Source organism: Pelobates fuscus, chromosome 1 (genome assembly GCF_036172605.1).
Source record: "Pelobates fuscus isolate aPelFus1 chromosome 1, aPelFus1.pri, whole genome shotgun sequence".
NCBI classification, from domain to species: domain Eukaryota; kingdom Metazoa; phylum Chordata; class Amphibia; order Anura; family Pelobatidae; genus Pelobates; species Pelobates fuscus.
Genome location: NC_086317.1, coordinates 37,880,767 through 38,024,945, shown reverse-complemented (window position 1 = coordinate 38,024,945; position 144,179 = coordinate 37,880,767). Strand labels below are relative to the sequence as shown.

At 42.6% G+C, this 144,179-nt stretch overlaps 2 protein-coding genes and 1 long non-coding RNA gene across 4 annotated transcripts; 1 reads left to right on the top strand and 2 right to left on the bottom strand.

Annotated features, from left to right (window-relative positions):
- The first annotated feature begins 6,181 nt into the window (after positions 1–6,181).
- On the top strand, positions 6,182–17,188 carry SOD1 (superoxide dismutase 1). Its single transcript, XM_063442908.1, has 5 exons — positions 6,182–6,301; positions 10,984–11,077; positions 14,203–14,272; positions 14,458–14,572; positions 16,848–17,188. The coding sequence occupies exons 1-5, from the start codon at positions 6,233–6,235 to the stop codon at positions 16,953–16,955; spliced, it is 456 nt and encodes a 151-aa protein (XP_063298978.1). The 5' UTR covers positions 6,182–6,232; the 3' UTR covers positions 16,956–17,188.
- An 8,539-nt stretch (positions 17,189–25,727) lies between these two features.
- Positions 25,728–109,745, bottom strand: SCAF4 (SR-related CTD associated factor 4). 2 transcript variants are annotated; one of them, XM_063448035.1, is made up of 21 exons: positions 109,482–109,745; positions 92,055–92,138; positions 88,298–88,342; positions 87,284–87,445; positions 83,826–83,964; positions 82,845–82,990; positions 82,565–82,711; positions 82,135–82,232; positions 80,957–81,074; positions 80,427–80,591; positions 79,571–79,647; positions 78,773–78,951; positions 78,491–78,591; positions 77,336–77,449; positions 70,250–70,406; positions 69,336–69,481; positions 67,692–68,058; positions 52,849–52,932; positions 52,500–52,670; positions 27,032–27,469; positions 25,728–26,974 (listed from the first exon to the last, which is right to left on the bottom strand). In XM_063448035.1, the coding sequence occupies exons 1-21, from the start codon at positions 109,509–109,511 to the stop codon at positions 26,127–26,129; spliced, it is 3,816 nt and encodes a 1,271-aa protein (XP_063304105.1). In that variant the 5' UTR covers positions 109,512–109,745; the 3' UTR covers positions 25,728–26,126. The 2 variants fall into 2 exon arrangements, with proteins under 2 accessions (XP_063304105.1, XP_063304094.1); XM_063448024.1 differs by having other exon boundaries at positions 25,728–27,469.
- Positions 47,792–52,206, bottom strand: LOC134602750 (uncharacterized). The gene is made up of 2 exons (XR_010090440.1): positions 49,635–52,206; positions 47,792–49,600 (listed from the first exon to the last, which is right to left on the bottom strand). It is a non-coding gene; the product is annotated as an uncharacterized LOC134602750 (long non-coding RNA).
- Positions 109,746–144,179: the final 34,434 nt, after the last annotated feature.

Genomic DNA, 144,179 nt, shown 5'->3' with positions numbered 1-144,179 from the left:
CCTCGCGCGCCGCGTACTGATACCGGAGCCGGAAGATGACGTCATCTTCTGACTCCGGTATCAGTACGCGGTGCGCGAGGGAGCTGAAGAGGGAGCACTCAGGGGAAAGTGCTCCCTTACGTGCCCGCCAGCCCGGTGATACCACGGCCAGCCTCTGGGGGCCCTGAGGTGGCCGGCTCCTGGGCCCCCCAGGGGAAGAGGCTGGCCACAGTGGGTACATACCGGGTCGCAGGGCGGCCGGGCCCCCTGGTGGGCCGGGCCCCCTGGTGGGCCGGGCCCGGTCGCAGCCGCGACCCCTGCGACCCTGGTATGTACGCCACTGCCCCCAATGTACAGGTTTTATGGGTTTTTGAAAACCTACAGGAGTCAAATGTAGGGCTTTCCCTTTTCCATGCTTGCACATTGAGATTTGCCAGATTGGTTTGCTGGGCCTATGTTGTCTTTGAGATCGTATGGCAGCCCAGGAATGAAAATGAATCCCATCATTCCATACCATTTGTAAAATTAGACAACCCATGGTATTCAATATAATACATTTTACTGCTCTAAAACACTCATATTTCTGTAGACTAATGTCTCACGAGTACAACAGTACCCCTCAAGTACAGGTCTTATGGTGATTTGGAAAGTTACAGGGTCAAACATAAGATTTGCCAATTTCTGTTGCTGCCTTTGAGACGGTATGGTAGCCCAGAAATGAAAATTAACTCCACCATGACATACCATTTGCAAATGTAGACAACCCAGGGTATTCAAAATGGGTTATTTTCATTCTTTTGTATTAGCCACTAAGTCACAAATGCTGGTCAAAGTTAGCATTTTTATTAGATTTTTTAAAGACAAAAACTGCACTTTTACTGGCTATATCATCGTCGTGATAAGTTTTACTTTTTAAAACACTCATATTTGTGTTCAGCAACGTCTCCCGAGTATAACAATACCCTGCCACGTAAAGGTTTTATGGTGTTTTGAAGAAGTTACAGGGTTAAATATAGGGATTGCCAATTAAATTCTCTGGACTGTCTGCCTGGGTCGCCAGGCAGGTCCCTCATTATAATATATATATATATATATATATATATAATACGTGTGTGTGTATACACACACACACACATAATACGTGTGTATATAATACGTGTGCTTGTGCTTATACATATATATATATGTGTGTATATGTAATCACTTCAGTGGCTGCTCTCCGGAGACTTAAAACTTCAATATTTTATTTCAAACGGCTTAAAAATATGACCAACGTTTCAGTCATCATTCAGGACTTTCTTCAGGATCAAACAAACAATAATTTTTTGTTTGACCCTGAAGAAAGTCCTGAATGAGGACTGAAACATTGGTCATATTTTTAAACCGTTTGAAATAAAATATTGAAGTTTTAAGTCTGGAGAGCAGCCACTCACATGATTACTTATGGGCTTGGAGCTCAGGCTATTTTTGCACCCGGCATTGGAAAAATTTAAGCAAGAGTGCACTAACCTTTTATATATATATATACACACACACACACACTTTTATTTCCTATATATGTATAGTATATTATAAATTAATTAAACCATTTTACAATATATTATACATATATAATGTTTATATATGATTTCATAATAAGTGTATTTTGAGATATTATTATTGCCATTTAAATAGCGCCATCAGATTCCGTAGCGCTTTACAATATTATAAGAGGGGGGATTTAAATATAAATAAGACAATTACAAGGATATATACACTGAACAAAATGATAAACGCAACACTTTTGTTTTTGTCCCCATTTTCATGAGCTGAACTCAAAGATCTAAGACTTTTTCTATGTACACAAGGCCTGTTTCTCTCAAATTTTGTTCATAAATCTGACTAAATCTGTGTTAGTGAGCACTTCTGTAACGGCTATCCAGTTAGTAAGAGGGTATCAGCCGTCGGAGACGTCCTTTTTCCCGGCAAGTCGCTGTGTAGTAGTGGAGTTGCTTATTCCCATTTACTGGATCCAAGTAAAGAGTCAGGCAGAGCTCTTAAAAGAGCCAGGTGATTATGCTGTAAATCCCCTTTCAAGAACGAGACAAGGCTAAGTTTTGAAGGGTCAAGAAGAACTGAATTTTAATGGCATACACTCTCCTTTTATGTGATGCTGCCCATGCAAGGGAGACACCTACATAATTAACACAGTAACCAATAAAATATAAGGTACAACCCACACATCTCCTCCCCTCAGATAAACCTTTTTTTGTAATTCTTTATTTTCTCGTGCAATTGGTTACAAACACGCCTGCAGCGCCACGATAGCAGCTGCTGGCAATTCCGGGTCAAACTTTGACATAGTTAAACAGTTGCACATTTTATAATTATAAGGTATAACAGGCTAACAGTAGTTAAATCAGCTATGAAGAAAAAAAAAAAGAAAAAAGAGGTACACATGTTGGAGCAGAGTATTGGTAATAGCAGTAGAGTGACTGGTGTGTGCTTATTTAGTGACATGTTATGTTTTACAGTAGTAACTAGTTAACATGTGAATGAATTGTGGTGTCACAAAGTTATGTCTGTATGATGTGAGTAGGGGGCAATAGGCGTAATGCCCATTATGTTGTTAGGCTAGCCCATACTGGATAGGTTGCCCTGTTTTCAGGCAAAGGTGTCGTTCTCTGGTTGGCTTAGTTGGTCTGTTCGATGGGACTGGAGGGTAGGGCTAGGAGGTGTTGGCCTGGCCCCATTGTCACGTTGCTTCTGGGGTATTATGGGCTAATTGTGTGGCTCGCTCGCGAGGTCTAGACCCCGGTGCCCTCAGATAAACCTTTAACATAATTAACAAAGATACATTTTCCCCCCAGTTTTGGATGTACCCCAAATATCTGGGGTACATTCATAAATCCTAATAGCCCTAATCTGGGGGAGCAACATATTTAAACATCATCCAGTTCGGGTAACAGGTTCGGGAGTTATGGAACTTTAAAGTTTTGACCGACCGCACAGGCACAATAGCCGAAAACAGTTCCATAAGTTTTGGCCCTGCGGTCGGTCCTTGTTCGTGGGTTAAAAAGTCCCAAAAGGCTTGCCATCCGTGAGTATCTTGACGTTCGCCAGAATCCCCATATGCTACTTAGTCTTTTTACCGAACAGCAGGGCGTTTGGTAGTTTTGGCACGGATTTCTGGTACTATGGAGGTCTCAGCGGTGTTCGCCTACTCGAGTGTCCGATTTTAGTTCCGGAGACTCAACGGCAAAACACCGCTGTTCGGGAGTTAAGATGGCCGTGGCCACGTGTAAAAGTCCAGAAATGGCGGCCACCCAGGGACTTAAACAAAGCGTTCGTGTGTTTCCCATGAAGACTGGATTCGCCGATCAGGTAAATTAGGTTAATTACAACATATTTAGGTAGCAGGGTGGTCCGGTGTTCGGTAGTTTGTATTCGTATGATGAATGCTGTGTCCATGCCGTCTGGGTCTCACAATTGAGTGAATGCTTTAAAAGTCCCGAACTACTTTATAGAAAAATCCCCACGAAAGCAGGTAAGAACCTTCAATTTGTATCCAGCTTGATGTCCTTTACTGAATAATGCCTAGGGCAGCACAAAACCAGGATACACCACTGCCCCAGGCAATGGACGACACTCAGTCCTGGGAGCTCTAGTCCTTACAAGGACTTTCCCTGTTGAATCGTTCACACTGGAACATGCTGGAGTAGTGATTAACCCTTTCCCCTGCCAGTAACCAGACGACACATAGTTCTGGGAGTACGAGCTGGAATGTTTTAATCTGGCCAGATGGTCTGCTTTTATACAATTTCAGACACAGTTGAGCACGCCTATGATACTCCCACACAAACAAGATCATCTCTCTCCTGGATCTGAGAGGGGAATAGTTACCAGTCCCAAACTCCCCCCCTCTGCCTGAGAAATAATTGAATCAGGAACTGAACAAACTCAATTATCTCCAGACACAAAAACCCCACAAGTCACAGACATCCCAAAAATACCTTTAAAATACAAAAAAACAACATAAAAGTTACATCCCCTGATAGCCCCGATCTGGGTGACCAACATATTCAAAAATCACCAAGATCGGTTCAGGGGTTCGGGAAACATAGAAACATAGAAAACATAGAATGTGACGGCAGATAAGAACCATTCAGCCCATCTAGTCTGCCCAGTTTTCTAAATACTTTCATTAGTCCCTGGCCTTATCTTATAGTTAGGATAGCCTTATGCCTATCCCACGCATGCTTAAACTCCTTTACTGTGTTAACCTCTACCACTTCAGCTGGAAGGCTATTCCATGCATCCACTACCCTCTCAGCCTTAGGGGTGTGTGAGCTGTGCAGCCGCACAGGGCGCCATGGAGCAGAGGGCGCCATGTGGCCGACACAGCTTACACATGGCCGGCAGGGATTTAAAAAAAAATAATAAAAATTTGCGGAGGGGGCGGAGCTTCCCGTGCCGCGCTGGTGGAGCTTCCTGTGCCGCAGGGGCGGAACTAAAAGTGCCGGATAACTGCTGCAGGGGAAGCAGGAAGGAGTCCCTGCTTCCCCAACAAACAGTCTCCAGGAGCTGCACTGCCTCCACAATGAACAGAGGTAACTATGTGTGTATGACTGTCTGTGTGTATGACTGTCTGCCTGTGTCTTTGTCTGTGTGTGTGTATGACTGTCTGCCTGTGTGTGTATGACTGCCTGTGTGTGTGTGACTTTCTGTCTGTGTGTCTGTGTGTGACTGTCTGCCTGTGTGTGTGTGTGTGTATGTGACTCTCTGCCTGTGTGTGTGTGACTGTCTGCCTGTGTGTGTGTGTGTGTGTGTGACTGTCTGCCTGTGTGTGTGTGTGTGTGTGTGACTGTCTGCCTGCATGTCTGTGTGTGTGGCTGTCTGCCTGTGTGTGTGTCTGTGTGTGTGTGTGTCTGCCTGTGTGTGTGAGACTGTCTGCGTGCGTGTGTGACTGCATGTAAGTATGTGTGTGTAAGACTGTATGTGTGGCTTTGTGTGTGTAAAACTGTATGTGGGGCTGTCTGCCTGTAATTGTGTGTGAGTGTGTTTATCTACCTGTAACTGTGTATGTGTGTTACTGCCTGTACCGGTGGGTTTCTGCCTGATCCTGTGTATGTGACTATCTGTCTGTGACTATGTGCATGTGGTGGATTTGACAGTGTATATGTATAACTGTGTGCATTTGACTGTGGGACTGTGTGCACATAACCCTCCACAAATATTCACCTGCATTCACACACAGGCCTAAATGCATGTTTTTATCTGAATTAAATAACCATCACACACAGCCAATAAACCCAACACATATATCACATACAACCAATACACACACATCACACACTGTTAATACACCCATAACAAATATCACACACAGCCAACACATAGCATATATATCACACACAGTCATCACACCCATCACATACACAGACACCACAAACATTACATCATACACGGATGACGGAGGGAGGGGGAGGGGGCGCTGTGAAGATTTTTCACACAGGGCACCTAAAGGCCTAAGGCCGGCCCTGTATGTATATATCTCAAAGTACACTTATAATGAAATCATATATATGCATTATATATTTATAATATATTATAAAATGCTTTAATTATTTTATAATATACTATACATATATAATATATTTATTTCATTATTTATTTATTTTTATTACTTTTAGCAGCCTGGAGGACTGCCCGACAGCTCAGGCAGTCCCTCTGCAGGCAGCTCCATAGACTCCTATCGCGCCCTGGAGGGCCGAGACTGCTGCGGGGGACTGCTGGGCTCTCGGGACAGTCCCCCCCGCCGGTCCAGTTAGGTCCAGGGGGCCAGGACGGCTGGGAGTACTACGCTGATAAAAAAGAGTAATATGGGTCCAAAATAGGGACTGTCCCTCCTACATAGGGACACTTGGCAGGTATGCTCAATGTAATGTGATAGGACTCATTGTTTGGCTGGCTGTATGATGGCAATAAACACTGGGATTATAAACTGAACTAATCCAGTCTTGCAGCCTGATGGCCACGCCCCTTTTTATGTAACATAAGCAGACTGACAGCCGCAGGCAGTTCACGTGACCGCACTCGGCCTATCCTCAGTGGCCATTCTGGCGGGGTGTTGGAGATTGGGGAATTTGAGCTCTGATTGGCCGCCCTTTGGCACGCGGGGCTCTCAATGTGAGTGACGTCACGCAGCTCCTATTTAATCGGAAGACCCTCACGTGACCCGGTGCAGTCAGTGGAAGTCGAGCTCAGCGCAGTCATGGTGAAGGCGGTCTGTGTAATGAAGGGGACCGGAGAGGTGCAAGGCGTGGTGCACTTCCACCAAGAGGCAAGTAGCACGAGCTGGAAGGGGACAGGATGCCGTTATACTGCACCCGGGACCCTAACCTTACAGCTGGCTCTAGGAATATGCTGTGTCATGGCGGCCTGGCATCATCCTGTGTGTGTGAGGGCATGGGGCTGGCTGCGTGTGTGTGAGGGCATGGGGCTGGCTGCGTGTGTGTGAGGGCATGGGGCTGGCTGCGTGTGTGTGAGGGCATGGGGCTGGCTGCGTGTGTGTGAGGGCATGGGGCTGGCTGCGTGTGTGTGAGGACATGGGGCTGGCTGCGTGTGTGTGAGGGCATGGGGCTGGCTGCGTGTGTGTGAGGGCATGGGGCTGGCTGCGTGTGTGTGAGGGCATGGGGCTGGCTGCGTGTGTGTGAGGGCATGGGGCTGGCTGCGTGTGTGTGTGAGGGCATGGGGCTGGCTGCGTGTGTGTGAGGGCATGGGGCTGGCTGCGTGTGTGTGTGAGGGCATGGGGCTGGCTGCGTGTGTGTGTGTGAGGGCATGGGGCTGGCTGCGTGTGTGTGTGAGGGCATGGGGCTGGCTGCGTGTGTGTGTGAGGGCATGGGGCTGGCTGCGTGTGTGAGGGCATGGGGCTGGCTGCGTGTGTGAGGGCATGGGGCTGGCTGCGTGTGTGAGGGCATGGGGCTGGCTGCGTGTGTGTGAGGGCATGGGGCTGGCTGCGTGTGTGTGTGAGGGCATGGGGCTGGCTGCGTGTGTGTGTGAGGGCATGGGGCTGGCTGCGTGTGTGTGTGAGGGCATGGGGCTGGCTGCGTGTGTGTGTGAGGGCATGGGGCTGGCTGCGTGTGTGTGTGAGGGCATGGGGCTGGCTGCGTGTGTGTGTGAGGGCATGGGGCTGGCTGCGTGTGTGTGTGAGGGCATGGGGCTGGCTGCGTGTGTGTGAGGGCATGGGGCTGGCTGCGTGTGTGTGAGGGCATGGGGCTGGCTGCGTGTGTGTGAGGGCATGGGGCTGGCTGCGTGTGTGTGAGGGCATGGGGCTGGCTGCGTGTGTGTGAGGGCATGGGGCTGGCTGCGTGTGTGTGAGGGCGGGGGGGCTGGCTGCGTGTGTGTGAGGGCGGGGGGGCTGGCTGGCTGCGTGTGTGTGAGGGCGGGGGGGCTGGCTGGCTGCGTGTGTGTGAGGGCGGGGGGGCTGGCTGGCTGCGTGTGTGTGAGGGCGGGGGGGCTGGCTGGCTGCGTGTGTGTGAGGGCGGGGGGGGCTGGCTGGCTGCGTGTGTGTGAGGGCGGGGGGGCTGGCTGCGTGTGTGTGAGGGCGGGGGGGCTGGCTGGCTGCGTGTGTGTGAGGGCGGGGGGGCTGGCTGGCTGCGTGTGTGTGAGGGCGGGGGGGGCTGGCTGGCTGCGTGTGTGTGAGGGCGGGGGGGCTGGCTGGCTGCGTGTGTGTGAGGGCGGGGGGGCTGGCTGGCTGCGTGTGTGTGAGGGCGGGGGGGCTGGCTGGCTGCGTGTGTGTGGGGGGGCAGGCAGCGTGTGTGTGGGGGGGGCAGGCAGCGCGCGTGTGTGGGGGGGGCAGGCAGAGCGCGTGTGTGGGGGGGCAGGCAGAGCGCGTGTGTGTGGGGGGGCAGGCAGCGCGTGTGTGTGGGGGGGGCAGGCAGCGCGCGTGTGTGTGTGGGGGGGCAGGCAGCGCGCGTGTGTGTGGGGGGGCAGGCAGCGCGCGTGTGTGTGGGGGGGCAGGCAGCGCGCGTGTGTGTGTGGGGGGGCAGGCAGCGCGCGCGTGTGTGTGTGGGGGGGGCAGGCAGCGCGCGTGTGTGTGTGGGGGGGCAGGCAGCGCGCGTGTGTGTGGGGGGGCAGGCAGCGCGCGTGTGTGTGTGGGGGGGCAGGCAGCGCGCGCGTGTGTGTGGGGGGGCAGGCAGCGCGCGTGTGTGTGTGGGGGGGCAGGCAGCGCGCGTGTGTGTGTGGGGGGGCAGGCAGCGCGCGCGCGTGTGTGTGTGTGGGGGGGCAGGCAGCGCGCGCGTGTGTGTGTGTGGGGGGGCAGGCAGCGCGCGCGCGTGTGTGTGTGGGGGGGCAGGCAGCGCGAGCGTGTGTGTGTGGGGGGCAGGCAGCGCGCGTGTGTGTGTGGGGGGCAGGCAGCGCGCGTGTGTGTGGGGGCAGGCAGCGCGTGTGTGTGTGAGGGGGGGCATGGGGCTGGCAGCGTGTGAGGGGGGGGCATGGGGCTGGCAGCTGTCAATTTCGGTTAGCATTGTGTTCTGTTGTGATAATTCAGTCCTGTGTAGCAGGTTTAGTGATGTTTTGATAGTAAGGCAACAGATATCACGTGATGGTCCTTTCACCTAATCCTGACGTAGGTCCAGAGTACAGTAAGCTAACCTTTGAGGCCCCAGCATGTAGCTCTAGTCATGCTGATTAATCAAATAGTTGCAACTCTGCAGTCGGACACAGACCTGGTAGGCAGGGATCTCAGGTAGCCTTAGTAATTTGTTACTGATTATTACGGAGTATGCCAGTATAATGAGGTTTGCCTGTTGCTGAAGTTGGCTTTGTATTTAAGCCGTTTTCTTATGTAAAGGCTGAAGTTGGCTTCCTATTTGCCAAGCTTCTTTTTCATATTTACCAAAAAAATAAGTAAAACCCAAAATACCAATATGCACCCAGTGTATGTGTACGTAATATAATTGGCCTTTCAGAAGTGTGATTATCTCCAAAGTGTATAAAATTCCTCTAAAATCCGTGCATAGACTATAAAAAACAAAAAACCCCATGGTGTATTTAGTAAAAAATAAAGGTGAAAGGATGCAAGACGAAATCACACTTGCATGACTAAGGGCCATACCTAACTCTGCATAGGTAGCTCCAAGGTGCCAGTTTTTTTATATCAAGCAAAGGGACAACGGTAGATGGGGGGGGGGAAAAAAAAGTAATTTATTTATTTTCCTTTTAAAAAAGATATTCATTCAGAATCCAAATTAATAGTGTACAGTGCCAAAGTATTCATTTTGAATACCCATATACTCTTAATTTTACTTATTCCAGATTTATTTTTATTTTAATATGTAAAAAATAAATAGCCCTATATTCGAATAGGGATGGGTCACCCCATGTCTTTCTGTAGAATGGCCTGAAACACAATCCTCTGGATATTTCCCACATGTTGTAAAACGTCTAGTGGTCATTCCTATATACACGGGAGGCCACACTAGCACCAGGGGAGGTATGACATTGGTGGAAAGGCAGGTAAGGACCTTGTTAATTTTTATATTCTTTATTTGTAGAACAAGACTTACAATTTTCTTACAAGCCATTGAAGTGCCTCTATAGGCTCAGTATGACATCCATTAGATATAAACATTGCATGTGAAAATGGTCTTGACCACTGCCCCTAGGACATTTCATTTGACATGAAGTGGCCTGAGTGACTTTAGTGGACGTTTAAACAGTCTCTTTAGTAGCACTCAAATGCCTGTTTAAAGTGTAAGCTTACTTGCCCCATCAATGCAAAACTTCAGACTCCTATGCTAACAATTCTGCTTGCTGTTTTTAGCTAAAAAGGAAAATGAGACAGAAAATTGTATTCTTATAAACCTCTACACACTTACTAACCCTTAATAGGGCACACACAGGGTGGGCTCAATCACTGCAACATGGCTGTGTAATATAGAGGCAATAGATTAATTACATGTAGACCTTTTTCATTCCATGTGTTAAGCTTGCCCTTTATGTTGGTCTGCCTTACTTTACTTTCATTTATCATTTTACAAACTTAGCATTTGTATTTTGTGGTATACTTTATTAACTATATTATTTGTAGTCTTTAAATTTTCTTGAGCTGTACATCCACTTTTTCTTTTTCAAGCTAAATAAAATTGTTAGTGACCAGACAACTTGTACACCATGTATCTATACGCACCACTGCTGTTTGCCTGGTTGTGATTACATTTTTAAAGGGACACTATAGTCACCAGAACATCTACAAGTTATTGTATTTGTTCTGGTGAGTAAAATCTTTCCCTTCAGGCTTTTTGCAGTAAACACTGTTTTTGCAGAGAAAATGCAGTGTTTACAGCAACTCATCCGATGGCTCCTAGAGATACTTCCTGGGGCAGTGCTGCACAGTGTGACTGATATTCAGTGTCTCCACCCTCTGCATGGAGACACTAAACTTCATAGAGATTCATGGATTCAATATATCTCTATGAGGAGATGCTGATTGGCCAGGGCTTTGCTTGGCTTGTGCTGGCTCTGCCTCCTTGACTGTCTCAACCAATCCAATGCTTTTCTTAGTTGAAAGCATTGTGATTGACTGACATCAGAATCGGTGATCTAGGCATACTAGCTACATCAGGGAATAAAAGTAAAATTAATTCTATATTTAGGTGGGGGGGGGGGGGGGGCAGAGGGGTAGAGGGTGTTTTTAACACAATGGGGTCAGTAATACATGTTTCTGTTCCTGATTCTATAGTGTTTAAGTTTATTTGTTTGCAGTGTGGTCTTGGCTTGGGGAAAGCACCATAGCTCAGATCATGTTGAGACCATTGTCCTGTAAATGGATCAGGTGGTCTTCAACAAAGTGACATTACTCTGCTTTAAAACTGCTGGCACAACCACCAGAATATCTGTTCTATAAAGTGTGCTTTTCTGAAGCTATCTTCCTCCTCAAACTTCTTAACAGTTCTGTACTGAAAAGGTAAATGTGTGTTCTTCATGATATTTTACTGTGCTTTTTTTTTTTTTTGCCTGTAGGGTGATGGACTAGTTACAGTTACGGGGACTATTACAGGATTGACTGATGGAAAACATGGCTTCCATATACACGCTTATGGCGATAACACGAATGGTAAGAGCCTAGTTTTTGGAGAAGGGTGTCTGCTAGACTGTTACCATAGCAGCCACAGCACCTGTGGGAGGTCTCTTCTGCTCTCCCTTAGAAATGAATTATTTTGCCATACTCTATGAGGAATTAACTGCGAGAAAAAAATATTTTTAACAGGTTTTTCTCCCAATCTGTACAATGTATAGATACAATTTAATTTTTTTTTTAAAGCGCAAAAGTAGTTGGTTCCTTTATGCAAGCATCTTCTGTGCAAAAAAATAATTTATTGCAAATGCCAAAAAGATATGTGTTCACAAACCAATGTCCATTTAGTGCAAATAAAGATATTGGCAGAATTAAAGGAAAACTCCAGTGCCAGGAAAACAATCTGTTTTCCTGGCACTGCAGGTCCCCTCACCCTCTAACCTCCCAATCCCCGGTAGCTGAAGGGGTGAAAACACCTTCAGGTCACTTACCTGAGACCCTGCTGATGTCCCTCAGCCGTGGTTTCTGCTCGCCGCTGCTCCTCCCAGTGATTACGTCAGCCGGTGGGCGAGACTGATCCCGCCCGCCGGCTGAGGAAACCTAATGCGTATGCGCAGCAATGCAGTGCATGCGCATTAGAGCTCTCCATAGGAAAGCATTTAAAATGCTTTTCAATGCTTTCCTATGGGGAATGGAGCAATGCTGGAGAGGTCCTCAGTGTGAGGACGTCCAGCGACGCTCTAGCACAGGTTTTATGGGCTATAGAGCAGGAAGTGCCCTTTAGTGGCTGTCTAGTAGACAGCCACTAGAGGTGGAGGTAACCCTGCAAGGTAATTATTGCAGTTTATAAAAAAACTGCAATAATTACACTTGCAGGGTTAAGGGTAGTGGGAGTTGGCACCCAGACCACTCCAATGGGCAGAAGTGGTCTGGGTGTCTACAGTGTCCCTTTAAACTTCCCTGTATAGGGTGAAGCTTCAAGGGTTACCCCATAGACTTCATCTTGGATTCCATAGAATATGTATATAAAAGAAATTGGGGAGTATCTGCTAAATCAATAGAAAGCAAACCATTGCATATAACTGTGGATGAAGTGCCAAAATATTGCAATCCCAAATGGCCACTCACTTTCAATGAAGTAATGAAGCCTTGTATATGGTTCCCTTTAGGGGTTGAATATTCTGGATCTATTCAAATCACCATATATGTAGGCTGGGGAACATGTGCTCAAGAAAATAAAATTCTAATGCAAATCAGTGTAGTAATGGTCTTTATCCACAGTTTTATGCTATGTTGTTTTGCTTTCTATTTCTTTTGATTTAGCAGATCCTCCCCAATTTTTTTTTTGTATACAAAAAATATCTGTAACTTGAATCTAGGTATCTGGTAATTTTGTTATTACCGGTACTCTTCTTAAATGTGTGATCACTGCATGCCGTTTGTCTTACAGCACACAAATAGATAGATGGCTCAGGTGCCCAAGGAATCTTCTATGTCAGGTTTTGGTAACCTGTGGCACGTGTGGTGCCTCAGAATGGCATAAGAGCCTTCTAGACACAAATGGGTCAGTTCGAGAGCAGATGGTGAGTGCAAGGGAGCCTGTAGTCTGCACTTCCAGCGTGTGTAGGCACACCACTAACCCTGCCTTGTGTTCCAATGCTTCTTGGAGAGTCAGTGTCGCAGCACGAACAAAGCTCTCTGGAAAAGCACCAGAACAGAGACAAAGGGATGAATGGTCTGCACCCACAAAAGGTGCAGTCCATGATCTGCAACCACTTGCCACGAGAAAAAGGTAGATTAAAGGAAGGTTTGAGATTCTTAGACAGAACAAAGCCACTGATTTCTCACTAGGTGGAAGATTCTTCACTTTATTACACATTATCATCCTGGAAAGAGGGAGGAGGTATAAAAGTGTTTACTTGGTTTAAATGCATAAATATTGTTTTAATTTAAGTGATTTAAAACAAAAAACCTGCAAATGCTTCCCCCTCCACCATATTTCTTTATCACTGGTATTTATTAAGTGCCAACAGATTCTGCAGCGCTGTACAATTAGTGGAGTACTTGCAATATACACAAATACAAAAGGTAGAGAGGGACCTGCCCATAAGCTGAGGTATAGCCATTTAAGCTCTTTTATACAAAGTGCTAAGCTAGATAGCCCGTGAGCTTACAATCTAAAGGACACAGTGGGGATTTGAGACCAGAGGTAGCAGGGGAAATTTGGAGGTGATGGCTAAAAGAGTTAACAGAGAGAAGCAGCTATTAGTAAAATATATAAAGGGAATGCAGGGGTAATTGAGTAAGAATCTCAAAAAGCTGGAGTAGCATGCAATATATTTAGGGGGAACCTGTGTGGGTGGGTAGTGCTGAGGAAAAATGCAGAGCTGGAGTTTTGTTGGTTCTGTGAGTGTGGGATGAGGCCTGAGGAACAGAGCTGGAGATGGAACAGTTCTATGAAGGCATTTACAGCCAGGAGAAGCATAGGAAAGTGGGTAGTATAGAGTAGCCATGTGTTGTATACAATTGAAAAGTTGAGCAACCTGATTCTATCTCCCACTAATATTAACATGAAATATTGGTCAGAAACATCAAATGACTAATAAATACTGCATGCACAGAAAATTAAAGTGGCAAACTACAGGTATAAATCGTAACAATTTTATAGTAACACATGATAATATGGTGACAATGCAAGAATAAATGAGATGAAGTATTTTCCAAGATTGTCACATACCCTCACAACATCAGAGAGCCATGCATACAAATACCACAGATAGCACAGAACTCACCTACAAGTACTACAAGCCAACTACATACACATTTAACATACAGCATGCACGCCACATGAACACATAGCACTACAAACAATTCACATATACCCAAAGGCAGCTTCCATCACACACTCCTTACTACTCACAACACAACAGATGGCCCCCGTCACAGATAATACACTTATCAAACAGCCTCTATTCTCACAGGACTACAGACAGCCCACACATACAATAGGTTGCCCACATTCATACATTTGTGTTTTTTTTTTTTTTAATCCTGTTTTTTCCTTTTGAATGACTGTACTAAATAAATATTCTATTGATTTTTGCTTTGAGAATTAGAAATAAAATGTTGTCTTAAACAGTACTTGTCTTATTTCCATTTTTCAGGCTGTATTAGTGCTGGCCCACACTTCAACCCAGGAAATAAAACTCATGGGGCCCCTGAAGATACAGTGAGGTATGTGGTTACTTTCTGCTCATACTTTAACACGTAGACTTTCCATCCATGCTGGATAACCTCTCGCCAGATTTCTCATTAAGAAACCTTTTAGGACAAATTGCACTCCTGCTTGTGTCTAGCCAATCATGCATAGCTCTAAATCATCTGAGCTCCTTTTTTATTCCCTTATGAAATCTCTGCAGGCACGTTGGTGATCTTGGCAATATAACTTCTGCAAATGGTGAAGCAAAATTTGAGTTTACGGATAGTGTGATTTCTCTTCATGGCGACCACGACATTATTGGGCGTACTGTTGTGGTATGATTTTTTTTAAAATTTAAACTTTGATTTCTCATAAATGTACCTGTGAATTGTCGCTCTGCAAGCGTTTTTTTTTTTTTTTTTTTTACTAAAATGTGAATTTTAAGCTTGATGAGCAAACATGGCAGTCTCACAATTTTTTACCTAAAATTAGAATTTCGAGTTTAAATTCCTGACCATAAAAACACAACTGTTACTGCTTTAGGAGATAACATGTCGGCATGTTAAAACACTGCAGGATGTCTTGGGATGTGATGGTAGTGTAGTTACAGAAATAAGTGTTCGGAATACAAACTTTTATTTCTAACACTATAGTGACCCTGTCCCTAGTTTAAATATAGATCCTAAAATATTAAAGGTACTCACCTTATTATAGTGCTAAAGCGCCCTCTGCTGCTCACCTCACTGCCTCCCACAATGTCATTGAGGCATTGCCTCCTCTGTGGTGGTCCAATCCGATGTTCCTCATAGAGTATGTGGGGTCCTGATCCATATGCTTGGCATTTGCTGTGCATTTCAAATTTACCAACAGAAGCATTGTATTCAATGTTTTCCTATTATCCGCATTATGTGACTGTTTAACTCCGTGAGGGCAGTGGAAAGACCTCTAATGTACTGATTTAAAAGGACAGGGCCACTGCAACCCAAACAATCTTATTGAGATGAATCTGTCACTTACTACTCAAAGTGCTTGCATGCCTTCCCCTCCTCCCTCTGCTCCTTCCAAGAAACTCTAAAATAAAAAAATAAAAAACCTTTTAAAATAAGATTTGACTTGCTTAAATCCAGCGCCAGACGAAGGTCCCAGTTCTGTACAACATGCAGCTGTCTGGCGTTCGGGAGCCATGCTGAATTCCAATCAAAGGTGTGCTCTGAGCTTGCAAAGGATGGGAAGGCGAGCCTCTGCCAGCACTTTTGACAACCAACATAAAATATGCACAGAACTGACATTGGGTAGCATGGAACAGCGTTGTGTGACGATGGTGTAACTGGCACCTGGATGAAAACCCTGCACATCCAGACACTTGCCACCATGACCACTTCAAAAATCAAAATTATCATGGTGGTTGGAGTAACACTTTTAATTACGACATTTTTTGAGAGCCTAGTTTTACTAGAATAGAATTGGATAGCCTGCTTAGTAGGGCACATGACTATGGATCACCAGACTGGATAGTAAAACATACAAGGACCAAGTAAGTGGAGGGCATGGTAACAATGTGCAATGTCAATCAGCAGTGGCCAAGGCCAGTAAGGTATTGTCATGCATGAAAAAGGGCATTCATTCTCGGGACGAGAATATCATTTTGCCTATCTATAAATCACTGGTAAGACCACATTGAATATGCTGTGCAATTTTGGGCACCTGTTCTAAAGGATATTATGGCACTAGAAAAAGTGCAGATGCGGCCTACAAAATTAATAAAAGGAATGGAACATATCAGCTATGAAGAAAGGTTAACAAATTTAAACCTATTTAGTTTAGAAAAATGTCGCCTGAGAAGGGATATATTCGGGGCCAATACAAACCATTGTGTGGAAATCTATTCACAAACCGGACTTTACATAGGACACGAGGCCATGCGTTTAGACTGGAAGAAAGATTTCGTCTAAGGCAAAGGAAAGTTTTTTTTTATACTGTAAGAACAATCAGGATGTGGAATTCTCTGCCTGAAGAAGTGGTTTTATCAGAGTCATACAGATGTTCAAACAGCTACTAGATGCATACTTGCAAAAACAGAATATTCAAGGATATAATCTTTCAATGTAAGGTAATAACCGCTTGATCCAAGGATAAATCTGACTGCCATTCTGGGGTCAAGAAGGAATTTTTTTCCTAGCTTGTTGCAAAATTGTGCTTCAAACTTTTTATTTTTTTTTTTTTTTTTTATTTTTTTTTCTTTTGGATCAACAGCAAAAATCAAATGTGAGGAAGGCTGAACTTGATGGACGCAGGTCTCTTTTCAGCTATGTAACTTGGGTCACAGTAGTGGCCTGTATTTTTAGACTGTAAGCTCATTGGTTAAGGAAGTACTTTATATTTGGCATTTGCAATGCTTTTATATAAATCGCAAGCAGGATCACCCTGTATTATTTGGTCTATGCTGTCTCCTCAGTTGCACAGTGCTACAGAACATGTTGGCAACTTCTAAATACAAACCGTAAACCAGAGAATGAACTTTACATGCATTCTGCAAATTGCCAGAGCTGAATTTTTAGTCCAATAAGGAAATTCTTTATTTTCTAACGGTTTTCATTCTTTTCCCATTAGGTCCATGAGAAGGAAGATGACCTGGGCAAAGGTGGGAATGATGAGAGCCTGGTGACTGGCAACGCCGGTGGCCGCTTGGCATGTGGTGTAATCGGACGTGCTCAGTAACATGGCTGTATGAGAAAGCTCTTGGTTTTGTGGCCTGACATACATAGTTCAGATTAACTGCAGTAAATGTTAAAATTCTATATATTTCCTGTTCAATTTACTATCCATCTGTAAGACTGCTGGAAAAGCAGTGTGACCATCCACTATACAGAAACGAATAACTTTATATAAAAAGTATATATAACTTTTCCGTCTTGTGATGTCATTCAATAAAAGTTCACCTTGGTCACCTATGTGCGGTGCAACATGAAACATTCCTATTTGCCCTGAAATATTGCATTCTCAAATATCTAGCTTCTGATGTTAACAGTCTGCATGTACTGTATTGGTTTCTCTCAATGACCATACAGTTTGGCCAAATAAAGTTTAGCCTGGTAGGAATTTGTTACACATGCCATCTATATCCTTATTGGGTAGAAAAATGTTCTCTGGGTCCTACACCCTTCCTACTGGTACGAAACAGAACTCTGTAAGGACAGTTATGGAAGGCTATTCACAATTTTAATTCTCTAGTCAAACCGTACCCCTGTTAAAACATTCAAATTCTCTTTAAACGAAAACACATCCATGGGAAAAAAATTAAATCCAAAACAAACTGGCTGAAACCATACTCTAACTTCTTTTCATCAGCATAAGCATGTGTCCCACCAGAGCTTTTTGGCAAGAACATTTGGATCTTAAACTTTTGAATACTGATTTAGTGGTTTTGTTTTAATATATTTGTTTCCTGGTTTTAAAATCTTGAACTTTGTTATGGGTTCTGTTTAAATAATTTTATATACTAATTTTGGTGTATTGAAAAGCCGCATTGTACCATTCTAAACTAGTCCCTACTCCTGCATTGGAATTTTGAGTGTCCAAATACAGTCTGTAGAAGAATCTATTTTAAACACAACTGACCTTGCCTCAAAGGGGAAACTGTCTTTCAGAGCGTTTGATCCCGTTATGGTTCCAGATACAATCCTTGCTTGCTACATTGGTTAATTCAGGCTGGCTTTGAAGATGAGGGGGAAATGCACACACTGGCACGATTTGATTCTAACATATTGCAACAACTTGCTTTGCTGATCTAGTGTGCACCAGATTTAAGAGCATCACAGATTTATTAAGGTTTTCTAAGAGGGCTGACTTAAACTCACTTGTTTGGGCAGGGGTTGTCAAATATGCAAATCCAACAGTCTGAGATAATCACACTATAATAGTTTGCTGTCAGCAAGTGACTTTATAGAGGTTTGAAAGGGATTATTCAGGAACAACTGGAAGTCTTTATTTCTGCTTGTCCTGAAGACACTCAAAGGTTATTTCTAAATTCCAAACAAATCAATAAAGCAAAGGTCTGGTGTCTGAATGCCATACCAGAGCAGTGAGATTTATGTATCATTCATCCAGTTCTATGAATTATCTAATATCCAAGACACACAAGCTTGCCTTGGTTGCATCAGACTTTGATGCATTCCCCCGTGCAATATGGCCTAGCAGCTGCTCCAGTTTTCCCACCGTTCCTTGTGCTGGGGGATCCTGGTCCACATAAGACTCACTATCTCCCTGCTCACTTGCCAAGATGTTTTAGAGACATCACCTCAATCCAGACATTGTAGCCATCCTTGGCCATTGTACTTCAGATGGATGTAAAAGTTAATCCCATTCTCACACATAAGTGTGTTTCATAAGACGTCTATGTAAGGACTATTTTTCCTATGTGTGTTCCAATGGATATTTTTATATTAACACCTGGGGTGCCCAAAAGGTAGATCCAGCAGTTGTAGAACTACAAATCTAACGATGCATGGTATGTTTTTAGAATGACACAGCATCATGGAAGCTGTAGTTTTAGAACATCAGGAGATCTAACTACATAAGTATCTAATTACATACATGTGGCTTTCCTTATTGCATTTGTGCTGTTTCCTGCAAACACTGCTCGGGACTCCCTACTTTTCACATTTCTTTAACACCTAAAACAAAGAAGGGATGACTTTTGTCCTATTTTACGCTTGCCTTTCTTTGCCCAAAGCAACTCCATTTCCTGTGTCAAGGAACTCATATTCAACCTTCTCTTTGACACATTAATGGACATTGGCTTAAGCGCCTGCTTTGGTCAAAGAAAGTAAAGCGTAGGAACAATACAGAGGACAAAGTCCCTATTTTATCTTGGGTTTAAAAATACACTGGAGCAGAAATAAAGAAAAGAACAGATTCTGAGAGGAAACCATGAGAAAGGTAAGTTTGGTGTGACCGTGCCGCTTTAAGATGAATTATTAAAAAAAAACACACCCAAGCCATTATTCCTCTTCCACCAATATTCACAGTATGCAGGAAGGCAGGGTACTGTTTGTCTGGTGCTTGCCAAACCTAGAGTGTCAACATAATAAGATAAAATTCCACGGCTCCATAGCTCACTGGCTGTGAGGTTGTCAGTTTGCCATTCACTGTGTTCCCATGTCTGTGCTCTGTATTCCATTTGTTTTGATTAAAGTAAATGTTTCAAAGTTTTTAACTACGATTGTGAAAGATGCTAAAAGATTTTTTTTCTTAACTTGAGTGGAAACTAAATTTTATTTAGTTCATGTTTATTCAGAATGAAAACATGCTTCAGAACACAAAGCTAACCTGATGATGTGTACAGGGAGTGCAGAATTATTAGGCAAGTTGTATTTTTGAGGATTAATTTTATTATTGAACAACAACCATGTTCTCAATGAACCCAAAAAACTCATTAATATCAAAGCTGAATATTTTTGGAAGTAGTTTTTAGTTTGTTTTTAGTTATAGCTATTTTAGGGGGATATCTGTGTGTGCAGGTGACTATTACTGTGCATAATTATTAGGCAACTTAACAAAAAACAAATATATACCCATTTCAATTATTTATTTTTACCAGTGAAACCAATATAACATCTCAACATTCACAAATATACATTTCTGACATTCAAAAACAAATCAGTGACCAATATAGCCACCTTTCTTTGCAAGGACACTCAAAAGCCTGCCATCCATGGATTCTGTCAGTGTTTTGATCTGTTCACCATCAACATTGCGTGGAGCAGCAACCACAGCCTCCCAGACACTGTTCAGAGAGGTGTACTGTTTTCCCTCCTTGTAAATCTCACATTTGATGATGGACCACAGGTTCTCAATGGGGTTCAGATCAGGTGAACAAGGAGGCCATGTCATTAGATTTTCTTCTTTTATACCCTTTCTTGCCAGCCACGCTGTGGAGTACTTGGACGCGTGTGATGGAGCACTGTCCTGCATGAAAATCATGTTTTTCTTGAAGGATGCAGACTTCTTCCTGTACCACTGCTTGAAGGTGTCTTCCAGAAACTGGCAGTAGGACTGGGAGTTGAGCTTGACTCCATCCTCAACCCGAAAAGGCCCCACAAGCTCATCTTTGATGATACCAGCCCAAACCAGTACTCCACCTCCACCTTGCTGGTGTCTGAGTCGGACTGGAGCTCTCTGCCCTTTACCAATCCATCCATCTGGCCCATCAAGACTCACTCTCATTTCATCAGTCCATAAAACCTTAGTAAAATCAGTCTTGAGATATTTCTTGGCCCAGTCTTGACGTTTCAGCTTGTGTGTCTTGTTCAGTGGTGGTCGTCTTTCAGCCTTTCTTACCTTGGCCATGTCTCTGAGTATTGCACACCTTGTGCTTTTGGGCACTCCAGTGATGTTGCAGCTCTGAAATATGGCCAAACTGGTGGCAAGTGGCATCTTGGCAGCTGCACACTTGACTTTTCTCAGTTCATGGGCAGTTATTTTGCGCCTTGGTTTCTCCACACGCTTCTTGCGACCCTGTTGACTATTTTGAATGAAACGCTTGATTGTTCGATGATCACGCTTCAGAAGCTTTGCAATTTTAAGAGTGCTGCATCCCTCTGCAAGATATCTCACTATTTTTGACTTTTCTGAGCCTGTCAAGTCCTTCTTTTGACCCATTTTGCCAAAGGAAAGGAAGTTGCCTTATAATTATGTACACCTGATATAGGGTGTTGATGTCATTAGACCACACCCCTTCTCATTACAGAGATGCACATCACCTAATATGCTTAATTGGTAGTAGGCTTTCGAGCCTATACAGCTTGGAGTAAGACAACATGCATAAAGAGGATGATGTGGTCAAAATACTCATTTGCCTAATAATTCTGCACTCCCTGTTTTGGCTATATTAACCCCTTTATGGGGAAGACCTCTGATATATTGTATGGTTTTTCTTTGTTTTTTTTTTTTTTAAACCACGTAACTTGTAAAATGTAAGACCATATTAACAAAGCTCTTGTCTAACAGTTCATATACTAACTCCTTAATGCAGTTTGGATCTTGGCAGTTAATGCTGAATCCAAGGGCAGATTATTTATTTTTTGACATGGTGGTTGCGGGACTGTAACCACAAACCTTTGACTGGACTGTTATTGTCGTGTAGAAATGTCAAGGGGTGATGACGCTTACTGGGCTGCTAGGAGGAAATATAGATTGAGGCATTTAGCTAATCCTTAAAAAAACACTGAACTATTAATAGTGTAATTGCAATTCATGTGTTATAGTGTCTGGAGGTCCCCTGCATCATCTTATAAGGCATTAAACTGTTGACAAGCTTAGCCCCAAACTTCAGAAGTTTGCCCCATTCAATGTGCCCTTTAATTTCTGTGGATTGATGTTTCCTGGTTGAAAGAAGTGAAAAATGTTTATGAATGAATGTTTTTCACTCAGTATTATGAATAGGGAGTAAGTGATAGGAGTGTGTCAGCTGAGGTTCTCAGGAAATCGGAGTGCATACGCTGGGAGTGAGGTTTTGAGTTTTTAAATAAAAAAAAATATATAACCAATGCTGCACAGAGGGAGCGCAATGTGGGAGAGCTAGCATCCCCATGCAGGTGATTTTCACATCTGTTGTCAGCGTGCAGCGTGGGCCGAGTACAAATAGTTTCGGCACAGATTTACAGGCAGCCCCAAACAGTTATATAGTGCTTTCTTATGGGGGAAGTACTAATGCGAGCGCTGCGATTGCCGCGCATGTGTATTAGGTCCCCAATCAGGTGAGTGATAGAAGGGATAGAAGGGACAGTAAGCTATAGTGCCAAGAAAACCACTTTGTTTTCCTGGCACTATAGTTTGGCTTTAAATCTATATTTCTTGCTTGTACCCCAGCAAATGTTATCACCCATTGATGTTTTCACATCACAATACCAGTGAGGCCACAAATTGTTAGTTGTCAGCCCCACAGAATGCAACCGCTAAGCCCTGGAGGTCAGAATTAAAAAAAAGATGTAAACTGCCTTGGTGAGTTGGTATGGTGTGATAAGTAATGCCATAAAGCATTGGGGATATTAGTGTGTAGTAGACAATAGCAACATTTATATGTTTTTAAAAGGAAGTTTTGTTTTACTACCAGTGAATTTCTTAGTCGTTTTGAAACAATAAAAGTAGACTTTGTTGAATCTTTAATAAAATGTGTAGGTAACGCAGATCAGTATTTGTGAACTGACAAACATCTATCCTTTGTACTATGTAATATTGACCCATCATAACATATAGTGAATGTCCACTTGAATCTTCTGTTTAGATTAACAAACAAAAGGATGGATGACAAAAAAAAAAAAAAAAAGATCTTCTTTAATAGAACTTTATTTTTTTCTTTAATATTTTGTTGATGGTAACACCAATAGTGTAATTTGTAGGATATACTAATGTTCGAAAGTGTCACCTTAGTAAACGTTAACCACTGCAATAGAAAACCTGATCACATGTTATCACTCTATACTTGTAGGAACTATTTAAACTTGATCACTTCCTGCTTTGGTTAAAACCAGAAAATTGATTAATATTTGAAGTTTACCGTTATCCAACATGAGTTTTCAGCCAAAAAGGATAAACTTTAACAATGGAAGAAAACACTGTAAATAATTGTAGTTAAGTTTAATTAGTTACGGGGGTCCAGCTACATTGATTTCCAAATCTACAGCCATAGGCAGGTCCGGCACAAGATCGGAGTGACCGGCAGGAGGTGGGCGCACAGAGCGCCCTCCTGCCAGGCACTCTGTGTAGCGTGGCCAAGTGGATCAGTGCGCACCGCGATACAGGAACTTATGTTTCCTGCACCAAGCTGGACTGAAAGGAAGTGCTCAGTCAGTGAGGCCAGGTACAGTATACTGAAGCTCCTGTACTGCGGTCTGCTTGGCCACGCTACAATAATGGTAGTAGACACACCAGGGCACTAAGTGGAGGGGGGGAAAGAATGCTATGGGACAGGGGAGGGGACACTAAGGTACAGGGGAGGGGAAGGATAATAAACACTGGGGTAGTGGGGGGGACCATTAAAAGAGAAGGGAGAAGAAACATTAAGATGGGGAGAAAACACACAGAGGGACATGAGGGGGGAGAAAGACACACAGATGGCCTTGGGAATAAAAGCGCCACACAGAAGAGCCTGTGAGTGGAAATACAAAGGAGTTGGGGTGAAAGACACAGAGAGGCCGGAGAAGAGAAAAAGGAGACACAGAGGGGCTGGCGGTGAAAGAGGAACACACAAAGGAGCTGGTAAGAGTAAAAAATACACAAAGGGTCTGGGAGAGAAGGAGACACAGAGGCTGGGGGAGGTGTAAGACACACAATGGGGAAAAAATAGGGGATAAGACACTTGCTCCAAAATCATCTTCGCCTGTGTATTCAAAAATCCTTGCACTGGCTCTCGCCATAGGCAACTCCATGTGAAGAATGAAAATATACATACATACATATATATATATATATATATATATATATATATATATATATATATATATATATATATATATATATTTATTTATATATATCCCAGGGCCCTATTTAGCCTTGTACTGCAGAAAGCCCCAGATGGATTTTTTTCCCCAAGTAAGTGGGTTAATCTCATAAGAGCAGACATTAGGTTGTTTGAGCAGGACCTGCCAAAGATGGGGTACATTGACGTTGTGGCAGGCTTATGCAATGTATGATCATATAATGTAACTAAACCCCCATTATTTTTGCCCAGACTTGGTGTTAAAAAAAAAAAAAAAACTACTAAAATCTGCCAACATTGAAGTTGCTGTTTGGTGGATAAGTGAATGCGCTGGCTCTTGTGTAATAAATATATATATATATTTTTTATATTAGCGTTTCTATTCTATGCGTTTCTTCATAGATATTTTAAATGCAACTTTCCATTTCCTTTCAGTTTCCAACGTGGCTTCCACCAAGCCAGTTAAAATTCAACAATCATCATAAAAGAGGCAATATAACCAGTGTATTTACATTTTCAAAGTGTCTATTAGAATATCAATTTCATAAAAAAAACTGCTACCCATTGTGGTTCTTAAAAGAAGAGGCACACATTTAAGTTTTGCAGTCAAAAAAAGAATTAGCCATTAGTCTTAAAATGGGTTTTAATTTACCAATTTTATCCGTATCAGTGAACAGGTTCAGTGACAAAAATGTTATTCAAGTCCAAAATTGTAATGTCTATGTAAAACTTAAACAACGAGAGGTTTCATAACCAACTGAAATCACGAATCAGTAAAACCAGGTAGACATTCTATCCTCCTCTTTCAAGTCTTAATAAATCAGAGAGAAAAAAACAAACAAACACAAAAACAAAAACCTGAATCAAACGGTTTGCCATGTATGCAAGATGTTGTTCTGAGGCTTTTATGACTCTCTAGGTTAGACAGACAGAAAGTTAGCAAAAACTACAGTTCACTTGGGGGTCATTGTACCAATGTAAAACATAGATTCAAGGTCTTCATTGCCCTCGTAGAAGCACACCTTTGAAAAATATAACAAATTAACAAAAAAATAAAATCTTTCTAAATTAATACATTCAGGTAAATATGCTTCATGTGTATTTTACGAGTATGGCAAATTAAAGTTAGTGTGATCAGAAAGTCATTGTACAATGTTTTTTTGTGGCTGTTAAGAAAAATTATTTTAGTTTTTTTTAACATGCCAAGCACCATAACTATTACAGTACATTGTAGCGGTTATGGAGATGAAATGCCCTGATATCCTCTTAATGTAAGTAGTCAAACTATTTTTGAATGCTTACTTACCTGGCGCTACTTGGCAGTGTTCCCCACATCCATTACTAAATGCCAGAGATGCTTTAGAAAATGAGCCCTAAATTCCAGGGCTTAGCTCAGGAAAGCGATCTTTAGTGTCATGGTGATTTGAGTGTTCCTTTAATCAGCTAAATGTTTTTAAGTATGGTGCAGGCTTTAATAGTGATGAGAACAAAAAAACAAAAAAAAATACAGCCCCAAAAAAGACATCAAATTTCAAGTAAAAATCTTTCATGAACAGACCCCTATGGATGAGTGCGTCTACTAAGAACAAACGAAAGAGGTGGAAGGCAGAAATTATAAATCTGTAGTTTGTGAAAAAGCAGTATTAGAAGAAGCTAGTAGAGCCAAAAATTATTCAAAACAATATCTTGCATACTAAAATAAAACGTATACTGTCATATTTTAATCAGAAACAAAAAAAACATCAACAAAAACAAAACAAAAAAACATAGTAAATAGCAAACATTTAGAACATTCTACAGAAGTGCCTTTGAAGCAGTTCTTCAAGGATGTAGAACACTGCTATAAACCTCCTAAAAAAAAATGCAAAATTGCTTTAACTACCGTATTTCAAAACAGATTAAAATGAAAATAAAAAAAATCTAATTTCTGTTTGTTAATAGTAACAAAACTGAACTAATGTTGTCAAGAGATCATCTTGAAATTTAAAAATATTTCCACAATAACTCATTCATTTGGGGGTTAAATAATACCAATTTATTGATGGCAGTACCGGAATAATATCACACAAATGTTTGTTACGAAAATAGAGTTTATTAAAAATGTATCCCTAATGTTTAGACGAGCCTTAAGGATGTTGGTATTTTCCCCCTCAAAAGAGAAAAAAAAAAAATTATAAACTTTTGCAGATTCTTAAAAAGTTACAGCAAAAATGGGCACTTATATTCTTCCTTCCCCCACGTAAATTTTTTGGGGGTGTTAAATTTGCATTTTAAATAAGGAAAACCAATTGTTTACGATTCTTCAGGAACTATCAAAGGGTTGGCAATTAAGCTGAAGCAAATATTTTACAGCATACTGTACATATTCGAAGCTCTACACATGAACAATGTTGTCTTTAAAGTAGTAAGTCTTAGTGTGGAGATTCTGTTGTAGGTACAGAATCCTTTTCCTTTTGTTCAGAAGCCTTAGCTGGTACCTCTTCAGCCGGCTTATTTTCAGAGGTTTCTTCTTTAACCTTATCAAATTTTGGAACTTTCTCTGAAGCATCAATTTTATCCTTAAATGACTCATGCTCATCATCAAACTCCATAAGCATATCATGTTTGCGGCTCTCCCGCATTTCTGGCATTCCTCTGTAAGGCTCAGGTTCTCTCTCTCGGCCCATTGACCATCTACTTCTCTCCTCTTGATCTCTATACCGTTCATGATCAGGACTTCCTCTTCCCCAGTTTCTCCTGCCACGATTGCTTGATCGCTCATGATCGTGCTCATCAAGACGGTTGTCAAAATATTCTCTCTCATCTTCATTTCGATTCCCAAATGGTCTCCTACCATATCTCTCTCGTTCTGGGTTAAATCCAGGTCGATCATTTCTAAATTGCCTTCCTTCCCTATCTTCAGGACCATGACCCCCTGGCCCTCCTTGTCTGGAAAAGTGACCTTGAGGTGGAAAAGGTCCCCTCATTCCATATCCTCCTTGTCCAGGGGGGCCTCTGTGCATCATATGAGGAGGCATCTGTCTGTGAGGCATTGACTGAAATCTGTGAGGTGGGGGAACTCCAGGTGGCCTTTGCAGAGGTATTAATCCAGGTCTAGCACCCAGAAGACCAGTCGATTGACCCGTTCCAGGACCAGAATGTGGGCCATGGTGTGGGCCAGGAGGTTCATAATGAGGTCCTGATGGAGGACCATGGTGTGGGCCCGAATGTGCCCCTTGATGTGGACCATGAGGATCATAGTGTGGGCCCGAATGTGGCCCTTGGTGTGGCCCAGTTGCCTCATAATGTGGGCCAGAATGTGGCCCTTGGTGTGGACCAGGTTGCTCATAGTGTGGGCCAGAATGCGGCCCTTGAGGATCATAGTGTGGGCCAGAACCAGGCCCTTGGTGTGCACCATGAGGCTCATAGTGTGGACCATGAGGCTCATAGTGTGGACCCTGAGGCTCATAGTGTGGACCCTGAGGCTCATAGTGTGGGCCAGAGTGAGGTCCCTGGTGGTGGCCAGAAGGAGGTCCCTGGTGGTGGCCAGAAGGAGGTCCCTGGTGGTGGCCAGAAGGAGGTCCCTGGTGGTGGCCAGAAGGAGGTCCCTGGTGGTGGCCAGAAGGTGGTCCCTGATGTGGACTAGGGAGCTCATGTTGTGGACCAGAAGAAGGTCCCTGGTGGGGGCCAGAGGGGGGTCCCTGATGTTGATCTGGAGGAGGACCTTGTTGTGGTTCAGAAGGAGGTCCCTGAGATTGCGCAGCTTGAGATGCACCTACAAATATACAATAAACAAATTTTAATACAAGTTTACAGATAAACAAAACAAGTTATAATAAAAGCAATTTAATTTCACAAACAGAAAAATGTTTTGAATAACATATAGCATTAAAAGCAATTGCCAAACCTTGCTTGTCTATGCATTTTAATGGTGAATGAAGCCCTTAATTGCAGATCAAGCGGGTAATAATAACTGCAGAGAGTGCTACAAGAGTTAAATAAGAATGTAAAACACACCCTTTGTAATCCCTTAAGAACGGCGTGAAAAATGTGCGCTTTAACGCCGCAGGGCAGTATGGGGGGAAATACTAAACAAAATCTTTAAAAACGTTTAACCCCTTAAGGACACATGACATGTGTGACATGTCATGATTCCCTTTTATTCCAGAAGTTTGGTCCTTAAGGGGTTAAAGACATTTCTCTCTAAAATTAATAGTATACTACAAACTTAATTGGTTGTTGAGGGGAAAAAAAACTGCAACTAAAAAAATAGGTGTAACTTAGCTCCTTAAGGACCAAACTTCTGGAATAAAAGGGAATCATGACATGTCACACACGTCATGTGTCCTTAAGGGGTTAAAGGGGCTTAATCGGACAAAACATTATACGATAACCAAATGATCCTTTAAATTTTAGCCAAAGTCTAAACTGTTGTATAATCAAAATGTTTAAACGTTCAAAATGCAAAAAACAATTCAATTGCTCTTGCTCTAAATTGAGAATAAATTAAACTAACCTAAGAGGCATTTCTTCTATACAACATTGTGTCGCGGTAATCTCTTGGTTTATAGTCCATAATGTTTTAGGATAAAACTATATCAAGTTGTAGAAAGTGGCAGAGAGGAGGCAAACACAGGTGACGTCACCAGTTCGCAAACTATTAAGCAAATTAGAATGTAAACAAAGCATTTACTCTATGGACAGATCCACACTCGGCACTACAAAATATCTTGTGTGTCTTTCAGCGTACATTCATTTTAAATTCTGATAAGTTACACTTTAATGAGTAATTAATAGACTGCCAAGCAAATTATACATTTTTACATTTTAGTTCACATTAGCGGAATCGTGGGGTAAAAAAAAGTGAAAAAAAAAAGTTGACCTGGGGAACTGGTGCAATACAACTATTGGGACTATCCATTTTGAATTCTCAGCAATTCCCTCATTTGTAACCAAGCCTAAAGGCATATATTAGTAATACATATGAGGTGGAACTGCCAAATACTCCGCTCATGTGGTGTATGTTTGAAAAGATAATATTCAGAGACTAACAGGCAATATTAACAACCAGTAAATCCTTTGAAATCATCTGTGATTCACAAATATACATTTTTATAAGTAATCAGCTTGGCTATCACTTTGTGAATTGTGCGAGTCGCAATCACCCAGCATTCAGCAGTGTTTCTTTAGCTATGGGTCAAACTTTAAAAAAACCATTTAAAAAAAATTATATATTTTTTCTAAAATTAAATTCAATTACTCCGGTTCACTTTAGTTTAAATTAAAATTAAATAGATGCTCCATGGAAGATTTTAACACATTTGAAAATAAAAATCCCAAATCATTCTGCTTCTTTGGCAGAATGTCCTCTTCAGACAGAGGTGGCTGTGATCTCAAGCCAATCCTGGTCCAATCTGTGGTTTTAGTGGGAGAGCGGTAAGGTTCCCCATAAAGTCATGCTTGCTAGGGATTTAAACCACATATACAGCATGAAAACAAACAACCATTCTTGTCATTTCACCATGCAGCTCAACACAGAATAGGTTTATTTGTGTTTGTGTACCGAAAACAGCTATTGGGTATGTAAAATGGGATGCAAAGCAGTTAACCTAGAGGGTTATTATTTTTTTTTTTTTTAATTTTTGAAAAATGATGCACCTGGCACAATTCAAGATTTATATATATATATATATATATATATATATATATATATATATATATATATATATAGAAGCACAGGATAATCTCATGGTGTATTGTACATTAGAACTCTTGAATGCAGTTAAATAAAAAATATTTGTCTAAAGTAGTCTAACACTACAGAGCTTTCTTTGGGTGTATCTTGTAATTTTTTTTGTATATTATGCACATCTGCGAGTGCCCTTTACCCTCCAACGTACATATAGTTATACAGTTTGGCTATCGTTGCAGAGTTTATTAATTCACTTCTTAAAAGTAAAATAAAATGTGATACCAAGATATCCTGTCTCTCATAACTTACAATTTCCGATTGGAATCAAAGGTATCCCACTCCCAATTACAGTCCGGATGGAGAACTCACCATACATACCCTTAGATAGTGTTTGGACCACTCTAGGACAGCTATCTCTGACAGATATAACACAGACATCCACGCACACCTTATCTCAAAAATTCTTGTTTCACCAAATGACTAATTTCCTGAAATCTCTACACACCACTGACAGGTACCCCAGAGACACCACCAAATTCGAACATATGTGTGGGGGCGCGACGCCAATTCCGAAGACAATATCCAAATGTATGGGTATATTACAGGCAAATTTACACCAGGGCCAGCCCTGATTCACACGCAAATGGGAAAAACACCTTAACTGTTTACTGAACAACAAGGATTGGGAGCGGATTTTTGACAGAGCCTTCTGCTCTCATCCCTACACGAGATTCACTACAAAACTATATCGATGTGGTATAGAACACCGCTTGACATACATAGATTCAAACAAAATGAATCCTCACGGTGTTGGCGTTGTGGGGAGGAAAACGGGAATATAGGACACATGTGGTGGCATTGCAAACATTTAAGGTCCATTTTGGGAAATGGTGAACGCAAAAATAAAGGAAATAGATGGGAAGGCGATCCCATGCGAAATAGACACTATGGTGCTACTCAATGTAGATATTCCTATACGGAAATTCAAATATTCACTTCTGTTGTTTATGCGGACAGCAGCAAAATCGGTAATAGCGACTAATTGGAAAAACGCAACATACATAGGACACAAAGATTGGGTCTTAAAGCTAGAGCACTTTAGAATAATGGAAGAATTGAGATGGTCCTCTTTGGGGAGGTTGGATAGGTTCACGGAGATATGGCAACCGTGGATAACATACATGTCAGATAAAGGGAGGGGATGAATGCTAAGGTAATTGCCAGTGAAAACAGAGAGCCAGGGCCTTGTCAGTCTCACGGAGAATATATTTCAAAGCCCTGTAAAATGAGATGGTCCGGAGACGGGTTCTGACCCTATTGCCTAAGAATAAGGACTGAGTTGGTCGTTGCATTCTTGCTAGGAAGCTAGGACACATACAAAACTGATTCCTGATTGATTGTGCAATGTTATACTGTTTTGTTTTAATAATTTGTTTTACTACTTTGTTTTAATAATTTGTTTCATTAATATGATTCTATCACATGTTTCACTTAGTCTCATACCCTAAAATTCTACAGTAATGGAATGTATTGTGTGAAGATATGGTTTTATGGATGTACCATGGATGTCTCAATATACGTTGTAAATAGTGGAGATCCCTTATGGGATATTATGTATATCTTCATATTTGTTATACATGAAACCTCAATAAAAAGAGATTAAATAAAAAAAATAAAATGTGATAAATCTAAATATGCCTAAATAATAAAAAAACAGCACTACTTCACCAATAAAAATAAATATATATAAATCCTACTCAATATTCTTACAAGTAAAAATGTTACAATGTGTATGAGTGTATATGAGTGTCTACCACAAAGATGTGTACGTTATTTGTTCATAAGAAGTTTGAATAGCTTAGACTTTTCTATTCACCACAAATGTCAAATTCTGACCTTGCGCAGTATGGTAAGCCAATCGAAAAGACTTCCCACATCTATTTTTTCATTATGGTTGGTTGATGCTGAATTTGCAATTGCCCTACATTTAGCCTATTCGTTTCACAATTCCAATGATTAAGTGGATGATTTGTTGTTGTTTTTTCCTTCTGATATTGTATTAGTTCATACTTTTTATCCTTACAGTATCTGGCACAATAGGACTGCGCACAGCCAGCTCTGAAACACAGCATGCACAGTGTATCTACCGCTGCCCTTTGCCCTTCAAACAAGCACAGGGTTATTTATTGTAGTGAACACTGTCAGGGATACAAGGTGAATTTCAAATTTATAGCCAAACTGGAAACAAATATAATTCAGCTTTCAATTTGAAATAAATTTAGAGTTCCGGATAATTATCCCATTAGTAAATAAGGGCACTTTTCTTATCTGCTAAGAAAAACTGAAATGACTTTAGAATAATCACCTTTATACAGTTTGTTAGAAGTTTGTGATTGGAACGTTGGTAAACCAGTGTGAATTTTGGCGACAAATTTCAATTAAGTTTTAGTCAGTCTTTTGATTAAAAAGCCATATTAGTTTTAATAGTATTTTATCTGAATTGTTTTAGTTGACTAAATATCTAGTCGACTTTAGTCGATACAACTAAAATCTAATGGGTTTAGTTAAAGCCGGTCTCTGTTGATCCTTCTCCGGCCCCTGTGTCTCTCTTTGTGTGCTTCCATCCCCTCTAGGTGCCTGTGTCCCAAGCCCCAGTCTGTCTCGTTTTCCTCTTCCACAGCTACTCTGTGCAGTGTTACATTTGGCAGAAAATTCCAATCTAGTTTTAGACAGACAGTCTTTTGACTAAAAAGCAGTTTTAGTCGTATTTTAGTCATCTGAATGGTTTTAGTTGACTAAATCTCAAAAATGTTGGTCAATAAAATGAACACGGTGATAAACTAGTAAACCATTTTCTATAAACCATATGAAATTGGAGTCTGTCTAGTACCAGGTGTTGTATTAAGTGCATTCATGGAGAGTCCAACGCAGTTTTCAGATGTAAAGGTATCTGGAGACTCTGTTAAGACCTATCCATGCTAATCCTGGGCTGATTCAAGTCATGTGTTTCTATGGTCCAAACTGGGAACGTTAGAACAAAAAGTTTAAAAACCCTTGTTTTACCTCAAACTGCCATTTTATCTCTATAAAGACCAGACGCAGTCTGTACTTAGAACAATGGACTCCTTAATGACACTAGTCTTACTCATTTATTCACAGGAGGCCTTGCTGTAGGTGTTGATGCTAAATTAAATGATAATACATACAAGTTTATGATTCTCATAGCCTAGATAATTGTCAATGAACATCATTCATTTATTTTTCGACCCACTGCACCCTATATAGTATAGTGACATTGATGCCCTGATCTGAGATGGTCTACAAAAACACAATTAGAACTGAACCAACAGCTTCCAGTTACAGGCCCCAAGTTGCATAATTCATAGGATTCATCGATTCCTCTTGGACTGCCCTTCTCCATGTAGGACAATTATTAATCTTCATAAGCCATCCCAAAATTATTGGTCTTCCTCCTCTTCAAAAGATGCAGTGTGTGTTTGACAATTTATCATGTGATACTGGCTTACTTAATTCATCTTATATAGCTATCTCTGCTATCATATACCACTGACCTGTCAATGGAGGAAAATATTGCATTCTGGAGACGAAACAAGCCATCACTGGACTGATTAAAGATTTCTCATTTTTGTATTTTAAAATGATAGAAAATGGGCATGCAATAATTGTGTTTGCCGTGGATTTTTGTTTGAAAACTAATGAGTGCTACTTAAGCACTGAGACAGCTTTAACAGTTATAATATTGCAATCCTCACTCACCAGGTCAGGAGGGCTGGATTGCTCGGTGCCCCTTCCATGTGATGGGACCAGGTTCAGTTAGTCCTCCTGTGTTTAGACTTTGGCAGAGCAATAAACCAAGCCTTATTCTCACTGCACTATATTTGTCTTACCCAGGGCACTGTGAGTGCCTTATGTTTAAAGCATGATACATAAAAAGGGGGAGCTGCAGAGAGACAGACAACCTATGCAAAAGCAAACCTACACCACCGTAGATTGATCCTGTCAAAACTCATGAAGTGCGGTAGAAGAGGTAATGTAAAGTATGGTACTACTGCTGCTGTACTCTAAGTAGTGAGTCACCCTTTTCTAAACTTTTAGACCAGTGATTCCCAAATAATTCCTAACGTGCACCCCAACCACCCCCAAATAGTTTAGGATACAGAAATTATCCAATTGGGTCTAAGGTGTTTCTCTCTCTCTCTCTTCTCTCTCTTCTCTCCCCCCCCTCCCCTCCCCTCTCTTTTGTTGCCTTTTAGAAGTTAAATCACTTTGTTTATATTGAATTTTTTTTACCCCAAATAAAATTTATTACAGCAGAGAGTGTTTACTTTAGAATTTCATATCTTCTACTCTGTTGATTGAATGTTAACACACACGAGGCAGCTGCAGGCTCTAACATGCAATTAACAGAGCATCAAATAGATCAATGCTCCTGAAGGCACACCTAACAGTCCAGGATTTAGGGATTATCCGGGTGTGTCTAAGGGGTTTAGAAGAAGGAAAAAAAACCTTAGACAAACCCAGATAATCCCTAAATCCTGGACTGTTAGGTGTGCCTTGAGGAGAGGGTTGAGGAGCACGGAGATAAATGATAAATAACCCACCCCATGCAATATGTGAAGGTTTAAAAAAAAAAAAAAAAAACTGGGCTTTTCTTTTTTTAAGGACATGTGTGAGTCACAACTAGAGTAGGTGGGATTCTCGCCTTCAAGATTTCTCGAGGGCTGCACCGTTCCTGTGGAACTCACTTCCCTCCTCAGTTAGATGCTCACCCAGTCTCCACTCCTTCCAAAAATTCATTAAAAACCCACTTCTTCATAAAAGCGTATCAATTAAACTGTTAATAGCTCCCGACTGAATCCTCTCTTGCAACTGTCATTAATCTAATACTATCCATACCTTTTGTGTCACTTTACCATACTCCCTCTAGCATGTAAGCTCATTGAGCAGGGCCCTCAACTCCTCTGTTCCTGTGTGTCCAACTTGTCTGGTTATAACTACATGTCTGTTCGTCCACCCATTGTAAAGCGCTGCGGAATTTGATGGCGCTATATAAATAACATAATAAACAAAGTGATTTAACTCCTAAATGACTGCAGGGGCATGAGTCTTACACCAAACCACTTTCTTTAAGACTATAGAGCTACAATACAAACAAAATCTATAGTCATGATAATAGGGGTGTCTGCATTCATCAATAGACATACAAATGTTTCCATCTACCTGCCCGCACCTGATCCAAGAGGAACATTGACAAAACCAGGAATTCTAGGAACTTGATAATTACACATTTGACGTCACAATACCAGTGCTGCTATTCTGACCAAAAGTTTGCAATTTCCTTCTCAATTCCCTACTAGTAGCAATTTAGTGAAATAAATAAATAAAAGTATTACTGCATGCTGAGGTTTGCGGTTATTGTGCGTTAGGATATCAGTTTTTTACATTAATTACCGGAGTTAAAGGACAACTAAAGTGACCCAATGATCTCAATAAAGTGGTCTTTGTATAATGGTCCAGTAAGATTAGTCTGTCAAGCTAAAACAATCCTCTCTTTTGCAGAAAGGGCCATGTTTACTTTTAATTGCTAAACAAGCCTCTAATGGCTGTCATACTGATTACAGTGTTCCTTTAAGGTACTACTGGGATGCAATGCACAGTCTATTATAATATATGGAGTGCTACTGCTTGTATCCAACTCCTCTTGGAAGACTAGTTAATACATATTTGTCTCACTGATTTTGTGTCCAACCACACATGCAAAACATGCACATCTATCACAAAATGAACATTACTTAGAACATAGAAAATATATAAACAAATACAAACATACAACAAAACAAGTACATGCCGAGGCTTTCACTAGCAATCCTGTGCAGTTAATCAGTAAATGTAGGATTTTTTAAAATGTTATCTACTACATAGATTATATAAGGGTGTATATTCTACATTAGTGGTAGTTTGTGTATGTATTGTATTTGTGTACATACATTGATATTTGGAAAAGTTGCCACCTTAAGTAGAATCAGCAGTTTTGCCAGCTAAAATGAGAGAAGTTGTACAACACCATAAAGTGGAAAATGTGTTTTCTGTTAGAAGCTTATATTGTGCTCAATGTTAACACAGATTTACGAAATACACATTCTATTTTTTGGTTTAAAAAAAAAATAAAAAATTCCATCTAACTAAAATTGTATAAATTACACTTTTATGCAAACTGACACCAATATTAATTAAAAAAAACAAAAAACAAAATCTAAATTAAATTTGTAATGACCTGACATGAAGTAGTAACAAGGAGATGTACCTAAATGTTAAAGCAGATGTTCCACAATTGCCTCCCTCGTCTAAAAGTTCACGCCCATGTCCACTTCAGATGTTTCACCTGACCTCAGTTGACTCTCGCAACCATACAAGAGTATCTCTGATGTACCACTACAGGCATGATGCGACACTGGACCAATGACAAACTTGACAAAGGCTGTGGGGCTAGACCAAAGCACCCTCATTTAACCATTGAGTTATACATAAGGAAAAGTAGTCTAAGCATAAGTTCAGGGGAAAAAAATGGCAAGCTTAATGTAGTGGTCTTTGTGTGTATATTGCCTGATCCTGTAGTATTTGCAATGGAAACACTGCCTTTTCATGGGTGAGGGGGGGGCACAGATCCACTTCAACATTACTTAATGCAGCATTTATTGACTTTAAAGAGCCACTCAATTTTTTTTTTTTTTTAAGGGAAAACAAAAAAGTTATTGTAAAACAATGTAGGGACTAGAATTCCTATTAATCTACACCCAAAAGAATCGATCATCACGTAAATCCTGGACAAATCGATGCGTTTGGGCGTACATTAACATCAATTTGATTTCTTATCACAGGAGTAAATTATTTGTTCCCAAGTCTAGTATGTACCACTTTATCTTATGAGCAAGCAAATTTTTTAAATTTGCAATTAATGTTAGCTCAGTGCTCCAAATATTAAAGGGATACTTTGGGTTAATGAAGCAGTTTTGGTGTATAGATTGTCCCTGCAGTGTCACTGTTCAATACTCTGCCATTTAGGAGTCATGTTTTTTTCAGTCCATGAAACCCTAGCCACACCTCCCCGGTCTGTGACTTACACAGCCTGCAGGAAAAAAAAAATCATTTACAATGAGCACAATGTGTTCACTTTAGAAGTTATTTCCTGTTCTGTTAATAGAATTTTAATCACACCAGGGAGTCTCATGCAGGCTACTAACAGAGCAGAAGATAAATTCCAAATATAACAGAATGTGCAATAAAATAAGTTTAAACATCAGATTTCTCTTTACAGGAAATGTGTAGGAAACTGTATAGGTCATATGCAAGTGAGGCGTGACTAGGGCTGTATAAACAAAGATATTTAACTCCTAAATGACATAATTGAGCAGTGAGACTTCCGAGACATGATCTATACACCAAAGCTGCTTCATTAGGCCAATGTTGTTTTGTGGTTAAGCAAAGGTGGCATTAACCGTTTAAGTTAATGTACAAAAACCAAACAAATGCCCCAAAACACATACGTTGAAACTGGGCTTTCACATGTATGCATCATATTCATATATTTGCTTAAGAAAATGAGTCTCCTGATTCTATTTGTGTGTCATCTATCGAGGACAACACTCCCTGTTTGCATTTCATGTTAAAGCTTATGTAAACTTAGACACCTTAGAAAAAAAGGTAAAGTGAAAAAATGAATGATAAATTAAATACAAAACCCCTTCACTATGGACATTTTTTTCAAATTCAAGCAGAGAAGCCCAGCTAGCATAAATTTACAAATTTGTAACGACTGGAATGAAATTCTTCTTCATACAAGCAAAATGAACAACTTTGTAGGTTTTTAGAATTTTCCTACCTTTGAGGAGCACTCTAAGCACCAAAACCACTATCTTAGTTGGGCATTTATCTATACACAAATAGGATAATTCTAATGTTAAAAATAAATAAACAGAATTATTGAAGAGGGGATATTCCCTTAAAGATGATAAAGAATTCTGACTTATGGTAAAAGATTCTACTCAGATGGTCTGAAAACATCAAGGGCATAGGTCAAAACCATGAAAGTAAAATAAAGCAGGAAGCTTTAACAAAGTATAGACATTTTACCACCTCAAGGGGGTCGCAAAACTATTCCCAACAAATGGGGAACACTAGTAGAGGGCTAAACAAACAATCATTCACCTGAAAAATGAGCACTAGTAAGTGAAGGTCTGTAAAAGGGGAATTTTAATAACCTTTACTATAAGTAAATTTCAAACATAAAAACATTAAAGTAAAACAAAAGTAAGTGTATTCTGCCTGTTCAGACCATGAGTAGTGGTGTGTAGATTTTTGAATTGAGCCTTCAAGTCCTTAAAGGGCACACTATAGGCACCAAGACCAGTTCATCTCAAGTACGTGGTCTGGGTGCCATGTGCCCCCTGTTCTAACCCAGTAACTAAAAACATTGCTGTTCTAGTTTTCTTTGCTGGGTTAACCTGCCCCTAGTGGTCATCATACTACAGGCGAAACCGTGAAATAGTGTAAAACCCTGCTATTTCAATCAGATCATCTCAGAGAGAGCATCATAGTGGCACAGCTCTGCGTTTTTCTATGGGAAAGCATAAGATTGTCTGAGACCATATATCAGAGCTACACACCAGAGACCAGCACTGCCAGGGAGAAAAGTAAACAAACCCCCATTTTTAACCCTGGCAGTGATGGCCCAGTAACCACAACAGTGACTAGGGCACTATAGCGATAGAAATACAGATTTGTATTCCTAACACAAAAGTGTTACTTTGTGGTTTGTCAGGGTAAACTCAACATAGGCTAAGCTTATTTTACAAATACAGCAATATGTACACAGCATGAGTCCTTGGCCTTACTTTTTTTTTTTTTATAGATAAAGTATAAATGCACAGACGTATTGTATGTCTTTTCTATCAAGAACAGAAATCCTATGCATTTTACCTAACAAGCTAAATCATAGAAGACTTTCTGGCTTGGCTACAGTCATTTTCAAATCTTTTTTCCCCATAACTACTCTTTGTAGGAATTCTATTGTGTGTGTGTTAACATAGAAGAGAGTGTACTGTTAGCTTAAATAAACATCTTCTAAATGAGACAAACCGTAGTATGTGTTTTTTTTTTTTTTTTAAATCCTTTTCAGCTGGTAAAGTCATGAGCAGGTTAAAAGAAATTAACAGAAAGATTGCAAATAATAAATAAAATCTTCTATTAACAGAACAATCGCAAATGTATTTACTGTATAACAAACTAACTCATGGAATACAAAATTGCAAGATTTAGGCATAAACACTGCACAACTACAGGCGACAAGGTCAGTTTTTCCAAATGAGCTATTTTTTCCCTACATTTTGTTTCAATTCACAAACATTGTGTTTAGTGAAAAATAACATTTTTTTAAAAAGCCAACATTGTTAGGGTACATAATGCAATGTGACCATACTACTAAAAGAGGGGCATTTAACATTTAATTTGTGATTTTAGACTGACAAAATTAAAAGCTACAATTTAAAAGGGACACCATAGTCACTGCAACCACTACAGCTTAATGTAGTGAGTTTGGTGTCTACTGCCTGACCCTGCAGGTTTTTAAATATGAATCTGTTACATTGCTGCCTGGTAACACCTCTAGCGACAGTTACTCAGACGGCCACTATAAGTGCTTCCTGGACAATGTGCAGCACGCTATGCATGAAGACACTAAACTTTACTCATAATGATACATTGATTCAATGCATCTCTATGAGAGGATGCTGATCAGCACAGTGCTCTCCTGTGCATGCACAATAGCCTTCCAAAGCTTTCCTGTGGGAAAACATTGGATTGGCTGAGATCACCAAGATTGATAATCTCTGCCATGGAGGAGATGCCAGCTGCAGCGAGACCGGTTGTTGGTGGGGAGGGGAGGGAAGCGCACATAAAATCCTTTATTTATATTTAGGGAGAACGGCGGGGGGCAGGTCATATAATCAGTCACTTCAGGACGATAGTGTCAGAAATACATATTTGTATCCCTGACACTAGTGTTCCTTTTACGTTTTTATATATATTGGTTATGAAGCCAAGAGTGTCCCCGTCAAACCTGCCAGGCGCTTCTATTAGCTCTCCCGAGGTAAGCACCCCATAGCCAATGAGCTAAGCCCTGAACCATCATGCTTAGTGAAGAGAGCTCCTGACTCTCGCAGACCTGCACCCAGAGGACCCCAGCTACTAAGTAACTACTTAGGTGGAAGAGGGGATCATAGCACCATAACCACTAAAGTGTCACTTCAAATAGGGCTTAATGCTCACCGTTATTTATTAAGTAAACTGCAATTCTTCGTTTAAATACATAAATGACTTCAATATGCATGTGTCAGATTTCTAAAACATCTTCACACAGTACAAAATAGTATAAGCACAACGGTCTTCTCAAAATGAAGAGAATGAATGCTGAGACAATGACTGAACTCTATAAGAATAAAATAATTCCCCCTAAACTGAACTTTATCTCATCTGTGCTAATTTATAATAAACTGCTTCTGTAACAAACTAGAAGCAAACCAAGAGGTTGAATTTTCTTAGCAATTCACTAAAGAAGAAATTGATGGAAATTCAAAATGTAGGCCAAAACACCTTAGTTAGAAGTGAATTCTGTTTTCAGTTTGGCTATTTTAACCCAAATGTAAAATTCATGAATAAACCAGTTATTAAGCCCAAACTCCCACTAACTCTTTACAATATATACACTACAATGAGCAATATGTGTTTCGGGTTAACCCCTTAGTGACCTTGGACATATCAGGTACGCCCGACAAACCACCTCGGATGTACCCGATATATCTGTGGGGAATTAGAGCACTGGAAGCGATCATGATCTTTCAGTCGCTCTAAAGGTATTGCAGCGATGCCTAGGCATCCTGCAATACCCCCTGCTCACTGCCAGGCGATCGCTTCCCTTTTGAGTTGATCCACGTGGCGCCCGGCAGTGAGGCAGAGCACCGGAAGTCATCAGGCAGGCTTCCGATGCTCTGCCTGTGCTGAGTGCCTCGAGGGGTCGAGGCACTCCGTGAAGAATGTAATAGTTTAAAAAAAAAAAAAAATATTAACCCAACCCCTTCCCATGTACTTACCTGATAGCCAGCCCAGACAGTCCCCCCCCTCAGCAAAATAAGACCCCATGGGCCATGTGATCGCTCTAAAAGAGCAGTCACATGGCCACAATGGGCGTACAGGCATCTGCCTGCAGAATTCCCTTTTGGTTTTTACCCCTGATTAATACTGGTGTAGCTAATATTAAAGCAGCTCATATTTTGGAAAGACTCCAGATCGTGACTGCTCTACTTGCATTCCAATAACCTCAGGAAGCAGTGGCGGGTCATTTTAAAAACTTACCTGAACCGGTCACCTGGCAGCCGCTACCATTTTCTTCTGCAAGGTCCTCTTCAGCTCCTAGTGCCTCATCTGCCTGGAGCCACACTCCTTGCACATGGGCAAGAGTACAACACTGTCATTGTAGGATCCTGCAAGACCACAGGATTCTCCATAGACAGCCCCCCAAACCCCTATATTGACAGAGGTAGCGCTGCCTCTTTAAAACTTTGTCAAGTGGAAAAATACATAAGACAAAGTAGGGACTACTTTGTCATATTTTGGCTGGATTGGAATTACACTGTATTTATGAGCATTTCATTAAGATTTTATCTTTAGAAAATGCTCTTTTTTGGGGGGTTGGGAGTAGAGCCACTTAAAATTCATCCAATAATATGCCCAGTTTGTGGACAGATGGCCTCACCTAAACATATCTAGTATTTGGCAATCAGTGCTGCCCTTGCTTCAGTAACCTCATGATCACTGACAAGCTTAGATTTATAATCAAAAGGGTGTAACTTACATAATATTATGTGACTTATTTTATCAGAAGCGGTGTGTACAGTCTCATGCTTCAGTTTCTAATGCCACCGTAACAAGTTAGGTGTGACCCTTTATGTCATAATAGTTCTGATAAATTACTGGTCATGAAGACTAGTAAACTGGTATCACAATTATTTTGTATTATTGTAGGGAACAAGAAACAAAACCAAACTTCAGGGCCTATTCATATGAATGGTATTAAAACATGCAATTGAACAATCATACTTAAAAGGGATATTACAGGCATTACAAGAACTTAAACTTAATGACGCAGTTTTGTGTACAGATCATGCCCCTGCAGTTTCACTGCTCAATCCTCTAACATTTAGGGGTTAAATCACGTATGTTTCTCGCCATGCAACCCTATTTCCATCTCACCTGGCTGTGACTTACAACATGTAATAAAAAGATAGTTTCAGTTTAAATCAGATCTTAACTTGCTTTAGAAGTTTCTCATGCCTTGCTCTGTAAATTACATTTTAATCACACGCAGGAGGCTCCTCCAGAGCCTAGAAAGCTACCAGCAGAGTAGGTGATGAGAAATTCTAAATTAACAGTCTGTGCAATTAAGTAAATTTAAACATCTCTTTACAAGAAGTGTTTAGATAGACTTTGCAAGTCACATGCAGGGAAGTACGACTAGGGCTGGATTAAGTAACTTAACACCTAACTGTGCATTGAGATTTCAGGGTCATGATCTATACACCAAAACTGCTTCATTAAGTTAAGGTTGTTTAGGTATCTACCTATAGTAGCTCTTTAAAGCAGACAATGACCTAATGATATCCTAGGTTTTAACAAAGTGCACACACCGGGTAATTCACTACACTTTTTTTTGCGCTAATTAAACATGAATGGAAAAACAGACAAAAAAACATTGCTGAAAAATGCAAATCAGCCAGTCATAATTTTGCGAATTTCACCTCCGTTTACATAAAAATGTGTGAAAATTTGAATTTCAATGAATATAACAGGATAGTAACCTGAATTGGTTACCATTTGGTCCTTTACTATTTGAGATCCACCCTTAAATACATATTGCTGTTTAAACAGAGCTTTACAAGCATGGCTAAAGTAGTCTCTCATTTTGCACACCATAACATAATTGCAATGTTTGTTAAGGGAATGATCCATTGACATTGCAGTTTTATTATTTGGTAAAAGACAAAAGTGCTTATGTTCTATATTTATGCTAGCATCAGTTTGCATAAAAAGTTTCAGATTACTATTGGTGTCCGTTTGCATAACTTGTTTACAAAGATCATACTGTCTACATATTTCTGGGGAATAGAAATCATAATGGCATTACTTATGAAATTAACCATGGTCAGTGCTGGCATTAAGCAATATGAAGTGAATAGACAATGTACACAGATTCCAAATGCATCTCCACAATAAAGGTATAAAGAAAGAAAATAAATGCCCTGCAGAACATTACTCTGTATAACATAAGTGGGGAAAAGGTAAGGACAGACGTTCTGTAGGATATTTAACAGTAACTAAGTATATAAAGCACTTAAACAGCCAACCAACTAGCACACTCCAGTTAAAACAAAACAAAAAAACCCACAAACTTTGTTTACTTTGGTATTTTGCAGAGCTTCTCATATGGGTAACAATGCTTCTTCACCAGTAATGGGTGATGGATACTTGCAGTTTTATTTTCATCCCTGCGTCTTGCTTGTTAAAGATATGACCAGTGGTGATAAGTGGTGAGTGCAGTATAAGGTGGCTGACTTGAGTTGCACTTACCGATCCAGGCATTTACGAGAATCCTTCACTTTGCCTTATTCCCCTTCCATTCATAAAGAGACGTTCTGAGACCTCATGTACAGAATTTATTGGTTGGCTATTTGGCCTGAGCAGTTCAGATATTAATTGGGTACCACCTGACAGATGTACATAAGTACTCTTTGTCCACACATCTGAGGTTGTTGCATTTATCTTCTATCATGTGTGAAGCTTCCATAGATGGTTGGCAAATAAAGGTGCTACAACAACATATTCATTCTAAGACTAACTTAAAAGGCCTTCAAATTCTTTAGAATTTTTTTAGATTTTTCCATCAAAACCAGAGACCCTAATAAGCAGGGTTTTTCCAGACGGCTGGTACATCCAGTATAGGACTAAGTACAGCAATATGTAACGGCTTAGCTGGTAAGCTCTGTAAGCTGATAACCATGTTACTTTATCTCACACAGAAAACAGTCTAGTTAGGGGAAAAACCCAATTGGAAATAAATAAATAATGATTATGAACACGGTCTTGCAATTATTAAGACATCCAAACCTACAGATCTTAAAATGAATCCTACAGAAATGTGTGTATGTAAATCGTATCGAGAAAATCTATTACAGAAAGCACCACTATTTAACCTATGAGTCAAAGACCACAATCTGTTCTAAACCATTCTGTAAATGTTCTGTTTCATAATCTGGAAGATTTTAACTACAAAGCCTGTTACAAAACAAAACAATTAACCAAAAGTAGTGTTAAAAAATAAAAAATAAACAAGGCGATAGCAATAGGTTGGCTGAGTGTTTCTAATCCCTTTAAATGATGAATGTAGTGAGAAAATGTTTTGTTTTTTTTTAGCTTGTAAAACCCATTTCTGTCCACCATTACAAGCGTGAATGTGTATTAATAAATTATACTGTAGAAAAGATTAGCTGTATTAGTACAGTTGACAAGATGCCAAAATAACCAGATTACAAGATGCAAAGAACTCCTCAGGACTATCAAAATTTTCTCTTTAAAGTACAACAAAACAAAACAAAAAAAAGGTATAATCACTATTTCTATATTGTAACTTTGTCTGCTGATAAAAACTAATTGAAGAAAATAGTAAATGCGTATGGTCGATAAAAATTGGCACTAAGCTCAATGCAGTGGTTATGGTATAGTAGTGCCACCTTTGTTTTCTGCTAAACGTTTGAAGCAGCTTGATAACCTGGGTTTACCCCAGTACCCATAGCATACTTCCTCTGGAGTAGTGTTAATTTTCGTTTTAGTCACCTGAATTGTTCCAGCTGACTAAATATTTAAATTTACTTTATCTACAGAAGAATTAGACAACAGATCTTATGAAAGATACATTCTAAACGAGACAATTGCCTAACAAGGAATGCAGGTCCCTTTAGCAGATAACGGTTGTATTTTCTACATTCAGGTAATATGTGCAATGGCATTTTACAGCCAATAGCTTATTGTAAGAAAGTTGCATTTTTGCTTTAAATTATCAGTGTAAATTTTGATTTCGTTTCAGTCTTTAGACTAAAATGTAATCAACTTTCGCTATAGTTTTCATCACACTCACTTTATTTTATAGTATTGTTTTTAACCCTGAAAACAAGGTTGACAAAAATGAGGAAATTGTTTTTCAATTATGCATTTAACGCTGCAGAGCAGCGAGTGTGATATAGCACTTGCACATGCTAATCTGTACAGTCTTGGATAGTAATGATGGACTGAGTGCTGGACTAACCCACTATGTGTTCAGAAACAGAGACAAGGTTATGGGCACGCTGATTTTCGTCATGTTTTGGCAGAAATTCAAGGGTCGCACCAATACACCATAGCCACTATGATGAGCTGAAGTGGTTATAACAGTTGCTCGAGACCCAAAAAAATTATGTAGCACCATTTTTGAGACAGATTCCAAGCACACTACCCCAAGAAATCTTATAAACATTTTACATAATCGTTTAATCTATATTTAATTTCCTAAAAGTCCTAGCTATTTTATTCTATGCTTAATAAAGTTGTTCAGTGGGAGATTCATTACATGGCTGCAAATAGAATCAAATCAGTAACATCTAACCAGAAAAGCAAAACTCATTCCATACAAAAAATGTATATCTAATAAGATTGCTAGCAAGTGTAACTCAAACTAGTTTTTCTCCTGCATAAAGGGACACTATGCACCATAACCACTACAACTTATTGCAGTCATAGATTTAAAAAAAACTTGTCTAATCCCTGGAATTGGTGTTCATAATTTGACTACATCTTAAAACACCCAAACTCCCAACTCCTTTTGTCATTTTAGTGAAATATTTTAAACTCATCATGCCTGCATAAGTATTCTGGTCTTAAAATAACTGTGCATTGTATGTTGCCCAGGTCAGAGCTTGCTTGGGCTGTCAGCTACTAGCCTGTTAGACAACCATCAGGTAAAATGAGACTACAAGCAGGCCCAGTGCTCTTACCCAGCATCTGGAAGTTCAACAAGCTTACGCCATACAAGTACCCAAAAGGTGGCACCTGCAATTTATTCAAAGATAACAAAAAGGCATGAATTAAACGATTATATTATAACTATTTAATCTACGAGAAGTACATTAAGCTATAATGGTTATAGAGTTCAGAGTGTCCTTTTAAAGATGCTGGATTGATACACATTTTCTCTTTCTTTCTTTTAAATATAAAACCAATATCATGCTCCATGATTGGTATGACAGTATTCTAGAACTGCAGATGGAATATTCTCTGCAATTAAATGTTATCTTTCCATAAGGTTTTAAGTAAAACAGAATTGCATGTTAGCTGGTTTTAATGATAGAAGTATCTTGGAACAGTTTGTTCTCCCCCCAAATAATAATTACATGAGTTTATCCAACCAGTTTTCCATTTTGAATGTTTTTGCACACTTTCAAGTCATTCCACAGGGAAATGAATGAGGGGTATTACCATTTCTAAAGACCAATTTGTCCTCCAATCTTGATCTTCCTTCTGCTTGTATTGAATTATGGAAGCCAATCTCTAAAACGGTGATTTCCTCTTGACTGAAATTATCCATTAATATGTGAACAAGGATAAGCAATGCTAGTGACTAAGATGGTAAAAGCAAATTTTGGGTTAAAACTAAACTATAAACAAACTAGTTGGTATCTGTGATGTGCGTTATGGCTGCAGAGACATTAGTCTCTCTTTAAAACGAGGTTAAAATCCACATAAAAAGTACTCTTAGAATACCTCGTTCGGAATAATTAATCCATTGGGGATTATGTTACCAGCAAAATTATACACTGATTGTGTGTAAGGTAATAGGAGCAACCTTTACATACATTTAAACACTGCAACTGCTGGCATTCAGTCATCATAAAAGTGACATTTCTATTAGGACTGTGCAAACTCACAATTACATACATTTAGGCAAAAATTTAACGATTGGGAGGAGGAGACACTACAAGTAATTAGAAATGCCCAGATAATTTTAGAGGTCTATAAATATATGCCAGATCCAAAGCAGCATCACATTTTAGGAAAATTTCTGACGCCCCTCCCCATGCCACTTTATTTTTATTTTTTCTAAAATCACATTCACATGTGGCTATGTTTTAGGCATGTGCATCATTCTGTTCGTTTGACAGCTAATAGTTTTTCTGGCATAGAAGCACTTTCGTTTTAGTTTTAAATTGATCAATATATTTGTAAACTAAACCGTGGGTATATGCAAATTGAGTCGTTCAATGAATCGACTAATGCACGAGCTTAGTTATTTTTATTTTATTTTTAATTAGTACTTTTGTAATCACCTATGTCCTGACCCTTCTATCCATACTAAAGTGTCAGTGCATTCATATGACCATTACCCAAAGATATCCAAATCCATTGTAATTATCTTCTGAGATCAGACAGGCAGTACCAGCAATTAAACATGTGACCGTAAGGTCTTAACGGGTACCACAGCTTTAATCACCAATCATTTTCTTGAAGCACCAAGCATTGACCTGCAAGTAGCCTCTTTCCAGATCATTTAAAGTCAAACATTATAAACCCTGTCCAATTTTTACATGGTGAGAAAAGTGTACATGTGTAAAAAGGTAGAATTGAGGAGAGGCTAAATTGATAACAGTAATAAAAATAACTATTTTCTCTAGATCATTTTAGCAACATTTACAGTAAACTATGGGGATAACCTATACAAATTTATTTTACTAATAAAAATGTATAGAATGTTCATGTGTGTGCAACCATATAACTATCAAAAAAAAACAACACCAAAAAACAAACAAACCCAGAACACTAAGAACGTATTAACAGTAATACCCAATAAAAATATGTGAGTGCTTACCTCCTTTTGCATTGTGTTTAATGCATGATGGAAACTAATAATTCATGTAAAACACTTGAACTGGGAAAAAACAGCTGTAATTATAAAGGTGTGTTTAAAATGTTTAATTGAAATGAGAGGGGAAAGAAGTCTATAGGGCAGGTTTGAGGCTTTGAAGGGAATGTATTTAGTAGCAATGTAGCTTTTTAAAAATGCCTGGAGATTTGGTCAGTGGTTTTTTAAAGGTGAAGGTTATTAAAAATATGGTATATGACCAAGCAGTCCATTCTGGTGACGCCTCAAAAACAGACTCCGTACGTCAAGGTAAAAATATGGCAATATAACAGTGCTTTACATTACCGTTTCACATACTACATTAATAACTAGACACTGGACATATTTATAAAACAAACTTTATTTAAAATAAGGCAGTACATTGTGAATAAAGGACATCCTACCATGTAAACTTTAAAGAACAAAGTGTACACTATGCAAATTAAGGTTTTGAGTTTTAATTTTCTTCTAAACAAAAAAGAAAGATTCAAAACCTTTAAAGCACCACTGTTATCGATGTAAAGTCCAAACAGACGCAGCAGACCACATCTCAAGCAATAGCATTTGCTCCAGAATTGGATTTCTAAATGATCGATTTCTAGAATCAGAGTTGAACTTGCACATGTATAAGTGTGGTGTCACTTTATCTTTATTTGCATATTTATGTTTCAGTCTACAAAATGCTGTCTTCTAAAGTCAAAGAAAAATATCAATATGTGCCAGAAAGTTGTGCTTCATAGTTAATTGTCTACTACATTATCTGGCTTTTTAAGGAGTGTTTAAGTGATTTGTAGGAAAATGTCATATGATTTGCTGTGTGATAACATTTTAGCCATCATTTATATGGGTTTCACACTTTAACCATAAGTTAAAGTTGCTTAATTACCTATTAAAATGTGTATCCCTTTCATCCTTTTTATATGCACAGAATGTAATTATTCGAATTTAAAGATATTGCCAAATATAGGTTTAGGTACAAAATACAGACCACTAACGGCAACCAGCATTTCATCTGAAATTAAACCATTGATGATTAAGGCACTGAAATTGACCTCTAGCTTGTGTTAAATATTTCATGTAATGCTTAATTTTCTTTTACATGAATATTAAAAATGTACCAACTGACAACACAACCCAGTTCACTCCATGCACATACTGATTTGGAAGAGGAAAATTCTCTCTCTAGGCCGACTGACACATGCTAGAGTGTCGTATATCAATTACTGACAAGGAACCAAGGTGCTCAGTTCCAGGATAGAGCTAGACACAGCTGTGTGGATTTCTATATTTAATTGTACTTTTCAGACAGAACATACATAGTTAAATACAGACGATAAATATAAAGTATAAAAAATAAAAATCCCTAGGAAGGGCGGGTTCCCAGTTAAGGGGAAAAAAAACTCTAAATCTCACAAAAGAAAAGTGGGAGCAAGGGTATTTGTGTACCTGCACCATAAATCCCAACACCTTATATTTGTCCTAACACAATATCTAAGCCAGCATTCACTTCAATTCTAAGCATAGGCTGAGCGTGCATGATTTCATATATATCAGGTCTGAATGTCTGATGCTTGATAAAAGAGACATAACGTATATGTTCACATCGCACAAGACGTCATTCTATATAAAGTGAATAACTTTAATTAGTAGCCTTCTCCCAAAGTCATACAGAATTATAAAAGACATTAAAACAGAACACCCTATCAAATGTTTTAAAATCCTTTCTATTCCATGTATAATTGACAACCAATACTTCACTAAAGCTTTGCCCTAAGATGTCTACATGAAGTCCACTCTTTGTTGACCAACTGCACTGGGTTATTTTTACATAATTGAACTGGTTTCCAGTGTGTGTTTTTTACATTTAAGATACACACTTTGTGCACCTTCCAAATAGGAATCAATGCTACGGCTTTTCAAATAAAGCTCTAATTTCAGATTAAACACTGAACATCACTATTAAAAAAGGAAAACTAAAAAAGTGTTAGGTATTCAGTGAATGTGTTTTGTGAATCTGAAAGTGTGCTCTTCAAAGCTTTCTGCTGTGCAACTTACCTTTTTTTCTGATGCTGTCCAATCATGTTTTGATTCCTATGTCACTTTGAAACTGTGAACATCTCTAAAGTTGCGTTGTAATTAATGTGACCCCCTCATCTTAACTTCTTCTGGTATAGTGTCCCGTGAGATACCCACAAAACTCATGTGATACAGAAAATGTGCTTCCTTAATAGAAAGCTTTTTACTAGGGTTCAGTACACTAGTCCTAAAAGTGCATCTTCAACAGATCAGCGGATGGCATCTGAATGGTGTCCCTCCATGTGCACTCCACTGGTATCGAATGCACGTATTTCAATAAGTAGCGGTCTCTTGCAAACATTTTACACTTCAGGTGAAGGTTGTCCACTAGTATGGATCCAGGCGTATGTAAGAGTTACATATATATATATATTTTTAATGAAGTAATTTTGTACAGCTTCATACCACCATATTTACCACTGTGATTGTATGTATCATCTAGTCATTTGTCTGGTAATATAAGCTAGTGCCAATGTGTGACTTACAGAGTTATTTACTAAACCGAGAATTCAAAGTGAATTCATATTTAACTGAACTGGATGCATACCGTTCAGATTATTTTCCAAGTTTGACCTGAAATTTAAAGCTCACGTTTAATTCACATTTTAGTAAATAACCTTAGACCTGTATCGAAAGTGTCTAATAAATAGAAAACCATTATCACCAGCCTCAGATGTCTTTTTCATACATCAGTTGTGGGTCCCCCTGAGCAAACAATATAGCAGGCAGTCCCAGACCATTGGGTAACTGCAATCACCGGTGTGTGACTACGCATACTTCCAGTGACACACTGACCAGGTCTCTAAATCTGCACAGACCAGAGTCTTCATGGTGCAACATGCGAAGATTCTTACTGAGCATTAGAGGAAAATGACATTTTTAATCACATCTGCTTTCGGTAAGGACCACAAGTTACACCACACAGAAGCTGGTCTGTGCAAGCAAATAAGCAGAGACCGATTCAACTCAGAACTGTCAGCAGCGCTGGACTCTTCAGTAATCCAGTTATAATTTTAAGCACTCCACAAGATGCCTCAGCTGGAATATTTACATACAGACATTTTATAGAGAGATCGGGCTGTAGACAATACAAAGAAATAAATAAAAATAAGGGGAGAGAAAAAGTGGGTCTTTGGAAGAATAGGCAAAGAGGTAAGGCTGTATGGGGGCTGTCTCAGTGTTTTTAGTGTAAGCAGCAGGCCCTCAGACTCACAGTAATGTGCAATGTGTATGACTATCACAGAGCTCCTATGCAATAAAACTCATAATTTGCAATGTGAATAAGTGTATCACAGCAATTAGCCTCACAGTAATGTTTAATGTATATGAGCATCAGCGCACCACTGCAATAAACCTCTAATGTGCAGTGTAAGTGTATCAGAGATCCATGAGCATACAATTCACAGTATGACTATTGTGTAAAAAGCAATTTAACAGTGATCTGCATGGCATTTGCATTTAAGCTACAAATAATATTTTTTTGCTTTATACTATACTGTCAAAATTATCGGTCCGTGCCTATCCTGAGTTTAGGTCCTAAATCAGCATCTATCAAATACCACAAACTGATAGTAATCTAGTAATCTTATGTAAATTCTAGTAGTTGTAAATGAAAGACAAAACACAAAACATAAGAAGTATTTCAAGGCTAGCTCGTGTCAGTTATAGGCTCAAAAGTTTATGTATGGGAGGAGAACAAAATGAGGAATGAAGTGGTAAGTGTGGAATAACATGTAAAAACATTATTTCCACTGTGAGTGGTCCACTTTCAGAACGTCGTCCCAGTATTGCTCTTTACATTTTACCTAATCCATTAGGTAATCCATTTCCTGTTGTGGGGAATACTACAACTTTTTAAACTTGGAGAAAATCTGTCACTGAAATCTAAATGTACCAACTAATACCCTTCTCTCCCTTAAAGGAACAATTTCATGTGTTTTTTCTATCAAACACTGCTTACCTAATGAGGATCACACGGTTTACCTTGTCCTAATAGGTTTTCAAGTCGGTGCCGTGGTCAGTGGTTTTCATAAATAGATGGAGATTCTCTAGCTGCAAGAATCAGTCTCACAGCACCAAATACCATGCAACACAGTTTGAGCAGTAGGACTAGAGAGGAGTGATCTTCAGAGTTAAATAGTGCTTTAGCCTAAAGATCACATGAAATGGCAGCACTCAGGGAAGAAAAAGGACAAGCTCAGCAGCCAGTGATTTTAGATTTGAATTCATTATGTGAAATTATTATTATTATTATTTTTTTTTTAAACCATTCACAAGGACTATAAAGATCACAGCTGTATAAATTAGTCAGTTTACAGTGAAGTACTAACTTGCTGTTAAAGATAACATGCACTGCTTATGTGGTGAGAAAGACGGTCATTCTATCCCTACTGAAGGGTTATTACCTTAATAGTACTTAAAACTCAAGATACACAAGATGGAAAATGTCTTACACTCGTCAATACAGCCTAATGAGATTTTAAAAGAAGCACAGGTCAGTACGGTTGGACACTAATCCTACCCATCAAAATTCCGTAACACCATTATATATCAAATAATTGATGGTTTAACTACAAAAGAGCTGCAAAGGGAAGCTTATCACCCCTAGCAAAACAGGGATACACACTTTGTATATCACAATAATAATTGAATTAAGAGGAAATAGCTAGAGGGGAAAAAAACCAACAAAAATAATGGATATAGAACTTTGTAGCTTCAAAATCAATAGAACAGATTAAATTTGGTGAAAATTCTCTGGCACAAAGTAAAATGTACTTTAAATTGTGACATCGATAGGGCAGTTAAAAAAAAAAAGTAATAGGTTAACAAAATGATCGATAAAACGTGCCTCAATACCCTGCAGAACACTATGCCGTTGACAATCACAAGGGATTTTTAACACATTTCAAACACGCCTTATGTTAAAAAAAATCACAGGTAAACCCGAAAATAATTTTAAAAGTTCAACAGAAAGTAACTTACCGAGATGTGGGTTCACAGGCCCTGGGGCATTATTTGGCCCTCCTTGTGCTGAAGACTCAAATCCATTGCCACTATCATCAGAATCAATGCTTTCTCTGCTGGGAGCGGTTTGAATGGCATTTCCATGAGCCTGCTCTTGAGTTGCATCACTAGACTGACCACCTGCTGTAGCTAAGAAACAAAGTGTCAAAACAAACCTGCTCATCATTGCAACAGTCAGAGCCGCTAGATTCTATCCGCTACAGCAATGTAAAAAATATTTTGTACATACTAATACTGTAATAAACAGGCGGGGGTAACATGTATTATACTAACCACCGTGGGCTCTCATCAATATATAGAAACTTACAAGTTGGGATGTTTATTGCAGATGTTGGCGGAGGAATAGAAACCGGAGTCATAGGTGGAAGTAGTCCTGGAGGTGGGAGAAAGCCTAAAACCAGAAAACAGATTTAAAAGGTTTTTTTCGTTGTAGATATAAAAGGAAGACATGTGACAGTTTAACATCTGCTGTGGCAATGTAAATATACTTCAACAGCCTAAAAACTCAGTGACTAAGAAGTCCTTAAAAACAGTCCTCTCCAAGATAGCTGGATGGATATCAAAATTCAGAAATCCAAATATAAGAGATAAAGAGTGCACACGCACGCACGCACCCCTTTTCCAGATAGTGTATTTGGGCCTGAAAGGAACACTATAATCACCAAAAACAACTTTAGCATAATGATGCAGTTTTGATGTATAGATCATGCCCCTCGAGTCTCACTGCTTAATGCTCTGCCATTTAGGAGTTAATTCAATTTATAGTTTTTAGAGCCCTAGTCACACATCCCTGCAAGTAATGTGCACAGCCTTCCTAAACACTTCCTGTAAAGAGATCTAATTTTCAAACGCTCTTTATTTCACAGTCTGTTTGTCACTTTAGGGAAAAGGATTTCTAATCCAAGGTCGGAACGCATGTTAAGAACGATTCCTCCTCCATCTAAAAATCATGTGTTACCTAATTATATTCAAATAACGATCCAATGTATTTTTATTTATTTTTTTAACCCTTTTAGGTTTATAGATATTAGCAATGTTTCTCTAAACTTTAAGGATCACTAAGAGTCATTTGAATATTCCCTAAACGCTACACACTTGATAGTTTGAGAACCTTAATGGTAAGTAACACTGCTGACATACTGAGTTGTTGCTAGCATGAATTAAAGCTCTGTAAGCTTACAGTATGACCATAGCTAGTCATGCGCGTTTCTGATAAATGCTACTCTATGAGTGCAAGTTTGTATGTGTGTATTTCCTTTTATATAACTGTATACAGCCATGTTACAGTGCTGCCACACACCCCAGCTGAAGACAGCAAGGTGAATTATTAGTGAATTTTTTTATGAGGTTTTGCCTTGATGTGGCAGGTGTACTTACACTTGAATGGCCATTTGAGTGATACTAAAAAACTTTGAGTTACTTAAATGTGCATAGGGATAGTGCGCATGTAACTTTTTTCTTTGCTATATGATATAATAGCTCTGCAAAAGTTTGACCACCATAGAGTTATGCACACTGAAGGACTGGCTTTAAAGAAAAAGTTGCTTAAATACCCATGTACTGAAACTGAAAATGTGAAGTGAAAAAAAAATAAAATAAATAGAAATAGGACTTGCCTTTATCGCATATAAGTCCTGCAATTATTAGAGAAAGAAGTCACGAGGAGCTGCATGGGGCCAAGTCACCCATTCGTAACTACAGCCATGCTGTTATAGTTTAAGAACACGAAAAACCAAATCAAATTATACCTAGGATCAGGGGCGGACTGAGAGAGTCCTGGGCCCTCGGGCAAAATTAGGACCTGGGCCCCCTCCAGATAGATATATATATATAGATATATATATATATATATACACACACATACTGTTGTAGATGTACCTTGTATTTGCATGTAAAGTGAATGTATGTTTCTGTGTATATTCACTGTAAGTGAATATATGTATGTCTTTGTGTGAGGTATTAGGATTCAAAATATATTTGATTGTATGTGCATGTAAAGTGAATGTATGTTTCTGTGTATATTTACTGTAAGTCGTGTTGGAATATTAGGATTCAAAATATATTTGATTGTATGTGCATGTAAAGTGAATATATGTTTCTGTGTATACTTACTGTAAGTCGTGTTGGGATATTAGGATTCAAAATATATTTGATTGTATGTGCATGTAAAGTGAATATATGTTTCTGTGTATACTTACTGTAAGTCGTGTTGGGATATTAGGATTCAAAATATATTTGATTGTGTGTGCATGTAAAGTGAATATATGTTTCTGTGTATACTTACTGTAAGTCGTGTTGGGATATTAGGATTCAAAATATATTTGATTGTATGTGCATGTGAAGTGAATTGAATGTTTCTGTGTATATTTACTGTAAGTGAATATATGTATGCCTTTGAATCCTCATATCCTAACACGAAATACAGAGTATCTATGAAGGGACACTATAGGCACCCAGACCACTTCCGCTCATTGAAGTGGTCTAGGTACAGTGTCCCAGGTCCCTTAACCCTGTAAAAGAGGGGGGCACTTTAGGAAGCTATAGTACTAGGGAAAAATAAAAAATGTTTCCTGGCATATAGTTTCCCTTTAAGTAGATAAAAACTGTGGGGTGTTGTAGTGGGTGTAGGGGACATGGGGCTGCCGTGGGGGCAGGGGAATATAGGCTGAAGTGGGTGCTGGGGCATAGAAACTGTAGTGGTTATAGGGGCTGTAGTGGGGGCAGAGGCTGTATTGGGTATAGAGGCTATAGTGGGGGCAGCGAATAATAGGGGCTATAGTGGGGGTAAGGCAAAATAGTGACTATAGAGGGGGCAGGGGGTAATAGAAGCTATAGTGGGGAAAAGGGGTAATAGAAGCTACAGTGGGTGCAGGGTAGTGATAGGGACTGTGGTAGTTGCAGGGGAGGCATAGGGACTGTGGTTGTTTCAGGGGGATAGGGGCTGTAGTAAGTGCAGACAGCAATAAAGGCAGTAGTGGGTGCAGGGAAAAAGGGCAGTAGTGGGCATGGGAATTTTCATGGATATAGGGTTGTAGTGGATGCAGGTGTTTAGGGGCTGTAGTTGGTATATCAGCTGTAGAGGCTGCAGGGGTTCTAGTGGTTTTATGGGATATAGGGGCTGTAGTGGGTGCATGGTATATAGAGACTGTAGTGGGTATTGGGACTATAGGAGGTGTAGTGGGGTATTGTACAGCGCTACGGAATCTGATGGCGCTATATAAATAATATAATAATGGATAAGGGCTGTAAGGAATATATAGGCATGCGGTTTGTGCATGCAGTAAAGGGGCTGTAGTGGGTATAGGGACTGCATGGGGTACAGGGTCTGTAGAGTAGGGAGTAGGGGGAAGAAGGGAGTAGGGGTGCAGCAGGGCAGTAGAGGGGCAGCATGGTGTAGGAGAGCAGCAGGGGGTTTGCTGGGGCTAGAGGGGCAGCAGGGGGTAGGGAGACAGCAGGGGGTCTGCTGGGGCTAGGGGGACAGCGGGGGGTCTGCTGGGGCTAGAGGGTCAGCAGGGGGTCTGCTGGGGTGGTAGAGGGGCTGTAAGGGATAGGGGCTGTGGTGGGTATAGGGGTTGTAGTAGGTAGAAAGGCTGCAGGGTGTAGAGGAGTACCAGGGAGTAGGGGGCCAGCAGAGAGTAAGTGGGTAGGGGGACAAGCAGGAGGTAGGGTGGGCAGCACCAGGTAAGGGGGCCAGCAGGGAGTAGGGAGCAAAGGGGCAGCAGGGGGCAGAGGGGCAGCAGGGAGTACGTGGGAAGAGGGGCAGCAGGGAGTACGTGGGAAGAGGGGCAGCAGGGAGTACGTGGGAAGAGGGGCAGCAGGGAGTACGTGGGAAGAGGGGCAGCAGGGAGTACGTGGGAAGAGGGGCAGCAGGGAGTACGTGGGAAGAGGGGCAGCAGGGAGTACGTGGGAAGAGGGGCAGCAGGGAGTACGTGGGAAGAGGGGCAGCAGGGAGTACGTGGGAAGAGGGGCAGCAGGGAGTGCGTGGGAAGAGGGGCAGCAGGGAGTACGTGGGAAGAGGGGCAGCAGGGAGTACGTGGGAAGAGGGGCAGCAGGGAGTACGTGGGAAGAGGGGCAGCAGGGAGTACGTGGGAAGAGGGGCAGCAGGGAGTACGTGGGAAGAGGGGCAGCAGGGAGTACGTGGGAAGAGGGGCAGCAGGGAGTACGTGGGAAGAGGGGCAGCAGGGAGTAAGTGGGAAGAGGGGCAGCAGGGAGTAAGTGGGAAGAGGGGCAGCAGGGAGTAAGTGGGAAGAGGGGCAGCAGGGAGTAAGTGGGAAGAGGGGCAGCAGGGAGTAAGTAGGAAGAGGGGCAGCAGGGAGTAAGTGGGAAGAGGGGCAGCAGGGAGTAAGTGGGAAGAGGGGCAGCAGGGAGTAAGTGGGAAGAGGGGCAGCAGGGAGTAAGTGGGAAGAGGGGCAGCAGGGCGTAAGTGGGAAGAGGGGCAGCAGGGAGTAAGTGGGAAGAGGGGCAGAAGGAGGTAGAGGGGACAGCAGGGGGTAGGGGGTGCCAGCAGGGGGTAGAGGGGCAGTATGGGGTGAGGAGCAGCAGCATGGGGACAGCAGAGGGTCTACTGGGGGTAGAGGGGCAGTTGGGAGGCAGCAGGGGTGGGGGGCAGAGAGGCAGTAGGGATGCAACAGGAGGTAGAGGGGTGGGGGCAGTAGGGGGTAGAGGGGCAGCGGGGGGTCTGCTGGGGCTAGAGGGTCAGCAGGGGGTCTGCTGGGGTGGTAGAGGGGCTGTAAGGGATAGGGGCTGTGGTGGGTATAGGGGTTGTAGTAGGTAGAAAGGCTGCAGGGGGTAGAGGAGTACCAGGGAGTATGGGGGGCAGCAGGGGGCCAGCAGAGAGTAAGTGGGTAGTGGGTAGGGGGACAAGCAGGAGGTAGGGTGGGCAGCACCAGGTAAGGGGGCCAGCAGGGAGTAGGGAGCAAAGGGGCAGCAGGGAGCAGAGGGGCAGCAGGGAGTAAGTGGGAAGAGGGGCAGCAGGGAGTAAGTGGGAAGAGGGGCAGCAGGGAGTAAGTGGGAAGAGGGGCAGCAGGGAGTAAGTGGGAAGAGGGGCAGCAGGGAGTAAGTGGGAAGAGGGACAGCAGGGAGTAAGTGGGAAGAGGGGCAGAAGGAGGTAGAGGGGACAGCAGGGGGCAGGGGGGTGCCAGCAGAAGGTAAGGGGCAGCAGGGAGTAGGGGGCAGCCAGCAGGGAGTAGGGGGCAAAGGGGCCAGCAGGAGGTAAGGGGGCCAGCAGGGAGTAGTAGGCAAAGGGGCAGCAGGGGGTAGAGGGGTGTGCCAGTATAAGGTAGAGAGGCAGCAGGGATGCCAGTATAAGGTAGAGGGGCAGCAGGGAGCAGGGGGGCCAGCAGGACCTAGAGGGACAGTGGTAGGTATAGGGGTTTTAGTGGGCTGCTGGGGGTAGAGGAGTAGCAGGGGGTAGAGGGGCAGTAGGAGGTAGAGGGCTGGGGGGCAGCAGAGGGTAGAGGGGCAGTATGGGGTGAGGAGCAGCAGCATGGGGACAGCAGAGGGTCTACTGGGGGTAGAGGGGCAGTTGGGAGGCAGCAGGGGTGGGGGGCAGAGAGGCAGTAGGGATTCAACAGGAGGTAGAGGGGTGGGGGGCAGTAGGGGGTAGAGGGGCAGTATGGGGTGAGGAGCAGCAGGGGGACAGCATAGGGTCTACTGGGGTTAGAGTGGCAGTAGGGAGGCAGAGGGGTGGGAGGCAGCAGGGGGTAGAGGGGCAGTATGGGGTGAGAAGCAGCAGAGGGTCTAGGGGGTAGTGGGGCAAAGGGGCAGCAGAGGGTAGAGGGGCTGTAGGGGGTAGAAGGAAGAGGAGCTGCTGGATGAAGAGGAGCCTTACCTTTGGCCAGAGGGGTTAATCTTTCTCCCAGCAGCACTGGAGCATGCTGTCTCTCACTGAAGTGCTGCCTCTAACACAGATCAGGCAGCTCTGCAAGGCTCCCTGACCTTTTGACACATGATGTCATTTCCTCTATCAGGAGCCGCACGGAGCTGCCTGATCAGCACTAGACAGCTCTCCTGCTCTGCTCACCAGTCAGGCACAGTGAGAGACAGCATAGTGGGTCTTTAGGAGGGCCCTTTAGCTGTCTCTTACTGTGCCTGCCCAAACATGGGGGATATGTATTTGGTAACAGGGGCCCGCGGAGTGCCGTGCGGGCCCCTGACTGACTGACTGCAGGCTGGGGAGATTGTTTAACTCCCCAGCCCAGCTATTACTTTACTGCATGGCAGGCAAGCGGGCGGGCCCCCTAGAGCCTCGGGCCCTCGGTCCATGACCAATTTGCCTGAGTGCTCAGTCCGCCCCTGCCTAGGATTCAAATTTAAACTAGTGAGTTACCCAAAATACACATGTGAAAATCAACTCATGGCAGTCCGAAGTATGCCAAGACATGCACATTTCCTGGAGTAATAATAGATGCAAGTCTATTACCTGGACATATACAATGCAAATGTTTCATAAAACACTCAAGCAAATGCCTAGTTTAAAGTTTCAAAAACTAATATAAAGTAGATAGGAGCTGATGTCCAGAAGTCCCAATGGTGCCCACTGTTACTCTCCTAAAAGTTGGGGTAATAACCCACAAATTACAATATAACAGAAAGGGGTGGACTATAAGTCCTAGTTAGGAGAGTAACACAAAATATAGAGAGGAATCCCTACCTTTAATAGTCCTAAGGGGAAACAGGAGTTGTAAAAAAGGAGCCATTTGTTTTTGCTTTTCATTTACTACACTTGGTAGCACTAATATGCACTAGCTTAGTAAAGTTGTATTTATTTTTTTAGTTAAGGAAGAGAGTGGTTCAGGTAGGCATTAGTAGCTAGTCCACGGTGCAGAGGTGATATAGGGACAGACCTTACATGAGTTTCTGGTTTGGCTCCTTCATCTACACCCCAGTATCCTTTACCTCTGGATATACCTGGGACAGTGCTCAGTTTAGGTTCAGACCTTCTTAGTAGCTTTGTTCATCTTGGCTAACACAGCAGTATTTCTATAGATATTACATATACTTTTCTGTCTCTCCCTTTCCTTTTTTACAACTCGCGTTTCCCCTTAGGACTATTAAAAGTAGGGCTTCCTCTATATATTTTGTGTTTCTCTCCTAACTACGACTTCTAGTTCACCCCTTTCTAGTTTAAAGGGACACTATAGTCACCTGAACAACTTTAGCTTAATGAAGCAGTTTGAGCCTCACTGCTCAATCCTCTGCCATTTAGGAGTTAAATCCCTTTGTTTATGAACCCTAGTCACACCTCCCTGCATGTGACTTGCACAGCGTTCCATAAACACTTCCTGTAAAGAGAGCCCTATTTAGGCTTACAGTGTACCGTGAACCAAATCTCAGCAGGACTTATAACTACAGTGATTTGTAAAATTGTAACCCTGCCCTGCATAGTTGACAGACCAAAACAAGAGTTCAGGGCTGACTGTTAAATTTGTCCAAGACCCTCTTGCATTCCTTATATACAACTTGGGCAGTCTCCTCTCTTCCTATGAGAAAGAACCAAGAAGCATGCCTGTGAAAGTCGAGACCTTTCAAATGCTCCTGTCTAATCAGATCACAAATTCTGGGCACCACTCACTTATGTTGTCATGGTGACCTTGATTAGTAGAGAAAGTAGGGTAAAATATTTTTTTACAAAACAAAGGTTACATTTCTATAAACAATGAATACTTTTTTTTTTTTAAAGCGTTTTTCTTGTTTGTTTTTTTAAACAATTTTTTATTCCTTTATGGACATTTGATGTAAGCAAGAATAGATAAAAGGTAAACTTCTGACTTTGTGCTATATATATGCTGCTCAAAAAAAATAAAGGGAACACATCAATAACACATCCTATATCTGAATGAATTAAATATTCTTCTGAAATACTTTGTTCTTTACATAGTTGAATGTGCTGACAACAAAATCACACAAAAATTAAAAAAGGGAAATCAAATTTTTCAACCCATGGAGGTCTGGATTTGGAGTCACACTCAAAATTAAAGTGGAAAAACACACTACAGGTTGATACAACTTTGATGTAATGTCCTTAAAACAAGTTAAAATGATGCTCAGTATAGTATGTGTGGCCTCCACATGCCTGTATGACCTCCCTACAACGCCTGTGCATGCTCCTGATGAGGTGGCGGATGGTCTCCTGAGGGATCTCCTACCAGACCTGGACTAAAGCATCTGCCAACTCCTGGACAGTCTGTGGTGCAACATGACGTTGGTGGAGCGAGACATGATGTCCCAGATGTGCTCAATTGGACTCAGGTCTGGGGAACGGGCGGGCCAGTCCATAGTATCAATGCCTTCGTCTTGCAGGAACTGCTGACACACTCCAGTCACGAGGTCTAGCATTGTCTTGCATCAGGAGGAACCCAGGGCCAACTGCACCAGTATATGGTCTCAAAAGGGGTATGAGGATCTCATCTCGGTACCTAATGGCAGTCATGCTACCTCTGGCGAGCACATGGAGGGCTGTGCGGCCCCCTAAAGATATGCCACCCCACACCATTACTGATCCACTGCCAAAACGGTCATGCTGGAGGATGTTGCATGCAGCAGAACGTTCTCCACAGCGTCTCCAGACTGTCACGTCTGTCACATGTGCTCAGTGGGAACCTGCTTTCATCTGTGAAGAGCACAGGGCACCAGTGGCGAATTTGCCAATCTTGGTGTTCTCTGACAAATGTCCTGCACGGTGTTGGGCTGTAAGCACAACCCCCACCTGTGGATGTCGGGCCCTCATGGAGTCTGTTTCTGACCGTTTGAGCAGACACATGCACATTTGTGGCCTGCTGGAGGTAATTTTGCAGGGCTCTAGCAGTGCTCCTCCTGTTCCTCCTTGCACAAAGGCGGAGTTAGCGGTCCTGCTGCTGGGTTGTTGTCCTCCTACGGCCTCCTCCAGGTCTCCTGATGTACTGGCCTGTCTCCTGGTAGCGCCTCCATGCTCTGGACACTACACTGACAGACACAGCAAACCTTCTTCCCACAGCTCGCATTGATGTGCCATCCTGGATGAGCTGCACTACCTGAGCCACTTGTGTGGGTTGTAGACTCCGTCTCATGCTACCACTAGAGTGAAAGCACCGCCAGCATTCAAAAGTGACCAAAACATCAGCCAGGAAGCATAGGAACTGAGAAGTGGTCTGTGGTCACCACCAGCAGGACCACTCCTTTATTGGGGAGTGTCTTGCTAATTGCCTATAATTTCCACCTGTTGTCTATCCCATTTGCACAACAGCATGTGAAATTGATTGTCGCTCAGTGTTGCTTCCTAAGTGGACAGTTTGATTTCACAGAAGTGTGATTGACTTGTTTTTACATTGTGTTGTTTAAGTGTTCTTTATTTTTTTTGAGCAGTGTAGAAATCTAGAATGTGACAGCGAAACGGTTTGGCCCATCTAGTCTGACCAATTTTCTAAATACTTACATTAGTCCCTGGCCTTATCTTATAGTTAGGATAGCCTTATGCCTATCCCACGCATGCTTAACCCCCTTAAGGACCAAACTTCTGGAATAAAGGGAATCATGACATGTCACGTGTCCTTAAGGGGTTAAACTCCCTCACGGTGTTAACCTCTACCACTTTTTGTTGCGGTAGTTTTTTTTTGGTTTTTTTTTTAAATATAGTCTCCTCCTTTACTTTGTTGATTCCCTTTATGTATTTAAATGTTTCTATCATATCCCCCCCGTCTCGTCTTTCCTCCAAGCTATACATGTTAAGTTCCTCTAACCTTTTCTTGTAAGTTTTATCCTGCAATCCATGAAACAGTTTAGTGGCCCTTCTCTGAACTCTCTCTAAAGTATCAATATCCTTCTGGAGATACGGTCTCCAGTACTGGGTACAATACTCCAAGTGAGGTCTAACCAGTGTTCTGTACAATGGTACAAGCATTTCCCTCTTTCTATTGCCAATACCTCTCTATACAACCAAGCATTCTGCTAGCATTTCCTGCTCAATTACATTGTCTACCTATATTTCAAGAAGGATATTGATACTTTAGAGAGAGTTCAGAGAAGGGCTACTAAGCTGGTTCATGCATTGCAGGACCAAAAAAAAAAAAAAAAAACCTTAAAAGGAAAGGTTAAAGGATCTTAGAGGACACTATAGTCACCAGAACAACTACAGCTTATTGAATTTGTTCTGGCGAGTAGAATCATTACCTTCTGGCGTTTTGCTGTAAACACGGTCTTTTCAGAGAAAATGCAGTGTTTACATGACAGCCTAGTGATAACTTCACTGGCCACTCCTCAGATCGCTGTTAGAGATCCTTCCAGGGTCATGGCTGCCAAAAATGCATCCAAACATTCAGTGTCTCCACCATCTGCATGCAGTGAACTTTCCTAATAGAGATTCCAATGAATCTCCTTTACTGAATCAATATTCAGATCATCTCTATAAGGAGATGCTGATTGGCTAGGGCTGTGTTTGAATTGTGCTGGCTCTGCCCCTGATCTGCCTTTGTCAGGCTCAGCCAATCCTATGGGGAAGCATTTGGATTGGATCAGGCTACCACTTCTGCTGATGTCAGCAGACAGTGGGCAGGTCTAAAGTAAACAGGGACAAAGCCAGCAGCTCCAGACTTGAATACAAGTAAGATTTCTATATTTAAGGAGGTATGAGGGGACCAAGGTGGCTAGATGGTGGTTTTAACGCTATAGGGTCAGGAATACATGTTTGTGTTCCTGACGCTATAGTGCTCCTTTAACATGTATAGTTTGGAGGAAAGACTAGACTGGGGATATGATGGAAACATTTAAATACATAAAGGAAATCAACACAGTAAAGGAGGAGACTATATTTAAAAGAAGAAAAACTACCACAACAAGAGGACAACAAGTCTTAAATTAGAGGGGCAAAGGTTTAAAAATAATATCATGAAGTATTACTTTACTGAGAGGGTAGTGGATGCATTGAATAGCCTTCCAGCTGAAGTGGTAGAGGTTAACATAGTAAAGGAGTTTAAGCATGCATGGGATAGGCATAAGGCTATCCTAACTATAAGATAAGGCCAGAGATTAATATAAGTACTTGGAAAATTGGGCAGACTAGATGGGCCGAATGGTTATTAACTGCTGTCACATTCTATGTTTCTATCTTTGAGTAATCTGAAATAATTACTCCTAAATCCCTTTCCTCAGATGTTGAGGTTAGCACTGCATTAAATATTTTATACTCTGCCTTTTGGGTTTTTACACTCAAGAATGCATTATCTTGGACTTATCCACATTAAATGTCTGTAGCCACAGCTCTAACCATTTTTCTTGCTTACCTAAATCATTTGCCATTTGGCTTAACCCTCCTGGAAGATCAACTCTGTTGCAAATCTTTGAATCAACAGCAAAAAGACCAATTAAGATCACAAGATTTTAGAAGTTTATAATTGCTACCAACTGTATAGACCAGGGGTAGGCAACCTTATAGCAGAACTGTGCCGATATAGGATTGTGATGTCCAGTAGCGTGCCGGTCCTATATTTTTTAAATTGAGGCGTGTATGCAGCCGTATTCTGCTTGTGTTATACTGTAATTGCTTTGTATCGTTGTATTTGTGCGTATATGAGCCATTATATTGTATATGTTCAGGAGTAGTTTGTGGTATCAAGTATGATACATATGAATGTGGGCTGTGTATGGGGGCTGCTTGTGGAATTGTGTGTGGATGGATATGTCACATTGCGTGTTTGGTAGTGTGTGGGGCTGTTTGGGGTTTTGTATGGGAGAGGCTGCATGTGGGGTTGTGTGCATGTATGTGGATTGTTAGTGGTGTTGCGTTTGTGTGGATTGTGTGTATGTTTGCTTGTGGGCTGTTGCTGTTCGTATTATTTGTATGAGGGGGCGGTTATTCTGCATTTCTGTGTATATCTAGCAGTGTGGGTGGCTTCCCTGGGTTCCAGTGTTGACCAGGCCAGCCAGGTACAAGTTAAGGACAGGAGCTGCAACAACAACTGCGAGCTGCTCTACTACAGTGTGGATTCCCATTCACAAGTCCTGGGATGAAGTAATCTGAGATCACTTACTCTATGTGCTGCAATGCATAAATTGAGGATTGTCCTTCACCACCTTTTCGTATTAGCCGATATCTGAGGTTTTACTGGGACTCCTGATAGGCCAGAGCCTGTTTGGCTTTAGCAGCCTTGAGTGCCGTGCAAAGACACCTCGAGTGTCGTGCATGGCACTAGTGCCGTAGGTTGCCTACCCCTGGTATAGACGCTCTAAGATCCCTATGTGGTCACCTCACACTCATTACTTTATCTTTGACAGCTTGGAATGTGTACCAAATGCATATCTTTATATTTTTTGTTAGAGCAAATATTTATGTACATTGATTTGTATTCTACATTGCGTTAACTTTTTGATAGATGTGATGTGCATTTATATATCTATTGAAATTATAAAAAACATTAGCGGTTCCAATACAGATACAGCTTAATATGTTAACATTTTGTTAATGATGATTTGCACGAATGCATTCATTACAATTTTTAATTCAATTATTAAATATATATTCTCAATCATTAAAGTCCCAATCAAAATTGGAATAAATACATACATGCAAATCATCACTAATAACATGTTAAACATACTATTAAAGGATCACTATAGGGTCAGGAACACAAACATGAATTCCTGACCCTATAGTGTTAAAACCACCATCTAGCCCTCCTGCCTCCATTAATATAGCAAAATCTTACTGCATTCAAGCCTGAAGCTGTAGAATTGCATGCCTTAGAAAAACAAGCTGTCTGCTGACATCTTCAGAAGTGGTGGCCTGATCCAATCACAATGCTTCCCCATTTTTTTGCTTATTTAAGGGGGTAAGAGGGGCCCTCATGTTTTTTGACATTTAGGGTGAGGAATATGCATTTGTATGACCCTATAGTGTTCCTGTAAAATACTGTCCATTTTGTTATTCACCAGTGCTTATTCTTGCTTGAGAAACATTCATGTACCAGCTAGGTCTTGGTAAACCCTTTATCACAACATTATATGAATTAAATTTTTAAGATTAGAGGGACTTTGATGTTCCAAGCCATCACAATATCTGAATTGGGTACAGCACATGAGTTTAGTGTTCATTATTTTAGTGTTTATTCTTCAATTAGGATATGAAAGGTTTGGAAAACTTTAAAGGAGCACTCTAGGGTCAGGAACACAAACATATATTCCTGACCTTTTAGGGTTAAAACCACCATCTAGCCACCCTGCCCCCCTCTTGCCTCCCTAAACATAGTAAAATCTTATTTGTTTACACGCCTGAAGCAGCTGGCTTTGTCCCGGTTTCCTTTAGACCTGCCACTGCCTGCTGACATCAGCAGAAGTGGTAGCCTGATCCAATCACAATGCCTCCCCGTAGGATTGGCTGAGATTGACAAAAACAGATCAGGGGCAGAGCCAGCACAATTCAAACACAGCCCTGGTCAATCAGCATCTCCTCATAAAGATGAATTGAATCAATGAATCTCTATGAGGAAAGTTCAGTGTCTGCATGCAGTGGGAGGAGACACTGAATGTTTGGATGCATTTTAGGCAGCCATGACCCAGGCAGGATCTCTAACAGCTATCTGAGGAGTGGGCAATGAAGTTATCACTAGGCTGTAATGTAAACACTGCTTTTTTTCTGAAAAGACAGTGTTTACAGCAAAAAGTCTGACGGTAATGATTCCACTCACCAGAACAAATTCAATAAGCTGTAGTTTTTCTGGTGACAATAGTGTCCCTTTAAGCTCTGTGTTGTATACATACAAATTATTGTTTTAATTCTCTCTGGCCTTCACCTCTTGTCTCAACTCCGCATTTTAAAGTGAACATGTCTTGCAAATTTGCACTTACCGGAAATCACTTGAATATATTCTGAATACACCATGTTTCACAAATATACATGGTGTGTTCAATGTGAAATATAGAAATGCACTTTTTTGGGGGTTTTTTTTAATCCTGCATCACCATCTTCAAGCGTTCGCTCAGCCTGCACTCCCCTTTGATTTCCCTAATTGTACAGCACTGCAGAATATGCTAACTAAGCAGACCGGTGTCAAGCAGATCGATTTATTTTTTTGTGGGGTTAACTTTCCACTTCCAAGATAGCGACTGATGTAAAGGTTGAAAGTAGACATACTTACCTGAACACTTTAGTGCTGCCACATTCTCTCTGCCTCAGTCTAAAACACCAGGCAGCCTAAGCTGCCAAGAGTCCACATCACTAAATGTAACCTCAATCATAAGACTACTTCAAGACAACAGGATCCTGCATAGAGGACACTGAACCCACACAATTAATGCTACAGGCAGCTATTGTGCATTGCAAAATAGGCCCATTCTCCCCAGCTGATGTGATATGGCAAAACGAGGATGTGGAAGTTAACACATTTAGCAAAAAAATAATTTTCCAACTGTGGCAAAAAAATATGTTTTTTTCCCCATAAACATTCTTTTTCCATTATCTTTTTGAATAACAGTGTAAAAGGCAATTTAAAGTGTTATGCAAGATTAAATTGCTGTGTTGTGTTTACCGAACTAAAAACGGTTTACCCCGTGTAAAGCACACGTAAACACACCACACAGCAATCTAATCTTGCATAACACTTTATACCGTTTTTAGTTCAGTACTACTAGCCAATGCAGAAATTCTCTTCCTATTTGATCTCTGGCAATGGACAGTAGCACACACACACACACAACCTCTGATTTGAAAGTGAATCACAAAGTAGTTATTGGAACAATATTAAACTTTTCAGTGATTAATGCTGATTTGCAGCATTAATTGGGATGTGTTAAGGGGGGATATATACGGGCTGTTTATGGAAGTTTTTGAACCATACTGCATTGTGTCGGAGTGAAGTTAAAGCTGGTAGTGGATTCATACTTTCACTACAAAGCTGTTGGCACGCCTTTTACTTCTCAATGGGTACAGAAATCAACTGCACAGCCACTCTTAACAAGCTGATGCTTTTAAACCATAATGAATATCCTCACAGGTAGTGGGGGTCTGTGGAACATTTGCAGAGTGGAATTATCAGCAAGGTGAAATTTTGACTCTAGCTTTATGTAAATACTTCTTTCACATCATAATGTTTTCCAAGAATGCACACAAGTAGAGTTAAAAACTTCACAATTAAGTATAAGAAATCCTAATTAAAAAAAAGTATATAATATATAGTGACTTACCTGGAGGTAACTGCATTGGGTTAAAACCTGGCCTCATAAATGGAGGAGGTGGAACTCCTGGTGCAAACCCTGGAGGAGGAATACTAATAGGACCAGGGAAATGAGGTTGCATAGCACCCACTCCCGGAACAGGCTGATGGAGTGGAATTCCTTGAGGCATTGGCATTCCTTGTGGGAGGGTGAGCCCTTGAGGATGAATTCCTTGTGGAAGGGTCAAACCCTGCAGAGGTGGAACTCCCTGTGGCAGTGCCAAACCCTGTGGAGGCGGTAAACCCTGATGGTGTATAGGGGCACTAGTCTGAGGTTGTACCATAGTCATAGCCTGATGAGGTGGAAGTGAGGTCACTGGTTGAGGAGCAGACAATGACTAAAGGGAAAAAAAAAAAAGGGAATATATAAAATTATGGAAAAAAACTGGGGAGACTCTTGAAGACTTGTTTAATACATTTTAGGTCTATGAAAACAGGCACCAGATTTAAAAAAAAGCCAAGATCACCAAAGCTTCAATTCAAAATGAATAAACCATAACAGCTCATTGTAGTGGCAGAAGTAACCTGTGCAGTCCCATGGTAAGATTTCAAACTGTTTTAGCATGGTTTGACAACTTCCACAAATCCCACTGAGTATGGCAATTAGAAATTCACCCCTGATGGGTATTGCTATGGCTTGCAAGGATAGTAAACTTTAAGGTCTGGATAGTAGCATGGGACCTGGGAATATTAAGCTTGTATTAAGCTTGTTCATCAGTAAGTTTGTGTAATTAAAATCTATATATAAAATTTCAGATGTAGACCCCCTCGCTCCCTGTAAGAATAGCCACTGACAAAAGCTCACCTGGAGTTGCTATATAACTGTGAAGAAACATTACAGTTCTGGACAGGCTTTAAGGATGGTATCATTCAGCACACATATGGTATCTCTAATGACAAAAATTAGCTAAAATGTTCTAACGAGTTCATAGGAATTATCAACTAAAATATGAATTGTCAGGAATTTCACATTTTAGAGACCAATTGGGCAAAACAAACCCCCCACATTGGCTAGGTTTCAAGCGGAGATGCATAGAATTAGCATTTCCCAAAAAAAACACAGTTTAGTGAATAGCCTTGTGTGCCTCGTTTACTCATGTTTAGTTGTAAACTATACAGCAATGCCTAGTAATAGTGAATGCATGGTGTACACATAGTAAAGCTGTGAGCAGCCCCCATTCATTTCACTGGAAGGCAATTGTGAGTATACTGTGTGCACAATGTAAAGCACTAGCACAGCACAGGCCATATCCAGCCATGCACAACAGCTAAGTACACAGAAAAGACAAGGACAAACTAAAATAAATATATATGTATAACTTTCTTAAAGGTATACATTTAATATATTGCACAAAAATGAGAAATATTACAAAAGGGTGTGTAAAAGCTATCCTTGAGTGCAACTTTACGTTATAAAGATACAGTTTTACTACACTACAGTGTGACGGTTGTAGATGAAAAAGAAAAAAAAAGGAAGAAAATCTCTCTCACACACTGCAGTCTGGGTGATCCAATGAATTTCCATGAATATGTATTAGCCCTACTTATTTTCTATTAGATCAAATTATTATAATTTTTTTTTTATAAACACCGCAGTTACTTGCAAAATGCTTACCATTGCAGCCAGAGGAGTACGGATGGGAAGAGACAGTAGTGGTAAAGGTTGAGATGCAGGAGAGGCATCATCACTACGTTTATTCTCAGATCCTCCATTCTGAGATACATCATTACTTTCTGCTTTCTTATTAAAGCTTTTCCACTCTGAAATATAGAAATAACCATAAATATTTGCATAAATTAAACGAATATTAAATATGAATACAACACTTAAGGGGCATGTAGAGTGTAAGCAGGGTCCTCATCAACCTTTTGTACCTGTAACATTTTGTAACGGTCTCATTTATTGTTAAATTCCTCCCTTTTATAATATTGTAAAGCTCTGTGACTGGTGCTATAAAAACACCAATAATAAATATCAAGATTTATGTTAGGAATTCTAAAAACATCAAACCACGCACGGCGGGCGCCAAACACACTGCACATTACTAAAAGATGCACAGTATGATGCAGTGAGGGCTTTTATCTGAAGGCAGCAGATGACGTGTCCTGTGAATTATTGACTGCTACCATTAAATCAGTTCCTCTTCCAAGAAAGGGACTGGAGAGAAAGTATAATTCTCTCCCCAGTTCCACTCACCAAAAAGGTGCTGAATTAAAGACAACTGTTGCCCTTTAGTGTAACAACCACTATGACCATGCAAACTAGAACCACATATGTCCTCATACAAATTTAAAAAAAAAAAACACAAACAAACAAACCACTCTTCTGAAGGTTCTGAAGAAACAAATATAGCAAATATTTTGTCCTGATTCATAGGATATCCTCAGAGCCCAGTGAAGGTGTTTACATACACACATACCACTAATTTCATATAAAATTCTGGCAAACAACGTGAGGGTGATAAAGAAATGGCAAAAGTCTGAGAAGAGATGAGACTGCAACCAGTTAATGGGTGACCATATAATTACCTGGACGCAGAGTTTCATTATCCAACATTCCACCTTCACAAAAAGCCTGAAGTTCTTCAGGTTTGACCTTACTCCACGGGATATATGTAACGCCTATCTCTACATCCCAGTATTGCTTAAAGTCTGCTTTAATTCCTTTGTTCAAAGCCCATGCAATCTACAAGAAAAAGTCAACAACTCGTTCATTAAAAAAAAAAAAAAAAATGTAAAGACATTTAAAAAAAAAAAAAAATAAATCCAAAATTATAGCAGGTTAAATAAAACAAATAGTAACGTTAAATGTTGTTTTTAAATGCACTCTAAATATGAAGGGTCATGCGGGACAATATATCATAGTGTCTGCACACGCCAAACCACTTTTCCCCCTGTTTAACTCCTTAAGGAAGGCAGGGGCGTGCTATGCCCTCCTTGGGGACCCGGCTCTAAACGCCGGTGGGCGGCATAGCTGATTTTTTTCCCACTTACCTTATCCCAGGGAGTCCCCCTGCTGCTGATCCGGCCCTCCTGGGCCTCACGATCACACGGACCAAATAACCGTCCGTAGCAGTGCAAGCAGGGAGAGTGCGTGGAATGACAGGAAGTCCCACTGCTACCTGTTACACATAAGGCAAATACACGCTTACAGGCGACTTCTTACCCTCACACCACTGAGGACCGGGCCCAACAACTCCCAAGATGGGCAAGAAGGCAAAAAAACTCAGAACCCTCGCGGGGGAAGGCTCCAGAAGCATTTGCGACCTGCTGCAGCAACCGCGGCCTAGGCCCAAAATGGCGTCGCCAGTGGACTCAACCTGCCCCTCCTCCAAAGATGAAATTCTCGATGCCCCAGACGAATTCCCAAGATCGGAGGGCTCAAAAGTATCCTCGCTGAAGGAAGACCTTCAAGCCCCAGCAACCACGGGTGATATTCAAGCCCTGATGAACAACATCAGAGCCTTCTTTAACTCAGACCTAGACATCATCAGGGAGGACATTTCTATGGTCACGGCCAGAGTGCAAAATGCAGAGAAGTCTGTCTCCTCCATAGCTCAAAGCCAAACGCGCGAAGCAGAGCAGATCCTGCAACTCCAGACTGCACAACATGCCGCCCAACTCCAAATGGAAGACGCGAGAAGGCGCACAAACCTCAAAATTAGAGGCATTGCGGAGTCAGTCGACGACCAAGAACTGCCACATTTTCTACGCCGCCTATTCGCAGCCCTATTGCAACCACGGGTAGCCAAAAACATACAATTGGATGGCTGCTACAGACTAGCCACATCAGCTAGAGCCCCGGCTGGGGTACCTTGAGACGTGATGGTACGTTTCCTTATGCTCCGAGACAAGTTGGCGGTCCAACGAGAGACTAGAAACAACGCACCTTACCTCTTCGAAGATATGCAGCTCCATTTCCCGCAGGACCTATGCCGCTCCACCCTTGGAGAAGATCCCTCCAACGTGTCACGCAAGCACTGAGATCGGCAGGAATCACCTACAAGTGGGGGCCCTTATGAACCCTGATAGCCACGAAGGACAGCCACAACATCTCCTCAAGGGACGAAACTGCAGCTTTCCTGCAAAAGCTGGGTATAGCCCGGCCGGAGACAACCAACTTGGGACACACAGACACTTGGGACGTTTCCACGATTGTTCCATTTATCCCCCGAGCTGGGACCGACACAGGCTAAACCCGCAGGGGACACTTGGTGGCTAGAAAGTCGCAGACAGAGAACCGCATAGTTGTACCCTCTAGTTGCCCATATGTTTAGTTTAGCGTTGAACCCTTCAGTTTAATCGTTTGCTCCCGACAGCATCATGCCGGCCTCAAATTTTCTCAAAAAACATATGTTGGTAGCATATATATATTCCTCAACTGCTCTACCTGTCATGTAATGTCAGCATGCATAATCCTTTTCATGATTCCAAAAAAATGGTGCAGCTTCTTATAACATGTTACTGGAACTTTACTTGAAATGTTTTGATGAGTTGTTTATAACATGTCGATGCTACAATCTGATGCTATTTGCACCTCAAAAATAAAGAATTGAAAAAAAAAACAAACAAAAACCTGTAAAATAAAATATATACTTAGATCATATATATGATCTAAGTGTGTGTGTGTGTGTGTGTGTGTGTGTGTGTGTGTATATATATATATATATATATATATATACACACACACACTGTCTAAGTGTATTTTAATATTAATATATATAAATATAATTCTATATATAGATATAAAATACATGTTGAATGATATTAAATATATAAACGTTTTTTCGTTCTACTGTATTTTGATCAATATATATAGATAAATATCAAAATACATATGTATATATTAAAAAAAAAATATATATATTTTTAATTCATTCTACATATATTTATGTAATATTTTTACATAATTAAGCCATTTTATTCATTATCGTTTTGCGGGACCTGCCTGATAACCCAGGCAGAAAGTCTAGAGAATTTCATTTTCTAGCACTATAGTTAACCCTGTAACTTTCCAAGACATCATAAAACCTGTACATGGGGTTTTACTTGGGAGACTTCGCTGAACACAAATATTAGTGTTTTAAAACGATATCAGTGAAAGTGACTTTTTTTTTTGCATTTTTCTTACACAAACAGCACTTACAAATACGATATAATTCTTTTGATATATTTTACGGTTTTGGAACACTAATATTTGTTTTCAGTGACGTCTCCGGAGTATAACAGTACCCCCTATTGTACATGTTGTTTTCAAAAGTTACAGAGTCAAATATAAGGCTCGTGTTTGTTTTTTCACACTGAAATTCGCCAGATTGGGCCTTTGAGACCATATGGTAGCCCAGGAATGAGAATTAACCCCATGATGGCATTTCATTGCAAAAGTAGACAACCCAAGGTATTGCAAATGGGATATGTCCAGTCTTTTTTAGTAGCCACTTAGTAACAAACACTGGCAAATTACAAAGTAAAAAAACTGATCCAGACTTTCTGGAGAGAGGTCACACAATACTTAAGGAACAACAACATGACGCCCATACCATTGAATCCCAGTTTTCTACTGTTGGGACCCGTACGCAGTGACCCCATACCTAACAGACGCTTCTCTATGATCATAGCAGCGGTGGGCCGCAAAACCATTCTTCAGGTTTGGAACCAGCCGGGCAGTCCAACACTCACTTTATTCTTAACCAAACTTAAGTTCATTTTTAAAATGGAATGGCTTCATACCCTAACCAACAAGGAACTTCTGGTGAAAATTTTCTCACATGGAAATGGTACATTTCTACGCTTGACACCTCCGTCCAAATCAAGAGTTAGAGCAACTTTGGAGTACACGGCATGGTTCTCGACAGAGGTGGTGGCGGGAAGGGATCCATTGGGCGTGCTGCCCAGTGCCACTTCTCCATAAACCTATACACGGCTCCTGGGGGCAGGGATGTCCAGTGGACCGGTAATTGTAAATAGTTATTGACGTTGTAAAAATCTGAGGGGAGGGAGGGCTGAAAGGCAAACCTATATAGATTTAGGGGATGCAGAACAATCAAAGCAAGATAGACATAAAGAGCACACGATGACTAGATAAACATACATAAAGCAAATCTGTTAAATGTAGTAAAGCAGCTAAATTTGTATGACTTCCAATACAAAATGTCATTCTGACATGTACCGCCGACTACATAACCACTCTTTCATTGCTCTACCAACTTAACACACTCAGATACTGCTCACACCTCACGATAAAAACAGCTAACAAAGCCCTTGCACACCACTGCAACAAACACAACCCCACTCCAACACAACATGTTGAAAGCAACACTCCCCAAGGTTATTTGCTTTTTTGTTTTCTGTTATTGTTCTACTTTGACTACAAAAAACTAAACTGGCAGAGAGCGACCATGTCAACCACAACAACATGAAGAAAAACCTCAACAAAATGACTGTCTTTTCCTTTCTGTAATATATAGTTGACATATGTACTATCATATGGCTTTTGCATAAGCCTAAAAATTTTACTTTACCATCCGATCTGCCATTGCAAAAATAAAGATCCAAAAAAAAAACAAAAACTGAAAAATGTTACATGCTATATTTGACCCTGTAGCTTCCCAAAACACCTTAAAACATGTACTTCGGGGGGTACTGTTTGACACGTGAGGCATCACTGAAAACAAATGTGTATTTTATTGCAGTAAAAAGCAAACAGTATGACATTCACAGTTAAAGGACCACTATAGGCTCCCAGTGGTCTGGGTGCCAGGTCCATCTAGGATTAACCCTTACTACTGCTGTAAACTGCTATGATTACAAATGGGTTAATCCAGCCTCTAGTGACTGTCTCATTGACAGCCGCTAGAGGCGCTTCCGACGCCAGCATCCAAAGGAAAGCGTTGAGAATGCTTTCCTATGAGACTTTCTGAATGTGCACGCGATGACGGCAGGAGAAGATTCCCCAGCGCCGAGTGAGCCCGGCGCTGGAAAAAGGTAGGAATTTAACCCCTTCCTCACCCTAGAGGCCAGCGGGAGGGGGACCCAGAGGGTGAGGGGGACCCAAGGACCCTATAGAGCCAGGAAAACGAGTATGTTTTCCTGGCACTATAGTGGTCCTTTAACCCCTTAAGGACACATGACATGTGTGACATGTCAAGATTCCCTTTTATTCCAGAAGTTTGGTCCTTAAGGGGTTAAAATGCAATACAGAACTAAAAAAAAAAATATTCTTAATTTCTCACATTTGTTTAGCTATGAAACATTTAATATGAATAAAATATTAAATATTTGATATTAAATGAAAGCCCTTTTTCGCCTGGATAAAATGATATATAATAAGTGTGCGTGCACTTAATATGAAAAGTGAATAACGGTCGGACATAGAGTCAAATTCCAAGTTTTGTTTACGTTTTATTTTGATCAGAACATGTACATTTGACAGTCCTTAAGGGGTTAATACTTCATATTCACAGGAAGTGTCCTGCTAACCATTGTCACTGCAATAACTCCCTCTTCTCAGTTCCAACATACTTTACAGAGCATTTCCCACACATTCTGGAATTCAGCTTTAACCGCCACAATCATGAGAGATCAGCCCTTAAATGCAAATAGTTAAGCCTGCACTTCAGCTTGCCACTTCATTTAACCATTTCACCATCTGCCAAAGTGATTGTGCCCCACAAAGACCCTAACTTTCTATTCTGCTACTTCCAGAGTACAGCGATATCCCTCACATACACTAATGTAATATGACCCTTAGCATCTTTAAAAATTTGGCAAACATGTCGCTTTCAGTTTTAAAACTGACCCGCTTTCACCATTTTACTCAAATTGAGTCCATGCACTAAATAGTAGCCCCAAACTGCCCTACAATCCTATCATGATGTACCATTTGTAAAAGAAGACAATTTGGGCTATTTAATATAGGGATTGAGACTTCTTTAACAGTCTGCGGAATTTGGCAGTTTTATAATTACATCCATTATAATTACATTCATCTTGAAATTGGGTAATTTCACAAGCTTTGTGTGCACTACTACTTTAACTACAATAGATTTATAATCTGCCACGTCTCTCGGGTACAGCAATGTCCCACGTGTATACTTTTGCTAAGTTTTTGGGCTCAGAGTCACACCCTTGTTGACATGTCTCATTCTTGGCAGAGATGCTGTTTGGTGGCATTGTGTCACCATACTGAACAGTGTCAAACTGTGAATCTAATCCTAGACCTAACTAACCATAACTATGAACTGCTTAGAAAACTGGCTCGTTAGGCTGTGAGCTCCTATTCCTATTACAGAGATCGCTTTTCCTCAAAGGGAGACTCCAGTGCTCAACTAAAATAAATATCAAAATTTTAGTGATATACCCACAATGAAAACATGCATACACTTAACTATACATGTCTCATTGGAGATATATATACACACAGATATACACAAACACCTACATATATCTTGCAAAAGTTGTACATATTGTCTGCAGCCTTCACAAGCTGCACACCCTCTATTTCTCACTTCCCAATGCAGCTCAATAAGAGGTCTTTGCAAAGCAGCTGCTCTGAGTGATTGCCATCTTGAGTTAAGCTCCACTTGAGTTGACCAAACCAGAAAGTAACAGGACGGCTTGTCTGATTAACCTTATTACACAGCCTGGCTGTCAATGTATAAAAGTGCCAATTTCTACTGATGTAAAATGAGAAAGGCGACACTCTTCACATATAAAAAAAAATTAAAAAAAATTTAATTAAGCAAAAGTTGATTTAGGTGGTCTGGAGTGTTCCTTTAACTGGAGTGTTCCTGCGATTAGCTCATAAGGTGAAAGGTGATGAGAGAGAGAGCCCGAGGGCCAATTAATGACGACTGCTGAATTGTCTCATTAGGCAGGCATCAACTATAGCCAATTAGCAACTGATCCTGGAATGCACAGCTGCAGCCGGGCATTAGCTGTAAATCACATTTTAAGACCACTGTGAAAGGCTGTCACAGCAGTCCTATTGTACACAGACTACTGAATGAACCCTATGTCTAAGAACTCACATTTAAATGGGTAGATTTACGTCGAGTTTACATTCTTCATTTTAGAGCATGCAACAAAATAAAAGCACAGTAACATGGAAGATTATCCTGGGGAACAACCCCTAAACTGCTTTGACTGCATGAATGTGTTAATTGTATTGGTAAAAACGTTTAAAACTAACCAGAAGATCAAGTAATACAATTTGTAGTACTCACCTACTGTATCAGATTGTTTAAACCATTTAATACAAAACATTTTGGTATATGTCAAAAGGAAAAATAACTGTTCAAGTCAAAAACAACAAACTTATGGTCTGCAAAGGCCTCTGTAGACCAAAACTTTGCACTTTTTTGTTCTAATAAACCTGCCTTTCAGCAGCAACCCCGAGTGCCTGGACCTAATTTATCTTATCTACTCAATCAACCCTGATAAGCACCTGGATTCTTGAGTATCCCCCGTTTGTGAATTACCAGAAAAGTCAACTTAAAAAAAAACACAAAAAAAACATCTTCTTACAATCTACAAAATACTAGATTTAACCTGAAATTACACCAACATAAATATTTGATTACGATCATTCATATATTAGAGAAAGCGTGTACATACCTTTATTGCCTTCTGGCCTACTTTATAGCTTCCTCTACTCAGTTTATGCAATGCACGATATGCATCAAGTCGGTGAACCATAACAATATAAGCACAGCCTCTGGGAGGAATCATCTGGAAGGAAACACGTGCGTCACGTTAAATTATGGACTATCATTTGTAGTCTGCAATACTATATTTTATTTCCATTAGATTTACTAAAGTAAATTTGAAATTTTTAAGCCAAATAAGTCAAAATTTTTCCATTTTGGCCATAAATTTTAAATGGTCTTTAAATTCTCAGTCGTGTGAATAACCCTGTAAATATTAACATACAAAAATTAGCCCACTACACGTACGCAGCAGAAACAGCTACAGAATAAATCAGCCAAAATACATATAACAAAAGCAAGCAAGAAAAAAAATTAATAGGTTACATGCGCACACATAACAGAAGGTTTTTACAGAAGGTTTTTAGTATCACTCCAATGGTCATTAAATTGCAAGCTCACCTCACCCACCAAGGCATATCTCTTGCCTTTTAGCTGAAAGTAGCATGGTGAATTGTTCGTGTAGGACTCACCTGAGAGGTATGTCTTTATGTGGCAGATGAGCTTGCACTTTAATGGCCAGAGGAGTGGAATAAACCTCCTGTTGCTTAAAACGTTCATAGGGATTTGAGATTTGTGAACAGGCAACCCCCTTTTTTGGCCTTTGTTCTATGTGCCCACCCAATGTGTACCCTATTAAGTGTTAAGTGTGTAGGGGGTTTAGAAAAATACACCGTTCAGACTCAGAGATGCTGCCTTTTAACTGAACGCAGTATACTGTAAATATTAAGTGGTTGATTGTGCAAAGAATTACAGATAAGAACGTTCATGTCTGTTTATCAGCATGCTCTTTAATAACCAAAAATAACACACTGAACTTCACAGACAATCATAACATTAAATATATATGCATATTTGCAATTTAGAAAGGAAGATGACGGATTGATCTAAGCACTGATTGCTCAATAGTTGTACCTTACAATAAAGAATGCATGAGTAGAAACAAATCCCAATATTTTAGGCTTTCTAAAATTGCGCTTTGATTTAGTAGTTAAATACTCACATACTTAATTCCCTGTTCGGCTTCCTGACAGGAGGTTGTGCCTCATCTTTAAAAAATACTTACATTGATTGACTCAATAGGTCCAAATTCTTCTAGAAGGTTTGCAACATCCTGTTGGCTTGTTCGTTTATCTAGTTGACCTACCCAGAGCGTAGTGCTACAAACTGTAAAAGACAGTAAGGGGTGAAAAAAAATAAAAAAATAAAATCAGTACAGAACAAGAGTTGCAGATTTTACACTAGGATAAGAGAATATTTGTCAAATGTCAAGGAATAATCATTTAAAGTGATAATGTATTAAAAAAATTACATTTAAACAGTGTAAAAGAGAACCATTATTACGTACCACTAACTGTTTCTGATTTTATTGGTGGAAGACCTTTTAGCTTGCGCTCCCTATCCCGCCTCTCTTGTGACCGAGATTTGGGTGAGTGCCTTCTCCTGTCACGAGACCTTGATCGGGAACGCCGATGGCGAGATCTTCGGGAACGTGAACTGGACCTTGAGCGCCGTCTTTTTGGTGACCTGGAATAGCAAATTTAAAAAAAAAAAATAAGACTTAGTATAACAAAACATTGGCATAGAGATGGTCCTACAGCCTTTCAGAAAAATTACACACTTTTGCATTTTGCAATTTTTATGCCTACGAGTGGCAGTCAATTTTTTTTTTTTTTTTTTTAAATGCAATTTTCACATTCAACCTCATGATTATGCCCAACATAGTTAAATATTCCTTTAAATAAATATTGTAATGCTATCCTGTAAGAGGAAGCCCATTTGCACAGTATTGCAATAAATGTGCACGGGGACCTTCAATGCTTCATTCTGAAGAAGCATTTGATTGGCTGAAATCATCCCTATGGATGATACCTTATGAAGAATCGGCAACAGCAGCCAAACCAAGACGCCGGTGAATGAAAGAAGTTTCCCTTTATAAGTGGACATTTCATAGGGACACTGACTCTAAAGGCATCAGGAATTTAATTTAATGTTTTAAATGCATTTACACATATACATCATTAGAGTGCTCTTTTAAGCTCAGTTGGCTGAATTCCATTCAAAAGAACTATGCATGTAAAATAGAAAGATCACGCTGTTATAAGAGCACGCAACAAAAATTTATATCTACATTTCATCATTTTACCTGGATGCAGACTTTGGCTCAGGTTGATGGCGTTTATTATCTTGAATGCTTGGCTGTTCGAGTTCCATAGGAGCTTCCTAGAAAGTAAAAAAAAAACAAAAAAAATAAATAAATAAATATATATATATATTTATCATTTGAAAATCTATTAATTATAGGTGTAAATCTTGGTACAATAGTGGTGAACTCATCTGTCAATATAGTAATAACTACACAAAAAAAAGTCCTGCGCTCAAACTCCAAGTACTCTGGGGCGGCAGCAATGACAATAGTACAAATCAACCCCAATACATACAATAAAATTAAAGGGGAAAAAAGTTACTGTCACACTATTCCAAATCCCTATGCATATTTAAAAAAAAAAAAAAATGTAGGTTTTTAGTTTTACTTAAATGGCCATTAGACGTAAGCCCACCTGAAGGTAATTTCCACCCACCATGCATCTTTTTTTGACCATTCCAGATCTTTTAAACAGAATGCACAAGTCTGCTGATTTGCTTTAAATTTAAAAAATTACTTATTTTACACATTTAGGAAACAGGGAAAACATTAATATTGAAAACTAGAAACTGTGCTCCAGGTTACCGGACAGGCCTATTTGCACAAAGCTCTGTCGCCTTAACCCAATAACTCGATCAATTCTGCAGCAAATTTGGAAAAAGTGTAAAGCTCTTGATCTCCAAAAGTATCTGTTTTGACACAGACAAAGACATGGGAGTGGACTGGGGATGCTAAAAGCACCATTCACTTTTAGAACCTTGAGTACTGCAAACTGCTCAAGATATTTAGTGTGACCAATTAACATTAAAGTCCTAGATACTGAATCAAACATGCAGTGTGGGTTATAATGTGTTACCTGGTGAAGCTCTTTCTGCACATGAACTTCATTCTGTGGCATTTGGAAAGGAGGTTGGAAAGGCTGAGGAGATTCTTGAACCACTACTGGATGGGCAATATTGGAGAAAGCCTGTGTAGGAATCATACCAAACCCAAGCATTTGTCCATTAGGAGGCAACTGAGCCTAGAAAATAAATAAAAGGCTCTGTTAGTGAAATGTTTTTGCTCCAAAAAGATCATAGGTGGTGTGCCACTGTAGACCAATTTTTGAAGCCACACCACCTTCTATTAGATTACCAGTACAATAACCTGAAGTCAAGCCACCAACCTTTCCCAAAATACAATAGTTTAAAAATAATAACAAAACACACACAAAGGTCTCCTATAGGAGTCCAAGGCAAGACATTGAATTCAATCACGCACAGTTGGTAAAATAAATATGTGCAGGCTGTTAACCTAAGATTATATGCATTGTTAGTTAGGGCTGTGGCACCCTCACAAGTAAAGATGGAGCACTGATGGGCCTTGCACAGTGTGTAAACAATATACCTGGTGATGCAGAGATTCCTGTGGCATTCCCATCATCATAGGCTGAAACTGCTCCATGTTTGGCATTTGCCCTGGCATCTGGGTAAATGCTGTTTGCATACCTTCTCCTGAAAATGAGCTGCATGGTGAACAGAAAAGAAACCTGTAAGAGTATAATCACTTATAACAACAACCATTCATATTGTGTTCCAAAAATAAAAGTGCTGCATGGAAGAGTAGTTATGTTCAGGTATTATGGAGTTTGGACTAACATTATAATACAAAGCAAGCACACACATTGTCTTGGCTTTATAAAATCAGAAGCAATAGAGATTTTAAACGTCTGGATACAATTCAACATAAATGCTTGAAAAGAACACCAATAGTAGCAGTATTTTATTAAGTCATAAGGCTAATTATGCCTTAAGGGACATGCAACGATGGAACTCTACCGCTTAATAAATTAAAAGGAAATGTTGTAAAGCTATCTGCTTTGAAAAAAGTACAGCTATCATAAGATTCTATCAACAGAATGTTCAGTAATGAAAAATATCCATTAATAATTAATTGCAGCCATAAGACTTGCACACAGCTTAAAAGGACCACAATAGGCACCCAGACCACTTCAGCTCAATGAAGTGGTCTGGGTACCAGTTCCCTCTAGTTTTAACCCTGCAGCTGAAAACATAGTTTCACTGAGGGTTAATCCAGCCTCTAGTGGCTGTCTCACTGAAAGCCGCTAGAGGCGCTTCTGTGATTCTCACTGTGAAAATCAGTCAGAAGACGCTGGACGTCCATATGAAAGCATTAAGTAATTCTGAGTTGACGTCGTCAGGGGGAGGAGAGGTCACCAGCGCAGAGGGAGCCCGGCACTGAAGAAAGTTAAGTGGCTGAAGGGCTTTTAACCCCAACAGCCCAGCGGGAGGGGACCCGAGGGTGGGGGGGACCTAATGACCCTATAGTGCCAGGAAAACAAGTTTGTTTTCCTGGCACTATAGTGGTCATTTAAGCACAACAGTGGTTTATGTGAACCCTATAGGTCTATTTATTCTCTATTCCACAAGTTTCCTTTGGAAGGAAGAATCCGGTTTGTTTTGTGTTGGTTTACAAGAGTCATGTAACAAAACGGCTGTTTCTGCAAATGGAAACAGATTAACTCTTGCAAGGTAAACATCCCTTAAAGGATAAGGCATACTCACAAAGGTGGCTGGGAAGAAGGAGGCGGAGGGCTTGAGGATTCTTTTTTGGAGTCTTCAGTTGCTTCAGGCTCATCATCATAGTCAAATCTGTCAAGTAACTTTAGGAAGAGAAATAAATAATTGAGCACTCAGAGCATTCTTTAACTTATCACATAACCAGAATTAGAAGCTAGATTAAAAAACAAAAACCCAAGGTCGTCCAAAAGCACTAAATTTCTGTGAGCCTCATATTTCAAGAAGCATTGTCTGTGTCCTATAGAAAACACACCCATATAGCGAAATTGTGAACAAAACATGCAGGAAAAGTAACAGCAAGTCAGGTTTAGGATATTATTATTGTTGTATTATGTAATGTGAGGAAACAAAGCTCTATAATAAAGTAAAAAAAAATAATGGTTCAGCAATATTCCACATGTTAACACATGCACACCTTGTCAAACGCAGTTTTCCTTTCTGGCTGGTGAGGTGGAGCATTCAATTGAGAGGTAATGGCCTGAACCTGTGCAAGAACATTTTCATCAATGGCAGGAGATTGTGGTTTGGGAGGCTGCTGGAAAGTCTGAAGTATTTGCTGGAGCTGAATGAAAAGATTAGAGATACACACGTTACATATCCAAGTCTGTTCTACTAATTAAATTGGGTAAAAATAAAAATACAGCCCCCCCTGTCCCCAACATTGAATAATTTAGAGTGGAAGAATTAAAATATACCTGCTGTCCTTGCGTGGTTTGAAATAGTTGGGCAACTGCAGCAAAGGCATCTGGATTCGGTAACTGTGGGACAGACACTGCAGGTTCAAGATTTGCAATTTCTTCAGATGGCTCTGAAGACATTGTGCCAAGGGGAGGTGAAGACCCTGCAAAATAAAGATCTTTAATATATCTGTTTAAAGAGAATACATAATCTGCTGTTAAAAATTCACAACTGGAAGAAAAATACAAAGAATACAAAAACATCCACCTTCTACAAATACCGTATTTTTCGCTCTATAAGATGCACCTTTTTCCTTCTCAAAAGTGAGGGGAAATGTCTGTGCGTCTTAAGGAACGAAAGTGTGCGCACCGCGGTACAGGAACTTCTGTTTCCTGTACCCGGCCAGACTGAAAGGAAGTGCTCACTGAGAGAGCACTTCCTTTCAGAGTCCAGCCCTGAATCTCCTGTACTGCGGTGTGCACTGCTCCGCTCAGCCACGCTACAATAAAGGTAGGAGACCTACTGCTGGGGAACGGGGGTGGTGGGGTGGGGGGTGAGGGGCACTAAGGGATAGGTGTAGGGGTGGTAAGGAACAGAACACTATGGGACCGGGGGGAAGGGGGTGGAGAGAACACCATGGGACAGGGGAGGGAAGTGGGTAGTAAAACTTTTTTTCTTGTTTTCTTACTCTAAAAACTAGGTGCGTCTTAAGGTATAGAGCGAAAACCACGGTAAATTCTTAGAGTTTAAGGGATCATTATACTTTAATTGTAATCAATTCTAAAATAACTTCCATTTTCCTTTAGGGCACTGTTAATAAAAGCCTCAATTATCGCAGGCAGGAGATCCACCTGATGCCTGATGCTGCACCCTTACTCCTTTAACTCATCCACAAACAGCAGACAGCAGATCTGTTTGTCAAAGTATGTTTTGTATACCTGGTAAGAGAAACCGATATTCATGGACACACACCCCCAGAAAGTATATGGATATCCTACCTTCATCGTTGGCAGAGTTATCAGCAAGCATTTCACTTGCAGCCAAAGCTCCTGCTGCCATATCCAACAATGGCTGAATGATTTCAATCTTAAATACGCCATTCTTCTGCCAGAGGTTCAACACGCGGACAATCTTACTCTATAAAACCATGACAGAATAAATAACATGTATGCATTTTATACACTAAAAGACTCACTGCAAAGCTTCCTTAATTCATACTATGTTAACAATATAACAGTCCATGAAAGCTGCCATATAAACGTAAGTGCGAAAACAAATATGGCTCCTAAGGCAGGCTATCTGAATTGCTTTTCGTATATGTGCAGCTTCTCAAACACTTCTATACAGCCCATTGCAGATACACTAGACCCTGCTAATTAGTGAACACAGTCAGGGAACACTAACAAATTCATACTATTGTTCTCCATGTCCATAACTGCTCTATGGTAAAGAGGAGCAGGTTAAGGTGATCAATGTTTTACTAGTGCACTGTTTAAAATCGCACGTTCTGCAGTTTCCTGGTGTAAAGACTGGATGCTGTATCGCTGGTTTGAGAGGTGTAACTCTGCAGGCACCTACAGTTTGGCCCAACTGTTTAACTTTTAAAGTTGCCTTAAACAGAAATGATCAGCCACAGGCGCTAGAAGGAGATTAGCCCAGTTCCATCAACCAATTACTGCCATTCAAGCTTGGACAGTGATTAGACGTTTGACTTATCAGAAGCACAGACTGGCCAGGCTTAGGAGAGTCCATGTTTTGCTAAATCCTAAATCAATTAATCTATTTGACATGAACCAGAGATAAAGCTAGGGATCGACCGATATTGATTTTTTAGAGCCAATACCGATATTCTGTGAACTTTCAGGCCGATAGCCGATATAATTTGCCGATATTCTGTACATTTACCACTTTGGAAAATAAAAACTATTTCTAAAGGTAAATGCACAAAATATACATGCCACGTGTAGTGGATGCAGTGTGTTTAGACAGGGGAGCTGTGTATGTTTGTGTAGTGTGTGTGTAGGGGATGCAGTGTTTGTGTAGTGTGTGTGTAGGGGATGCAGTGTTTGTGTAGTGTGTGTGTAGGGGATGCAGTGTTTGTGTAGTGTGTGTGTAGGGGATGCAGTGTTTGTGTAGTGTGTGTGTAGGGGATGCAGTGTTTGTGTAGTGTGTGTGTAGTGGATGCAGTGTGTGTTTGTGTAGTGTGAGTGTTGTGGATGCAGTGTGTGTTTGTGTAGTGTGAGTGTTGTGGATGCAGTGTGTGTTTGTGTAGTGTGAGTGTTGTGGATGCAGTGTGTGTTTGTGTAGTGGATGCAGTGTGTGTTTGTGTAGTGTGTTTGTGTAGTGTGTTTGTGTAGTGTGTTTGTGTAGTGTGTTTGTGTAGTGTGTTTGTGTAGTGTGTTTGTGTAGTGTGTTTGTGTAGTGTGTTTGTGTAGTGTGTTTGTGTAGTGTGTTTGTGTAGTGTGTTTGTGTAGTGTGTTTGTGTAGTGTGTTTGTGTAGTGTGTTTGTGTAGTGTGTTTGTGTAGTGTGTTTGTGTAGTGTGTTTGTGTAGTGTGTTTGTGTAGTGTGTTTGTGTAGTGTGTTTGTGTAGTGTGTTTGTGTAGTGTGTTTGTGTAGTGTGTGGGTAGTGTGCGCTGTATATACAAAGTGAATGCTGTATATACTAAATGCAAAGTGTGTGTGTTTGTGTAGTGTGTGTATATAAGGAATGCAGAGTGTGTGTATTTGTGTAGTGTGTGTATAGTGAATGTAGTCTGTTTATATAATGCAGAGTGTGTGTGTTTGTATAGTGTGTGTATATAATGCAGAGTGTGTGTGTAGTGTGCATTATATAAACACACTACACAAACACACACTGAATTATATAAACACACTACACAAACACACACTGAATTATATAAACACACTACACAAACACACACTGAATTATATAAACACACTACACAAACACACTGTGTATATAATGCAGTGTTTATATAATGTAGTGTGTATAATGCAGTGTGTTTGTATAGTGTGTGTATAATGCAGTGTGTTTGTATAGTGTGTATAATGCAGTGTGTTTGTATAGTGTGTGTGTATATATAATGCAGTGTGTGTTTGTATAGTGTGTGTTTGTATAGTGTGTGTTTGTATAGTGTGTGTTTGTATAGTGTGTGTTTGTATAGTGTGTGTTTGTATAGTGTGTGTTTGTATAGTGTGTGTTTGTATAGTGTGTGTTTGTATAGTGTGTGTCTATACAAACACACTGCATTATTATACACACACACACTGCATTATTATACACACACACACTGCATTATTATACACACACACACTGCATTATTATACACACACACACTGCATTATTATACACACACACACACTGCATTATTATACACACACACACACTGCATTATTATACACACACACACACTGCATTATTATACACACACACACACTGCATTATTATACACACACACACACTGCATTATTATACACACACACACACACACTGCATTATTATACACACACACACACACTGCATTATTATACACACACTGCATTATATAAACACACTATTCAAACACACTGAATTATATACACAGTGTGTTTGTGTAGTGTATGTGTATAATAATAGTGTATGTGTGTGAGGGGGCATTTTTATTAATTTTTTTTTATATTAAATTAATTTTTTTTTATATGTTTAATTATTAATTTTTTGTTGTCCCCCCTCCCTGTTTGTTGCCTTGCCAGGGAGGGGGGTCCAGTCAGTGGCATTGGCTTAGCAGGGGGGGGGCGGGCAGCAAGCGTTTACTCACCTCCGTGCAGCTCCTCCAGCTTCCCAGTGTAAATCTCGCGAGACCCGCGGCCGTCAGAGCTGGCCGCGGGTCTCGCGAGATTTACACTGGGGAGCTGGAGGAGCTGCTGGGAGGTGAGTAAACGCTTGCTGCCCGCCCCCCCAGGACCGCCGGGCTTGTAATGAGCCTGGCGGTCCTGGGAGGTATTATCGGCAATATCGGTATCCCTATTGGCCGATACCAATATTGCCGAAAATACCGAATATCGGCCGATTATATCGGTAAAACCGATAATCGGTCGATCCCTAGATAAAGCACACAAAGACTGCATCAAAACGAACAAAAAGCCTCATACATCTTATAAAGTTAACTTTTAAAATCGTGACGTTCTAACTAATGAGTTGATTGGGGTGCAATACAACTCTTATCCAAATATTGGAATGACAACCATTTATTACATGTTTACCCACACACTATGTACCTCTCCACAAGATCGTTTGGCGGCACATTCCCATTTAAACAATTCCTTAAATATTATACAGTGTAAACAATTTCGTAAAAACCTTTTTTAAATCAAAAACATTATCTTACTTACAGAAAAGTATAAGATTTAATTAGCAAACAGTTTTATTAAGATTTCAGTAAGCTGTAAACCATGCTGTTAAAGCCTTAAATCTACCTTGTCTTCTGTGGGACAGAGATATAAACACTGGAATGTTGCAGTTAAGTTCTTAATAAAGCGTGGACCGAACACATCTTTATCTATACCAAACTGATGCCGAGACTGACGAACAATTGAGTCAATAACATATAATCCAGGAACTTTGTATTCGGGCCTGCACTGTAAAAAAAAAAAAAAAAAAAAAAGAACTTAATATTTTCCCTCACTGGATTTTCTCATAAATGTAGGTAAGCAGGCATTAGAGAAAGGGAGCAAAGATGTTCTATTTTATAAAAAGAATGACATGTTACTATGGCACTAAAGGAAAATTAACAATATTATTTTAAAATTTTGCATTTGCCAAGTCTGTTAACTATATTATAAAAAATAAATAAATTGAGATATGCTCCATACATATTCTGATTTGCATAAAATACTACTTTACATACATATTTTTTCATTGTCTTTTTTTGTTGTTGTTTCAACAACATTAATATATACAATCAAGTAGTCTTTGGTGTGTTACACGCAGAGTCTCACTTAATCCATGTTCTACAACCTGTTATAAAGTTAGGTGTCAATATCCTTTGTTAAAAGGATAATTACATGCCCTGTGCTCTGCATCCTCTGTAAGCAATGCTTATTTATGTTAATAAACAATGACTGAAACACAAAATAAGCAGTTCTATTTACACCATCCTTTCCCTTTATAAGAAACAATAATTGCCATTCATAGGAGCAGATCATTGTATAACCAATCACAGGGCGTGGTTTGGCTTTTATTTTTCACACTGGATGTTAATGAACAAAAACTGTTTATTTAGGCTACACACATCACCATAAACTGATATATGCAAACTTAAAACATCCAGGCCAGGTTCCATTTAACAGAGCTTTAAATAGTGGGCAAACTTTGCTATTTTATATTCAGAAGTTGAAATTTATATAAACAGTGCTCCTCATAGAAGGGAGATAATACATTAGTTCTAGCTCTTCCAATAAGCAGCAGCAACGATCACAAAAATGTGTTACCTTTTTGATGAACTTCTCCACAATCTGCACTACATGCTTGTAAAGCTGTAGAGGGGAAAAAAATACCAGATTTTAGTTTTATACTAATAAATGGAAAAGTGAACCCACATGTAAGATATAGATATAATAATTTAAGCCCCCACAGGGAATTTAAAGTCATAGCAAAACAGTGTGCTCATTTTCAAAATTTCCCTTCCTTACTACATAAATTCCTACCTTTTCTCAGTTAAGCAATCCTCTTTTTTCCCCAGCCAAAACTTCCTTGTTTGCGCAGGGTAGTGAAAAATCAAATGTTTCTCATAGTGAGGCATTGTGAACAAAGAGCATAAAACATCTTGTGAAAACGCAAACAGTTTGGTGAACATACCTGAAGATCAAGACCTACACAAAAATATATTTTAGTAGGTTGCTGGCGAGAGCAAAACTTTGCACCTTAGTAAGGCGATAAGACTTATCCTCTACTTTTCCTGCAAGTCCTAAAGTAACCATTATGATAGAATGTAGGATAGGGTCTAGATCGATCTCAAGAAATATGAGGGGAGACTGAGATAGAAAGTCAGAGGACCTATGGCTAGAGCTGCAGATATAGTCATTTAACAGCAGATAATCTGTGCACCAAAACACTTTAGCTCAATGAAGTGGTTTCGGTGCTTAGACTGTACTATTAAAAAATAAAATTGCGTCACTTGTTTCAGTTGAGTGCTTCTTTACTTTACACATACCATCTCGATGCCAAAATTGGTGTATGTATTATCAAAGTTTACAAGATATCTGAATGACAAACTGAACAAAATACTACTGAAAGCACGAGGTAGACTACAATGCATTTAAAATGTTGAGTTTGTTAAGTTTCAAAACTTTTAATTGCTCACCTCAGGGTGTACTGTGAGCTGGTGAAAGTTATAATGAGCTTTTAACTATGCAGCCAGCACTGGGAGCATGCATTCAAGGGCAAGTCTAAATCTAAACTCCCACTCTGTGTGCACTCCTTCCTATATCCCAACATTAATCCCTTCCCTCCATTATCCACCCTCCTCTAACTCCCTGGCAGAGAGCATGCACTCTGAAGCTGTAAATATGTCCATTTAAATGCTTTTCTATGAGAAGCATTTGATTGGACCACTGAGAGGAGAGCATTTGATTGGACCACTGTGAAGTTCTCCTTTTACATATGAAGTAAGGGGACGGAGGTTGGCATGCTAATATTTGGGAAAAAGGGCAATAAAATACCATTATAATAAAAAAAGGTCAGAGTAACCATTCAATTATTTAAACCAAATGTTCTTTATTTTCTTCCCCACGGAAACCCAAAATTACATACATGGAAAGAACATGGCGAACCATTTTTCAATTTTAGAATGAACCCAGTGACCCAATTTTTAAGTGTAAAATAATTATCAAAATATCACAATTGGTGGTCTATTCACAATGTCAAGGGAGTCGATTTTGCACTGGAGAAGGCTGTAATGCTACAGTAAACAATATATACCGGAGCAGAGGATAAATAAGATGTGTCTCACCCAACCATTGCAAATGGATTCAAACAACCTGGGGATCCAGTTCTTTAACCCCTTAAGGACCGCTGACGGTTCAGGACCGTCAGCGGTAAAACGTGCGTTTGGACCGCTGACGGTCCTGAACCGTCATAACGGTTTTGGGCAACTTACCTGATCGCCGCCGGTCCCACGGCGGCGATCAGCTCTCCTCCCGGTCCAGGGGGACTGCCTGTCTGCCCGGGCAGTCCCCCCTCGGCAGATCAGGACCCCACGGCCATGTGATCACTCGATCACATGACCGCAATAGGGGTCTGTGTATCTGCCTGCAGGGGGACTGTCTGTGCTGACAGGCAGTCTCCCTGCATATGTAAAATCATAAAATAAAGTGTAAAACAAAAAAATCAGTGTAAAAAAAATAATATGTATATATATATATGATATATATACACATGTATTATATCTATATATACCTATATATAATATATGTATATATATATATCATATATATAATGTCACACTAAGTGTATTTTTATATACGTATATTAATCTAAAAATACACTTATATTTAAATTACACACGAATATATACAATATATATAATAACTATATATGGTATATATATATTATAAAATACAAATAATATGTTAATAAAAATAAATAACAAAAAATAAAAATAATTTTTAATAATTAAAAAAAATTATATATATATATTCAATTTTAGTCTAACAGTATTTTGATATTGATATATATTTATATCAAAATACACTTAGAATGTAATGATATATATATCTATGTATAAATAAATAAAAATAATACGAAATATACATATGTCCACATACATAATTACATAAATAATTTCATAAATATACACGTAGACGTCAAATATATAAATATGTATATATATATTAAAATTCTACGTGCATATTTATGTAATATTTTTACCTAATTAAGTAATTTTAATGATTGCAATTTGAGGGACCTGCCTGCCAACCCAGGCCAAAAGTCCAGATAATTTAATTTGCTAGCACTGTGTTTAACCCTGTAACTTTCTATGACACCCTAAATCCTGTACATGGGGGTACTGTTTTACTCGGGAGACTTCGCTGAACACAAATATTAGTGTTTCAAAACAGTAAAACATATCACAGCGATGATATTGTCAGTGAAAGTGAAGTTTTTTGCATTTTTCACACACAAACAGCTCTTTCACTGAGGATATTATTGCTGTGATATTTGTGATATTTTACTTTTCTGATACACTAATATTTGTGTTCAGCGAAGTCTCCTGAGTATAACAGTACCCCACATGTAGAGGTTTTATAGTGTTTGTGAAAGTTACAGGGTCAAATATAAGGCTTGATTTTACTTTTTTTTTTTTTTTTATTGAAATTTGTCAGATTGGTTAGGTTGCCTTTGAGAGCGTATGGTAGCCAAGGAATGAGAATTACCCCCATGATGGCATACCATTTGCAAAAGAAGACAACCCAAGGTATTGCAAATGGGGTATGTTCAGCCATTTTTAGTAGCCACTTAGTCACAAACACCGGCCAAAGTTAGCGTTTTTGCATTTTTAACACACAAACAAATATAAATGCTAACTTTGGCCAGTGTTTGTGACTAGGTGGCTACTAAAAAAGACTGGACATACCCCATTTTGAATACCCTGGGTTGTCTACTTTAAAAAATATGTACATGTTAGGTGTGTTTCGGGGATTTATGACAGATAACGGTGTAACAATGTCACTATTGATACATTTAAAATATATATATATTGAAACAGCAATTTCCTACTTGTATTTATAGGCCTATAACTTGCAAAAAAAGCAATAAAGCATGTAAACACTGGGTGTTTTTAAACTCGGGACAAAATTTTGAATCTATTTAGCAGTTTTTTTCATTAGCTTTTGTAGATAAGTAAAAGATTTTTCCAGTAAAAGTCCAAAAACATGTTTTTTTTTATTTTTCACCATTTTTTTTTTTTCTTTTTTTTTTTAAATACAATATATGACATAATATAAATACTGGTATGTAAAGAAAGCCCTTCTTGTCGTGAAAAAAACAATATATAACTTGTATGGGAACCGTAAATGAGAGAGCGGAAAATTACAGCTAAACACAAACACCACAAAAGTGTTAAAACTGCTCTGGTCCTTAACGTACAAACATCGCAAAAACGGGCCGGTCCTTAAGTGGTTAATCAGGAGTTAAAAATACAAACAACAAATACTTTAATACGCCATTGCAAGTGCATTAGTTCCTTACCTTAATGGCTTTGATAGCAGATTTGGTAATAAGAATCATTTTTGCTCGGGATATTGGTGGCTTCATATCCATGAGCGAAAAGAGCTGGAAATGAAAATCATAACATTAGATCCAACTTTAAACCCAGGGAAACTCAGAGATCCTACACAATGGAATTTATTTACTAAACAGATAACTGGCGAATTGGAAATTAATTTGAGAAACTAAAACTAACATAGCCAAGTTGGAAAGGGTGTAAAATTAGATACATTTTCCAAAGATACTATCTTGCTCTGAATTATGCAAGTCTGCAGGAGTATTGGTCATGAACCACTTGTGTTCGCAGGTACATCTAAATATATAAGGGCTGTTTCACAAATCAATTTCCCAGTGTTATTTGGCTCTTTTGCGAAGTAAATTTAAGGAAAATCATTAAAATAAGATATACAGTTAGAAAAACGCCATTTAGGCCTGTTTTTTGGGGGTTCTTTTCACTTCAAACAAGGGCAAAGGTTTTATAATAAGAGTCAAATCATTTGGCTGCCAAGCCTGAGAATCCATATTTTTATTTTGTAAAGCTTGAGCAGGCATACTGGATCTTAGTTAACACACAGAAGAAACGTAGGCTTGTATGGCTTTCAGGAGATGGTTGTACAAAAAAAACAAACAACAATCATAACATGCAGTAAACACCAGATCGTAGAGGCAGCGAGGCAACATGAGGAATTCTACTCTTTGCACAGTAGGTCTAGGTTGATAAAACGTTGTTACAGATGTGAAATGCTTTCATCCCCTTCCATCCAGCATATCGGCAATTTGTCTGGCCCCCACCCCGTTTTCATTTTCTGCCATTTGAATAGAACTAGTTACCTGTACAATGTGGGGTCAGTGAAATGATTTTTGTCTGGTATATGTTACTTTATATACTAATTTTGAGCAATAAACCTGTGCTTTTATGGTCTCTTCTTGTGATATTGAAGGAAAAATTTCTTTGTGCAGTATCCTGAGAGGTTATGAACCTAAAAATAGCTTCCTGACCCCCGTCTAATCTACAATCACAAATTGTGCTTGTTCTGTCTACTGCTTGCCTCTTAAACTCTAACAGGTGCAGAGCAGGCTCAAATGCCTTAAATTGATGTATATTTTGTAACTTACAAGGAGTAAAACATTGCATGTATTATGATAAAGTCAACTCCTATTTAAGGCAGTTGAGCTTCCTACACACTTATTCCTGTCTTTATCCACATTTGCGTAAACTATGTTTAACTTGCAGTGTATTTCAATTAAGTGCATGACAAACTACTTGATGAGAATGGGCTTATTTGCAGCACTTTCATTGTAAACTGTGGGATGACCAGGATTGACTGATAACAAAACAGGTTATTTACAATTTTGGGGATCAGTAGCAAACAAGTGGCATTCCGTGGTAAGCATCTAATTTGTTTTAAAGGGACACTATAGCAAAAAAAAAAAAAAAACAAAAAAAAAAAAACAACTGTGTAATAAAGCAGTTTTAGTGTATAGATGACACCCCTGCAGTCTCACTGCTCAATTCTCTACCTCCCTGCATATTACTTAGTCTTCTTGTAACACTTCCATTACATGTTTATACTTCCTTTATTGCACAGTCTGTTTAATTTAGAATGTCTTATCTGCTGCTTTGTTAAAGGGACACTGTAGGCACCCAGACCACTTCAGCTCATTGAAGTAGTCTGGGTGCAATGTCTCTTAACCCCACAGTGGTAATTACCTCTGAGGGTTAACTCCTCCTGTACTGGCTGTCTACCAGAATCTAAACGGACCTTTAGTCCTTTATCGGACGTCCTCACAGTCTGCATGAGGACCTGCAGCTTCAGATTGTTCCCCATAGGAAAGCATTGATTAATGCCATTGCCGTGAATGCGCATTAGGTCTCCCTCAACTTATACTCGAGTCACTGTCTGTAGTATGGCAACTTACATTGCCATAATACAGACTGGGGGCTGCAGAGAGCGTTTACTTACCTCTCCTGCAGCTCCCTTCTCCTCCGCGCCGGTCTGGTCAGCTCCCTCTGCAAGTCCCAGTGTAAGTCTTGCGAGAGCAGCGCTATGACCCCGCGGCTCTCGCGAGACTTACACTGGGACTTGCAGAGGGAGCTGACCGGACCAGCGCGGAGGAGAAGGGAGCTGACAGGAGCCGCAGGAGAGGTAAGCGCTTTCTGCCAGCCCCCCTCCACTGAACTGCCAATGCCACTGGACCACCAGGGAGTGAGAGCCCCCTCCCTGCCATGTATCAAGCAGGGAGGGGGGACGAAAAAAAATATATATAAATAATAAAAAAAAAATTTAAAAAAAATGCCCCCCCCCCCCCAAGGCTCTGCAACACATACACAAACACACACTGAAAATAAATATTCAATTAATATAATTTTTTTAGGATCTAATTTTATTTAGAAATGTACCAGTAGCTGCTGCATTTCCCACCCTAGTCTTCTACTCGAGTCAATAAGTTTTCCCAGTTTTTTGGGGCTTATACGGTGTATATATATATATATATATATATATATATATATATATATATATATATATATATATATATATTCTCAAATGTTATTGTTAATTAGTAGGTTGTGTTTGTTACACTGGAAGATATGTAGAGCATAAAAGGCATTTTGAAAAGTTAGCCACGAGGATTATCCACACAGGAAATAAAGTCAAATCTGCTCTGTATAACACAGTAGTCGTATTTGGCACTGATAATTACCCACACATTAGCCAAAGACACCGGTTGTGTGCACACAAGTGTTATAGGTCTATTTTAACCACTGCCGTCATGCAGCGCATGGTTTTAACCAAGAGCATTTTCACACTTTTTATTCAACCATTTTCCACCAACTTTTGTCAATGTTATTTTTAAACACACAGAATTTCACAGAAACGCATCTCTACCTTTAGTATATGACAGGGTCCTTCAGCCATATACCAACACATTGGGGTCAGGCAGTGTTTGAAAACAGTCTCTATAGTTTTCTCTGCCTGCACAGAAGCAGGGCAAACCACAGAGACAAACTGTTCGTTTTCAAATACGGTCTGACCCAAGGTGCACATCTAATATAGTATTTTACCAGGAAAAGTACATTCAGATTACTCTGGTTTCCATGTACGTCCTGGAGATGTTACTTTTGCCCAACAACCAACAGATGCTTTGTCTTGTCTGAAATTGATAATGACGTGATTAGCTAAATCTTTAATATTCTTTTGCAAGAAAAATCTGCCTCATGAAAAAGGATAACAGGAGTTATGGGTGATTTTTGTTTTATCCAATGGTGTGAGTTCCAGAGAAGTTGCCCATTAATAACCACTAAGCAGGTTGTAATCTTTGTAATTGTACACTGTGTGGGGGCAAAGGCATTTACTTCCAGATACTAGTCTTACATGTGCAGGTAGTCTCCATAGTTTAATGTTGAGGACAGTCACAGACACTTCTGCCTACAGTAGACCGATTACATATAAAATTAATATCTGCATTGCAACTGCAGCTGACTGACAATTGAGATGAGTGCTGATGCAATCAGTGCCCTCCTGCAACCTGATAAGGTGAACCTGAGCACAGAAGCTGCCCCTGTAACATTGCAAATAAAAAACAGTCAGGGTCATTCACCAAGTGAGAACGTAAGACCAGAATAGCCAAACTAAAAACAGCATTGACAGAGATTTTTCTAATTTAGCCTAAATTATGAAACCCACTTGAAGTCCAAATCAATTCTCACTTTAGTGAATAATCCAGAGTAAGTCCGCGAGTCTACCCTCAGGCACCATTTTATACTTATGTTAAATTACGGTGTATATTTTTAGAATTCTTGTAAAGGACATCTAAATTAAGTAGTCTGGGTACAGTGGCCCAGTGGCCCTGTACTTTACATTGCAGGGTTAAACACACATCTAGTGACAGTCTCCAAGATAATGACAAGAAGGTCTTCCTCTACAACGACCAAGTAAAACAGTCAGGTGACCAAATGATCAAATCATTGAATTCAATGCTTTTCCATGAGAAATATTTAGATGTGCAGTCCCCAATTCTCCTTGCATCATCCAATTGAAAGGAAAGCTGCGCAGTAAGCAGTGCACAGGGAGTCTCATCACTGGAGTAAAGGTAAGTTAAAGGTACACTATAGTCACCAGAACAACTACAGCTTATTGAATTTTTTCTGTTGAGTAGAATAATTACCTTCAGGCTTTTTGCTGTAAACACTGTCTTTTCAGAGAAAATGCAGTGTTTACATTACAGCCTAGTGATAACTTCACTGGCCACTCCTCAGATGGCTGTTAAAGATCCTTCCTAGGTCATTGCTGCCTAAAATGCATCCAAACATTCAGTATCTCCTTCCTCTGCATGCAGACACTGAACTTTCCTCATAGAGATTCATTGATTCAATTCATCTCTATGAGGAGATGCTGATTGGCCAGGGCTGTGTTTGAATCATGCTGGCTCCGCCCCTGATCTGCCTCTTTGTCAGTCTCAGCCAATCCTATGGGGAAGCATTGTGATTGGATCAGGCCACCACTTCTGATGTCAGCAGACTGCTTTTTTTTCCTGAGGCAAACAGCATGCAGAGTTACAGCTTCTGGCTTGAATACAGTAAGATTTTGCTATATTTATGGAGGCATGAGGGGCCCCGGGGGGCTAGATGGTGGTGTTAACACTATAGGGTCAGGAATACAGGTTTGTGTTCCTGACCCTATAGTGATCCTTTAAACTATATTTCTATTGCAATTGGGACGGGGGCGCCACATAACTACGGACTAAGACAGGGCTCGACAAATCCTAGGTGCCACGTCTAAGAATTTTGCCCAGGTGTCTGGGTATTTGTCAGCCTGTTGAACACTGCTTGCACCGTTGCCTGTCAATGCACTTGACCTAATGTGCAGTGGCGGAACTATATGGGTTGCTGAGGTCGCAAATGCGTCAAGGCCCTTAAATGTTCTGTCTGTCATGTGGGTCCCAAGGGTTGGCCATATTACAGCACCAACAAGACAAGCAATTGAGGCAGCGGCGAGGGAGCAATAATCTTCATGTTCTTCTTGCTCTGCTCCATTGCGCACCACGCTGTGCCCCCCACATCACTAAAAGGCAAGCGATGGAACAGAACTAGAAGAGCTTGAAGATTACAGGATCAAAGCAGCTCCAATTGAGTAAGGATCCATCCAGCTCTCCCAAAGGTAGGAAGGATGAGTGGACGTAAATTAAAATAAAACAATTTGTGAGTGTGTGAGTGACTTCTGTGTGTTTGTATTGACAACTAGTTTTTTCTTTAAAGAGACACATTAGGCACCCAGACCACTTCAGTTAATTGAAGTGGTCTGGGTGCTGTGACCTGTTCGCTCTTAGTGCAGCAATGTAAAACATTGCAGTTCCAGAGAAGCCCGCCCACTGTGGCTGTCTAAGACAGCTACTAGAGGGCTTCCGGAATCCAAACGGACTTTTGGTCCTTTATCTGAAGCTGGACATCCTCATGGACCTCCAGTGTCAGTTGTCCACATAAAAAGGCGTTGCATAATGCTTTCCTATGCGGAGGTCTAATGCGCGCGCAGCTATTGCCGCGCATGCGCTTTAGGTCTCTCCCACCGGCTTAAGTTGGCAGGGGAGGAGCGTGGGCGGAGCCTGACCAAGCGCCGAGGGACATCGGCGCTGGATTCAGGTAAGTGGCTGATGGGGTTTTAACCCCTTGAGCCCCGCAGGAGGGGATGGCCTATTGCACTTATAGTGCCAGAAAAAGAGCTTTGTTTTCCTAGCACTATTGGATCCCATTAACTGTACAAAATGTATCTGTAAAGATATCTTATATTGCCCATATAATAGTCCTCATAACACCATAAGAGTTTTGAATTGCTCTGTTATTTTATGATGATACAATGTTTCCTTAATGAGCACATTGCCATGCAACAGTAACTTACACAGAACTATCAAATGGAGCCTCAGGGCAGACTCACAGAGGCACATGATTCTATACAAGAAGCTACTTTCAAGAGGAAATATTGCTTCTCAGGTTTTTCATATTAAGGTTTATCTGCACATCTATCCTGTAACTGATGGTCTGCATCTTGGCTCCCTGTCAATCAGTTATAAATGTTGCTTTTCTGCCAATGAACCGGTTAGTTAAAAAATTATAATGTGAACAATGTGGGAGTTTTAAAGGTCTAGTCACTAAAGTGAGAATTGCCAGAAATGTAAAGGTACACTAGTCACCAAAACAACTTTAGCTTAATGAAGCTGTTATGATGTATAGATCATGTCCTGCAGTCTCACTGCTCAATTCTCTGCAATTTAAGAGATAAGTCACTTTGTTTATCCAACTCTAGTTGCACCGCCTTGTATGTAACTGACACGTGCTTCCAAAACACTTCCTGTAAAGAGAGATTTAATATAAAAACTTCCTTTATTGCAGCGTCATTTAAATTTTATTTCATCTCCTGCTCAGACAGTGGCCTGCTAGAGCATGCAGAAGCCTTCCATACGTGTTTAAAGGACCACTATGGGCACCCAGACAACTTCCGCTCAATGAAGTTGTCTGAGTGCTAGGTCCCCCTAGTTTTAACCCTGCAGCTGAAAACATAGCCGTTTACATTAAAGGGACACTATAGTCACCAGTGCAACTACATGTATTCCTGACCCTAGGGGCAAAGAATTGAGAAGTGAAATCATGATCTATATACCGTAACTGCTTCATTAAGCTAGAGTTCTTTTGTGACTATAGTGTCCCTTTATGTGTGCATACTATGGAAAATGTTTGCAGAGATCAGATATATACCAAAAACTATTTGGGGGGGGGGGGGGAAATACACTGCCATAATCCTGGTTATAGCAATACTGCAGTGTGGACTAAAGGGACACTAATAGGATTGAAAATACATAAACACACGGCTCTGTCACACAAGCAATGTAAATTATATCTTTATGAAATGCTCAACATGGAGAAAGAAAATGGGGTGACAGTGACACTTTTAAGATGTGTTCAAAAGTCCCTGGAGGCTCTCTGCCTGACAGCCACTAGGGTCACAAGGATTACAACAAACAAAACCACACCTTTTTTTTTACAGCAATGCTGCAGGTTTAGCATATATGCACCAAAATCACTTGACTTAGATGCAGCGGTTTTCCTGACACTATAGTGCCATGAGGGTGCCCCCACTATGTGCTGCGCGCGCATTCAAAGTGTCCATAGGAAATAATTTCTCAATGCTTTCCTATGGACGCTCTGCACGATGGAGGCATAATATGCCTCCAGCGTCGCAGATGCGCCTCTAGTGGCTGTCCGAAAGACATCCACTAGAGGCTGGCTTAACCCCAATTGTAAACATAGTTTCTCTGAAACAACTATATTTGCATCAGAAGGGTTAAAACCTGAGGGACCGGGGGCGGGGCCTGACTGTGATGGCGGCTGGACGCATTATCAGAGAGCTCCGGGCAAATCATTGAAATTAAGCGACTTACCTGTACTACTGGGGCTCTCTCCGAAATAGAAAGCGAGGTTTTGAACGCCAGGTGTAAGGCGACCGGCTCTGCCCGATCGGTGGCAGCCGTCCAGCATCAAACCCTCAACGGGTCGGAGTTAGGCCTAGCAAGCAGCGCGGAGGGGAGAGGCGGCCGCTCTCTCAACCAAGCTCAGGCAGACCTCTGTACAACCCTTGATGGCACCCTGCAACCCCCCCCTTTGGACCGGCGGGGGTGATCCCGGTCCCCACCCTGGAGGCTCACTCCCTCCACCAGGACTAAGCGACCCGGCCTCAACCAGCATTGACAACCCACATGGCATAACCAATATGGCGGACGCGGCGGTCCTCACGCCTGATTATGGCGATGTGATGCCCAGAACGATGGCCTTCCTGGACAACCCAATTGCCGACTTCTGGGGAGCGCTGTCCCTCCGAAACCCAGTACCCGCCCAACAAATCTTACAAGAGCACCCATCCAAACCTGATCCCTGGCAGCCTCGAAATAAGCGGAACACAGAGAAAACACAAGCAGGGCGAAAAAAAACGGGTCGGCGGAGCACAAAGGGCGGGAAGCACAGGCCTACATCGGACAGTGATGCCTATGGAGCCATCAGCCGGAAAGCCAAGCAAGCCGAAGCAGGGAGAGGAAAGCAGGGGACACAGAAGAAGACACTAAACATTATGGACACTCCACCGACCTTTTCTGGGTCACTACACCTCAGGACTCATCCCAACACATGCAATCACTTATGGACTAAACTCCATATCAGAGGCCGGTCCCTCCACTTAGCGATATGTACACTGGCGGCATGGATACGACCAACGACCCGGCGTCAATTAGGCAGATACTTACCTCCAGCCACCGGAGCGGTCTCGGGTCAGAAACGGAATCGGGGACCGAAGCGGCGAGAGCGGACGACATATCCCTCCGACGCTAGCAGTCAGTCCCACGGCTATCAGACCGAGACAATCGAACCCGCCCGACACACTCCCCACTCAGAGGAACCTGAACCTTCCGACCACCAAAGCACAACCCCGCATATGAAGACCCACACAGCAATTCGGAAAACGGCACAGCTTCACACCAGCAAGCCTGCCCGGTTCCAATGCCTCCCGCAACACCCCGTCGAGACCGACTGGCCACATATTGCCAAGCGGATTCTTGCTGCCGGGCGGCGGGCCTCAAGGACTGGCGTGGGTTGAGGGCCTAAGGCGGACTGGCTGCATGTGTCCCATACCTACCTTACATTTCGCCGGGACGCCTGTTGCTCCTACCTACAAGGTTGTCGTGAGTACCACTGGACTGCCGATGACTCTGTTTCTTTTTGTTTTGCAAATTACCTAAATCATTAACTGAGGTGCTCCTCACCCGACTACTCATGTACCAGCCTTACTCACCTCAGCCTTAGCAGAGTGAAGCAGGTACCAGTGGACTGTTGAACTCCTCCTGTTGTACTTTTCCTGGTTTGCTTAATTCACTTGCATTTTAAGATATCAATGCCAAATATGGCAATGTAGCCAGTAAGCCTAGCATATATTGTTTTGTTTATATACACCCAATGCTAGCCCATTAATATAATGGGGTTCTCAACAGCATGTTTCCCTTTGAGGTATCACATAGGCATTGTGTTAAGCCAACGTTGTTCATCTATGTATTGAACCCTGTCTCACTATTATTCATTTTGCAGGCTACCTTCATGCACTCCTCCGGTGGAAACCACAGCAGACACATTAGTCTAATATCCCCAAGCACTAGTTAAACCTATCCTGTATTCATCTGCTTACCATTGTAAATATGTGGCCATCTCTCTTTAGTGTCAGCCTGCTCCACACTCAACTTATTCTATGCCTTGACTTTCAAAAAACAAAAAATGTGCACTGTTTTTGATGCCATACCAATGTTCTAAGATGTTTACGTATTGGTCTGCACCAGCTGTTGTGGCTGTGCAAACGTTTGTTCCCACTATGCACGAATAAAATAAAGAATTAAAAAAAAAAAAAAAAAAAAAACCTGAGGGACCTGGCACCGAGACCAGTTCATTGAGCTGAAGTGGTCTGGGTGACTATAGTGTCCCTTTAAAAACCCTGCTCATTGATCAAAACTGCAAGGCAGGATTTAAAATCTATATTATGTATACAACTAAATATTCCAGTTGACATGGTTGTATATTACATAAGTTTACACTCAAGAGTTTGACTCCTGTCAGACATTATCAAGCATTAGAAAGTTTTAGCAAAGATTTAAAAAGAAAAATATAAAGTTGTATTAAACACTTTTCCACATAGCAAATAAAGATATTCAATACTATAGCTACTAGAAATACTGGGCACAAGAACAGATGCTGACAAATCTTTGTAAAGACTAATTGACGTTAAAAAAAAAAAAAAAAAGTGTACTTGAGGCATTTCTACATAAAACAGGAAGAGGAGTCAGTCAGGAAATATCCTTGCAGAAGGTGACTCTTCGGCACATGCGCTGTCTCATTGCAAAATGGATGGTGCCTGATGAAATCAGACATAAGTGCTCCATGAGCAATCTCCAATAGTTTTATCTGTAAAGCACATTTGATTGCCAACATAATTTCTACAGTACTGTAAGCAGTTAACAAAACGGTAATCAGTGCAGACTTTATGTGGTATTTTATAACAAAGCAAACAAAATAATCTAACAGATAAATTTAATGAAATGTCAAAGGTGGGCAAGTGATCAGCCAACTGTTTTTCAGTACTTTAAAATATCTGACAGGCATAGCAAGCTATAGCGAACGGATTTGTACCAGTCTAAGCCTGACTTATTAAAAAGGATTCATTCACAGCAAACAAACTGCAACATTTGTTTGCCCTCACGTTGGTGCCCAGAAGTGGAGATAGTAAACTAATTTGCAAAGAAGAAACAAATACATACAACAATCTAAACATTACATATTGAAAGCTTTACAGATTTTGATAAAGGAGTTTCTACTACGGCATTATAAAAAATATGGGGCAGTATATGTGACAAACTATAGTATTCATGGTGTTTAAGAGTGCCCGTTTAGATCCCCACGTTGCATTTAAAAATATATAGGAAATGTTGCACTGGAATAAAAAAAAAAGTAGATAAATTCCATACTGCGTCAATATCAGTGCTTGTGTGTACCCAGCTGTAATGGTAGTAACTTTAACCTTCTGTCAGCTTTGAGTGGTACTGTCCAAAGTAATGTGAGAATACAGAACCTTCTTTTGAAAGATTCCTGAAGACTAAGCTTATTCACTAAGCATTTTCTCATGATTTAGACGCAAACTACTTTAGTGTGAAAATGGGTTTCATTCATACAGTTTTTTTCAATTCACTTGTCAGACTAAACCTGTAGTGTGTATTCACTGCGCATTATGAAGCTAACTGCCTATAACTGACAGCAAGTACTGCATATCATTTGATGCCCCCTATGCTGAAATTTTATTAAACATATTGTCATGCCAAAAAGCATGTGTTGGTGTTTGATGTCCCCCCCCCCCCCCCCCGCAGAGATCTGCCCACTGAGCAACAACTAGTTTAGGTATATTAATGAGGGTGCTGGACAATCCAGAGAGGTCAGTTATTCATTTTTCTTTTGTCAGTAACTTCTAGGAGACCTATACCATCTAAGACTCCCACAAGAATTCTATACGGGGTAAATATATGTAAGGAATTTCTTGTGTTTTCTCCTATTTTATTTTATGAACTGTTTTGCAATTTGTTATCTGTATGTCATTTATTTCTGTATTTTGTACTCAGCACTGTTAATCTTTTTTGTCAGATTAAATGTTTACTTAATCAGCTTGTGTCTCTGTTCTCTGAGCTTCACTCTCCAGAGGAAAGCTCAGGTAAACATGTTACCAAAAAGGGTTAATTATATGTGTTTGATCAGTAAAAGTAGAACTGTGATACTATAATTCTCCTGTGTGTGGGGTAACCTAAGACGCCCGGGTTTAAAAGTGTGTACTAAGAGGTTAGTGTAGAAGGGATTGCAGGGGTTAATTGACTGGTTGCTGGGACTAGCAACAGGTAACCAGGGGTCTGGTGTCATTAACCCTGTCACTTCCACACTCTCCCCACTGTCTCGGCTGGGCCTATAGCCCACGCTCGTGACACATATTCTAGATTTGTCTCGATTATGAAGTCTATACATAAAACTAAATTTCAACTGAACTGCAGGTGAGCACACTTAGCTGTAATATTTCAGATGTTAGTCAAATGTAACTCACTCAGCTATTTAGAGACAGCTTAACTGGACCAGACAATAAAAATTGCACCCTTTGAGTGTGAGAAGGAGTGAAGAGCAACAAGCATTGGGAGAAATGTGGGAGGGGGTCATGTGTCCTCTGCAGCAAAATACCATAGTTTACAAAGCAATTCCACTCATCACAGGTGATGAATGGAAATGCTGTTTTGGGATAAATGGCCTAATATAACAAAGTTGTGTGTGAATATATATTCCTGGTTTACCCATAGACTTTCCCCATGGTGCCTGCAAAAAAAACCCAAGAGGAAAACAAGACGTTTGGACCTCATACTAAAATCTCCCTTTTGTTCACAGATACTGCAGTAGAATTGGTAGCCCCAATATGAACACTAACACCTATTTTAGCTTAAAGTAATGTTGCTAATGTAATGGCTAAAATAGGATTATTCAAACTGTAAACTTAAACAAAATTATTCACTAAAATAAGAATTGCTGGGAATTCAAAATTAATCAAACATTTAAGGGCAAACTAGATGAACTGTTTTTTAAGGCTATTTAGGCCATAAATGTGAAATTCCATTTCAATTACTGACAATTCTTAGTTTGAAAGAGATATTAGTACCAAAACAACTTTTGATCAATAAAAAAAGTTTTACTGTATAGCCCAGGGGTAGACCACCTTCGGCACTCCAGATGCCGTGGGCTACATTTCTCACGATGCTATTACATCCATAATGCTGGCAAAGCATCATGGGGGATGTAGTCCAAAATATTTGCAGTGCTAAACATTGCATATCTCTGGTATAGACCATGCCTCTGCTGTTTCACTCTTCAATTATCTGCCATTTATGAGTTAAATCACTTGTTTCTGTTCATGCAGTCATAGCCACACCTCCCCTAGCTGTGACAGACAGCATGCATGAAAGAAAAAAAAAAAAATCACACACTAATCACATACAAGAGGCTCATGTAGGGTCTCAAAGGCTTTTAACAGCGCAGGAGATGGGCATTCTAAATTAAACAGGCTATGCAATAAAAGGCGTTTAGACATTAGATCTCAATTTACAGGAAGTGTATAGAAAGGCTGTGGCAGTCACATGCAGGGATGTGCAACTAGGGTTGTATAAACAAAAAAATGACAACTCCTAAATAGCAGAGAATTGAGCCTGCAGTTCCATAATCTATACATCAAAACCGCATCATTAAGCTAAAGTTGTTTTGGTACCTATAGTGTGCCTTTAAACTGCTGATTCAATCGATGCATTTGCTAGCAAACCTGTAGGCAAATATATAGAAGATTTTGTATATTCTTTAAAAGCCGCACAAATTATGCAGGGTAGGGGTAGGGGGGGCGGTGTAGTGTCATGCCGGGGACAGCAGTGTCATGCCGGGGATAGTGGGGTTTGCAGTGTCATGCCGGGGATAGTGGGGTTTGCAGTGTCATGCCGGGGATAGGAAAAAAGGGGAGAAAAGGCTGCGCCAAGAGATACAATAAAATAAGTCCCAATAAAAATATAAAAAGGATATATATAAATATATATAAAAGTCAATATAAAAAGGAGGATAAATGTCTATGTTGCGCTGGTGTTCTCTCTTCTTATGATGCTTTGGATCCTCCCGTGATATGTAAAATATAAAAGGGAAAAGGACCAATGGTGCAGATTGTGGAGTACGTGGAAAATGAAGAATAAAGATGTAATAAACTCACATTTGTATGAGCTATAACCAGCTCAGGTGGAATGGGCGTTCTGCAGTATAATACCTGCTAGTAGGATATCAGGAAATTCTGATCCACTGGTGCTGTCCAATTCTCAGGAGAAGGGAGAAAAATATATAACAGATAGTGCTCTCTGAAGATAAGATGTGGTATATACAAAACAAAATAAATATACTCACAGTATACAGTGCAGATGACACTGCACTTGAGATATGGCGTGGGTGGTATAATCCCCACCTTAGGATATATAAAATGCCAGGAAAGGATAATATAAAATTGGAGTGATAAAAATATATATAATAAAAATATGAATGGCACAGAGATAAAGCCAAACGTAATTTATTATTAAAAGTATACAATAAAATCCATTAACGCGTTTCACCTCAAGGGTTTTATCAAAATGGAATAACGTTATATATATCCTAAGGTGGGGATTATACCACCCACGCCATATCTCAAGTGCAGTGTCATCTGCACTGTATACTGTGAGTATATTTATTTTGTTTTGTATATACCACATCTTATCTTCAGAGAGCACTATCTGTTATATATTTTTCTCCCTTCTCCTGAGAATTGGACAGCACCAGTGGATCAGAATTTCCTGATATCCTACTAGCAGGGATTATACTGCAGAACGCCCATTCCACCTGAGCTGGTTATAGCTCATACAAATGTGAGTTTATTACATCTTTATTCTTCATTTTCCACGTACTCCACAATCTGCATCATTGGTCCTTTTCCCTTTTATATTTTACATATCACGGGAGGATCCAAAGCATCATAAGAAGAGAGAACACCAGCGCAACATAGACATTTATCCTCCTTTTTATATTGACTTTTATATATATTTATATATATCCTTTTTATATTTTTATTGGGACTTATTTTATTGTATCTCTTGGCGCAGCCTTTTCTCCCCTTTTTTCCTGTACATCCTTATCCCAGAGGGTTAGAGGGTGACCCTCTGTAAGGTTGCTGCCTCCTTTGTATATTATTAGCGCTAACCTACTCTACACTTTTTCTTGTATCATGCCGGGGATAGTGGGGTTTGCAGTGTCATGCCGGGGATAGTGGGGTTTGCAGGGGGCAGTGTCATGCCGGGGATAGTGGGGTTTGCAGGGGGCAGTGTCATGCCGGGGATAGTGGGGTTTGCAGGGGGCAGTGTCATGCCGGGGATAGTGGGGTTTGCAGGGGGCAGTGTCATGCCGGGGATAGTGGGGTTTGCAGGGGGCAGTGTCATGCCGGGGATAGTGGGGTTTGCAGGGGGCAGTGTCATGCCGGGGATAGTGGGGTTTGCAGGGGGCAGTGTCATGCAGGGGATAGTGGGGATTGCAGGGGATAGTGGGGATTGCAGTGTCATGCTGGGGATTGCAGTGTCATGCTGGGGATTGCGGGGATTGCAGTGTCATGCTGGGGATTGCGGGGATTGCAGTGTCATGCTGGGGATTGCAGTGTCATGCTGGGGATTGCAGTGTCATGCTGGGGATTGCAGTGTCATGCTGGGGATTGCAGTGTCATGCTGGGGATTGCAGTGTCATGCTGGGGATTGCAGTGTCATGCTGGGGATTGCAGTGTCATGCTGGGGATTGCAGTGTCATGCTGGGGATTGCAGTGTCATGCTGGGGATTGCAGTGTCATGCTGGGGATTGCAGTGTCATGCTGGGGATTGCAGTGTCATGCTGGGGATTGCGGGGATTGCAGTGTCATGCTGGGGATTGCGGGGATTGCAGTGTCATGCTGGGGATTGCGGGGATTGCAGTGTCATGCTGGGGATTGCGGGGATTGCAGTGTCATGCTGGGGATTGCGGGGATTGCAGTGTCATGCTGGGGATTGCGGGGATTGCAGTGTCATGCTGGGGATTGCGGGGATTGCAGTGTCATGCTGGGGATTGCGGGGATTGCAGTGTCATGCTGGGGATTGCGGGGATTGCAGTGTCATGCTGGGGATTGCGGGGATTGCAGTGTCATGCTGGGGATTGCGGGGATTGCAGTGTCATGCTGGGGATTGCGGGGATTGCAGTGTCATGCTGGGGGTAGTGGGGATTGCAGTGTCATGCTGGGGGTAGTGGGGATTGCAGTGTCATGCTGAGGGTAGTGGGGATTGCAGTGTCATGCTGGGGGTAGTGGGGATTGCAGTGTCATGCTGGGGGTAGTGGGGATTGCAGTGTCATGCTGGGGATTGCAGTGTCATGCTGGGGATTGCAGTGTCATGCTGGGGATTGCAGTGTCATGCTGGGGATTGCAGTGTCATGCTGGGGATTGCAGTGTCATGCTGGGGATTGCAGTGTCATGCTGGGGATTGCGGGGATTGCAGTGTCATGCTGGGGATTGCAGTGTCATGCTGGGGATTGCAGTGTCATGCTGGGGATTGCAGTGTCATGCTGGGGATTGCAGTGTCATGCTGGGGATTGCAGTGTCATGCTGGGGATTGCAGTGTCATGCTGGGGATTGCGGGGATTGCAGTGTCATGCTGGGGATTGCAGTGTCATGCTGGGGATTGCAGTGTCATGCTGGGGATTGCAGTGTCATGCTGGGGATTGCAGTGTCATGCTGGGGATTGCAGTGTCATGCTGGGGATTGCAGTGTCATGCTGGGGATTGCAGTGTCATGCTGGGGATTGCAGTGTCATGCTGGGGATTGCAGTGTCATGCTGGGGATTGCAGTGTCATGCTGGGGATTGCAGTGTCATGCTGGGGATTGCAGTGTCATGCTGGGGATTGCAGTGTCATGCTGGGGATTGCAGTGTCATGCTGGGGATTGCAGTGTCATGCTGGGGATTGCAGTGTCATGCTGGGGATTGCAGTGTCATGCTGGGGATTGCAGTGTCATGCTGGGGATTGCAGTGTCATGCTGGGGATTGCAGTGTCATGCTGGGGATTGCGGGGATTGCAGTGTCATGCTGGGGATTGCGGGGATTGCAGGGATTGCAGTGTCATGCTGGGGATTGCGGGGATTGCAGTGTCATGCTGGGGATTGCAGTGTCATGCTGGGGATTGCGGGGATTGCAGTGTCATGCTGGGGGTAGTGGGGATTGCAGTGTCATGCTGGGGGTAGTGGGGATTGCAGTGTCATGCTGGGGGTAGTGGGGATTGCAGTGTCATGCTGGGGATAGTGGGGATTGCAGTGTCATGCTGAGGGTAGTGGGGATTGTAGTGGGGATTGCAGTGTCATGCTGAGGGTAGTGGGGATTGCAGTGTCATGCTGGGGGTAGTGGGGATTGCAGTGTCATGCTGGGGGTAGTGGGGATTGCAGTGTCATGCTGGGGGTAGTGGGGATTGCAGTGTCATGCTGGGGGTAGTGGGGATTGCAGTGTCATGCTGGGGGTAGTGGGGATTGCAGTGTCATGCTGGGGGTAGTGGGGATTGCAGTGTCATGCTGGGGGTAGTGGGGATTGCAGTGTCATGCTGGGGGTAGTGGGGATTGCAGTGTCATGCTGGGGGTAGTGGGGATTGCAGTGTCATGCTGGGGGTAGTGGGGATTGCAGTGTCATGCTGGGGGTAGTGGGGATTGCAGTGTCATGCTGGGGGTAGTGGGGATTGCAGTGTCATGCTGGGGGTAGTGGGGATTGCAGTGTCATGCTGGGGGTAGTGGGGATTGCAGTGTCATGCTGGGGGTAGTGGGGATTGCAGTGTCATGCTGGGGGTAGTGGGGATTGCAGTGTCATGCTGGGGGTAGTGGGGATTGCAGTGTCATGCTGGGGGTAGTGGGGATTGCAGTGTCATGCTGGGGGTAGTGGGGATTGCAGTGTCATGCTGGGGGTAGTGGGGATAGCAGTGTCATGCTGGGGGTAGTGGGGATAGCAGTGTCATGCTGGGGGTAGTGGGGATAGCAGTGTCATGCTGGGGATAGTGGGGATTGTAGTGTTAGGGCCTGTTGCTCAGACAGTTGGTGGCCAGGTCAAGCCACCCTCATGCCCTCAGACTGGGCCCCTCACCCCCCAATGCCCTCAGACTGGGCCCCTCACCCCCCAATGCCCTCAGACTGGGCCCCTCACCCCCCAGTGCCCTCAGACTGGGCCCCTCACCCCCCAATGCCCTCAGACTGGGCCCCTCACCTCCTGGTTGAAGGCGTTCACGGCGTCCATGTCGGAGTCCAGCGCTGGGCCCGGGTGTGGGAGGAGGAGCGGGCTGCACGGCGGGAGGGACGGAGCGGCGGATCCCTAGCGCTGCCCTGTGTGATCCAGCATGGCCCGCCGGTACACACCGAGTCCTGAGGGGAGCGAACGGCCGGGGCGGGGAGGAACGAGGCGGGAAAGAAACAAGGTAATGGTGGGCTGCTGGCCGGAACAAGATGGCGGAAGCCTGTCGCGCGCAGCACGTTGGGTACTGACTGAGCGTGCTCTCCCCGCCTGCCAGTGACGTCACCAACTTCCCGCTCTGGCACTGCCCTGAGCGAGCCGCGCGGCGGCCTGAGAGAAGGGGCGGGGCTTCATGCGGTGGCCTGAGAGAAGGGGCGGGGCCAACTGCTTCAGTCATACACAGAGCAGCGCATATACCATATTATTATTATTATTATTATTATTATTATTATTATTATTATTATTTATATAGCGCCATCAGATTCCGTAACGCTGTACAATGGCTATATAAATTAATAATAAAATTATGCAATATACCATATAAAATAATTATAATATAATATAGTATAATAATAATATACCATATAAAATAATAATAAAATTATGTAATATACCATATAAAATTGTTAATTATAATACAATAATGTAATATACCTAATAATGTAATATACCGTATGAAATAATGTAATTAATATACCATATAAAATAATAATAAAATAATGTGATTAATATGCCATATAAAATAATGTAATGTGCCAAATAAAATAATGTAATATACAATATAAAATAATAATAAGATAATTTAATTAATATACCATATAAAATAATGAAATATACAATAGAAAATAATAATAATAGAATAATGTAATTAGTATACCATATAAAATAATACCATATAAAACAATGTAATTAATATACCATATAAAATAATGCCATACAAAAAAATTATTATACGAAATAAAGTAATGTAATAACCATACCATATAAAATAATGTAATTAATATCAAAACATAGAATGTGACAGCAGATAAGAACCATTCGGCCCATCTAGTCTGCCCAATTTTCTAAATACTTTCATTAGTACCTGGCATAGGCGTGCGCACGGGGTGCCTATGGATTGAGACCAGCAGGGGAGATCTCAGGATCTCCCCTGTCGTTCTATGCAGAGCCGGTGCTATCTGTGCACCGGCTCTGCTCTAAGTCTCCATGGGCCGGTGGGGAGATCAAAGATCTCCCTCACCAACCCACATGCAGGGAGGGAGGCAGAGAGGGAGGCAGGAGAGGACCCGGGGAGCTCTAGTAGACAGCTCCGCCGAGTTCCTCTCACGCGGCAACGCTCAGATCTCGCAAGAGTGAGCTCTAGCCCCGCAGGCTAGAGTTCACGCTCCACTGGACCACCAGGGAAGGCAGCAGCAACAAGCATCCCCCCTCCCTACATAAGGTAAGAAGGGAGGGGGGATATTAACTGATCTGCCCCCACCTGCACTGGACCACCAGGGAAGGCAGCAGCACGGGATATTTATTAACTAATCTGCCCCCACCTCCACCCCCACAAATCACCCAAACATACAGCACACACACACAGCACCCACACACATGCTCTACAATCAGGAAAGAGATCTCTAATCTCTCTCCTACCCCTATCAATACATCACCCAACCCCACTCCCCCTGCCATCCTATGCTCATTTGCACCTGCTACAACACAAGAGGTTTCTGCTCTGCTCCTGTCCTCCTGCCCCACCACCTGCTCCCTAGATCCGATTCCCTTGCATCTCATCCGCACTTTGTCTCCCTCTCTTGCTCTTCCTCTCGCTAACATTTTCAATCTCTCCCTTTCCTCTGGCACATTTCCCTCACCCTTCAAACATGCAACCGTAACCCCGATTCTGAAAAAGCCCAACCTTGATCCCAACTCCCCATCCAACTACCGCCCTATCTCGCTACTGCCATTTGCCTCCAAGATCCTCGAGAGAGTTGTGTACGCCAGATTGACAGACTTTCTCGAATCCAACTCTCTGCTTGACCCCCTTCAGTCTGGATTCCGCGCTGGTCACTCTGTCGAAACTGCTGTGATTGCACCGCCGCAATCTATAATGAATGCAGCTGCAAGGCTTATTTTCCTGTCCGGTCGCACCTCCCACACCTCCACGCTCTGTCAGTCCCTACATTGGCTTCCAGTTAGATATAGGGCCCAATTCAAAATTCTGGCGCTTGCTTACAAATCCCTACATAATGCTGCTCCAACATACCTATCCTCCCTCATTCACAAGTATGTCCCGTCGAGACCCCTGCGCTCAGTCCAAGACCTACGCCTATCCTCTAGACACATAGACATATACAGACACACAGACACATACTAACATACTGACAGACACAAACACGCATAAGGACATACATACAGACATACATACATACTGACATACATAGACAGACAGACTTATACATACTGACATACATACACATACATACATACCGACATACATACATACTGAAATACATTCAGTATTTCATCCGTCCTCACGGCCTTTCTTTCTTCCCTCCCGCGCGAAGGGAGCTGGGAGTAAGTGACTACAGCGGGCCGTAGTTTGAGGACCCCTGCTCTAAAGTAATCCATATACCATATAAAACAATTTAATATATTTAACCAGGAGCTGACAATTTGTCAGTAGAGGAATTGATGAGAAGCTTGCCATACACTGCACTGCTGTAAAGCTCCGCTATAAACTTAAAGGAACACTCCAAGCACCATAACCACTACAGCGCACTGTATTTGGAGACACTAAACATTGAGTCTTCATAAAGCAAGTAATTATATGCTCACTGCCAATGAGTGTAGCCCTGCTTAGCTCACTGGATCTAATCTGAGTTTCCTGCAAGCATACCTCTCAACACTAGAAGGTATGCAATTGGGTTGCAGGCCGTGATGGGGGGGTGGGGAGGGGGAGGCTTCGCTATTGACAGGGGGAGTGTGTGTAACTGTCTGCCTATTAACTATATGTGTGTGACTGTCTGTAATTGTATGTGACTGTCTACCCGTGACTGTGTATGGCGGCCTGTAACCGTGCGTGTGTGTGACTGTGTGTCTGTAACTGTGTGTGACTGTCTGCCTGTGACTGTAAGTGGCGGCCTGTGACTTTGTGTGTGAGTGTGACTGTCTGTACTGTGTGTGACTGCCTGTGACCGTGCATGTGATTGTCTTCCTGAACTGTGTGTGTGTGACTGTCTGCCTGTGATTTTATGTGGCTGCCAGTAAATGTGTGTGTGATTTTCTGCCTGTAACTGTGTGTGCCTTTCTGCATCTGAGTTTCTGACTGTAACTGCGTGCGAGCATCTATGTGCCTAGAGCTGTGTGGATGTGGCTGTATTTGACAGTATATGTGTATAACAGTGTGCCCCTGACTGTGTGTCTGACTATGAGACTGTGTGCATGTGACACTACAAAGATTCACACCTGCATTCACACATGGGCCTTCATGCATTTTTTTAAATCTGAATTAAATACCCATCACAAATATCACACACAGTCAATACATGTATATCGCATACAGTCAATAAACTTATAACGTATATCACACAGGAAGACAGAGGCACAGAACATATTACCAGCACACTGTACCACCAGAGATCAGCATACTGCCCTCCCTGCACGGTAACAACAGGGAAGGGGGAATTAATATTTTTTGGGGTTCTTAATAATTATTAATGTATTAAAGCAAAACAAACACTTATGTACTTATATACCCTTATATACACATTATACATGGATGAGCGGGTGTGACCAGGGAGGGGCGATGGGAACATTTTTGCACATGGTGCCTAAAGGCCTAAGTCCGGCCCTGGCCATTGACATCACTGCAGATGCACATAGTGGGCGGGTGTAACGGACCGTTAAGCACACAAGGGGTTAAAATCCGTTTAGGTGATATTCCCCTTCCAGATACACAGGCAGCTACTGCAAGCACCAATCTCCCGAACAGGAAACACACAAATTCTCCAACTCCCGAACTGGAAACACAGGGATTCTCCAACTCCCGAACTGGAACCATACGAATGCTGTAAACAGCCGAACAGGAAAAACCATACGAACAGTTTACACTCCTGTCAGTCGAACTGTAACAGCATACAATCAAATCCCCCCAAGAACAAGACAACACTTCGTTTTGAGGGTCAAGTAGAACTGATTTACTGGGGCTACCTGCCCAGCCTTTATGCAGGTCTTCCACCTGTTGGACACTCCCCTAGGGGACCAGATGGAAGACTGGGACACAAAGTATACACTGACCAATCACGGACATACACCTTTAAACACTCCCACAATTACATCACAACCCCCCCTCTCTATCCTGGATATAATTGGGAAGTAATCCAATTATCTCCCAGGACAGAGGCAAAGCTCCATTACACACATGGTAGCAAAAAGACAATAAAATACACAATATTACAAATATTACATAAAACATATACATTCAACATATCCCCAGATAGCTTAGATCTGAGCGCACATTATTACCGAATGGCACTCAGATTTCATACATACAGTTCAATCGCCATGGAGCCTAAATCTTTCCCATAGTCTTTCGGTATACGAATGGGCTCCATGGCATAGCTATCTGGGGTAGCGCTGTTCACACATTAAAATACCGAATGGACCGGCGTTCGGTTAAATGACCGAAGGCAGGAGAAGGGAGGTTGGCGGCTCAGCGGTGTTCGCGCAAATAAGTGTCCGTTTTCAGTTCCATAGTTTTGTAGCGGAACACCGCTGACCGTTCGGGAGTTTAAGATGGCTGCTGCCACATGTTCGGTTATACGAGCAGCGACCACCCAGCGTTCACCAATTAAGGAGCGGTTAACCGCAGCTTCTTGGAGGTAAATCCCTGGCACACTCCTTGCCCACTCGTGGTCCCTTCATTCGTGCTTAGGTTCGGTAGATTCAATCTACCGAAGGCCCAGGCAGAAAGGCATGAACAAGCCTTTCTGCAGGGAAAATAAAAGGTTTTTAATGTGGGGCCATAGTCCAAAGGCAGCAGGCAAGCAACCAGGCTTCTCCAGTGCTTCGTGGTGAGGTTGGTTCCGCCACAGCGGGTCTACCTGAAAAGGGTCGGGTTGCCCATTGAGGGGCATAACAGCCAGTCTGGAACACTGCTGAAGTGCCCTCTGCATGGTCTTGGTGCCAGCTACTCGGTGCATGCGCGTCTAATGATTTGCTTGCGCTGTGGATATATAGATTTATCCAAAAATGTATCCAATATGGAGAACTTCTATACATACCGTACTTCTATCAATGTCTTTGTATAATTTTTCTTTTATAGATAAACAGGGTCTGACTTCTGTGCTTTTCAGTACTTTCTCATGGAGTCAGTTTGTTATGTCTTTGATACTTCATAATTGTTTTGTAATGTTTCCTTTCTCGAATTACTGTGCTGTAGAAACAAACAATGAAAAGAAATTGTAGGTACAATGTACTCGGAAAGAAAAAACGAAACCTTATTGTAAACTAACAAATAATAAAAAAATAAAAATAAATGAATAATGTAGGAAACAGAAGTCCTCAAGCTTACTGTAAATGTTGATTTTGTTTGGAATCCAAACCAGAGATGAATACTGCTCAAATATATATAGGGTTATTCACTTAAGTGATAATTACAGAGAATTCAAAGCAGTGGTGAATCCTGAACCAAATCTCGTGAGGGGCACTGATGGTGGGCTGTGGCCAGGGCCGGATTAACATAGGGGCTGAAGGAGCTGCAGCACCAGGCCCAGGCCCATGGATAGGCCCATTTAAAAAAAAAAAAAAAAAAACTTTTTTTTTTTATTACACACAACTCTTAGGTTTGCCACCTGACTGGTATTTTAAGGCACAGCCTGCATTTGAGGCTGCCTGGCCGTGATGGTATTGCAGTAATACCGGCAATACAAATGCAAATATTTTTCTCAGTATAAACGGAGATTACTCTGCAATACCAGCACCGCCAGTAGGGGTCACTGTGTATGGAGAGAGGCAGAGATAGGAAGTTACAGCATATCCCTCCCTGCCTCTCTCTACTCACTGATACGCAGGGGAGCAGCTACACAGCACAGAGAGTTCAGACAGCAGCTCCCAGCCTGCAGAGCCAGACTACAGTTCAGGGAAGTGAGGGATGAGGGGAAAGGCATCAGGGAGACATGGGGACACTGAGACACTAGGGGACACATGGTGACACTGAGACACTAGGGGACACTGGGAGACGTGGGGACACTGAGACACATGGGGACACTTAGACACTAGGGGACACTGTGAGACATGGGGAACTGAGACACATGGGGACGCTGTGAGACACTAGGGACACAGTGTCTCCATGTCTACCAGTGTCCCCATGCCTCCCAGCCAGTGTCCTTAGTGTCTCAGTGAGGGTGTTTGTGTGTGCGCGCTTGTGAGGGTGCTGTTAATGTACTGTGTGTGAGGGTGCTGTTTGTGTGTGAGGGTGCTGTTTGTGAGGGTGCTGTTAATGTACTGTGTGTGAGGGTGCTGTTTGTGTGTGAGGGTACTGGTAGTGTGCTGTGTGTGTGTTTGTTAGGGTCCTGTTTGTGTTTGTGAGGGTACTGTTAGTGTGCTGTGTGTGTGAGGGTGCTGTTTGTGTGCTGTGTGTAGGGGTGCTGTGTGTGTTTGTGAGGGTGCTGTGTGTGTGTGTGGGTGCTGTATGTGTGTGTGGGTGCTGTGTATGTGTGTGGGTGCTGTATGTGTGTGGGTGCTGTATGTGTGTAGGTGCTGTGTATGTCTGTGGGTGCTGTATGTGTGTTGGTGCTGTGTATGTGTGTGGGTGCTGTATGTGTGTTGGTGCTGTGTATGTCTGTGGGTGCCGTATGTGTGTAGGTGCTGTATGTGTGTAGGTGCTCTGTATGTGTGTTGGTGCTGTGTATGTGTGTGGGTGCTGTGTATGTCTGTGGGTGCTGTATGTGTGTAGGTGCTGTGTATGTCTGTGGGTGCTGTATGTGTGTTGGTGCTGTGTATGTCTGTGGGTGCTGTATGTGTGTAGGTGCTGTGTATGTCTGTGGGTGCTGTATGTGTGTAGGTGCTGTGTGTGTCTCTGGGTGCTGTATGTGTGTTGGTGCTGTGTATGTCTGTGGGTGCTGTATGTGTGTAGGTGCTGTGTATGTCTGTGGTTGCTGTATGTGTGTAGGCGCTGTGTATGTCTGTGGGTGCTGTATGTGTGTAGGTGCTGTATGTATGTTGGTGCTGTGTATGTCTGTGGGTGCTCTATGTGTGTAGGTGCTGTGTATGTCTGTGGGTGCCGTATGTGTGTAGGTGCTGTACGTGTGTGAGGGTACTGGTAGTGTGCTGTGTGTGTTTGTTAGGGTCCTGTTTGTGTTTGTGAGGGTACTGTTAGTGTGCTGTGTGTGTGTGAGGGTGCTGTTTGTGTGCTGTGTGTAGGGGTGCTGTGTGTGTTTGTAAGGGTGCTGTTGGTGAGGGTGCTGTGGGTGCTGTATGTGTGTGTGGGTGCTGTGTATGTGTGTGGGTGCTGTATGTGTGTGGGTGCTGTATGTGTGTAGGTGCTGTGTATGTCTGTGGGTGCTGTATGTGTGTTGGTGCTGTGTATGTCTGTGGGTGCTGTATGTGTGTAGGTGCTGTGTATGTCTGTGGGTGCTGTATGTGTGTAGGTGCTGTGTGTGTCTCTGGGTGCTGTATGTGTGTTGGTGCTGTGAATGTCTGTGGGTGCTGTATGTGTGTGGGTGCTGTATGTGTGTAGGTGCTGTGTATGTCTGTGGGTGCTGTATGTGTGTAGGCGCTGTATATGTCTGTGGGTGCTGTATGTGTGTAGGTGCTGTATGTGTGTTGGTTCTGTGTATGTCTGTGGGTGCTCTATGTGTGTAGGTGCTGTGTATGTCTGTGGGTGCCGTATGTGTGTAGGTGCTGTATGTGTGTAGGTGCTGTGTATGTCTGTGGGTGCTGTATGTGTGTAGGTGCTTTGTATGTCTGTGGGTGCTGTATGTGTGTAGGTGCTGTGTATGTCTGTGGGTGCTGTATGTGTGTTGGTGCTGTTTATGTGTGTGAGTGCTGTGTATGTCTGTGGGTGCTGTATGTGTGAAGGTGCTGTGTATGTATGTGGGTGCTGTATGTGTGTAGGTGCTGTGTATGTCTGTGGGTGCTGTATGTGTGTAGGTGCTGTGTATGTCTGTGGGTGCTGTATGTGTGTAGGTGCTGTGTATGTCTGTGGGTGCTGTATGTGTGTAGGTGCTGTATGTGTGTAGGTGCTGTGTATGTCTGTGGGTGCTGTATGTGTGTTGGTGCTGTGTATGTGTGTGGGTGCTGTATGTGTGTAGGTGCTGTGTATGTCTGTGGGTGCTGTATGTGTGTTGGTGCTGTGTATGTGTGTGGGTGCTGTATGTGTGTGGGTGCTGTGTATGTCTGTGGGTGCCGTATGTGTGTAGGTGCTGTATGTGTGTAGGTGCTCTGTATGTGTGTAGGTGCTCTGTATGTGTGTTGGTGCTGTGTATGTGTGTGGGTGCTGTATGTGTGTAGGTGCTGTGTATGTCTGTGGGTGCTGTATGTGTGTAGGTGCTGTGTATGTGTGTGGGTGCTGTATGTGTGTAGGTGCTGTGTATGTCTGTGGGTGCTGTATGTGTGTAGGTGCTGTGTGTGTCTCTGGGTGCTGTATGTGTGTTGGTGCTGTGTATGTCTGTGGGTGCTATATGTGTGTAGGTGCTGTGTATGTCTGTGGGTGCTGTATGTGTGTAGGCGCTGTGTATGTCTGTGGGTGCTGTATGTGTGTAGGTGCTGTATGTGTGCTGGTGCTGTGTATGTCTGTGGGTGCTCTATGTGTGTAGGTGCTGTGTATGTCTGTGGGTGCCGTATGTGTGTAGGTGCTTTGTATGTCTGTGGGTGCTGTATGTGTGTAGGTGCTGTGTATGTCTGTGGGTGCTGTATGTGTGTTGGTGCTGTTTATGTGTGTGAGTGCTGTGTATGTCTGTGGGTGCTGTATGTGTGAAGGTGCTGTGTATGTATGTGGGTGCTGTATGTGTGTAGGTGCTGTGTATGTCTGTGGGTGCGGTATGTGTGTAGGTGCTGTGTATGTCTGTGGGTGCTGTATGTGTGTAGGTGCTGTGTATGTCTGTGGGTGCTGTATGTGTGTAGGTGCTGTATGTGTGTAGGTGCTGTGTATGTCTGTGGGTGCTGTATGTGTGTTGGTGCTGTTTATGTGTGTGGGTGCTGTATGTGTGTTGGTGCTGTGTGTGTGTGGGGGGGCTGTATGTGTGTAGGTGCTGTGTATGTCTGTGGGTGCTGTATGTGTGTTGGTGCTGTGTATGTGTGTGGGTGCTGTGTATGTCTGTGGGTGCTGTATTTTTGAAGATGCTGTGTATGTCTGTGGGTGCTGTATGTGTGTAGGTGCTGTGTGTGTGTAGGTGCTGTGTATGTCTGTGGGTACTGTATGTGTGTAGGTGCTGTGTATGTCTGTGGGTGCTGTATGTGTGTTGGTGCTGTTTATGTGTGTGGGTGCTGTGTATGTCTGTGGGTGCTGTATGTGTGTTGGTGCTGTTTATGTGTGTGGGTGCTGTGTATGTCTGTGGGTGCTGTATGTGTGTTGGTGCTGTTTATGTGTGTGGGTGCTGTGTATGTCTGTGGGTGCTGTATGTGTGTGGGTGATTGTGGGGGGTGGAGGTGGGGGTACATTACTGAATATACCCCCTCCCTTCTTACTTTATGTAGGGAGGGGGGATTCTTGTTCCTTGCTGCCTTCCCTGGTGGTCCAGTGGAGGTGGGGGCTGATTACTTGATATCCCCCCTCCCTTGTTACCTTATGCCTGGGAGGGGGGATCCTTTCTGCCATCCCTGGTGGTCCAGTGGAGAGTGAACTCTAGCTCCCCGGGTCCTCTCCTGCCTCCCTCACTGCATGTGGGTCGGTGAGGGGAGGCTTAGAGCAGAGCCGGCGCTTGGATAGCGCCAGCTCTGCATGAGCCGACAGGGGAGATCCTGAGATCTCCCCTGCCGGTCTCAATACACATAGGCGTGCTGCGGGATTAGGGTGTGCCCAGGCACACCCGGCACACCCCGTGCGCACGCCTATGTACATGACGCTTGAGAGGTATGACTGTTTTAGTGTTTTTGGTCGATAAGATTCTGTAATTAGGCCCCATCATAATTGTCAGCACCAGGCCCACTGGGCTCTTAATCCGGCCCTGGCTGTGGCAGGGTGAAAAGGGCTATAGCGGAGGAATAGGTGGCTCTAGTGTAGGGGATGGGAGGCTGTACACATATGTGCCCACACACAGGGACACGGAAACACAACACACGTAGCCATACTGACACATACACACATATTCAAACATATACCTTCACAGACACATACACAGGAACACACACAGAGATACAAACATATACATTCACTGACACACACACACACCTACACACACAGACACACACAGATACACACTGACACACACAGATACACATACACATACTGGCACACACACAGATACACACATACCCACACTGACACACACAGATACACACATGCATACACTGGCACATAGATACACACATACCTAATCATGCACACTGACACACACAAACACACAGATACCCACACTTACCTACACACACACACACACACACACACAGATACTGTATGCAGTTACACACACTGGCACACAAAGAATCCGCACACATACACATTGACATTGACAGATATACACTGAGGGGGAAGGGAGGCAATTGCCCCTTTGCCCCCCTGGATCTGCCACTGATGCAAAGTGAATTTCAAATTGAAGGCATAAACAAAGCAGTCAAAATCTAAAATGTACTTATCTCTTCTGCCTGTTATTCTATGCACGTTCAGTGGCCATTGATTGGCTGGCTGGGCATTAACAGCATAGCTGACTAGGTGTAAATAGGATAGTTGACTGGACAAGAGTGTACTTAGAAACCAAAGGGCCCTGGTGCAAGAATTGGTAAAGCCCTCCTCTCTCATACCCATCTCCTTTACACTCCCCCTCACCTTAGTCGAGTGTGACTGTTTGTGAGATAGGCTGTGTGATTGTGTCTGGGAGTACTTTATATTATTATTATTTATTAAGCGCCAACAGATTCAGCAGAGCTGTATTATAACCAATCCCTTCCTGCTTACCTTTATACTACCCCTCGGTGATCCATTGGAAGGATCCCTGGTATCTAGTGGATACTGGCAGGAATCCCTTGGGCTGCTGCTGGCTCAATGCATGGTGGTCCAGTCTGGAGGAGCATATGGTCTGCTTCTCCGAGGGCGAGGTTAGACTCTGGTCACCGCTCATTCAATGAGTGAGAGCATTACCATAGCAACCCGTAGCACTCCGACTCATTGAGTGCTGAGAGTGCAAGAGCGCACTTGCCGTGAGCTCCCTCACAAATTTGGAAAGTAATTAAATATATTTCCAAAATGTCTGGCATGGTATGTATACTCAAACACGCAGGAAGTGGATAACCAATAGAAAAGACAGATATATTACTGGACCTTAAAATGGCTGAGCTTTAATGTGTAATATAGAGAAAGATGAGGTCAAAAAACTAGTCAAAGTCATGATTACAGATGGATGGATAAACAGAGATACTAGCCAGGTCTGTTTTACAGAAAAGTGGAAACTGTAGAGCAAGAATCAGGAATACAGAGGTTTTCAAAATACATATAAACTGGCCAAGTCAAACCAGAAAACACTCAGAAAAGGCTTAAGGAACACACACAAATATCTAGAACTAAGATAAAAACCACGATAGGACATAGAACTATGGGCAAAACAGGTTTAAATAGTGTTATCTAGGTTCTGATTGGTCCACGTCATCTCTGCAACCCCAAAAAATGTGGGAATGAGGTAGGTCAATTGGGTGATGCGTCCAGGGCCGAACATAGACAGCACTTAAGGACTTGCCTGTAGTGTGCGCAGAATCCATAATGCTAGACGTAACCAGGCCGCGTATTGGAACGGCGAGATTGACGCTCAACGTGCTTGGAGTTCCGGACTGGCGGTGCCAATTGAATAAGTATCGTTATATTACTTCCCTGCTGGAGGATAAGCACCGGCCTTTCAGGATAATGCAAATGAAAAGAACAAAGTAGAAAGCATGCACATCAGCAGCAGGAACCCAACTACACTCCTTAGGAACATATCCCTTCCAATGGATTAGATACTGAAGACAACCGCAAGAGAATTGAGAATCTATAATGGACTTAATACATTTTTCAAACAGATTTTAAAATCTGTGAAAAACGAATAACATTTGATAGTGCAAAATGTCTGCAACATTCAATTTCCCTTTTAAAAGTCCCCAAAGCAAATGCACTCACAATTCCCAAACTGTGAGCCGGTTTGAAGTGGCTCCATGATCTGTGAGGGGAATTTTACAGACATTATGGCACCATCAAAAGTAATTTATTTTTTTTTTACAAATTTTAACAAAACGTATTTGGAAAATTGATTTTTCGTGCTAGATGTATATGTATTCAAATATGCACTTGCATGTATGTGAGTTTTTAAATGCGTTTTTAACACTATTGTACGCTGATTATAATAATGGACCTACAAAACATCTTGCAATTCTTTAGTACATTTTAGATGGAGACCCCCGGTAGACTTTGTACCAGGATAAGCAGAAAAAAGGATACATTTACATCGAAAAATCCTTTGAGTGACTGCTAGTATACTGACAGTTTATGTTGATACCAAAAATATTTGTTCAACGAATTTGGGGTACTTTTCAGTCTGATGATACTAATTTATATTTCCACTGCCTGCAGGCAGTTTACCCTGTTACACAATTCAACATAGTATTTCAACAAGACCATATGTTCATATGTTTTATCCAAAAATATGTTCTCTTCTTCTCCAATCCATTGCCAAGATCTGTCTCTTCCTCAATATCACACAACAGAATGTGATTTATTTCCATTGACTACAAGCTTTCAAACCAGCTAGTGTAATGAAATTTGTACACAGCAGAGGCGTTGCTAAATTCCAGATATACTTGAGGTTCGAGCTCAAAGCAAAACCCTATGACTCCTACCCTTGGTTCCTACCGTAGAGAGCATCTATTTCAAAAAAGTAGAAATACATATTTCTGGAAATACATATCCTGTGTCAGTTAAAGGAACGCTATATTGTCATGTATTCCTGTATTCCTGACACTATAGTCCTGGTGTGGCTGCTTAGGTGACAAGCCCTGCTCCAACTGCGTTGAAAATGTGATTTTACTTACCTTTTCTACCACACTCTGCTGGTCTTGCCATGGCTGGCCTGCCTCCATGGCTGAGATCATCAATCTTGATGATCTAATTCAATCCAATGCTTTTCCATAGGAAAGCATTGGGAGGCTATTGTGCATGCACGTCAAAATACATTGAATCAATGTATTGGTAACGTTCAGTGTCTCCCTGCAGCTCATGGAGACGCTGAACACAGTAAGTGTTTCTAGTGGGCGTCTGAGTGACTGCACCTAGAGGTGTTACTAGGTAGTTGCTAGCAGGGCTGCCATCAGAAATTTTGGGGCCCCTGACACAGCTCAAGGTCTGGGCCCCCTGGCGCCTGCACCCGAGTCTCCCCCCCCCCCCCGAGTCCGCCCACAGGGATGCAGTGTCTGCAGGGCCGGTGCAAGGATTTCTGCCATGTTAACTAACACAGTGCTGCAGTGCCACCGTGTTTACAATAAAAGGCCTGCAGGGACAGGCTATAGACACCAGATCCACTACATTAAGCTGCAGTGGTTCTGGGGACTATAGTGTCCCTTTAATGTGAGGTAAATTAGAGATTAGTGCCACGAATAATATACTAGATTGCCTACTTACAACCAGATGAGGATGATGATGGGCTTCAGCTGCCGACTGGCTCCACTGGTCTGGTGTAGAACGGGCTCTCTGGAGGCGGTTTGTAACTGTGGTCACAAAAATCAATGTTCTGGGAGAACGGGAAGCAGCTCCATTTTTTGAGGGCCCTTTACACAGCTCAAGGTCTGGGTCCCAGGGTCCACCTTCATGTTCCACGAATGAGTTTGTTCACAGGGGTGTGGGGGGGCGGGGGGGAATGTCCTGATGTGTGTAAGGAATGCATTGTGTGAATCTGTGTTTGTATGTGTAAGGGCTGCAAGGTGAGTTTGTGTATGTATGGGATGCAGTGTGTGTGTCTGTAAGGGATGCACTGAGTGTGTGGAAGGGGTGCATTGTGTGTTGCTGTGTGTAAGGGATGCATTGCTTGTGTATGTGTGTCTGTGTGTAATGCATTGCGTGTTTTTCTGTGTGCAAGGGGTGCATTGTGTGTGTGTGTGATGGATGTCAATCTCTCCCCCTACCCCCGTCAATTTCCTTCTTCTCCCCCCCTCCAATTTCCTTCTTCTCCCCCTCCCTCTCATTGCCTTCTCCCCCCTCCAATTTCCTTCCTTCTCCCCCTCCAATTTCCTTCCTTCTCCCCCCTCCAATTTCCTTCCTCTCCCCCATCCAATTTCCTTCCTCTCCCCCCTCCAATTTCCTTCCTCCCTCCCCCCTCAAATTTCCTTCCTCCCTCCCCCCTCAAATTTCCTTCCTCTCCCCCTCCCTCAAATTTCCTTCCTCTCCCCCTCCCTCAAATTTCCTTCCTCTCCCCCTCCCTCAAATTTCCTTCCTCTCCCCCCTCCCTTAAATTTCCTTCCTCTCCCCCCTCCCTCAAATTTCCTTCCTCCCCCCCTCAAATTCCCTCCCTTCCTCTCCCCCCCTCAAATGTCCTCCCTTCCTCCCCCCCTCAAATGTCCTCCCTTCCTCTCCCCCTCCCTCAAATTTCCTCCCTTCCTCTCCCCCTTCCCTCAAATTTCCTCCCTTCCTCTCCCTCCCCCTCAAATTTCCTCCCTTCCTCTCCCCCCTCAAATTCCTACCTCTCCCTCCCCTCCCTCAAATTTCCTTCCTCTCCCCCCCAAATTTCCTACCTTCCTCTCCCCCCCCAATTTCCTTCCTCTCCCCCTCAAATGTCCTCCCTTCCTCCCCCCCTCAAATGTCCTCCCTTCCTCTCCCCCTCCCTCAAATTTCCTCCCTTCCTCTCCCCCTCCCTCAAATTTCCTCCCTTCCTCTCCCTCCCCCTCAAATTTCCTCCCTTCCTCTCCCCCCTCAAATTCCTACCTCTCCCTCCCCTCCCTCAAATTTCCTTCCTCTCCCCCCAAATTTCCTACCTTCCTCTCCCCCCCAATTTCCTTCCTCTCCCCCCTCAAATGTCCTCCCTTCCTCCCCCCCTCAAATGTCCTCCCTTCCTCTCCCCCTCCCCCTCCCTCAAATGTCCCCCCTTCCTCAAATTTCCTCCCTTCCTCTCCCCCTCCCTCAAATTTCCTCCCTTCCTCTCCCCCCTCAAATTCCTACCTCTCCCTCCCCTCCCTCAAATGTCCTTCCTCTCCCCCCCCAAATTTCCTTCCTCTCCCCCATCAAATTTCCTCCCTTCCTCTCCCCCCCCCCACTCCCTCAAATTTCCTCCCTTCCCTCCCTCTCCTCCCCACTCATTCAAATTCCCCCCCACCCCCACTCCCTCAAATTTCCTCCCTTCCCTCCCTCTCCCCCCCACTCATTCATATTTCCTCCCTCCCCGCTCCCTCAAATTTCCTCCCTTCCCTCTCCCCCCACTCATTCAAATTCCCCCCCCCACCCCCACTCCCTCAAATTTCCTCCCTTCCCTCCCTCTCCCTCTCCCCCCCACTCATTCAAATTCCCCCCCACCCCCACTCCCTCAAATTTCCTCCCTTCCCTCCCTCTCCCCCCCACTCATTCATAGTTCCTCCCTCCCCCCCCCCCCTCAAATTTCCTCCCTTCCCTCTCCCCCCACCCCCACTCACTCAAATTTCCTGACACCCGGCGGGCGCGCGAGGGAGCACTCTCCTCTGAGTGCTTCCTCTTCAGCTCCCTCGCGCGCCGCGTACTGATGCCGAAGCCGGAAGATGACGTCATCTTCCGGCTCCGGCATCAGTACGGTGCGCGAGGGAGCTAAAGAGGAAGCACTCAGAGGAGAGTGCTCCCTCGCGCGCCCGCCGGGTGTCAGCAGGGCCAGCATCTGGGGGGCCCTGAGGTGACCGGCTGCTGGGCCCCCCAGGAGAAGAGGCTGGCCCAGTGGGAACATACCGGGGTCGCAGAGCCCCCTGCGACCCGGTATGTTCCCACTGAATGTGGGGCCCGGACGACCTGAGCAGTCCGGGCCCCCCAGGACCGCCGGGCCCATGACAACCGTTGCGGTTGTCATGCCCTGATGGCGGCCCTGGTTGCTAGGCAGCAATGTAAACACTGCCTTTTCTCTGAATATTTACATTGAAGACCCTGAAGGAACAGGCAGTACACACCGGAACAACTACATTAAGTTGTAGTGGTTCTGGTGACGATAGTGTCCCTTTAATTTATCTAAATTTTCCCCAGGTACACATTTAATGCCCTTTATCCCCTACACCCAGTAAGTGCCACAATTCACCCAGCCTCTGTGTGACCAATACCCCCATCCATTAAATATCCCGATTCCATCCATTGTATCCAAAGTCTCCCTCATAGAATGTAAATGACAACCAACACTTCACCAATCAATATTTAGTTAAAGGGCAACAGTAACATATAACGTTTGTCTTAAAGACACATTTTAGGCATCTCAATGAAGTGGTCCTGTAGCTTTACCCAGGCCACTGAAAACATCGCTGTCTCTCTATCAACCACTAGAGGCACGTCTGCCAAAATATCCGAGATATACTCGGCTATGTCAATCAGATGGCCTCATAGAGCTCTTTTGATGGGCACAACACAACGTTTTGTCACGCATGTTCACTAGCCTCCCAATGCTTTCCTATGCCAAGGAGACGGGAACACCATAATATTCCTTAAAGGGTTACTCCAACCATTATGACCACTTCAGTGGTTAGAAGTGGTCGTGGTGGAAGGATTCAGTATGTGTTGTGTTTCAGTTTTTCCCGAACAATTCTTCTGGAAGTTGTGGCTGAAATCTTTCTTGGTCTACCTGACCTTAATAAAAACAGATAGAAGGAAGGTAGCACCACTAAAAACAAAAGGGATAATAATGAATCTAATATACAGCAATACACCAAGCTAAGGGATAAAGAAAAAGTATACGTTTAGAATCAGAAGTCCAGGGTTAGAATGTCTTTATGGTGGATAAATTCAACACCAAGGGGTTCTCTGTGGAGGAGGATACAGTTTTTGATAGTAGATGTATTCCTCAACGTTATATGGGTACGTCTTGGTGGTTCATATGTAAAAGAAAAATAACAACTAATGGTGCAGTAAGTCCCAAATAAGGTAGAGGGCAGTATAAAAAGTATGCGATCCTACTCACGTTTTTTAGAGTTATGAACTTAGCTCTAGTGTTGATAGCATACAGTGGTACAATCCCCACTTATGGGATACGTGAGATATTTGTAGTATTTCTTGATTGAGGAACCATATGGGGAATAAAAGGAGAAACAGCAATGGTGCTCACTGCTCAGAGTATAAAAACCAGAGATAAGAAAATAAAATACCAAGTGGTTAGTCACATTTGATTGAGCAGGCTAACTGCTCAATGGATACAGCTTGAGTGGTATAATCCCCAACTAGAATTCTTTGGAGTAATAACCTCACTGGAAAGTAAAAACTTCTGGTACCGGATAAGAAGGATGGCAATAATAGTAACAAAATACTAAAAAAAAAAACAATTATTAAAAGAGTAAAATGGCCCTTAGGCTTTTTCAAGTGGCGATGAGAGAATGCAGCATGACAGGTACAGTTTTAAATAGAGAATGTACATCTTTAAAAAGGGCGCCAAAATGAAGTCATGATTGCATTATTATAACATACAATATCGATTAAAACATTAGTGTTTAGTAAATATGTATAGTATGATGTTTGTGTTATTGTATAAAAACGACGCTTTTTCATAGCTATACAGTCAGGTCCATAAATATTGGGACAGTGACACAATTCTAATCTTTTTGGCTCTATACACCACCACAATGGATTTTAAATTAAATGAACAAGATGTGCTTTAACTGCAGACTTTCAGCTTTAATTTGAGGGTATTTACATCCAAATCAGGTGAACGGTGTAGGAATTACAACAGTTTGTATATGTGCCTCCCACTTTTTAAGGGACCAAAAGTAATGGGACAGATTAACAGTCATAAATCAAACTTTCACTTTTTAATACATGGTTGCAAATCCTTTGCAGTCAATTACAGCCTGAAGTCTGGAACGCATAGACATCACCAGGCGCTGGGTTTCATCCCTGGTGATGCTCTGCCAGGCCTCTACTGCAACTGTCTTCAGTTCCTGCTTGTTATTGGGGCATTTTCCCTTCAGTTTTGTCTTCATCAAGTGAAATGCATGCTCAATCGGATTCAGGTCAGGTGATTGACTTGGTCATTGCATAACATTCCACTTCTTTCCCTTAAAAAACTCTTTGGTTGCTTTTGCAGTATGCTTCGGGTCATTGTCCATCTGCAATGTGAGGCGCCATCCAATGAGTTCTGAAGCATTTGGCTGAATATGAGCAGATAATATTGCCCGAAACATTTCAGAATTCATCCTGCTGCTTTTGTCAGCAGTCACATAATCAATAAATACAAGAGAACCAGTTCCATTGGCAGCCATACATGCCCACGCCATGACACTACCACCACCATGCTTCACTGATGAGGTGGTATGCTTTGGATCATGAGCAGTTCCTTTCCTTCTCCATACTCTTCTCATCTATCCATAGGCTGTTGTTCCAGAACTGTGAAGGCTTTTTTAGATGTTGTTTGGCAAACTCTAATCTGGCCTTCCTGTTCTTGAGGCTCACCAATGGTTTACATCTTGTGGTGAACCCTCCGTATTCTGTCAGGGTATTTATATTGGCAGACATTTTGTGCTATGATAGAAATTAAAAGTGTATATTGCCTGAATCACTCAGAACAGAGCAGACTCTGTTTTTTGGATTTCGAGCTAACAAAGACACAAATTTCTATCCTCTTTGTAACTAAACACATAGCCTGAGCTTAGGAATGTTTGTATATACAAACCAAGTGATAAGAAATGAGAACGGGGGATGGATTCTCTGTCTAGATGTTAATGGAATAGAAATAATTCTAAACCCAGACATTAGTGACAGAGAAGATTAGTAATTCATTTTTACTTTCTAAATTTTACAAGATTCCCATTGTAAGTGAAAAGGTGAAACTTAGTTTCTAACTGTCATTTTAGAAATTACAGCTGGAATTGGAGACACACTGTCTGGGCAAAATCCAAAGAAACGCTTTGAACTGACAGAAAACTTAAAGTTATGGCAGCCATATAGATAAACCAAATCACGTCAGAATAGCCACCAGGAAAAGTTAACTCTTTCCTGGATAGGTATGTTTAGTGGGACGAGACTGCCCTCTATAGACCAAATACTTAAATTGCTATCTGGAAGGTAACCACACCTCCAGTTTTCTATTGATCTATCACCTAGTGACGAACAGATAATTTTTCCCTTTAAAAAGTTAAGACAAAGGGAAGAGAGGGCCTAAGTCAAAGAGTCGGAGTTGAAGTGAGTTGGAGTTTGGGTTTCAGATTCGGCCATGCAGAGAAATCCATGACAGATATCCACTCCAGGGCACTCAGAATTTCTTACACACCAATCACACATCCATTCAGTTCCTGAGACTACCTACTCATCTGATGAGAATGTCTACTCAACTGGTAATTATACTGGTTTCATTTAATTAATTTAAATTAATTAAAAAATTTCTAATAGCATGATATATGACTGGATAAATCACGGTCAGATTTCGATATTTAGAAATCTTAGTAACTAAAGAATATATAGTTATAACCATTCCATTCTGCAGATGGAATTAGAATAATTATGTATTAATGTGACATCACATGTTAGCATATCGTGGTATTTATCCAGGTGTATTGATTTGCTCTAAAATAAGATAAAATATCTGTTTAGGCAAGTTAAAATTCAGCTTGTAGAATCTGGTAGATTATTTTTATTGGATGGTTCCAGGAAATGACTAATGAGCTGGTTTAGGTGTTATTTTATTTAAAATTACATGAGAATAGGTCTTAATTACCTAGGAGGTCTAGCCAGCATTGAAAGTGTTATTCTAACTGTTAGCTAAAGTTTTATGGCCTTACCCTTCAAGCTTTGTGAAAGAAAGTTTTTCTGTGTGTGTAAGTTTCACTTTCGTTCTCTGTGAATCATAAATCTTGTCTTGACAGCTAATGTTGTAGATTCTATACTGTGTCAGCCATTGGAATGTATTGCCATTTGTAATGCATACTGATGTTATACTAAATATTAATTGATTATTGTCACGCATGTTACTTATTATTATTATTTAATTTGTCACTATAAATTGTATCTATTGTTATAATAAATTGTGATTTTATTTATATGGAATACATTTCACTTACACGATAACGATCTTTGGGATCTGAGAATTGAAATAGTGGGCAATTCTCAACTCTTTACTATTATCATCCCATAAATATCCCCACAATTCACTCTGGTGAAGTCTTCTCTTGATTGTTGACTTTGACACACATACACCTACCTCCTGGAGAGTGTTATTGATCTGGCCAACTGTTGTGAATGGTGTTTTCTTCACCAGGGAAAGAATTATTCGGTCATCCACCTCAGTTGTTTTCCATGGTCTTCCGGGTCTTTTGGTGTTGCTGAGCTCACCAGTGTGTTCTTTCTTTTTAAGGATGTTCCAAACAGTTGTTTTGTCCACACCTAATGTTTTTGCTATCTCTCTGATGGGTTTGTTTTGTTTTTTTCAGCCTAATGATGGCTTGCTTCACTGATAGTGACAGCTCTTTGGATCTCATATTGCGAGTTGACAGCAACAGATTCCAAATGCAAATAGCACACTTGAAATGAACTCTGGACCTTTTATCTGCTCCTTGTAAATGGGATAATGAGGGAATAACACACACCTGGCCATGGAACAGCTGAGCAGCCAATTGTCCCATTACTTTTTGTCCCTTGAAAAGTGGGAGGCACATATACAAACTGTTGTAATTCCTACACCGTTCACCTGATTTGGATGTAAATACCCTCAAATTAAAGCTGAATGCTGAAAGTCTGCAGTTAAAGCACATCTTATTCATTTCATTTCAACTCCATTGTGGTGGTGTATAGAGCCAAAAAGATTAGAATTGTGTCGATGTCCCAATATTTATGGAGCTGACTGTAAATATAAAAGTAGTAATAAATCTCACCCCTCCCTTCCCCCCTGCCCCCTGTTTTCTTTTGGTGGCTGCACACGTCCCCTTCCTCCCCTGAGTCTCCACCCCTTTTTTAAACCATCCCCACACATTACCCACATATGTGTCCCCATTCCGGCACGAGGAAATGCCCACTTACGTCAGTAGGACGCGGCCTCCTCCCCTGAGTCCCCACTCACTTTCCAAACCATCCCCACACATTACTCATATGTGTATCCCAATTCCGGAACGAGGTCACGCCCACTTACGTCATTAGGACGCGTCCGCTTACAAATCAGGTCGCATTCAAAGTTACTAATAAGTAATCACATGCCCCTTTCCCATCCGAAGTCAAAGATGACATGGGAAAACTACAATACCCATAAACCCTAGCATCTAACCATGTGGCACGGACCATAATCCAATATGGCCACCGACCACGTGACCTACAATTTTTTTTTTTTTTTGTAAATTTGATTTTTATTAACGTATTTGCATTGTCATTCCAACAAGAAATAGGCAAGAAGTAATGGGACTCGCAGGTCCCTGGGAATAGTAACAAAAAGTATTTGCAAGTGGGCTCGCAGGCCCCAATAAACCCTATGGACTCGCAGGTCCCGCTTGTTCTTGTCGATAGTATTGATTTTATGGAGTCATTGTTCAGTATCAGTCGTGAAGGTGAGACTCGCAGGTCTCTTTGTGTTTTGTATTTTTTTTTTTCGGAGGTTCGTGGATGCGCAGATCCAATTGTTGCCATGTACGACTTCAGATTTGTATAGTGGTCGTGAGCCGTGTGGCTCTCAACTGATGTCGTATATGTTCACATTTAAGTTTCAAGTGTAAATTTCAACATCCTATAATTTTAAGATTCCACCCCCTCTGTCTTTAACAGTAGAATGCTGAGTTAAGTAGGTCATGTCCCAGCTGATTGAACTTGGTGGGTTCCACCCTATGTCCTACCCTTAATTGTCTAGGGGTGTAGTCTCTAGTTGTCTACAGCTTTCAAGTAGCCGCTAGGGTGTCTTTATGTCGGGTAACATTGGCCTGCTGTATGGTTTTAGAGTCAAGTGGGGTCTGCCGGTGCTTTCTCTTTGGGAATTGGGGAAAGGTAAGCAGGAGGGGGTGGGGTGGTCGGGTTGGTCCTCTGTCAGTAGTCTTCTGTCGCCTTGGGTGTTCAGTTTCCGTGTTCTGTCAGGTGGTTGGGAGGTGGGCATCAGTGATTGTCCTAAGATCTAGTTGGAATTTCGGTCTTGCCGTCTCTAGGATCCAGTATGTCCATATGTCAGTGTATGTCGTCGGGGTAGTGTTTGTCGTCATTGTCAGTTCCTCAATTGTCCTTAGTTCCTCCATTTGGTTGAACCAGGACAGCATTGATGGTGTCACAGGTTTCTTCCAGTATTGAGGGAGAACTCGTTTGGCTACATTTAGTATTCTGATAGTCATGGATTTTTTATATTTGGAGTGGGGAACTGGTGTATGGTGTAAGAGCATCGCTGCCGGTTCCAGGGGGGGTGGTCGTTCTGTGAATTTCCCTAGCATCTTGTGTATTCCCCGCCAGTACGGGGTGACCAGTGCACAGTCCCACCAGATATGTTTCAGTGTGCCTTCTTCCCTTCCACATCTCCAGCACAGACTGGATAGGCTTGGGTTCATTTGGTGTAGGAGGTGTGGCGTCTTGTACCAGTGCGTCAGGAGTTTGTAGGCCGTTTCCTGCGTTTTACTGTGTGTGGAACAATGGTGTGTGAGGTAGCATATTGATTCCCAGTCCGCTTCCGTGAGTGTGATACCTAGGGTTGCTTCCCATTTACCCATGAAACGGGGCGACTCAGTCGGGAGTTCCGACTGTAACATGGAGTACAAGGAGGATATCCCGTGTGGGAGTGGGTCTGGGTGCGCGCTGATCCTCTCTATTGTGGTGTATTCCCTGGCGAGTGCTGGTCCCTGTGGTAGGGTGTGTATGTAGTTTATAAGTTGGGCATAGCGAAAACGAAGCATAAATGTTGGGGGTGTTTCCTCTAGCATGTCCGTTAGCCGTTTGCAGGTCCCTCTCTGGAGGGTGTGATGCAATCGTGGGGACGTGTTCGGGATGATATCTCTGAGGGCTCGTGGGTCTAGTCCTGGGGGGAAGTCCTCATTATGTGTCAGTGGCATAAGGGGGGAGGGGTAGGGTGAAAGGTTTCCCTGTCGCTTGACCTTCCGCCATACCCCCAGGGTGTTTTTCGTGTATATGGACATGTCATGTCCTTCCGTCGGGTCACGACTCCATGGGAGTCCTGCGATTGGTCTACCTGCCTCCGTCTCCTCTACCGTTTTCCACAGTTTATTTACCCCGTCCTTGGACCATTCTACAACCCTCTGTAGGTGCGTAGCCACATAGTATAGCTGAAAATCTGGGAGGGCTAATCCCCCTTTGTCCTTAGGTCTGGTCAGTGTGGAGAATTTTATTCTGGGTTTCCCCCCGCCCCATATGTACCTGGTCATCTCCTTCCTGAGTGTCATAAAGAAGGGTCTCGGAATTACAATGGGGATGGCCTGGAGAAGGTACAGGAGGCGCGGGAGGAAGTTCATTTTTATGACCTGTACTCTCCCTAGCCACGAGATATGGGGATATGACCATTCCCTCATGTCCCGCTGGAATGTCTGTAGTATGGCCGTGAAGTTGTCTCTGAACAGGTCTCCCGTGCGTTTGGTCAGCCAAATTCCTAGATATTTAATCTTGTTTTCGGCCCATTGAAAGGGAAGGCTGCGTCTCAGGGATTCCGCTCTCGTGTGGGGTACGCTAACGTTTAGGATGTACGATTTTCCGTAGTTAATTTTCATATTGGATATGTCCCCAAATATTTGTAGTTCTTTCATTATATTCGGTAGGGTAATTACTGGGTTGGTCACCACGAAAAGCAGGTCATCGGCATATGCCGCTACCTTATGGTGTACCGGGCCCTTCGTCAGGCCTGTCACGTCTCCGTTGTGTCTGATGTGTGTGAGGAATGGCTCCAGGGCCAGAGCGAATAGGAGCGGCGACAGGGGACACCCCTGTCTGGTGCCATTGTGGATGGTGAAGGCATTAGTTAGCGCCCCGTTGACTAGTACCTGGGCAGTAGGTTCTCGATATAGTGCCTCTATCCATTGTCTTAAGTGGGGGCCCAGTCCCATGTGGGCGAGCGTTTCAAAGAGGTACTCCCATCTTACTCTATCGAAGGCCTTCTCCGCGTCTGTGGACAGCAGGAGAAGGCCTCCGATCGCCTTCCCGTTGCCGTGCATAAGGGTAAGTGCCCTGATGGTGTTGTCGCGGGCCTCGCGCCCCGTCACAAACCCCACCTGATCAGGATGGATCAGAGATGGGATGTGCTTCGTGAGGCGCGAGGCGAGGACCTTAGCCAGGAGTTTGACGTCGCAGTTAATTAGCGAAATTGGTCTATAGTTCCCACAATATTCCCTGTCTTTGCCGTCTTTGGGTATGACAGTTATGTGGGCCGTCAGGGCTTGCTTGGGGATATGTTCCCCTTCCCTCACTGCGTTGAACGCTTCCACCATTGGTGGAAGTAGCTCCTCCGCGTACGTCTTATAGTATTTCACCGGCAGGCCGTCCGGCCCTGGGCTTTTACCGGGTTTGGTGCTTTTAACTGCTGCCGACAGCTCCTCTATTGTGATGGGTTCGTCAAGCACATCGGCGGTTTCTGCGTCTAGGGTCGGCATTGGGTACTTTGTCAAGTATGTTTGAATCGAGTGGCGAAGGCGGGCCTTCGCTGGTTCGGTCTGTGGTTGCGGGAGTGTGTATAGCTCCGTGTAGTATGCGCGGATTGCGTTCATGATGTCCGATGGGAGGCGGTGTAGGGTACCCTTCTTATCTCTGATCTTGTCAATGTACGTGTGTTGCCTTCGTTTCCGCAGCATAGCAGCCAGAAGCCTGCCGCTCTTGTTCCCGTGTAGGGTAAAGAAGGCTTTATGTCTAGCGGCGTCTCTATGGTGTTTAGAGTGGATTAACGTGGCTAAATCTCTCCGCAATTGTAGGAGTCGGGATTGGAGTGTGTGGTTCGGGTCGAGTTTGTTTTGGTCGTCTATGTGGTGTATTTCCTCTAGGAGGCTTGCTAGTCTTAATTCAGTTTGTTTCTTTATGATCGCCCCTTGTTGAATGTAGTGTCCCCTTATTACTGATTTGTGCGCTTCCCATCGTACTGTCGGGGATGTATGTTCGGCTGTATTGAGGGATAGGTAGTCTCTGATTTTGTGGCCTATGAGGGTTACGACCTCCGGATTAGTAAGAAGGTATTCGTTTAATCTCCATTTCGGGGTAGTGGGGCGAAAAAGTGGTGATTTTAGTTTAAGGGTGACTGGCGCGTGGTCTGACCACGTCGCCGTTCCAATCGTGGCTTCGGTGACCAGTGAGAGATCGTAGTGTGTAGTGTATATGTGGTCTATCCGGGAGTATGAGTTGTGTGGGGGGGAAAAGAAGGTGTAATCTCTTGTATCTGGGTGATGGGCTCTCCAGCAGTCAACCAAGCGGTGACTGCGTAGTAACGCTTTAATGTTTTGCCGTTGTTGCGTGGGAATGTGGGAGGTGCCTGACGATGTGTCCCATGTTGGGTCTAATGCCATGTTAAAATCCCCTCCCAGTATGAGGGTTCCCTCTCTAAACTCCATGAGTTTACGGAGTGTTTGCTTGAGGAAGCGGTAGTGTCGTGTGTTGGGGGTATATACTGTCGCGAACGTGTATTGTCGCTCTGCTATTTTCCCTTTGAGGAACAAGTATCTGCCCTCGTCATCCGTCATGCATTCTCCCCCCTGGAACGGCACGCTCTTGTGAAGTAGTATCGCTGTTCCCCTAGCCTTTCCCCCGTGATAATCGCTGTAGTAGCCCTGTGTGTAGCGGTGATTAGTTAGTTTGGGTCTAGCCCCTTTCTTGAAATGGGTTTCCTGTATCATAACTACTGAGGCCCTCCGCTCGTGAAAGTCCCTCAGCGCCCCGGATCTTTTCTCCGGTTTGTTGAGTCCCTTCGCATTGATAGTGATTACGTGTAGGGGAGCTGGTGTCAGGGCCATGTCTATCGTCCTGTGTGTCTCGGGTGGGTGGCACTTCTAGTTCCTAGTCCCTGCTATATGGGCGGTTCAAAAGTAGGTCGTGCGTCTCGGTCGGTGGGGGCGTCCGGTGTCCAGTAAGGGTGGTAGTAGGGTATACAAGGGGGGGGTAGGATAACGTGTAGGTTGCGTCTCGGTCTCGCGACCGCTAGGTGTAGACGTCGGGGAGTCACAGTCCGCGGCACCACCAGTGGTGCACGTGGGTTGCTCACCGTTTGGTCGGCGTCTCTCCTACTAGGCGTAGGTCGGGTGTCCGGGCGTCAGTGTCGGCGTCTTAGTGACATGTCTCCAGGTGTCCCTGTGCGGCTCTTATGAGGTGGTATAATGGGATGTGTTAGTCTTCCCCGTCTCATGGTGTGTCTTTCCATGGGTTTGTGCGTGTTGGTCATCTCGCGTGTGTATTATGTCCGGTCGCTACTGTTAGGTGTGGCATAAACAACATTATTAACAGTGAATTATTCATCACATCAAGTATATACGATTAACTGGCAGTTCAAACATTTTAAAACATTTTAAAAGGAAAAACATCAAACGTGTCTCTTTCCCTCTCCCTTTTTGTCCCCCCGGCTAAGCTAGCTGGTGTGTAGTGTCTAGATCCCTTTTCCTTCGGGCCGCGTGCATAGGTCCTGATTAAGTGCTAGGGCCCCCGGGGTTGGGGTCAGTTCTGGGTCAGTTCTATTCCCCTTGAATCTGTCCCCTATAGTGTTAGGCTCGCTATGAGCGTTTTGGACGTAGCTAGGGTAGCGGGCTCCCCAGGGCCCAGGTTCCCGCCTCCCCCGCACCCCGTGGCGTCCGCCGTGCTGGCGGTTCCAGGCCTAGTGGTTTCCTCCCGACTATTGCCTCTCAGGCACCCCTGTTGGTTGGGGTCCCCGCCCCAGGTGGGCCCCGCCGGCGCCACCGCCCGCCTGCTCCCCGAAGTTCGTCACAGGGCAGGTGGGTGACAGCGGCCGGGCCCAGCCGGCGCGAAGGGCCCCCCTCAGTTCACATCAAACAGCACATTTGTTATAATAAGAAATAACAGTGGTTACGGTCCCATCCCGCTACCCCCCTCCCGCCAAGTGGGTACCCCATCAGTGCGGAGGGCCCCCCTCAGATCTTATTAAACAGCACATTTGATATGATGATAAATGAATAACAGTGATTACGTTCCCATCCCGCCACCCCTCACCCCCCAGGTGGGAACCCCTTTAGTGCCCTTTTAGTCCGATAGGTTACCCTGCTCCACTGAATAGTGGAGCTCACGTTGTGCGCTCGGTCTCCGCCACTTCTTTGTCATCGTAGGGGCTCTTGTCTCCCTTTGTAGTGGTTAGTTGCTGCAAATCGGGATCTATTTGATGTGTCCATAGTCTCTAGTTTCTCGGGCCGGAGATGGAATCGACCACTCAGTCCGTCAGTGGTGCCGGTGGGGGACTTCGGGTTGGGGGGGCTCAAAGTGTTCGGTTCTTTACATGTTGGCGCCCGAGGGGCGCGTGGTTTGTTGTCTCGTTCTCCGAGGTCTCGATGGTTGCTGCGGCCTGTTTTGTGTCTCAGGTGAGAAGGTGTAAAAGGCCATCGGGTCTGGCCAAGGCATATGTATCTGTGGCAATTGGAGTTCCCGCGTAATGTCTCTGAGATCTTCCTCACTCTTCACCGTTAAGGGGCCTGTGCTCGTAGTGATTTGTAATCCATTAGGGAAGCTCCAGCGGTACCTAATTTTGTTGGTCTGTAGCACTCTCGTGAGGGGGCGCATGGCCCTGCGGTATGCTAGGGTCGCCGGAGATAAATCTGGGTAAAGTTGTATTTCTGCACCCTTGTGTTGGATTTGTCGTTGGTCTCTGGCGCTTTTTAAGATGTCTTCCTTGACTTGGAAGTGCATTAAGCAACAGATGACGTCTCGTGGTGGGGACTCCGGCGGGCCTCTGGGCCTGAGTGCCCTGTGTGCCCTGACAAACTCAATGGGCGTATTGGGCGGCCTCTGCAGGAGGGCATTAAATATTTCTGTGAGAGTGTCGCGGATCGGTGTGGTCTGGTCCAGATCTTCGGGTATACCCCGGATTCTGAGGTTCTGTCGTCGCCCCCTGTTATCTAGGTCTTCCATGTGGAGGGCCATTTGACGTAGCTGTGTTTCTTGTCGTTTTATTATGCCTGCAGTTGCATTCTGCGCCGATGTGACGTGGTCGCAGTCAGCTTCTAGTTGTGCCAGTTTGTTGTGAATCCCTTGTATGTCCTCCCTCAGGGCGTGTAATTCCCCAGTTATGGATTTGTGGAGGGCATCATTGGCCTCTTTGAGGTCTGTTTTCGTGGGCAGGTTACTCAGTATAGTCGCCCAGTCCAGCTGGGAAGGGGGCAGGTCGGGTGGTATAAGTACCTGTTCATGGTGTCCACCGCATGGCAAGGCCGCGTGGGTAATGCCTGAGGCTTCCATATCTCCAGAGGCCTGAACGGCCTGGTCTGCTTGGGCCGTGAGGAATTTTCGCATGTTTGTCGCCTGTGACCCCCTCGGGGTGTCGGTGGTCGTGGCAGCGTGTTGGGACCGGTTGTTTTTCCCCATTTTCCGCGGGCTAAGGCTGGTGAGACGGGTGTTTTATTTCAGCCTGCAGGGAGCTCCTGTTTCACGCCGCCATTCCGCTCGGCGCTCAAGCCACGCCCCCCCGACCTACAATTTATTACTACTTTTATATTTATATCTATGAAAAAGCTTTGTTTTTATACAACACAAACATCATACTTATACATATTTACTAAACACTTACACTAATGTTTTTATCGATATTGTATGTTATAATGTTGCAATCACGACGTCATTTTGGTGCCCTTTTTAAAGATGTACATTCTCTATTTAAACCAGTACCTGTCAGGCTGCATTCTCTTATCTCCACTTGAAAAAGCCTAAGGGCGAAACGTGTTGTGGTTTTTTTATATAACAGTATTGTTTTAAATAAAGGTATTTTGGCCACTTTCTTACTGTGAGTCAGCCATTTTACTCTTTTAATAATTTTTTTTTTTGTATTTTTTTTTTTTTTTAGACAATCTTTATTTTTCCAAATAGTTTTTTACACATATGGTAAGTAGCAGGGTACAGAACAGTGAAGTCAGTAAACATATGTACAATTGTACTTCTCAACTCACAGTCAATAAATGGTTACATACTAATTGCTCGTCAGTTCAGTTGACAAAATAAACATAGTAATTCAATCAGTTTCAACAATTCGTATAGACTGAGAAGTGTGTAGTGCAGCGGTGGTAGTAGTCCGAGTGAATCTCTCCACCTGAGTGGTACCACCAGGTCTCAGTCTGAGACTTCTACCATTTTTTTCTTCTGTAAGACAGCTCAGAGTCACATTAGTGTGGGTCTATACTGCTATGAGTATTCTTAGTTTGTCGTGCTTTATCTCCCCATATACCCCTGATGCTAGCTAGTTTTTCTACACCATCTGTGTGCCCTTTGAACTGAATATAACCGGGCTCCTCGCTGAGCCGCCCTAGCTGGGAACACTTCTAGGGTAGAAGGTACTCATGTTTGCTCAAATTTCTGCCCCATGCTAACCTCAAGGTTGTGTAGGCGAGGTCCCGGTAAGCTAACGTCTCTCCGTTCAATTGTTTGTCGTGGGTGAGGATTAGGCTGGGGATATGGTTGCCTTTTGTACCCTAGTGTCAGCAGGAGACTCGAGCACGTCTGGAGTCGGTCTAGGTAGTCAGGTGGTTTGCGTTGTACAGGTGACCTCAGGTCTTACGTTCACCGTGCCCTACATGGCCTCTCAAGTCCAACGTCTTGTGTTTACTTGTCAGTGAGTCCCTCTCAAGGGTCTGTCCGAGTCGGTCGTTGGGGGAATGTCTGTCGTCCAGTCCGGGAAAGAGGTGAGGGATGGGGGGGAGGGGTAGAGGGAAGGGTGTCTGTCTAGGTTAGCTTTGCACTTGATTGCTCTCTTTGGCCCTTAGGATATTCCTCGGGAATTGGTGGATCCGTTGGCCAGATACACCTCCCAGGGATACCAGGTCAATGCACACTGCTCCTGTCTGCCATAAAGGTCCGCCGTCAGAGACTCCATCGCGTGGATTTCCTCCACCTTTGTAATCCATTGCTAGAGGGTAGGCGCCCCCCTCTGCTTCCACATTGCAGGGAGAAGGGCCTTAGCCGCATTAAGCAGCGGTAAAGTTAAGGACTTCTTATAGGTCTTGATGGGCACGGGGGTGTGGTGTAACAGCATCGTTAGGGGGTCTAAGCGCATCCCTGTCCCTGTAATTCTGTTAATCTCTACCCTGATTCTCTCCCAGTAAGTGGTGATGTCAGGACATTCCCACCATATGTGGATGAAAGTGCCTCTGTGTGTGCTGCATCTCCAACATGTGTCCGGTGTGCTGTCGTTCATGCGATGTAGTGTGTCCGGGGTTCTATACCAGCGGGTTAGGATTTTGTAATTTAGCTCTTGGTACTTCGAGCTGATGGAACATTTATGGGTGAGGGTGTATATTTTGTCCCAGTCCTGTGGGGTGAGTGTTTCCCCCGAATCTGCCTCCCAGTGCCTCCTGAACTTGAGTTCCACATCCCCACTGGCCTGGGCCATGAGCCAGGCATATATGGTAGAGATACCTCTGTGTACCTGTATTCTATGTACGCATAAGAGTTCAAAGCTGGTGAGGGGTCTGAGTAGGTGCCCTCGGCCAGGTAGAGAGTGATAGTATGTGTTTATTTGGTGGTATCTGAACCGTTCAAGTAACGTTGGGGGTCTGTCTGGGCATATCTCAGTGAGCGGTTTAAGTCCCCTCGTACCACTCCATTGGTGCAAGTACATCCAGTCAGCCTGCTGGAGACCAGCCAGGTCTCGTTGGGTCAGTGCGCCTGCCAAGTCTGGGTTATGGGTGATGGGGGTTAGAGGGCTAGGGGAGGTAGTGAGCCTGAGTCTGTAGCGTACGGCTGTCCATACCCTGATCGAGGCATCAATTAAGGGGTTGTCGGTGCGTAAGTCAGAGTATGTGGCGGTGTGTAGCCATAGTCTGGAGGGAATTTTCCTGTCCGTTTGATCCAGCTCGAGGGTTACCCATTGCTTTGTGGGGTATTGTACGTGCCAGTCTGCCAGCCTGTGTAGGTGTGTGGCTCGGTAGTAGGTCTCAATGGAGGGCAAACCTGTGCCTCCTTTCCGCTTTGGGAGTTCCAGCATGGATTTTTTAATCCGGGTCTGGCGGGATTTCCAAACGAATTGGCGGATAGCAGTCGATAGGGAGCTAAAAAAGGCTCTGGGCACGGTAATCGGTACTGTTTGGAAAAGGTATAGTATCCTGGGCAACACGTTCATCTTGATCGCATTGATGCGTCCAAACCAGGAGATATAGTATGGGGACCATTTCTTGATGTCTACCATCAGGGAGTGTAGCAATGGGTGATAATTGTGTAGGTATAGTTGGGATGGGTCTTTGGGTAGCCAAATTCCCAGATATTTCAGTTTGGTGTCACACCATTTGAAGCGGTATTGGGAGTACAGATGGGGCGGGGGGCCGTTTGGGGGGGGGAGGTAGAGGGCCTCTGACTTATCTGTATTGAGTTTTAAGTTGGAGAGTGTTCCGAACTCCTGAAATGCTGTGAGGAGGTTCGGCAGTGATATCAGTGGCTGAGTGAGGAAAAACAGCATATCGTCAGCGTATGCCGCCACTCTGTATTCGTGGCGACCATGGGAGAAACCGGATATTCCCCCGTTCCGTCTGACCGCCCCCAGGAATGGTTCCAGGGAGAGGGCAAACAGGAGGGGGGAGAGCGGACATCCTTGCCGAGTGCCGTTCCTGATTTGAAAAGGGGCGGACAGTGCTCCATTGATTCGGATCCGTGCCGTGGGACTAGTGTACAGGGAGAGCATCCAGGACAGCATGTTGGGGCCGAAGCCCATGTGTGAAAGGGTGCTCCCCAGGTACGACCAGTCCACCCGATCGAAGGCCTTTTCAGCGTCTGTCGACAATAGCAGGAGTTCCCTGCGTTGCGACCACGCTATGTGGAGGATGTTCGGTGCCTTTATCGTATTGTCTCTCCCTTCCCTGCCCGGGATGAATCCGACCTGATCCGAGTGTATGAGGTATGGGAGGTGGCTTGCGATTCTCAGGGCTATGGCTTTCGCAAACAGCTTCAGGTCCGCATTTAGTAATGAGATAGGGCGATAGCTCGCGCAGTTCGCCGGGTCTTTCCCTTCTTTGGGTATCACGGTAACTATGGCTGCTAAAGTGTCAGTGGGGAAACGGCCCCCCTCCAGTATGGAGTTGAGGCCAAGTAAAAGGTGTGGTAGCAAAACATCTTTAAATGTGCGTAGGTACAGTAAGGGAAGGCCGTCCGGGCCTGGGGCTTTGTGGGCTTTGGAGAGTTTAAGGGCCGCCGCTAGCTCTTCCGCCGACAGGGGTCGTTCCAGGTCTTCTCGCATTTCCGCGGTCAGTTTTTTATCTATGTTGCGTTCTAGAAACTCAGTGATCTGCCGGGAGCGCAGTGCTCGAGCAGCGTCTGATGAGGTTTGGGGTATATTGTACAGTTCCGTGTAGTAGTCTACAAACGCCCGCTGAATCCCATCGGGCAGACGGGTTTCTGTCCCGTCCCTGGGTCTAATTTTATGAATGTGGTTCGCCCTCCTCCGGTCCCGGAGCTGGCGGGCCAGCAGTCTCCCGTTCTTATCAGAGTGTTCAAAAAAGAACCTAGCTGATTTCCTAATGGTGCGCAGGAGGCCCTGGGCTAGTATATCCCTCCTCTGTTTCCGAAGCGTCGTCAGTCGGAGGAATATATCCTCGTCCTGATTTTGCTTATGGGTTTGCTCTAGGGTCGCAATTTGTGTGTTCAGTGTGTTTAGTTGTCGTGCGCTGTGTGCAGACCTTAATGTAATGTCCCCGTATGACACATTTGTGCGCCTCCCATACTGTCAGCGGCTGTACATCTGGGGTAGTGTTTGTGTCAAAATACTGTTGCAATGTTTGTCTGACCGGGTCCGTGTCCCCCAGGTGTAGGAGCATGTTCTCATTTAGCTTCCATTGTCTTTCAGCGGGTTTGTACAGTGGTGATTGTATCTGGACCGTGATCGGGGCGTGATCTGACTCCGCTATCAGGCCTATAGTCGCCTTACGGAGCAGTGGCAGGGCTTCTTGTGCCACAAAAATATAATCAATCCGGCTGTAACGCCGGTGCACAGCCGAGTAATAGGAATAGTCTCTGCCGTCAGGGTTTGCCGCCCTCCAGCAATCAACTAGTCCACACCGTGTCAGAGCTCTCCCGGCAGCGCGTATGCAGTGACCTGGTATCGAGCTTTCCCCTCTAGAGGTGTCTAACCTAGTGTCCAGTGGCATGTTAAGATCCCCTGCCAGAACTAAGAGTCCCTCCCGGAATTTATCTAGTTTCGCAAGCGTTTTGGTTAGGAAGACGTGTTGGTTGCGATTCGGGGCATATAGGCAGGCGAATGTGTAAGGGTGTTGTGCTATTGTCCCCTTGAGAAACAGGTATCTACCCTCTGGGTCCGGTCGTTGCTCGGTACATATGAACGGGACATTATGGGAGAATAGGATCGCCACACCCGCTTTCTTTTCATCTGGGTGGTTTGAATAGTATCCCGTGGGGTATCTCCCGTTCCTAATGGTGGGTGCCTCTGCTCCCCTGAGATGCGTCTCTTGCAGGAACGCGACCGAGACACGCTCCGACCATAGGGTGCGGAGTATTTGGGTTCGTTTCTCGGGCATGTTCAAGCCTCTAACGTTATTTGACCATAGAGTGAATGGTGCCGGTTCAACTTTAGGACCCATCCCTGTCTGCACGAGGGTCGGGGGGGACAGGGTCGTCAACGTAGGGGGGGGTAGGGTATGAGAGGGGAAGGGGAGTACAGTCGGGTCAATGTCAGTGGGGGAGTCAGTCCGTGTGGTAGGTAACAGGTACTCGCCTCGGAGTTAGTCGCCCCCCGGTGTCTAGTCCCCTCGGGGTGTGTCACCAGAGTAGCTTCCGAGTATTTGTATAGCGAGAGTCGGTTACAAGGGGCACGTGGGTCGTCCGTACAGGTGTGTATCGTCGTGTGTGTCACCCTGCTCCCTTGGCTCCCAGCCCACTGATCAAGATTAGTCGGAATCGTCCCTATCGTTTCGGGGGGCTCGTATGGGGCAGTGCTCCGTGATCCGTCTAGGTGCCTCTCTAGGCTTTAATGGCCCCTCAGCGGGTATGTGTTGTAGCGTTCTAGCTCAGCAGCCCCCATGGGGACCAGATGCCACCCCGGGTTCCCACCCCGGCCCTCCCTCCCCCAACCAATGGGAGCTGTGGGGTGTCCCTCTCTCCCGTGTAGGTGTGTGTGCGGCCAAATGCAGCTTAAAACTTATAAACATTAGAAACAGTATGAACCTTAAAGCAGTACATGACAGTCCACAGCATGCAATTTCCCCTTTACCCCCCTCCCCAGGGGCCACTTCTCTCCCACCCCCACGTCTTTCAGCAGGCCTTGGGTCGGGCTATATTGCCTGCGG

Coding starts and splice junctions, on each gene's coding strand:
- SOD1 (XM_063442908.1), top strand. CDS start 6,233: ATGGTGAAGGCGGTCTGTGTAATGAAGGGGACCGGAGAGGTGCAAGGC. Junction 6,302..10,983: donor TGGTGCACTTCCACCAAGAG/GCAAGTAGCACG, acceptor TTTTGCCTGTAG/GGTGATGGACTAGTTACAGT. Junction 14,573..16,847: donor TTATTGGGCGTACTGTTGTG/GTATGATTTTTT, acceptor TTTTCCCATTAG/GTCCATGAGAAGGAAGATGA.
- SCAF4 (XM_063448024.1), bottom strand. CDS start 109,511: ATGGACGCCGTGAACGCCTTCAACCAGGAG. Junction 82,233..82,564: donor GGAAAACTGCGTTTGACAAG/GTGTGCATGTGT, acceptor CTCTTCCTAAAG/TTACTTGACAGATTTGACTA. Junction 78,952..79,570: donor GAGCCAAAGTCTGCATCCAG/GTAAAATGATGA, acceptor TTGCTATTCCAG/GTCACCAAAAAGACGGCGCT.